The sequence below is a fragment of the Meles meles genome, chromosome 21 (genome assembly GCF_922984935.1).
Source record: "Meles meles chromosome 21, mMelMel3.1 paternal haplotype, whole genome shotgun sequence".
Taxonomy (NCBI): domain Eukaryota; kingdom Metazoa; phylum Chordata; class Mammalia; order Carnivora; family Mustelidae; genus Meles; species Meles meles.
In genome coordinates, this window is record NC_060086.1 from 22,518,988 (window position 1) to 22,663,166 (window position 144,179).

Genomic DNA, 144,179 nt, shown 5'->3' on the forward strand with positions numbered 1-144,179 from the left:
AGTGCAGTATTAGTTTCAGAGGTAGAATTTAGTGACCCACGAGTTGCACATAACACCCAGTGCCTTTCTGAATGCCCATCGCCCAATTACCCCATCCTCCTACCTGCCCGCCTCCCCTCCATCAACCCTTAGTGTGTTCCTTATATGTAAGAGTATTTTATGGTTTGCAAATAAAATAAGATAAAGACACAGAGGAAAGCAAGCTACCTCAATTTATAGAAGAAATGGGGTAAGAGAAATCGAGGGATGGGAGTTAAACAGAGATCTTTCCCATCTGGTTTCTGAGTTCAAGCTTTGAAATGCTTTCTTGTACCCAGATAGTGGAGAAGAGAAAGCAAAGGATAACTTTCCTAAGTACATGTGTGTTTTGTATGGAGTCCCAGGAGAGCACCAATGTAATTGTCCATGAGTGCTCTCTCCTGATACAGCTCAGGTGTCTGGATGTTCAAGCCTTTAGGAGAATCTTGCAGCTAATTAGACCTGACGGTGAGATCCAGCCTATTAACAGACTAAAAGAATAAGAGGAATTTAAAAAAAAAAACAACTATACATCAACTAGTCAAATCTTGTCTCCCTAATTTATTTTCATTGAACTCCCAGGCTCCAAGAATTCCGGTCTATTGGGGGGAAGCTACTGTAAATAGATCCCTTCCTAAGATGACTGAAAGAACCTTAGAACAAGCTCATGCATCCCCCTCAATTTACAGATGAGAACCCAAAAAGGATCCTGTTGCCAGGATCACACAGAGGCAGAACCGGTCCCTAGTCATTGTATCCTCAGCTCCATGCTCCATATAGGAGGACAATGTCATTTGTCTTCCCTCTGAAAGACGGGGGGTGGCATTTCTCTGGGATCAATCATTTCCGACTCTAGCAGTCCTTATTTACAAAGATGCTAACTCCATTTGCTTGGCTTGGCAGGCCCCAGGTGGTGGTGATGTGGTAGGCTAATAGCCTCTTTGAATGTGAAGATGTGTGAATTGGGAAGCAGCTGAGTCTAATAAGAAAACAAATTTGTGAGCTGAAGACTAAGGCTGGGATTCTGGTTCTGCAGCTTGCCTGTTTGATCTTGAGGAGCTGGGTCATCTCTGGAAGTCTGTACCGCTCATCACGGTATCCTGGTGTGTATGGCAGTGCCGGACAGCTATCAGCGGACATCTGTATGCATTCAAACCTAACTCATCCTTTTAAGAAGTCATTGGATGATCATCATCGTGGTCTGTTTATCAGCCTACCTGGCTCAACTTTGTGTAAGTCTCTGACCATGGGGAATAATTGGAATAATTGGAATAATTGGAAAATGCTAAGCTTCAGTTTTATTGTCTAGAAAATAAGCATCATTTGAAGACCTACTTCAAAGGACCGCATGAGAACACAGGCATAGAATTTGGTACTTAGCAAATGCTCAATAAACTTACCCTGTGTTTACCTTTCTATGTACATGTGGGGAGCAGTAGCAGGAGACTGGAGAAAGTTCAGAAGGGACCCTCTTTGGAATGACCCTCAATGCTACACTGTGGAGTTGAACTTCTTCTTAGGAACATCAGATTTTATAGAACTGATTCCAATTGTGTGAGTCTTGAGAAGCTGTTTCTACCATGCTAGAAATGTGTCTAAGACACGTATATCAGAAAGGTTAATGGGACTTATTTTCTTCATCCTTTTTATGTTCTCCTTCCTTCCTTCTTTCCTTCCTTCTTCAGCCTGGACATCAGATGACACATCTCATTTGCAAACTCTTCCCTCTGGGTTGCCAATATCCCAATTGGCCGCCCCTGAGAGGGCGATGAATACAGGGAGAAGTTTAAACCCATCCCACTTAGCAGAAAAGCAAAACCTCCGGATCTTATTATAATCCTCTGTTCTTTCTCTCTTCTGTTCCTTGTCACCAAGGTAGTTGGAGCCTGTCTTCAGCCTCCTCCTCCTCTCATCCTGTCTGATTCATGTGTTGATGTCTCGATTCCAAGCCAGCTGCTGCAGTGAACTGTGATATCACAGGCAGGATTTATTAGCAGCAAAAGCATCTGCCGGGGAGAACAGGAGAAGCTGGGGGACACGCCGTGGGGAGAGAGAGAGACGGAGCTCAGACTGGGACAAGTGAAGCCACTGTCTTACTATTGTTTCCTATCAATAAAAGCAATAATAATGGGGATGCCTGGGTGGCTCAGTTGGTTCAGCGTCCAACTCTTGGTTTTGGCTCAGGTCATGATCTCAGAGCCCTGGGATCGAGCCTTATGTCGGGTTCTGCGTTCAGCATGAAAGTCTGCTAAAGTTTCTCTCTCCCTCTCCCTCTGCCCCTCCCCTGTGTGCACATTCTCGTTCTCTCTCAAATAAATAAAAAAAACCTTAAAAATAATAATTGCCTAATTTATTATACATACATTATACATAACTAAGTGCTTTTCAACACATTAGCTTCAATTTTTCCAATAACCCTATGAGAAGTGTATTACCATTCCAACTTTCAGATGGGGAAACTAAGATTCAACAGCATTAAGTAGCTTGCCCAACTTTGCATAGCTAGTCATTGATAAAGGTAGGGTTTAAACCTAGGTCTGAGGGCATACGCAGTCTGTGTTTTTAACCTAAACTTGCTCTGAAAGACCTGTTCCAAACAGGAAAAGAAATGTGGGATTATTTCTCCCACATTCTCAGGCAGGAGAGCAGGTATCATATATCAAAACATGTGGAAAAGGTGGGCACGTGGTTGATGCAGAAAGTGGGAGATGTACAATGGCCAGGATCAGGCAGAATTACCCTTAGGTCAGAGCAGGTACCAAAAAACTTGATCTGGTTGCAGATGCTAACCCCAGAGGTACAAGTAAGGAACTGAGACATGGTGTGGGGGCATAAACTTAATTCCAACAACCCAGATAATAGCAGATGCTAGCGACATAAAGATCAAGTGAGCAGGAAGCCCCATCTGGGGACTTGGTCCCGGGGAATGGAGGCAGAGGATCAGACTCTAGCTCTGGTAAGGAAGGCTGGCTGGAGGCAGGTAGAGCAAGGTGGTCAACACCCTGGACAGTGACAGAAGCCTCATGGAAATCTATTGGGAGGAACCTGACAAAATCCAAGGACAGGGCTCAGTCACTTTCACGGCCATTTCTATACTGAGCACAAAGGAATCAGAGATGCCATCTGTATACTTGAGAAGTTAGTTCACAGTCTACTGGCAGCACGAAGTACAGCATGACTGGTGATAGCTATCCCAGGGAAGCGTGGAGCCCCAGGGACAGACAACCAACTCCTCTTGAAGGGGTGGTATCAAAGAAGGTTTCATGAAGTCAGTGGTATGCTACCATCTCAGCCAGGGGGAAAGGAAGGGGTGGGAGGTGGAGGGAAGTCTGAGCAGAAGGCACAGCAGATGCAAACACACAAAGGTGGGAAATAGCCTGACACACGCTGGAAATCAAATTGAGTTAGATTTACCAGTGCTGGAGGGTGAAACGTGGGTAGGGGTGAGGGGAGAGAGTTCAGGAAGACAGAAAGAGGAGCAACACCTAAAAGTGGTTTGAAATCCCTGGTGAGGAGTTGAGGAAAGACCAAATGATCAAGACCAAAGAACCCCGGTGTCTGGCTTTTCTTTAGAAAACAGAAGGAAGGCTCTGACAACAATGGACCCGCATTGCTGTGTAACTTGGGGCCGAAGAGTAGGTGCCCTGTTGAGGAAGGCGAGCACGTGTCAGTTGTGTGTCTTCCTCTTCCACGCTCTAGCAAGCCTTGGTAGGACATTCGAGTTTTATTCTGAGCATTTATTTTAAGCAGGAGAGGGATGTGGGCTTACCTTGATGAATATCTCTCTGACAATTCCAGGGAGGAAGGACTGAAGGAATACTTACTAGCTGTCCCCCAACGTTATAGGGGTGGGAAGTAATGGTGGTTTGTGTCGCGATGATGGCAGACATGGAGAAGAGGAAATGTAAATATAGGTACAAATAAACGAGAGAAAGAGAGGGAGAGAGAAATTTTAAGGAATTATCTCATTCATACAATTATGGAGGCCAGTCCCAAACTATTGGGTAGACCAGCAGCCTGAAGACCGGGCAAAAAGTCACAGTTGGGGTCCAAAACCAACCTGCTGGCCCACTTCTTTTCTCCTTCCCTCATTTTATATTAAAGTCCTTTGGATTAGGCCCACCCACATAATGGAAGGTTATTTGCTTATTCCAAGTCTGCCCATTTAAATGTTAATTTCATCTCAAAAACACCTTCACAGAAACCTCTAGAATAATGTTTGGCCAAATATCTGTGTACTGTGGCCTAGCCAAGTTGACCCTGTAAAACTGACCATCAGAAGGGAGTAATTTTTCAAGCCTGTTCACATCAGAATGCAAACATAAAGACTTTAATAGGCTTCTGAGCTATGGGTAGGACTCAGCGTTAGGATCTGAGTAGTGGTTATACAGGTATGCTCAGCGTGTGTAAAATGTGCGATCTGCACATCTACGATGCATGCTTCCATCAGTATATGCTATACTTCTACTCAAATGTGCAGTCATACATCCACAAACCCTTCCTGTAACATGTTCTTTCTTTACTTGAGAGCAAAACTTCTTGAAAACATTGTCTAGTCTCGATAGACCAACTCCCGCACATTTCATTTTCTTTTCATTTTATTCCAATCCAGACATATTTTCGCAACTTCACTGACATGATTTAAAATCACCCGTGCTCCCCCCACCTCACCCTGTTGCCAAATCCAGGGGGCACACAGCCTCGTCCTACTTTGCATTTCAAGAGAACTTGACACCCCTTACCACCTTCTTGATTTCAGTGCCTCTCTGAGCTGCTGTAATACTATAGCCTTCTGGGTTTCCTGCAGTCTCACTGGCTGCCTCCTGTTAAACTCCTTCCTACACTCACACTTCCCTGCTTGGCCTCTGCATGTTAGAACACCCCAGAACCCTGTCCAGATCCTCATGTCATTTGAAATCCACACCGTCTTCTACATTCTCGTCTCCAGTTCAGACTTTGATGTTGACTTCTAGGCACACGTGTTCAATTGTCCATGTCCAGAGTCAGCCAAGCTTCTTTAAACGGACAGACAGTAAATATTTGCTCTGTTGCCTTCACTCATCATATCCAGAAGTCTTTGTTTTACATTTTTATCATTAATGGAAATTACTAGAACATGTTTACATACTATAGAGAATGGTTCTCATGGAGCTGGAGAGAATAATTGAAAGCAGGGGGGAAATAATTTTTAGAATGGATACTTGCCCACCCAACTTGGCACACCTGAAGGGTAGATGTAAGGACTACTCGTCAGAGGGAGGGTGTGTGAACCACTGATGGGACAGCAATGCAGGAAAGTTCCAGAAGCGGGGACCTGCTCAACAGAAACTGTGGCTCTAGGGAAAAACTGCCAGTGTCAAGTCTGTGGGCAAGCAGTTCAGAACATGAGACATAACGCCCTAATCTTTTGGTTCACATCCTATGATCTGCTTGTGCCTTCAGCTGGCCAACTGAAGGAACTTCAAATGATGCATTTGTCCGAGATGGGTCTTCCAGCACCCAGAGAAAGGAGGATAATGAATGTGGGGGTGGAGGCAAGAGAGAACCATCAACACATTAGAGACCAGCTAAAGGCATAAGGTCTTTGGGATGCCTGAGTGGCACAGTTGGTTAAGCATCTGACTTTTGGTTTTGGCTCAGCTCCTGATCTCAGGGTCATGAGATCGAGCCCAGTGTCCTGCTCCACACTCAGGGCAGAGTCTTCTTGAAATTCTCTCTCCATCTCCCTCTGCCTCTCCTGCTCATGCTCGCTCTTTCTTTTTCTAAAATAGATTTTAAAAAATAAAGACATAAAGCCTTTGATAAGACAGAAGGAAATAAAATCCTGGGTGTAAAGGATTATTCTAAAAATGAAAGAAAGATATTTCCACCACTCTTTTTTTTTTCTTTTTTTTGTGGTAGTGGTTTCTGTCAGTTTCTCTGGTATAAAGTTACTACTTTTTCCCCTTGTAATTAAAAAATATGTTTATGGTGGTTAATAGATATATAGCACAAAACTGACCATTTTAGCTATTTAAAGTGTGCAGTTCAGGAATGCCTGGGTGGCTCAGTCGGTTAAGTGTCTGCCTTCAGCTCAGGTCATGATCTCAGGGTCCTGGACTGCTCAGCGGGGAGTCTGCTTCTCCCTCTCTCTCTGCCCCTCCCCCTTCTCATGCTCTCTCTCTACCTCTCTGTCTCAAATAAATACATAATAATTTTTTTTTAAAAGGGTGCGGGGGCAGCTGGATGGCTCAGTGGGTTAAGGCCTCTGCCTTCAGCTCCGGTCATGGGCTCAGGGTCCTGGGATCGAGCCCCATATTGGGCTCTCTGCTCTGCCGGGAGCTTGCTTCCCCCTCTCTCTCTGCCTGTTTGTGATCTCTCTCTCTCAAATAAATAAATAAAATCTTTAAAAAAGAAAAAAAGTGTGCAGATCAGTGGCACTATGTACATTTCACACTGTTGTGTGACCATCAGCACCATCTACCTGCAGGAATTTTCTTTATCCCACACTGAAGCTCTGTGCCCATAAAACATTAACTCCTCACTTTCCTCCATCCTAGCAAGAGGAACATCTAAAGAGAGGAAACAGGTATGGGTAGATACGTGGTGAGTTAATGATAAACTTCCTCTACTGACTTCAGTTTGCCCAAAACATAGGAAGCTCTATCATCCCCTGAGACTAAGAGACGTGTGGAATGGGAATGAGAGTTCTGAAGACAGAAGGGAACTTCCAAAATAGTCATCTAGAGTCAAGGAAATGGTTTTACTGGAGAAGCCCTAGGGGGGTGGTACAGCAGTAGTGAGCACCCAGGCGAAATCCAACTTTTAAGTAAAACTAGTTGGGGCGCACCTGGGTGGCTCAGTGGGTTAAACCTCTGCCTTTGGCTCAGGTCATGATCTTGGGGTCCTGGGATCGAGCCCCGCATCGGGCTCTCTGCTCGGCAGGGAGCCTGCTTCCCCCTCTCTCTCTCTGCCTGCCTCTCTGCCTACTTGTGATTTCTCTCTGTCAAATAAATAAATAAAATATTAAAAAAAAATAAGTAAAACTAGTTGGCCGGCCTGTCTGATTTTTCTTTTCATAACATGCAGCCAGTTAGGGGAATTCAACATCTGAACAAGATGAAAGAAGAGAGAGAGAAGGGAGTTGAGATGTTTTCAAGAGTGTAATTATAAAAATTGGTCATGAAATCTAAGCTGGGTAAGGAGACACATAAGAGACAATGCAGAAGAGAATGACAAATGGTGGATAGATGCTGTGGCCCACGGAATGGAGGGCCATAATGATGAAAGAGCCATTGCATCAAAGAGCTATGGATAGTATACGACTACATGATAGCATAGGACAGGGCTGTTTGGAATATATTTTGGGTCTGAAGAAGGGGTAACATTACTGGTGGAACAGAGTTCAAGGGCACGATCTCTGGAGTAGGTGACGGAGGTGGGGAGTGATGAAAGGTGGTTGGAAGATGGTACATCAAAGAACCAAATGACCAATTGCATGAATTTTTAGGGCACCAAGAATGATGAGAAGACTTGGGGTGAGAAGAAAGACTGGGAGCCAGGAGGTAACACGTGCAGTGAATAAAGAAAGAATAGAGGGTCTCTGCCTCCACTTTAAGACTCAACAACCATCCTCCAGCCCCTAAAGTCAATTCTAGCAGAAGTCGTCCAAAACCCAGAAGATCAAACCTCCTACACTTCAAAATACCTTTGTGTCAGCACGGGACATAATCCTCAGGAATTCACCAGGACATTCGTGTATCTCACTTTGAGAAGAGATTCTAAAGTACTGCCCAAGTCAATATTAAATCTCTTTTGGGCTCTAACTTGTAGCTGCTCAAGTTCTCTCTAATTAAAAAAAAAAAAAATCTATTAGGGCCTTGAGAGAAAATAACTATGTAGGAAATGTTGGCTTCCTCCCCAATATCCATTTATCTCGTTGAAATGTAGCTGTGCGGTTTGGGTGGAATTGACTCTGCTTGGGTTAATCAGCATAATGTCATCCCCGTTGGACACAAATGCCTTAGTGTTAGGCAAACGAAGTGAAACAAATCAGAATGAAGCCCACGAAGCTCTCTCAGGCTCTGATATGAAGTCCAGACCAGCTTTGGCACATGGCTTTATCCATGAGGACAAAGTCAGGAGGACAAGCCTGCAGGATGGCAAAGATTGAAGAATCCTGATCAAACAATGCCTGAAACCTAATGAGTCCGGGCTTCTTTTCTCATATGAGCCCCTAACTCTGTCCATATTCATGCAGTGTGCTTGGGTTTTCAGTACACTGCACCCTGAAGCATCCTTACTAACACAAAAATATTTGGCATGCCCCCTTCTGTGCCTAAGTCAAATATAGCCAGAGCCAGAGCATCTCAAGCTGGATGATGATATTTAACCAGGGCCAAGGCATGAACGAAGGCACATTCGCTGACGAGCGAATTGTCTATTTCCTGCCATGCTTTGGCAACAGTCCTCCAGGGAGAGTTCTCTGGTAGAAGAACTGAATGCTGAGTGACCTGAAGGTTTCCTTCAAATTTAGATGCCCCTGTTCTCACGAACATTGCCCTGGCACGGTGAAACAGAGCTCTGGTCTGGTTTCAGGCGAGGAGTAGATATGGTGCAAACCCACTTAAACATCATCAAAAAGGCTCTCTGCATACACAAGGTCTTTCCAACATTCTTTTTTCTTCTGGCTTCTGTTCTTTGAGATCTGAGCTGATTTAAGCTGTTAGATTGGGAAATATTGCTTGCTCTGATGCCCCCTAGGGATCTCGGCAGAGAGGCCGCTGGCGGCTGATTAGGTCAGAACTGCAGTCATATCAAACAGGCCTGTTGACAATCTAGCTTGAAAGCCAACAGTTTCCCTTGCCTATTAGGCTTGCTCGAGTTGGCATCATCACTGTGCATACCGAATGAGGAAAAAGACTCAGGAAATGTCCATAGAAGAACAGTACTTCCCTCTAAACTGGCAACCAAGCACGCTGTTGCATTAAGTCCCGTCTGATTTACCTACAGGAAGGGAAGCTGGTGTTTGAGTAGCCGCAGGGTCTGGGGAAGGCAGCAACCTAACCACATTCTCCTTCAGGAAGCTGGCCTTAATGGACTAAAGAGAAAGCAGGACTCGGGATAGCAGGTGCAATTCCCTTCGCCGGTGTTTTATGGAATAAAAACTGAGTTTGAGCCCCTGACTTCCTTACCTCCATTTAGCAAGCTGGTGTTTTTTAATTTCAGTTTGCAGAGAAGACCTTCCCAGAATCTAAGACAGGAGGTTCCCAATCCATAGGGAGCTCCATTTACACCATTTGCCTTGAAATGGGATTTTATTTTTTTATTTTATTTATTTATTTTTTTTTTGACAGAGAGAAATCACAACTAGGCAGAGAGGCAGGCAGAGAGAGAGGAGGTAGCAGGCTCCCTGCAGAGCAGAGAGCCCGATGTGGGGCTCGATCCCAGGACCCCGGGATCATGACCTGAGCTGAAGGCAGAGGCTTTAACCCACTGAGCCACCCAGGCGCCCCTGAAATAGGATTTTAGATAGAAGTCTGTTTTACAGATGAGTTAAGCCACGGCATTAAGTAACTTCTTCAAAGTCATAAAGCTAATTCAGGTTGCAGATGAAATTTAATCTGAGGCCAGCTGATAGTAAACTCTTCCTCTTATAACTGTGGTTCTCAACCTTGGTTGCACATTGGAATTACTTGGAAACTTTTTTTTTTTTTTATTTTTTATTGATAGGGACGCCTTGGTGGTTCAGTTGGTTGAGTGTCTGCCTTCACCTCAGGTCATGATCTCGGGGTCCTGGAATCAAGTCCCACATTGTGCTTCCTGCTCAGTGGGGAGTCTGTTTCTGCCCCTTGCCCCACTTATGCTCTCTCTCTCTCTCTTTCATTCCTTCTCTCTCTCAGGCACTGTCTCTCAAATAAATAAATTTTTAAAAATTACTGATAAAGAGATCCTACCCGAGGGCTACTCAATTCATTAGAATATTTTGAAGTGGCGCTTGGAAATCAATACTCATAGGATGTCCCCAGATGGGCTTGAATTGTCACTGGGGATGGGAATAGGGAAGCTAGAGCAGATTCTCAAAATTTATTGTGTATACAGATCATTCCAGCTGCATGCAAATCATTGGGGAATATTATTAAAATGCATGTTCTGCCTCAGTAGGTCTTGAGTGAGGCTTGAGATCCTGCATTTCTAAGAGGCTCTCAAGTGAAGTTGACGGGGAGTCTACAACAGTGTTTCTCAAACTTAGTATGTATGTATGTATGAGTATGCATGGTATGTATGTATGTATGAGTCACTTAGAATGCTAATAAAGAATCGAGAAGCTCAGTTGTTAAAGCAGAATAGGACCTGGGTCTTCTGTATTTATATCAAGTTCCCCAGGACCACTGCTCTATCATATAATGCATTGGTGCTTAAACTTGGTGGCATTGGGGCACCTGCGTGGCTCAGTGGGTTAAGCCTCTGCCTTCAGCTCAGGTCATGATCTCAGGGTCCTGGGATTGAGCCCCACATAGGGCTCTCTGCTCAGCGGGAAGCCTGCTTCCTCCTCTCTCTCTGCCTGCCTCTCTGCTTACTCGTGATCTCTCTCTGTCAAATAAATAAATCTTTAAAAAAAAAAAAACTTGGTGGCATATTGGAATCATCTGGAAACGAATGAAAGAGAGAAAGAGAAAAAGAAAGAAGGAAGGAAGGAAGGAAAAAGAAAGAAAGAAAGAAAAGAAAAGAAAAGAAAGAAAAGGAAAGGAGGGAGAGAGAGAGGAAGGAGGAAGGGGGAGAGAAGGGGGGAGGGAAGAAGGGAGGGAGGGTGAGAGGACAGAAGGGAGGAAGGAAAGGGAGAGGAAGGAAGGAAGGGAGGGAGGAAGAAAGGAAGGGAGAGAAAGCAAGAAAGCCAGCCAGCCAGTCCAGGTCCCCCTCCTAGAGTTTCTGTTTTATTTGGTCTGGGTTGAGAAGACCACTAGTCTATGCAACATTCTCCCAAATTCCCCAATAATAAGAATAGAAGTTCCTTGGCCAGACCCCAGGCACTCCCTGTGAATTATAATCAATGGGAAATTACCCTGAGGATCTGTATTTTTAGCAAGCACCGGAGGTTGATTTTGAAAAAAAATCTCAAAATCTTGGATTGCATCTTCTAAAACTCAGAAGCTAACATTGTTTAGTTTTGGTCCATGCTGCTAACTATTGTCATTGCTTGGCCTCAGAGTTCCTGGGACCCATTTCCTTCATTTCAGAAATGAGGCTGTCCACTCTCCAGATTCTAAGGGCTCTCCCATAACTATAACACAGGAAGACATCTACTGAAAGGGGCTTGTGTTGTCCACCTCCCCAGAAACTATTCCACAGTCTTCCACTAGCAGTCTTGTTTACATCTGAGCATTTCCCGCTTTCCCACTCTCTGACACAGGTTTGGGAACTGGTATGTAGATTAGTCCGAGTTCTGCAGAGAAACAGAAGCAATGGAGTATATCTATATGTTCCATTCAGGTCTCAGTGGGTTGGATGAGGCTCTCTCACTTTAGGGAGGGCCGTCTACTTTACAGAATCCACCAGTTCAAATGCTAACCTCATCTGGAAACACCGTCGCAGACATACCCAGAAACGATGTTTAATCCGGCCACTCAGGGTGACTCAAAATGAAATCATCACAGCCTAGCACATAAACCAGACCTAAGTCAATCAGTGTATCCCACACCCCTGCCCCACAACTGGCCCAAGATCATGCATGTGAAGAGGCTTGTGACCCAAACACAGTAACACAAAACAAAGGGAAATGAAGAGGCAGAGTTTTTTCGCTTCTGGACACAAGTAAGTCATCGTTCCCCCATTAAGACTGAACCCAGCAGCATAATAAAGAGGAGATGCTGTACTCCTCTTGCTTTCTGAGGGGGAAGTTCGGAGTCACTGAGCCTGAGAATGAAACCAACACAATAGTAACACTGAAAGATGGAGACAAACAAACCCTGGATACATTGCTCAGTCCCTGGATCCAGCCATGCCTGAACACATCACCTACTAATCTTCTATGATGTGAGCCAGTTTGGATTTTGTACAAGCCAGTTTGGGTTGAGGGCCCTTTCACTTGGAAGTGAAATGTGACTTCACTGAAGTAGTTAGTATTTGGAAGGTGACTTGGGTATACTCCATGAGAATATGGAAACTGATCTAAAACATATGAAAATGATTTCATATGTATGAAAGAATATACAAAAAAACTGGTATGTTAGCAGAAAAAAATACTCCCCTTTTGGGTCTTGGTCACCACCCAGCAAGGCATGGGGAGACAAATGTATGGTTTGCTGTGATAGCCGTCTTATATAACGATAAGAAACTCTTTCCTTTATCCATCTTTAAACTATTTGAAAGGTTTGGAACACTCCCCCTAGTCTTATACCACCTCATCTTACATCATAATCAGACCCTTTAGTGGACATCCAGTGACTATAAGGACTATGAGTTTTTGGTATTTTTTTTGAAAGATTCATTGCAATTTTTTCACTTTATTTGTTATCAATATTGACAATAATATTCATTCCTGCCAGAGCACTGGTTCTCAATCAGGAGCTATCTTGTCCCCAGAGGACATTTGGCAATATGTGGAGACGTTCTGGGCTGTCATGCTGGGGGAGAGGATGCTTCTGGCATCTAGTGGACCGGGATTGCCCAGGATGTGGCTAGACATCCTATCTTGCACATGAAAGCCTCCGGACAAAGGACTATTTAGCCGCAAATGACAACAGTGCCAAGGTTAAGAACCTTAGTTAGAGGCTGGATCATGTTTGAAATCTCTCACCTAGATATTAATCAGGTTTGAATTTGCGTGGGAGAGGTTCAATACCCAAATTTGTTAATCACTTTCTACCAAATTAGAGAATCCCAGCACACTGTTAAAGATTGCTGAAAATAATATAAAATATTCAGTAGCTCTATCACGTAGCAAGGAGATGGGCTGAGTGTAAACAGAACAGGAAAGCTGTTCAGGAACCTGAGGAAATCAGGAGACTAAGCCGCTTTCTCTGATATTTTAATGCCTTTGGTTGCCTATCTCTCATGGCATTTCTCTTTGCCTGCCCCATTTCCCTCTTCTGCTGGCTGGCCAATTCCTTCCATATTTGTCAGGCCAATTGGTACGGGTAATGCCCAGAGTGTACAGGAAACAGAACCACCTTTAATGGTCAAGGGTCTCAAAAGCGACTTATCAGTTGGCATGACTCCTTTAAGGCTGTCAAAGTGTGTTCACACACGTAGTCTCAATCGGTCTGTGGTGTAGCCAGGCAAGGAAGGCAGGATGGATGCTGCTGGATGGAATCTACAGATAAGGGGATACAGGCTCAGAATGGTTATATGACTTTCCTGATGTCACACAGCAATTAGCAGGAAGAAGCAGGAACATAGCCTGGTTTCTGTGGCTGTTATTCTCATCCTATTTTTTAAAAGATGTTTTGTCAGGGCACCCGGGTGGCTCAGTCAGTCAAGAGTCTGACTCTTGATTTTGGCTCAGGTCATGATCTCAGGGTCGTGAGATCGAGCCCCACACTGGGCTCTGTGCTAGTCTACCTAAGAGTCTCTCTCTCTTCTTGTGCCCCTCCCCATCATCACTTGGGCATTCTCTCTCTCTCTCTCAACAATAATAAATAAAATATGTTTTCTCATTTTCTTTTAAATTACAAAGGCGTTAATGTTCTTATTACCAGTGAAGTGATGAAAGGACATGGAGAAACACTTTAAATTCTCTCCCTTCATTTCCAATTTCTGAGGCAATGGTTCTCAGCACTGGCTGTATATGAGAACTATCTGGGGATCTTTTAAAAAATGCTAGAAATTCACTCCCAATGGATACTGGAGTGGTTGGGATTCGGTGACAGGCATCGAGGTGTTTCAAAAATTTTCCAGGAACTAAAAAAAGAAGCTCACTTTGGTAACTTTGGATAGTAATACTTTGACCAGACCCTGTAAGGCTAAAGACAAAAAGAATTTAAAGTAAATCCTGAGCTCTGTTTTGTAATATGTGGTAGATAAGGGGAGCCAAAGATCTCCCTGTTGGTGAAAGAAATTATAAATAAACAAGGTAAATGAGCAAGGAGGAAAGGCGAGGATGAATCCTGAGACACTGGATGTGTTTAATTTTTTAAAATAACATATATAATTATATATAGTTATATATACTATGAAAACCTAGTATGTGTATATATGTGTGTGTATATATGTAGACAGTACATATAGAGATGTGTGTGTGTGTGTGTGTGTGTGTGTGTGTGTGTGTGTAGAGAGAGAGAGAGAATATAGATTATATAGAGAGATAAATACAGAGAGACAAGAAAAGAGAAATAATTATGATACATGTGCATATATAGGTTATATATGTATCTTTCCTACTTCTCTCTGCAGAGAGGTCCCAGAAACAATGACACCCCTCCAGCAATGACAACACCCCTGCCCAGATCCTGATTTCTGAATATCTTTCTTGGAGAAGTCACTGATTCTAAGGCGGGGACAGGAAATATACAAGATAAGATGTACAAGAACCATAAGAGGATGATTCCAGGAAGTAAGGAAATGCTCAAAAATCAAGGATAGGGACATGCCACAAGGATATAGGAGCCAACCTAAGAGAACTCCCACTGGCTAAGACTAGATTAATTTGGGTAACAAAATAATACAGTATTAGATTATAACCCAAAACAAAAATAAATGTACACAAGGCCATATGGATATAAATGAGTGGTTAAATATTTAGAAAATGAGAGATAAGAGACAAATCTTCACAGAAGAATTCCAAATAATATACCATACACTATGTATATATTCCCCCAACTAGGAGGTAGAAATCAAACCTTCCCCTCCTCAAATGTGGGCTGCACTTAGTGACTCATTTCCAAAGAAGAGAGCACAGAAAAGGAAAAATAGTAACTTTCAGTGGAGAAACCTGGCAGACACCAGCTTAACCAAGTGATCAGAGTTAATATCACTGGTGAGTATTGGCCCCATAGACGTACATCCCAGTGATAGGATGATAACGGCATTATTTCCCAATGTCTGTAGTCTGTTCTCATCATAGAAAAACATCGGACAAACCCAAATTGGTCAGGAAAAATAAGGAAAGACAGAGAAACTGACTTAGACCAGAGAAGGCTAAGGAGAATAAGGAAAGACAGAGAAACTGACTTAGACCAGAGAAGGCTAAGGAGAATAAGGAAAGACAGAGAAACTGACTTAGACCAGAGAAGGCTAAGGAGAATAAGGAAAGACAGAGAAACTGACTTAGACCAGAGAAGGCTAAGGAGAATAAGGAAAGACAGAGAAACTGACTTAGACCAGAGAAGGCTAAGGAGACATGATGGCTAAAAGCAACATGGTGTCCTGAGTTGGATCCTGGAACAACAAACAGACAACAGCCCAAAATGAAACAAAACAAAACCCTGCTAAAATACAAATAAAGTATGGAGTTAATAGTACTATATTAATAATAGGGAAAGCTGTGTGAAGGATATACAAGATAGTCTGCATTTTCTCTGCAAAAGTCTTTCTATAAAATCTAAGAGCATTCCCAATAAAAATTTTATTTAAAATGTGCAATTTCTCTGGTGCCTGGGTGACATAGTCGGTTCAGCATCAGGCTCTTGGTTTCCACTTGCGTCGTGATCTCAGGGTCATGAGATCAAGCCTCAAGTCAGACTTCATGTTCATGTGTCTGCTGAAGACCCTCCCCTCCCTATCCTTCTTTCTCTCTCTCAAATAAATAAATCTTTAAAAAATAATAAAAATAACGGGGGGGGGGGCACCTGGGTGGCTCAGTGGATAATAAAAATAACAGAGGGATGGGTATTAAGGAAGGCACTTGTTGTGATGAGCACTGGGTGTTACACGTAACTATCGAATCATTGAACACTACATCAAAAACTAATGATGTACTATGTGGTGCCTAACTGAACATAATTCATATATATATAAATTAAAATGTAATTTCCTAGGGTTGATCCCAGTTTCAATATTTAGCAGGGGTTGAGAACCACCTTCCCAACAACACTGGAGAAGGTAATCCTCCACACTAGTCCCCAAGAGCATACACATGTAAACACAGAAATGCATACTGACTTTCTAAGCATCAACGTGGGCTTTAAATTATACTAAACATATTATTTTGCAAGTCTCCTCACTTAGCTGCAAAATATCCCATAACAGTATGCATATGCCACCCCTTAGTCAACTGCATTTTTCTTGATAGATATTCCTTTTGTCACATTCTGTTTCCAGTATGTCTCACTGCCTTGTTCCATCAAATATGTCCATGTCGTCAACTTTAATGTTTCAGGCTAGTAATTTTATGGATGGTTCTGTGATCCCTCCTGGATAAAAGGTGTATCTTCTCTTCTTGTCTGTTGCAAATCCTTTTCTGTTCCCCCATCGAACAATGGCACATTCTGAAGGCCTGCCCATATTTCTGGTTTTGGATTCACTCTTCACCCTTCTCAAGCCCTAAGCTGAAAAGCCATTGTCCCCTGTGCATTGGGGCGAGAGGCATTGTGGGTTGCCTGGCAACACCAGGGCAGCGAGAGAGAAGAAGGGGACAGTGTGCCAGACAAGTGAGAAACATGTTCCCTAGGGGTGCGGGGGAAGGATGGGAGCAGGGGGAGTAGGAAAGGGCCCAGAGACAGCAGTGGATGGTCCAGACACAACATCTTCTGGGGAACAGAATGACATTTCTGTACCTGGCTGCCCCAGGGGTCGTGATAAGATGTCAAGCCAACCCTGCCCCCTCTCCGCCCCATTCCTCCAAGTCTTCCATGATTTTCACTTTCACTTTCAAGAAAACAAAACCTCCACGCCATGGCCTCAAGAACTTGTAGTTTCTGCTTTTGCCGCTCCTTCCCCCGCCTCCTATCATGTCATGCTGCTCTCTCACTTGCCACCCTGCCCTCCAGGTCTCTCCCAACTTGGTGCTTTTGGACTTGGATTTCTTTGAGAATTGGAACAACTGGCACCATCTCATGTCTCAGTTCCTGCCCACGCGGCCACCTGTGCAGACAGGCCCCCTGTCACAACCCTCTCGCTGTACCCCTGTTGGTGCCCACTGTCATGCATCGCTCGTTTCCTTCCTGGCACATTTTATCAGCTGCAAATGTTCCTACTTCACAGGCCTTCCTCACTAGACTGAAGCTCCAGGAAAACAGGGGCCTCACTGGCTGCTTCATCTCTGTGTCCCTACTATCCAACACCTGGTAGATACCCAATAAATAGATACTGAATGGATAAATAAATGTAGCAGTGACTCTGAAATGTCTGAGATGTTTCCTACTTGCCAACTGACAAGTTAGCTGGCCGCAGATGGCGGTAGAAGACACGAGACGTCTGGGCCAGAAACGAAGGAACGTTTATTACTCACCGCAATAGCCAACTAGTGTATCAGCATGTGTGATGGTTCCTTGCGGCCCAAATCCCCCAGGATGATACATAGTGAGCAAGGTGACATCTGTGCATGCAAATAAGGTACATTCCAGGAAAGGAACCCCGAGCGTCAGGAAGCTTTATCTTTTATAACAAGCAATAAGCATGCCTACTTCCTGATCCAGAGGGAAATTATCTCTATCACTCAAGGTTGAAAGCCAACTCTCCCTAGACTCCAGAGGGAGGCACTATCTCTGTCTTCCAAGATCGAGCACTATACAGACATCCTTGGAAAGATGATCTTGAACAAGGTGGTCTGTCCATTTGTTCTCAAGACATGCAGAAATGTAAGAGACCCAAGAAGATTTGTCTCCTTTGACTAATAAGCCCCTGTTTCCTCTCTCCAGCCCTTGGCAACCACCGTGCTACTCTCTGCTTCTACGAGTTTGACTGTTTCAGATTGATTATATAAGTGGTATGACGCGGTGTTTGACTTCCTGTGTCTGGCTCATTCCACGTAGCATAACGTCCTCCAGGTTCATCCGTGTTGTCACAAACGATGGGATTTCCTCAACAAGTTAATTAAAAAAAAAAAAAAAAAAAGAACTGCCTTCTAACAGAAAGGATGGTTTTCTCTTTTTCCTTTTTTTTAATTTTTTATTCATTTCTTATTTTTGTATAAACATATAATGTATTTTTATCCCCAGGGGTACAGGTCTGTGAATCACCAGGTTTACACACTTCACAGCACTCACCATAGCACACACCCTCCCCAATGTCCATAACCCCACTCCCCCTCTCCCAACCCCACCTCCCCCCAGCAACCCTCAGTTTGTTTTGTGAGATTAAGAGTCACTTATGGTTTGTCTCCCTCCCAATCCCATCTTGTTTCATTTATTCTTCTCCTATCCCCCTACCCCCCCATGTTGCATCTCCACGTCCTCATATCAGGGAGATCAGATGATAGTTGTCTTTCTCCGATTGACTTATTTCACTAAGCATGATACCCTCTAGTTCCATCCACATCATCGCAAATGGCAAGATTTCATTTCTTTTGATGGCTGCATAGTATTCCATTGTGTATATATACCACATCTTCTTTAAAGGATGGTTTTTTCAATTCAAGAGCTAGGACCAGTCAATTCTGGACTACTACTTTAACAGTACTGATATAGTAACAGGGAATCCAGACCTTGAGTTTTTCCAAAATATTCTTACATGTCCTGTAGAATTCCCACAGTAGGTATGGAGGTTGGAGGCACTATCCAATTCTCAGAGATGGGAGCTGGGTGCTTTGCAAAGCAGCAGGTCCCTCCATGCCTGGCCTGGGATCAAGGTGAAATTCTTGGGAGGTAGACAGGCAAGGATTAACAAAAGTCAAGTGGATATTTGTGTCTATGACAGAAATAGGAAGCTCTACGAGGACAGGGGAAGCACTCATCTTGATCATCTTGTGTTCCCAGCACGCTGTACTATATTATCAGCATTTAAAAAGCTCTCGTTTACTATTTATTAAATTAAGGACCAGCTATCAGAAGAAATAAATAAAGCAAAGAAGCAAAGGTTTTGATTCTGTTTCTACATGAGCATATAGTTTCCATCTTGATGGAAGGGGGTTAGGGAGACAGGTGTGTCCCATATCCTGGAAATCTCAACAGCTATGCCTTGGCTCCTGTTTTTAGGCCTCAAAGTGGAGAACAAAAATTCACATTCTGCATTAGCTACATTTTCCTGAAAATGAAGAAAAGTCCAGACTTGGTCTCAGCTGGATGGCCCTCCAGACTCCAGGAGCAAAGGGAACCAGATTGGGTGGTTAACTGTTAATGATGGGAGAGGGACAAGCACTCACGTTTTTACCCCTGAGGTTGGACAGCACTTTCCTTCAAGGTTTCATTAGGAAAAATGATGGTGACCCTCGGAAGAATCAATGGTTTGCAGGTTAAGTTGGCAATACCTGCTAAAACCAGAGATAACTAAGTGATGCCATCATTGTGATCTACTTACTCTAATGAACATCTGAGGATGATCTAAATATCCATTAGGAGAGAAATAGCTAAATAGAACAGAATGGAATTTTACAGAGCTATGAGAGAGAATATTTTTAATGAGAAAAGATGCATAGAGATTCTATTTCTTTCCATACATGGGATAAATACTTCCTTAGCCAGTAACTGCTAATTTTGGGTATGGGGGAGAAGAGACAGGGATTGGGTTGGTGATCAAAAGAGATGTCTGCTGTATATGGAAAAAAACAAACAAACCTATAATTTTATCGGAGAATGCAGATACGTGCAATGTAGCGTTGCTCTAAGTATGTGCAAAATTATTAGTGTCAGACACCTGAATTTGAATCCTGACTTGGCCACTTACTAGCTGTGTGACCTCAGGCACATCGCTTAACCTTGCTGTGCTCCACTTACATCCTGTATAACATGGATAATAATGCTACCTGCCTCACTGGGCATTATAGAGATTCAAAACATGAGTGCAAATAAAATCCCTAGAAAGATGCCTAACATGTTTAAGTCACCAATAAATGGAAGCTGTTAATATCATGTTACTATAATACACGTTAATATCATGTATTACTTGTGTAATTAAAACCAGTTTAAAGTATCATTCAGGAAATAAAGGAAGGGAGGAAAAAGAATTGATGCTGCTCTCTCCAAAGTAAGAACGGGCTTTGATCAGAAGACGGTGTTTACAAAACAAAATGTCCTCTTGAATCATCTCGAAATGTCATCCTCTTTTCCCCACAATGGGGGTAATTATCACGGCTGGGAGCTATTTCTTGAACACATACACAATCATGATGTGGCAGCCCAAGAGTTCAGAGACAGGGAAATGTCTTTCTCTCTCTCTCTTTTTCTTTTTAACATAATCTAAATTTAACAAGCCCATTAAAGCAAATGTTTCAACAGGCGACATTGAACTGATTACAATATTTAATAAATCCTACTCCCAAACGAGGGCTTTTAAATGCCAGCGAGGAACCAAAGTCTACTATATCCGTCCTTTTTGTGCCGACATCTTGTGGGAGTGTTAGATGGGGAACCCTCTTTGTGATCTGCCAAAGAGGGGGAAATAATTACGATCACCTTAAAAGTGCCATTTTTAGTACCCAATCCGCACTTTTTGTTTTATTCCCCACAGCAGAGAAAGATGCTATTTCAACGGAGAGGCAGGATCGCACAGTTCTGAAATCCAAAAAACATGACCAGAGGGGTCGCGTGCCCACCGTGGCTCCTACACGGGATACGTGGCATCGTGGGACGCCCTCCGCCTTCGTGGATATTCCTCAGCCATACAACAAAGGAGGTGAACAGGAAGATTTCCCTTTGCTGGTCTGTGCCTCTGCGATTACAGTTCCAAAGTCACTTCCCTCAGCTAAGTGCCCAGGGTACAGACAAATTCCCCATGAAAATGGATTTTGTGACAACATAGCCATCTGTCCCGTGTCCGCTGAGATCCTTCGGTCAGTTAGACCGCTTTCCTGCTGGGCTCTGGAAGCGGGAAGCCTCACTCAGAAAAGGGGCAGGTGGGGGTCTCTCCATTCTGGAAAGTTCTCTCTACTGGTACAAGGAAGAGGTGAATCCACGGACGGGGAATAAGGATGCTGGGAGTGGACCCCAAGGTCATCTGGGTCTGTCCTTGAGAAGGACTGCGTCTCTCGGGTTGTCTGTCTCAGCACCCAAGGACGGCAGGATTGCCAAGCCTCCTACCCCAGGCGTGTTTTTCTCTCAGGGACAGCTATTTTGCTGGTCCTTGGGGGCGTGTGTCTCTCAGGGTCAGCATCTCGATCTGTCCCTGCATTTCCTTCTCTCTCCCCTGCAGCTTTTTAAATATTTTCATCTAAAATTTACTGACCTTTGTGGCTTATGGCTTGTGTGGGTGTCTGAAATAGCTAGGACTTTTAAAGATTCAAAATGTACAGTCAGATAAAAGGGAGAGAAAGTCAGCCTCTGAGAATCCAGGGCAGGGCACCAGCCCAAGGGTAACTGTCCCTGACAGCCAGCATTCGCCACCTTAGAGAGTCCTCCTTCCCTTGGAGGCCCTTGGCTGCAGGCCTGATGGGAGGCACAAAAATGAATCAGCCCAGCCCCAAGTTCCCCAGAGGAAGGGACACAAAGCCACAGAGCTATGCATCATCTGTGTTTTCTTGCCTTGTGGCTGTGGGTTGCTTAGAAAACAGCCCAGGGAGGTCCCTATATCAGACAGGCTGACGGCCTCATGCCCCTCTGGTTCCCAGGGAAATCATGCTTCAGTTGATCATGGGATTTTCTTGGTACATGAGCCTTAGCATAAATACACAGCAGAAAGGCGGAAGCCTCCTGGAAGATGTATGGTTCGTTCCTGAGGCTAGCGGCCACCCACGTCTTTCCTTCCCACTCGTCCTCTGGCACCTGGCTGTGCAGGGGGCACAAAGCTCCCACCAGGCTGAGCCATGGAGGGGACCCCACCTCCTCCCAGTCAACCACGGCTGCATCGTTACTGCCTGCCCCCTACCCCCCGGGGTCTGAGACCCCTTTAGAGTACAACCTGGTCCCTACCCCAGAATCTGACGTGCTGTGTGGCATGAAGTCAAGGGAAATGAGTCTTTGTTGACTCTCTAAAGGATTTAGACCCCTGAAAAGAAGTGGGGGGAGGTCTCAATTCAAAGGCAGAAGACTTTAGAACAGCTCCCCCAACCCACCATTCCCACCCAGGGCAGCATCCAACTCCCCACCCTCTCCTTTTTTTGTCCTTAAAAAAAAAAAAAAAAAAAAAAAAAAAAAAAAGGCAGGATGATATACAAGAAATAAGTACAAATGGCTATTTCCAAGGAGGAGCTGGGACACATCAGGGAGAGAAAGGAAACTGATTTTAACCTTGATGAAATCATTTATTTTTAAGATTTATTTATTTATTTATTTGACAGAGAGAGAGAGAGAGAGAGAGAGCGTACGCGCGAGAAAGAGAGGGAACACAAGCAGGGGGAGTGGGAGAGGGAGAAGCAGGCTTCTCGCCGAGCAGGGAGCCCAGTACAGGGCTCGATCCCAAACATCGGGATCATGACCTGAGCCAAAGGCAGACACTTAACAACTGAGCCCTGCAGGGTGCCCGAAAATCATCTTTGATTTTTAAAATCCCGTGTAAGAATTATCCTACCAAAAAGGAATATGATTTTAACAAAACGTGAATGTGTACCCTTAATCCCCTTCACCTATTTATACCTCTCTTGATGAGCCCTGGGTGGCATATGGAAGTGTTGAGTCGCTGTACAGTGCACCTGGAACTAAGGTAACACTGTGTATTAACTACACCGGAATTAAAATAGAATTTTAAAAGTGTGAATATGTAATATAATGCTACCCGTGGTAAAGCATTTAAAAAGTACAGCTGTCTCCAATGACAATGAGGTTTCCTATCCACCCCTGAACATTTCGAAGGGGACATGATGGATAAGAGGAGACTCGGGATTCTGAGATGGAAGTTGAGCCTGTGCGGTCCAGAGGAACCCAGTGTCATCACAAGTGTCCCTTTGAGAGCGAAGAAGGCAGTTGGGACAAGGGGAGCAGAGAGGGATGCAGGGCTGTGAGCCAGGGAACATGGCGCCCTCTAGAAGCTGGAGGAAGGGCGCCTGGGTGGCTCAGTGGGTTAAAGCCTCTGCCTTCAGCTCAGGTCATGATCCCAGGGTCCTGGGATGGAGTCCCACATCGGGCTCTCTGCTCAGCAGGAAGCCTGCTTCCTCCTCTCTCTCTGCCTGCCTCTCTGCCTACTTGTGATCTCTCTCTGTCAAATAAATACATAAAATCTTAAAAAAAAGAAAAAAAGAAGAAGAAGAAGAAGCTGGAGGAGGCAGGGAAAACAGGTCCTCTCCTAGAGCCTCCTGAAGGAATGCGGCCCTGCATTCCTTCTAACATGCAGAGATAATGTTATAAGATAACATGGGCTGCTTAAGCCACTTCGTGAGTGGTAATTTGCCAAAGCAGCAGTAGGAAATGAATGCAACCTCTGACTTCTCTGTCCCCCTTCCCAGGTGCAATTACTTCCTTCTCGCTCTTCGCCTTCTTCTGGAAACAGTGCGCGCGCGCGTACACACACACACACACACACACACACACACACACACACACACATATGTACCTACGATAGATACAGAGATACAGAGAGAGATGGGCATAGAGATACATAGGTAACATACACAATGCATATGTCATGTATATAAAATCATAAAAGATTCAGAGGATATGTGCCTATAGGCATATGTATATGGGTATATACATGTATTTGCTTTGTTTTACACCAATAACACCACACATCTACATAGAACACTATAATCTCCTATACATCTTTCTTCACCTTGAGTTTTTCTCCCAAGCGTGTATCTCCGAGACCCTTTCATATCAGGGCACGCAGATATGTTTTGTTCCTCAAAATAAATATGTTAACCAAAAAACGATGGGAAAAAAATTTCAGCAAGAAATGCCTTGAGACTCGGTGTGTTTTGATTTCTTGTTTCTAGCTACGCTCACCCATGAGGGACACCTGCTTCTTCCCTGCCCCTTCTTTAGTTTCCTGGAGGAATTTATAGATAATTCAGTGGGTGGTGACAGAGAGAGAAAGAAGGCAGTCTTGTTTCTGATACTCCATTCCTTTCTCTCTGCCCCCCTCCCATACCTAATGTCTCCTTCTCACAGAAAGAAAACCCAACTCGGTCAGAGTAAGTGGTATCAGTGGTGTCTGGACACCACGTGTCGACCCCCGATTTGGAAATTCTCAGCTCCAGGAACGCTCATTGTTCTGAGAATCAGGCAGTCCCAGGCTCAAAGTCCAGCTGAACATCTCCTACGTGTGTGAACCTGACCTGACGCTTCATCTTGGGAAGCAAACCTTGCATTTGTTTGTTCCACCTGTTAGTGAGACTGAATTAAAGGAGATGCCAGAAAAAAAGCACCTAGCCCAGAACCAGTGTTGGAGATGTCCAAGACCACACTCCAATTTCAGGATTCTCTAAAAAAGCTCAGAAAACACCGTTATAACAGTTTATCATAGTGAAAGGATACATAGTGAACGCAGCTACAGAAGAAACAGACACAGAGGGTAGATTCCTTCCAGTCGCACCACACTTCCGGAGAGCACGTACCTTTCCCAGGAATGATAGGTGACCCCCTGTATGAAGTATTGTTACCCTTGGGAGAAGCTCCCCCAAGCCTTGGTGTCCTGGGTTTTTATCAGGGGTCCATCACAGAGGTGTGGAGCACCATCTCAACCCCACTGTCAAATTGATACCATCATGCTCCAAAGCCCCAGGCATACACAAATGGTCACTTGAGGGGCACCTGGGTGGCTCTGTCGGTTAACTGTGCGCCTTTGGCTCAGGTCATGATCTCTGGGACCTACCCCGACTCAGCCAGGAGCCTGCTTCTCCCTCTCCCATTCCCCCTGCTTGTGCACTCTTGCACTCTCTCTCTTTCTGTCAAATAAATAAAATCTTTAAAAAATAAAAAAATAAAATAAATAAATTTTAAAAACCACAATCATTTGCCATACATCTCCCTGTTAGTATCATGTCATTAACATATATAGAGACACTCTCATCAGGCTCGATATTCCAAGGACATACAGGTCGGCTCCCAGGAGTTGGGCAAGGGCCCATCCTGAAGAGCTCAGGAATGTGCAGGGTTTGGGCAAACCAGACCTGCCAAGTTAACTCTTTCTGCACAAGGTAAGTAATTAAAGGCTTGTTTCTCTCCCCCAAATCCTCCCTTCTCCTGACTCAAGCAAGATTACCGATAATCTAACAAAAGCTGGTTGACACTGAACTCTGTCTTGGTGCTAAGCACTGTGTTCAGTGTTATCTCTTTGCTCTTACAGTGATTCTCAATGATGTCTCTATTTCCTTTTTTTACAGACAATAAAACCAAGCCCAGAGGCCACAAATAATTTATTTAATGTCACCCCTCTACAGTGGACTGAGTTCGGCGAGAGGATTCAAGTCAAGCTTCTGAAAACAGAGGCTCTGCAATAATCACCTCCACTTCCCCTACATTTCCTAATATGGCCACCAGAGACCACTGACATAGAGATTCTGCATCGATGCCCAGCACATTCGTGAAATTTCTCATCTTTTTCTTAAATGTCATTTCCCTAAGGAAGACTTCTGTGGATCCTCAAACTTAATTCAATCTCCCTGTCAGCAGAGTCACAAGCAATTTGTACTAAGAACAATCAGGAAGAAAGGGAGACTTAGTCAGGAGAAGTGAATAAAGGCAAGACGTTTCATTTGCTGCCGTGGGCCAGTGGACACCCTGTCCTTGGCCAAGCAGGTGGGCACAACTTCCTCGGCCCTGCTGTCAAAAAGGCTCAGCCTGGACAGACACCTGATTGTAGTAATAGACTTAGATGCTTGTGAGGAAGGAATTTGCTGAAGAAGAAAGGGCATGACATTTGTACCATCTTTTAAATCATTATTTTAAGTGGCAAATATTTAAATGTTGGGGACCTTGGGCCAAATCCCAAACTACCTTATTATTCAAATCTCAGAGTAGGGCCTTTTTCTGCTCCTTTGAAGTACACAAGGAAAATTGTAACAATGATCTTTAAAATACACAATAGCTACTTTCCTAACGTGTACTGTAAGTTGCTTGAAAGCAAGACCATCCTTCTTTCCCCCATTTATCACAGGCAGCTTTAAAAAAAAAAAGGTGCACCATTTGGTAATTTCAACATTATTCTGATCCATACATGTATTAAGCACACTTTTAATCTGTCCGCTGTTGCCCAATGAAGTGCCATTTCATAACATGGGTCCCCTTTTCTCAAATCTCCAATACACTGCTTTTCCAGACTCATTAATGGTCTCCTTACTGCTCTCCGGCCTATGCTGTCTCCCAGAGCCACAGCTGATCACACACGCTGATGACACATCATTTTTTTTTTTTAAAGATTTTATTTATTTGATACAGAGAGAGAAAGGTCACAAGTAGGCATAGAGGCAGGCAGAGAGAAAGAGGAAGAATCAGGCTCCCTGCTGAGCAGAGAGCCCGATGTGGGGCTCGATCCCAGGACCCTGGGATCATGACCTGAGCTGAAGGCAGAGGCTTTAACCCACTGAGCCACCCAAGTGCCCTGACACGTCTTTTTTTTTTACACAGGACGCAATGTCTGGTTCTCATTTCTGGTTTGGTTATCTCTAATTACATAAACTCCATCCAAAATATTATGTCTTAAACCAACAATTTATTATTCTCATGACTTCGTGCATTTTTGGAACCCAGCTTCTACACTGAGGAAGCTAAAATCAGCCAGAAGGAGCCCGAAAATGGAAGAAAAGCAAGATCTCAACCCACATCCTCAGATGAGCTCCCAGCAATACCCAACACAAGTTGCCCTCATGCAAGGGTCCTATCTTGGACCTCTCAGCTCTCCCAGAACATACAGTGATATACCATGTGAGTCAGGAAGGCCACTGGCAAACCCACGAAGAAGGAAATGTTCAACACTCAAGCAGAAATTAGAGAAAATATTTTCAACTTGCTGGCTTAGAAAATAAAATTGTTTCTATCGCTCAGCTTCTCTAAGGAGTAAAAAGGGTCTCAAAGTAAATAAAGACCTGAAAGAAAGATCAAATCCAGGGCATCACCACTAAAAACCTAGCCTCAGGTCCCAAGATCAAGAAAAGGCCACTGCCGTTAACATTCTTTGTTATGGCTTCAGAAAAATGTAAAGAGGTATCTCCTAGACCTCATGACCAGACAAAAGACATCAAAGAAAGTCAAAAGGGTGAGGCTACAGGATCTTGGCTAGACCCCAAAGAAGAGAGACATCTTTCCTATAGAGATTTGCAGATGTGTTTTTTTTGTCTAGCAGTGTGAACCCCAACAAGATTCATAGGAACCAACAAAGTTGTAAAGAAAATCATACAAACAAGAGTGACACCAGCTTGAACTAAGAGAGACAGAGATGGGCTAGCAAAAATGGGTGAGGAGGAATGGGAGGAATGAAAGGTACAGCATAGGAAATATAGTCAATGCTTTGTAAGAATGTGCACTGCATGGGGACTGACGATTTCTCCCCTTGTGGTGAGCACAACACGATGTACAGACCTGCTGACTGGCTATCTGGTATACCCGAAACTCACATAATGTGTATAGTGTTTTAACTATACTTGAGTTAAAGTAGTCTTAATTAAAACAAAGAGACAGGGACATTTCAAAATGAAAAAGATCTGTGCACACACAAATTTCTGTGACTTAAGAGTGAGCATAAGGAATCAATTCAACCCTAGCTATAAATATAAGCCATTTCTAATAGAACAGGAAACAAACCAACCAACCACTCAGAAGGCAAATGCCAGAGTCAAGACAGCAGAGCCCATAGCTACTAAGAGAGATCCCCCAAAGCAGCAAAGGGCCCTAATCTCTACTCACTCTCTGCCTGCAGAGCCGGGAGAATTGGATTTCAGAATTACTATAGGCCAATGACTACCACCAGCCTCCCTGGTCACCCCGTCCTTGTGTCTACTTTATGCTGAGTGTGTGGAGGCAGACAGATTTGCTTTTTGGCCCACAGACCTCCCCATCTGAAGAACTGCACCCAAGGATCCTCCCTTCGACTTAGAAAACAAGATCTTGAACCTTGAGGCTGAGCCCGACGCCATAACAGGATGGGAATCTTAGCAGGTTTGGGAGGAAATGACTGTAATTTGCATGCCAGAGGAACATAAATTGTGGCCCCAGGCCAGGCCATGCTGGATGTGGCTTCTAAGCACTGCCAAGGCAATGCCTCCCATCCCACATGCCCTTTTGCAATGTGATTCTGAAGGATATTTGTGGCGGTGATAATTCAGAAGCAACCTAAATGTCCAACATTAGGGGATGGGTAAATTATGGTACAGGGTGTTAAAACAATGTAACGGCTGACTGTTCGGTGGCATAGAGTGAATGATGCTCCTGACATCATTTTTTTTTTAAATGAAAAAAGGCACAGTATAAAATAAGCCTCTTTTTAATAAATAAATATAAATATAAATTTAAAGATACATATATACATGTATGTATAGATACGTGTGTGTGTATATAAATATATATATTTATATATATTTAAGCAATGGGGTCCGGTGGGAGAGCACTGTGGACAGTTTGCAAGGCTGGAGCTGAAGAGGATTACAGCCTTCCCACAGGCAAGGGGACACTGACCTTGGTACCCAGTCTCTACACGGAGAGGAAGCCAAGTGGCCGAGTGCAGAGGCCAACGTGTTGCAGAACAGGAGCCTCCCTCCTGAGCCCAGCTGGCCTCCCAGACAGTATCCAACATCAACTACTCGTCATATGAGCAAAGCCATTTTGGAACTTCTAGTTCTCCTGTGGTGCCCAGGTCGCCATGACAGGAAGCAGAGGAGACATCTGGTCACACAAATGTGGGAAATCACGTGTTGCCATTTTATGCAACTATGTCTTGGTGGGATTTGTTGCACAATGACAGATAACCAAAATGGTGAATGCTTAGTTTTGCTATGATTTTTATTTTTTTTTTAAGATTTGTTTATTTATTAGAGAGAGAGGGGAGGGCAGAGGGAGAGGGAAAGGGAGAGGGAAGCAGACTCCTTGCTGAGTGCAGAGCCCCATGGTGGGGGGGGGGGGGGGTGGGGGGGGAGCTAGATCTCACAACTCTAAGATCGTGACCTGAGTCAAAGTCAAGACTCCGAAGCTTAACCAATGGAGCTACCCAGGTACCCCTTTACCATAGTTTTTAAAAATATGTGTATTTCCATGGTGCTTCATTTTCCCTTGCCTGGGCTCGGGTCTACACTGGATCCAGCGGAGAAAGGGAACCTCAGTGTATTCAGTTGTCCCTCAGCCTTTGCTTGTGGTGAAGCAACTCCACCAATCACGTCTTCCACAGCCTGCCAGAACTCAGATAAAGTCACAGACTGGGGGACACGAGGATGATACAGACACCTGTCAGAGGATGTGATTAAGTTTAACAAGGATGAATGCAATGCTCTAAATTTGTATTAAAAACCCAGCTCCCCAAAGACATGTGACTTAGCAGAAACATACATTTATTAACTCGGGGCCTTTTCTTTCTTTCTTTTTTTTTTTTTTTGCATTAAACTTATAAGTATTGCAAGAATAATGTGGCTGCCAAAAAACCTCATGTAGTTGTAGACTCCATTAATAGAAGTAAAGCACCCAGAATAAGGAAGGCTATCCAACTCCTCCAACAGGGTCAGACCACACACGGAAGATCTGGTTTTTCCCAAAGCACGAGAAAAGTGAAAAGAACAAACTGGAGTGAATTCAGGAGGGAGTGCCAAGACAGTTTGCAGTACTCAAGAATGTATTACGTATCACTTCCAGTTTAAAAAACTAGAGTGAGTTAATGAGTGTACAGATGCCTAGGTAAATGGCTAAGGGAGTAAATTTTGCAAATTTGAAAACAGCTATGCTATGCCTTGATCTCATTTGCGCATTGAACAAAATACTTACTAAAAGGATACTGAGTTCCCAGCATTTTTCCAAGTATTAGACAGCGATGAGTTCCCTCCCATCATGTAGCTGGCATTTTAGATAAAACCAAGTAAACCAATGAGATTATTTGGGAGAGGTACGGGTTACGAAGCAAATAAATTGGGTCGATAGGGTAGAAAGCCTTGAGGAATCGAAAGTCTTGATTTTGGTTATTCAAAGAAAGCTTCTCCAATGAAATGACATTGGAAATGGAATTTAATCAATAAGAAGGAAATTATGTGAAATAATTTAAAAGTATCTTTCCAGGCAGTAGGAGTTGACGGTGGAGATATCCCAGAGCAGGAAAAAGTTGGCTTTGTATAAAGACAAATAGAGAAAAAAACCAATGTGGCTGGAGCATTATGACACAGAGAGGGATGTAAGTGGAAATTAACCAGATGGACATGTCCATCTTGAATTTAAAATTTTATTTGAGAGAGAGAGAGAGCGGGAGGAGGGACGGCAAGAGGAGAGACTCTCAATGAGACTCCGCCCTGAGCAGCGAGCCCAATGCGGGGCTCAATCTCACGACCCTGAGATCATGACCTGAGCTGAAGGCAGAGGCTTAACCCACTGAGCCGCCCAGGCACACTTCCCCACCCCACCCCCATCCTGAATTTAAGTGTCATTCTGCTGTTGCCAAAGCATTGTTTCCCTGCCATAGTTTGGGTCTTGAAGTCAGGTTTGAGGCTTGACTCATATGGTTCTCGTATAGAGAAGATACAGAGAAAGAGGAGTGGAGCTCCCACAGCAGCTCTCTGCAGCTCTCTGGAAGGCTGGCACGTGGAAATCAGGTGGCACAGAGTCACTGTTTCTGTGTCCCCAAGAAGTGGCATTATGATCAGCGGTTGGTAGAAACTACAAGCATAAGGCAGCATCTTCTAATTATATCCCCATCCAGTGACGCAATCTGTCCTGGTAGGTAGTGGCATTCTCATCCCAGGAAAAGTCCAGGTGAAGTCTGGTTGTTGCCCTACAGATACAGTAGTTGGAAATCACATAGTCGCCATTTGATTGGAATTAATGTTTCCCAAGGGACGGGGCTCGGGCCTCAGTTGGCAACGGTAGATGTTACACAAACGGGCCATTAAGTAACTTCAGATGAATCAGTATAAAGACTCTTGCTTTTCAATTTCTTGCCTATTCTTCCAGTTTCTTTTTTTTTTAAGTTTTTTTTTTAATTTATTTACTTGACAGACAGAGATCACGAGTAGGCAGAGAGACAGGCAGAGAGAGAGGAGGAAGCAGGCTCCCTACGGAGCAGAGACCCCGATGCAGGGCTCGATCCCAGGACTCTGGGATCATGACCTAAGCGGAAGGCAGAGGCTTTAACCCACTGAGCCACCCAGGTGCCCCTATTCTTCCAGTTTCTTAATGGACAATTCTTTTCTACTTTATTCAAGTGTAACTAACGCACAATGTTACATTAGTTTCAGGGGTACAATGTAGAGAATCAACAATTCTGTACAAGTCTCAGTGCTCATCACAATAAATGTATTCTTAATCCCCGTCGCCTGTTTCACCCATCCCCCCACTCCACCCACCTCCACTCTGGAAACCACCCGTTGGTTCTCTATAGTTAAGGGTCTGTTTTGGGGTTTGTCTCTTTTTTCTTTGTTCGTTTTTTTTTTTTCCTTAAATTCTGTTAAGAAGAACATCTCATGTATCTTTAATAGCTAACCCTTGCTTTGTATCCCTTTCTCTTTTTCTAAAGATTTATTTTTTTATTTGAGAAAGTGCAAGCAGGAGCACAAGCAAGGGGAGTGGGAGAAGCAGAAGCAGGCTTCTTGCCGAGCAGGGAGCCCGATGCAGGGCTCAATCCCGGGACCCTGGGATCATGACCTGAGCCGAAGGCAGACGCTTAACTGACTGAGCCACCCAGGCATCCCTTGTGTCCTCATCTTAACAAGAGAAACAAATGCTTAGATGACTCTTCCCCAGGTAATAGTATCTTGCGAGAATTTTAAACATTATTTTGTTCTCACTGTATTTCTGTATGTATGTATTTATATATTAAAGGTAATTGATGTGGGGTTTATATTTGTGGCAATAACACAAAACTACATTTATCAATAAATTATATTATTCAAGAGTCACATCGACTTAAAGGAAAATATCCCGCATATAAGCATGGATGTTGTACAGTGCAGATCATTATTATGGAGAAAAAAATCATCCTAGTGCTAAGCAAATACTTGACATTTAGAAAACTCTGGTTAGACCTTAAGGTCCCTCCAATCTTGAGATTTTTCGAGTCCATGAAACAAAATGGGGTTTAAATTGCCTAGCTGATTCTCTCAAACAAAGCCAACTCGTTTAAAGAAAAGCAGAAAGGCAGGATTCAGGTCTGTATTTCAGTTGAATGGAAGAGTCATCCCAGGGATTTTCAGCCCTGCCATCCACTATCTCTCTCAGCCGGAAGGGTCAGAAAAACACAACTGTGATGGCTAATTTTGTGTGTCAACTTAACCAACTTACGGTAAGCAGGTGTCTCATCGAGCACCAGTCTATATGTGGCTGTAGAGGTATCCTTTTAAGATTTTACTTATTTATTTATTTTAAGGGGGGGCATGAGTGGGGGGAGAAGCACAGGAGGGGGCTAAAGGGGAGGGGAAAGAATCTCAAGCAGACTCTACATTGAGTATGGAGTGCCCAACACAGGACTCAATCTCACAACCCTGAGATCATGATTCTGAGACCATGATCTGAGCCAAAACCAAGAGTCGGATGCTTAACTAACTGAGCCACCCAGTGCCCCATGTAAAGATATACTTTTAGATGCAATTAACATTCAGTTGACTTTAAAGATTAGCCTCCCTAATGTGGGTGGGCCTGATATAATCAGTTGAAGGCTATGAGCAAAGACCAGGTTTCCTGAAAGACAAGGAATGTTCCCTCCAGGCTGCAATGGAGAAATTTTGCCTCAGCTTCCTGCCTTCAGACTCAAGATTGCAACATCAACATTTACTTGGATGTCCAGGCTGCCACCTTACATTACAGATTTCAGATTTGTCAGCCCCCACAATCACGTGAGCCAGTTCCTTCAAACAAATCTGTCTTTATATCTATAAATTAGCCACACACACATATCTACACATGCACACACACATATAACAGTAACAAAACCTTAGAGCTATCATCTGTGCTGCTAACACTATGGCAGTGGGCTTCAGGCAATACTTGATCCAGGGGCTCAGATGATAGCATGAAGATTGATTTTTACCCATGTCTTGGGTCCGATTTCTGCTTGCAGATTCATCATCAGCATCTGCAAGGTGTCCCCTGGCAGCTTTAGGCTTGCATCCTTCCGAGTCCAAGTACAAAAGTGAAATATCTTATCCTCCAACAGTTCATGTCATGGGCCTGAATGCATCTATTTCCAATTAATCTCATGTTCATTCCTGAGGTCAGAGAGCTGAACACACTGATCTTCTCACCCATGGGCACGAGGATGAAGAGGGTTGCATCAGTGTATTGTTATCAAATCTAGGATTAGAAGATCTGGACGGAAATAACAGCACTCCATTGCACCATACCTCTCAGACACTTAATGGGCACAAGAGTCATCTGGGAGCTGGTTAAAATGAAGATTCTCATTCATTAGTTCTGTGTTGGGGCTTGCAATTCAGCATCTCTGATAAACTCCAGATAATTCTGATACCGCTGGCCCACAGACCACACTTTGAGTACCAATCCATTGTGCTATATATTCCGGAGGCTGGCTAGTAATCATCCCTAATTACAGTGAGTGGTCAGACCAAGGGGGAAGGGAGGTTTCGCTTCAACACAGCATTTTACCGGCCACTGCCCATCACTGCAATGAGGCCCTGACTTTCCCAGGCAGAGGGAACCTGTTTCTTCCTTGCCTGCTAGAGGCACAGACAGAAAGGTGGTCAGACACGTACATCACGCAGCATGAGCCCCTGGGGCTGCTCAATCATCCTCAGGGTAAGTGAGGACAGATAAAGATGTCCCTGTTACCTGGATGCCTTTGTGTAGAAGTCTGCATTCCTCAAGATTTACACAATTCACCAGTTGGATCAGAGAAACAGCCCAGAGCTACTGTTTGTATGCTATGAGTGAGATCCACTAGAAAAACCAGAGGTCAAGGTAGAGTCATATAATTTCATGGTTGAAGATTTTAGCCCATACTGCATACTTCTCCGATAAGGTGTTTATTGCTGTAGGGGAAATTTGAACTTTGTTGGACAAAGGAGACCAAAGTCTTTTACTTTTTAAATACCATGTTAGTCTTTTAGCCAAAGGCTTCCTGGCAGGCTTCTGTGTCTGGGTTTTAAAGAGTGCTGGATTTGGGAGGAATCTGACACGTGAGAATCATTGAGCCTTATAGAAAATGTCTACAATTGGATCAACTGTTCCAAGTTGTATGCCAGACAGTCAATAGCTGATTCAATCAGGATTGTAGCTATAACAAGGACTAGTTCTATTTCCGTCATTACGGGGAATCTGACTCATCTTTTCATGGTTGATCTGATTCTCCAATATTAACCACAATAACTGTCAAACAAACAAATAAAATAAATACAACCCTCCCCCCCCAGAGTAGTCTTAAAGGAGTGGTGATTTATCTCACAGAATCTTGATAGGACTTTTAATAATAATTTCTGGCCAGATTTCACAGAAAGACAAAATGTAGCACAGCCAGGCAAAGAAAGGGACCTTGAGTTCATAGGGTAGAAGTTGAGGTTCAAACCACATACCTCAGCTTTCTGGTACATCTTCACGAATCTGAAATCAATCTCCCTTGCTGAAATAAATTGTAAATTATAAGGATTTATTTCCAAATTGCACTTGGTCATTCGATTTTTTAAATTCATTCATGCGTTCATGTATTGCTTTCCAAAATGAAACTAAATCTGTTATGGAAAAGATAACTAGGGATATTTGAATATTTTCCTTGACTGAATATACCTTCCCTAAGAAAGTCAGGTTTGTCCAACATGGATTTCTACCACCTAGCACAGTGCCTGGCACAAAGGAGGCACTTACATCTATTATTTAAACGAAGATTATTTAAATGAATGATATCATAAAAAAACTAGATTCAAATATCCACAAAGACACATTTTTTTTTCCCTCTACCAGAAATAGACTTCTGGTGGGAAAGATAAAATGCAAGGAAATTAAAATGTATGTGCAAAGAAAGATAAAATGCAAGGAAATAAAAATGTATGTACAAAGAAAGAGAGACCTAAAATTGCCTGGTGTGTTTCAAACAGGTAAAGATTTTGATACAAATCAAATGATAAACTACATGGTAGGAACTGGTAAGAAGTAAGTATACAAAGGAGGGAGGAGGCCAGATTATGATGTGTATTTGTCAGGTACTTTCAGGTACAAATGATGTCTGAAATACAGTTAGAAGTGGTTTAAGTATTAAAACAAGATTGTAACAGCCCATGTAACTGAAAAGGCTAGAATATCTCGATTCAGGCATGGCTGGATCTAGGTGTTCAAATGATGTCATCAGGGATCTGTTTCCTGGAGCACCTGGGTGGCTCAGTCGGTTCAGTGTTTGCCTTCAGCTCAGGTTACGATCCCAGAGTCCTCTCCCTGTACCGTTCCCCCTGCTTATGCTCTCTTACTCTCTCTCTCAAATAAATAAATAAATAAATAAATAAAACCTTAAAAAAAAAAAAAGGGAATCTGTCTCCCTATATATCTTGGTTTAGTTTCTTCTAATTTGTTTTCATTTTCAGACAGGCTTTCTCCCAGAGACAAAAGTATGTGAGACTGCAGCCTCAAGCTTATATCCTCCCAGTTGAAGAATTCTACTGGAAACAAACACCTGTCTATCTCTGATGTGGATCCATGGTTTCTTAGCTTTAATTTGTAGCCCAGATTAGATCACATGCCTGTTCTTTAGCCAGTCAGTGGTGCCCAGGGACAATGGCATTCTCCTAGGCCATCCTAGATCATACTCTTATCCCTGCATCCTGGAAGTGTGAGCTGTCCCAACCAAATGGCATGGGTTGAGTTTGGGAAAAGTAGGAATTCCTAAAAGAAAACTAGATCAAGCAAGAAAATAGCCAGACCCCTCCCTTCCCCACTCTTCCCACCAAAAAGAAAAAAAAAAAATCATTCCATGCTATCTGATCACACTCAAACTTTCTGGAAGACGCGAACTTATCTCTAGTGATAGATCAGTGGTTGCTTGCTTATGGGAGGGGGAGTAGAGATGAGGAATTGCAAAAGGGCAAGAGGACAGGTATATCCCTTGTCTTGACTATTTCTTGGGTATATCCATGCATCGAAATTTATCAAAGTTTATGCTTTTAAATATGTACAGGTAATGTATTTCATTTACACTTCCACAGAACTATAAAATATGGTAAGAGGGAAAGGATGATGGTCAGGCAAACAGTTGCCTAAGACGGTATGCCACGAAGCAAGGAGCTGTTGGCACCACTTTTTAATCAGAAGAATAATATGACTAGGAATGTTAAGATCATTAAGGAAACTGCACGAGAAACTATCAGAGTGGCGGTAGTTAGGATAGAAACAAGGAAGCATATCGATGTCTCTCATGCCCCACCTGACGTGTCTCAGAGAGACTTCGCTGTGTGCTGGTGCAACCCGACTCTAGCACATCCCTCACTTTCTGCTCTACGCCTTTTGTAGAATGCCAGCCTGGCATTCAAGCATGCCCACCCTGGGAGTCTGTGGGAACTAATACTCCATGGAAGACGCAAGCCAGAGCACAAATCCTCCCTCTTCTATCCCCTGGACGGATAATTCCTTGTCATGCTCTAATTACCTCCTTGGACCATTCCAGCTGGATCCAGCCCCAATTGCCTATAACAATGACCAGCTCAACTGTGCCCTCTCCTACTGGTTTCTCTGCTTCCCTCTTCCACTCTCCCCTGAATCGCTCCCCTCACTAAAGCCACCTGCAGGGAATGCTGCAGGATCTGCTTTCCAGGGCTTTGGGGAACCTGCAAAGGATGAAAGGGAAGGTGCTAGTCTAAGGGAACAGCGCTGACGGCCTCAACTGAGACAATGCTGATCTGGAGGGAGAAGCAGAGAAAGAAATGACAGGCCACGGTGACCGGCCTCATGGAGAGGGGGAGAGACCCCATGCATCTAATTCACCCAGGACATCAGTAGACATCCTGAGGAAACTCAAAGACAGAAATGACTGTTTTATGAAAAAACCCACATAGTATCAGAATTATCTAGGACCTGTGGTTCTGAAAGGAAGCTAACATTTCAGTTTTCCGGACACTGAAATTGTGGACAGTTTACTTTAGATTATTTTTTTGATGCTACAATGATTGCTTTCCAATGGTTTTAAGACATTATAAACAATTCACCGTTCGTGCCCTGAAAAGAAACGTAACAGGATGGAAGAATTCAGACGGGGCACATTGGGGATGGTTTGTCTTTATGCCATGTTATGTAGGGCCTCACGGAGAAGGCTCTCAGGCCAGGGCCTGGAGAGCTCATTTACTCACCCATCTGGTTGTGGATCCTGGCTCTCATGGGGCTTCCTCTCACACGGCTGGGTCCCAGACTCTTGGAGGGAGGCAGCAAGATATACAGTGTCATTCCGTTGGTCAAGGCGGTCTCAGAAATCTGCCTACGCCCAGCCGAAGGAAGCAGGGATCCCACATGTGATGGAGGACTGCCAACACCACCTTGTAAAAAGCGATCATGTGTTAATTTCCCGCTGCTGCTGTAACAGATTACCACACCTTTAGTGTTTTAAAGCAACACATCTTTAATCCCATAGACAGTGCCATCCAGCAGAAATATCATGCAAGCCACGTGGGTAATTTAAATTTTCCTGGAAGGCACATTTATGAAAGTAAAATTTAGATAGGAAAAGGATAAAGATGTGGTCCATTTACACAATGGAATATGACTCAGCCATCAGAAAGGATGAATACTTAACTTTTGCATCAACATGGACGGGACTGGAGATTATGCCGAGTGAAATAAGTCAAGCAGAGAGAGTCAATTACCATATGGTTTCACTTACTTGTGGGAGAAAGAAAGGAAAAGTTGGGGGAAATCGGAGGGGGAGATGAACCATGAGAGACTATGGACTCCAAGAAACAGGCTGAAGGTAGAGGGGAGGGGTGTGGGGGGTTGGGTGAGCCTGGTGGTGGGTTTTAAGGAGGTCACGTGTTGCATGGAGCACTGGGCATTACAGGTAAATAATGAGTCTTGGAGCACTATATGAAAAGCTAATGATGTATTGTATGGCAACTAACATAGCACAATAGAAAGAAAGCAGGGGAGGAAGGAAGGAAGGAAGGAAGGAAAGAAGGAAGGAAGGAAGTCTACTTTTTCTATTATTTTGCTTAACCCAGTTATCCAAAATTCTGCTGTTTCAATGTGAAATCAATGTTACAACTACTGAGATATTTTACGTTGTTTATACTAAATCTTTAAAACTCATGGTATATTATATGCTTTACCAGATCTTCATTCCCACTGGTGGCCATCGGACTGCATGGCTACAGATGGTATGGTTGGCGCTATTCTGATGGTAAACCTCTAAAAATCCAAGTGTGAAGGCGGCATCACATATACAATCAGACGCCCAAATCCTCCACTCCCAGAGACATTTTTCAGTTTTAGACATTGCTTCTCTAGCTTCTGTCCACCACATCAGGAATAGGGTTAAAGGTGCAAGTGAGGGGATAACATGCTGTCCTTGGCTGTCTCTTGACAAAGGGTCCTTGACCATTCACTTCCAATTCAACCATTCTCCCCACTTCTATTCTCAATAGTAATAACTTGTACTGAGAATAGGTAATTGAGCTAGGGGGATGGTCGCTCAGTTTTGAAAAATAAAATTTCACTTCTGCTTTCTGCTCTCTGATGCTGGAACTCTATCAGTCCCTGAAGGGTAGGTTTCCAGCAGGTTGGTAGATGGACAAGGCTTACATTCAGTATCTTTTGCCCCACTTATCAGCTTCCCTAGTGCTCCAGGGTCAAGTCCTTGTCCACATTTACAGCAGAGAAAGTATTCCCTTTGCCTGCATGATCTTCGTATGCTAATGACATGGAGGGCCCACGCTCATGTGGACCTAGTGCAAATGTTAATTCTCCTTAAGAAACTTCTCCAACACTAATCTCCCTCTTTCTTCATTTCATTTCAAATCCCCTTTTATATCTTCTTTCTATCAGAGCCTTTAATGCCCTTTTCTATGATGGCTTATTCATTTCTCTGCCACTCCAATGTATTGTCACACTTTCCAAGAAAAAGACGATGCCATTCATCTCTTCTTTCTCCATGATTATCACAAGGCTTTTCCCCTAGTAGATATTCAACGATGGGGACTCCTTTGGTCCAGTGAATAGAGGAAAGCTAATTGGCCTATATGGGGGAATGAATGTGTGACCTTGGCTTTATCTCCATGAGCTCGGAGACAAGATTTGCATGCTTTTGTTGTCCTGGGTCAAGGGAACCACATGCTGTTCAAAGTACTAAGGTTTGAATACAGGGATATTTGACAATACACCTGTTTAGTTAGATAAAGGGGACCTATTCATATACTGTGGGAAAAGAATCAATGAAGTTCCTGGCCCCTTTGCCTTTGACAATAGTCTTTCTGAGCGGCAGAAAGAGAGAGCCTCTAAGAAGGTGATTAATGTGAGCTCCTGCTGAGGACTTCAAATTGATCTTGGCAAAGAAAATGTCATTTCTCTGCCTGTCCCTTGGTCTCAGAGAGAAACTATGGAAAGGAGAGTTTCAAACAGACTGAGGAGAATACACAAGATATTTTCAAGGAAGACAGAGGATATAGTAAGTCAGAGGATATTTACACTTTGGGTAAATACAAGGGGACTCATCAACTTAATAATAAAAGTTCATTTCCATATTACATCACCTCCTTGCTTGTTAGCATCTTAAACAATGACACAGTCCATCCTTCCTGGGGCACCCTGATCTCATGGGCCATTGATCCCACAACTACAATGGCTTTCACTCTTTATTTTTCAAATATTCATAAATACATACTATTTGCCTGACACTGTCTTCAGTTCTGAAGAAATGGAAATAAATCAGATGTGGCCCCAGCCCTGAAGAAGCTAATATTCTAGTGGAGAGACAGCTATAAAAACACAAAATTATAATCTGTCATAAATACAATAATAGAGATGACTATGAAACATATTGTTGATACAGAAAAGAGGAGTATTTATTTGCCTTTGTCACTTTGCTCATTATATATATATATACATACATATATGTATATATAAAAAATATATAATTATATAACATTTATATGGTGGTGTGTGTGTATATATATATATATACATACATATTATATATATGAATGAGTGTGTTTTAGCAGTAGAAAGAACAAAGTCATTATTTTGAAAGTTCCCTGAGCTGATAAACACTTGGATTGTTCAGAAATCTAAAGAGGTAAAGTGTGGCTTTTCCGTGTATTGACTGCTAGAGCTTAGCAGTCAAGGACAGAGTGGCATAAAATGAGGTTGTAGAAAGAAGTAGGTCACATCATGAAGGGCTTTGTAGGGTATGCTAAGCAGTTAGCTTTGGATGGTTTTTATTGTTGTTTTTGTTTCTGTAGATGAAGGGATTTAGGCCACCAAGTAACAAAATATGATTTATACTCTTGCATGATCATTCTGGTTGCCAAGTGGAGAACCAGTTTGGTAGATAAAGGTGAAAGAAAGAAAGTCAAGAGGCAGAGAGCTCTGTTGGCAAGTTGTGGTAGTCATTTAAGTGAGACATTATGGGGCGTTGGACCCAGAAATGACAGTAAAGGTGGAGAAAAGAAGATAGGTGGAAAGTCATTCACTGCACATACAATAAGGCAACAATGAGCAAGAAGAATCCAGGAAAAGGGGAAAACACTAAAAAATGGAGGCAGAAAACAGTTGATGGAACTTTTCCTTCTCTTAGTCACCAAGAAGAGCTTAATCATTCCAGAAACATCACAGTCACTGCCACCATGGTCGCCATCATCACCGCCACCATCATCATCACCACCGCGACCATCATCATCATCACTATCCATCACCATCACCATCACCATCATCTACATCATCTTCATTTCAAATACTATCATCATGAATAAGAATCAGCAATGCATATAGGTTGACACACAGCAAACTGACATCAGTATTAACGAATTTGAGGTTTTTGAGGTGGCTCATTAATTTTGAGTACAACTTCTTATTTGAAACCTCTTTTCACACCACCCCATTCATTGTCACTCAATGTTCAATTTCTAGATAGCTCTCCATTATTTTAAGCTTTTCAGTCTCCTCTGTCCTCATGTGCCTTCCTTCCTTGTTTAATCATTTGGTCAGACTTTCCCAACCTTTAATGTCCTTTAATGCCCTGTAGATTTCACTATTTCTTTGATTCAAAGTATAGGGACACAGGGAACATTTCTCAACTTCATAAAATCTATCTATGAAAAACCCACAGCGAATATCATCCTCAATGGGGAAAAGCTGACACCCTTCCCTTTGAGATCAGGAACACGACAAGGATGCCCACTTTTGCCACACTTGTTCAGCATAGTACTAGTACTAGAAGTCCTAGCAACAGCAATCAGACAACAAAGAGAAATAAATGTATTTAGATGGCAATGAAGAAGTCAAAACTCTCTCTCTTTGCAGACAACGTGATACTTTATATGGAAAATCCAAAATACTCCACCCCCAAACTACTAGAACTCATACAGCAGTTCCGTAATGTGGCAGGATACAAAATCAATGCACAGAAATCAGTTGCTTTCTTATACACTAACAATGAAAATACAGAAGGGGAAATTAGAGAATCGATTCCATTTACTATAGCACTAAGAACCACAAGATACCTGGGAATAAACCTAACCAAAGACGTAAAGGATCTGTACTCGAAGAACTACAGAACACTCATGAAAGAAATTGAAGACACAAAAAGATGGAAGACAATTCCATGCTCTTGGATTGGAAGAATAAACATTTTTTAAAGATTTTATTCATTTATTTGACAGATAGAGATCACAACCAGGCAGAGAGGCAGGCGGAGGGGTGGGGGGCGGGGGAAGCAGGCTCCCCGCCGAGCAGAGAGCCCAATGTGGGGCTTGATCCCAGGACCCTGGGATCATGACCCGAGCTGAAGGCAGAGGCTTTAACCCACTGAGCCACCCAGCCACCCCCAAAATAAACATTGTTAAAATGCCTATACTGCCTGGAGCAATCTATACTTTCAATGCCATTCCAATCAAAATTCCACTGACATTTTCCAAAGAGCTGGAGCAAACAATCCTAAAATTTGTATGGAACCAGAAGACACCCTGGATTGCTAAGGAAATGTTGAAGAAGAAAAACAAAACTGGGGGCATCACGTTGCCTGATTTCAAGCTTTACTACAAAGTTGTGATCACCAAGACAGCATGATACTGACACAAAAACAGACACATAGACCAGTGGAACAGAGTAGAGAGCCCAGATTTGGACCCGCAACTCTATGGTCAAATAATCTTCAACAAAGCAGGAAAAAATATACAGTGGAAAAAATAAAGTCTCTTCAATAAATGGTGCTGGGAAAATTGGGTAGCTATGCGTAGAAGAATGAAACTCGACCATTCTCTTACACCATACACAAAGATAAACTCAAAATGGATAAAAGACCTCAACGTGAGGCAGGAATCTATCAGAATCCTAGAAGAGAACATAGGCAGTAACCTCTTTGACATCAGCCACAGCAACTTCTTTCAAGATATGTCTCCAAAGGCAAAGGAAACAAAAGCGAAAATAAACTTTAGGGACTTCATCAAGATCAAAAGCTTCTGCACAGCAAAGGAAAGAGTCAACAAAACAAAGAGGCAACCCTCAGAATGGGAGAAGATATTCGCAAATGACAGTACAGACAAAGGGCTGATATCCAAGATCTGTAAAAATGTCCTCAAATTCAACTCACCGTTTCTTTGAAATCCCTTTAGATCTTAATAAGTCCTTAAAATTGGATCACAGTGGGCATTAAAATTTTCAACTTTACTTATTTAATCTCATTAAGATACATCTCTCACTTTTCACATCATCCCCACACCACTCGAGTCCTGATAACATCTTATCTTCTCTGTGTTTGGGGTTGGCTCTGTGGAGAACCTCACCTACTTCAGAGAGAAGACAAAGACAACATTCACACATGTCCCTGTACCTTCTCATACCTGCAGCTTAAGATCTTTCCTCAGACCATTCTTTTTATGATGTCAACTTATCTTTGTATCCAGCCATGTCTTTTCTCAATATCATCAATTAGAGATAACAAACTAGTGGGGCGCCTGGGTGGCTCAGTGGGTTGAGCCTCTGCCTTCGGCTCTGGTCATGATCTCAGGGTCCTGGGATCGAGTCCCACATTGGGCTCTCTGGTCAGTGGAGAGCCTGCTACCCCCTCTCTCTCTGCCTGCCTCTCTGCCTACTTGTGATCTCTCTGTGTCTAATAAATAAACAAAATCTTTTTTTAAAAAGAGAGAGAGAACAAACTAACTACTGATTTACTTACTTCAGTTGAAACTTTTACCAGCGGCTCATCAGACACAGCTGTCTTTCGAAGGCTTAAAATTCTATTTTGACTGAGTCTCGTATCCAGATAACGTCTGCCTTAATGAGTTTTAAGCTCATCCCTCTTTTATTTTCTCTATGCAGAGTGGAACTGGGGACTTGATCACTGATTTCTCAGCTCTGAAGTTAATACGGGCCTGTTCCCTGGTTTACCATGGGAAGAAGTGGGCACTCTTCTAGTCAGAAATGTATCCTTATGAAGTCCCTCTGCATCTCTGCACCCAGAAAAGGACCTTATCACCCCCCAATCCTGGATATCAGTCTGTTAAATCACAGTAGTGTGATTTCAACTAGTTAAAAGGAGCTACACTATTTTTTTTTTCTAATGCCACAGGATATGCTCTTGAATTCAACTCAGTATTCATGAGAACACCAATTAGGAAAAATTCTATACAAAAGGCTATTTAAAAGATACACTCCATGAATTTGGAAATTTCAAAATCTATCTCTGGACAAAACTACAGCACTAGATTGCTGGGCAGCTTGATGAAAAAAACTTTTTTTTTTAACTGTGGATTGGTGGGATAACCTCAAACCCAAGTGATATTCATTATTAAAAACAAATGAACAAAAAGGTGTTGTTCTTCACAAGTATCCGTTTTATAAGGATCTCAAAGACACGTTGCAATCTGATATTTGTGCCAAGAACATTTTACCCCTCCAGAAAAGCGGGCTTGTTTTTTTTATTTCAGGGCTATTGTGAGTAATGGCAAAATAGTCAAAATTTCCTTAGGAAACTCAAAGTCAAATATTGGCTTCTTTTTCATGAACACAGGTCATGACGCTGTGCATTCTAGCCTAATGCCAAGTTCTGTTGACTCTCCTGTCTCGTTTTTCTAGTAACTTTCACTGCACTATTTTATGGTGTGGCATGAACAGTTAGAAGCCACTGGGAAACCTTTCTGGGAAAGATGGAAGCATAATCAAACAAACTACAATCTTAGTTTCTAGTGTCATTAAAATGTTGTATCTCCTCTTATGCTTTTAAGGAACTTCAATAAAAAGGTGGGAGGAGGTTATGAGAATATTTTTTCCACTAGAACTCTGAATTCATTTCTAGCATTTTGTCAAACTGAGTAAGTATATTGATGATATCTAACTTTGAGATGGGAAAGATGAAGCAAGTTCATAGGAATCTTCCTCTGGAGATTTTTTTTTTTTTTTTTTTTGGAAATGATTTAGGCAAGGTTCCTACTAACAGGCAGTATTTTTTTTTATTAATTAATTAATTTATTTTTTCAGCGTGACAGTATTCATTGTTTTTGCAGGTTGTTTTTCAGAGTCCATAGTCTCTTATGGTTCGAAACAGGTAGTATTTAGATACCAAGTATGTTTTTTGTTTTTTGTTTAAAGATTGATTGATTGATTGATTTGACAGAGAGAGATTACAAGCAGGCAGAGAGGCAGGCAGAGAGAGAGGAAGAAGCAGGCTCCCTGCTGAGCAGAGAGCCCGATGTGGGGCTCGATCCCAGGACCCCGGGATCATGATCTGAGCTGAAAGCAGAGGCTTTAACCCATTGAACCACTCAGGCACCCCTAGATACCAAGTATGTTTGTTTTTTTTTTAATTTATTCATTTTTTTTCAGCGTAACAGTATTCATTGTTTTTGCACAATACCCAGTGCTCCATGCAATATGTGCCCTCCCTATTACCCACCACCTGTTCCCCCAACCTCCCACCCCGACCCTTCAAAACCTTCAGGTTGTTTTTCAGAGTCCATAGTCTCTTATGGTTCACCTCCCCTTCCAATTTTTTTTTATAGACATATAATGTATTTTTATCCCCAGGAGTACAGGTCTGTGAATCACCAGGTTTACACACTTCACAGCACTCACCATAGCACATACCCTCCTCAATGTCCATAACCCCACTCCCGCTCTCCCAACCCCCCCCCCAGCAACCCTCAGTTTGTTTTGTGAGATTAAGAGTCATTTATGGTTTGTCTCCCTCCCGATCCCATCTTGTTTCATTTATTCTTCTCCTATCCCATTAACCCCCCATGTTGCATCTCCACGTCCTCATATCAGGGAGATCAGATGATAGTTGTCTTTCTCCGATTGACTTATTTCACTAAGCATGATACCCTCTAGTTCCATCCATGTCGTTGCAAATGGCAAGATTTCATTTCTTTTGATGGCTGCATAGTATTCCATTGTGTATATATACCACATCTTCTTTATCCATTCATCTGTTGATGGACATCTAGGTTCTTTCCATAGTTTGGGTATTGTAGACATTGCTGCTAGTATGTTTTAACCAGAAAGAGATCATTAGTCTAAGAATGATCTTGTACTGATGAGCAGGACTCAGCCAGAAGGAAATAAAGTTCTGCATTGTTAAACCAGTCTCCCAAAGCAAGACAGAGCACCTGAAAGAGAAAAACAACTGGACTGCTTCTCCTGCGTTTGGGTCTTAGTGGGTGATAAGCCTCCCCACATCAGAAGTAACCATCTGAGAGACAGGCTTCCAAAAGGAAGCAGGTGTAACCCGCTGGTGTGGGAAGGTCCGGACAGAAGTTGTGAACCTGGTTTAGAATCTGAGAACACCAGAACAGGCATTGTGACCATCCTGTTCAGATTACTGAGACGCAAAAAATAAAACAAAACAAAACAAACCTCCTTATGTTCTTCCTACGCAGCCTAGCCATGACCTAGATGAATCTCTGACATTTTGTCTGGCTTCGACCACACCCATCTGCACAGAGACATACCAAGCTCTGTCAGACTACTGATGACATTTCTTGTCTTTCTTTTTTTTATACCCAATGTTTAAGGGCTGCCAGTTGAATACATCACAAGAAAGGGCAAGGAGCAAACAAAAATAAGCTGTAATCATTGTAGCTGGTCCACAGAAGTCATTCTGCATGAGTAATTCAAATTGCCTTTGGAAATGGGAAAAAAAGTTCTCAAAAATATGAACCCCATACGTGACACCAAACGCCATTCCCATACATTATGGACAGAGGCTACGGGGCAGGACCCTCTGGGTTTGAATTTTTGTTCCGCTACTTCCTAACTTCGTGACGGTGGCTAAGTAACTTTGACTCTCTTAACTTCATCATAGGAGAAGTAAGAATACCTGACATGTCGGGTTTACGTAGAGGTAAAAATGCATATAAAGCTATAAAAGGTACATGAGAACGCAGGGAGAGCTCCTAAATTTCTGTGTTCAGAATACTGGGATTTGATTTTTAATTCCTTTTTACAAATAAGTAATTCCAGCTCAGAAAGTGGCCACCATTTGTCCCCGTTTTCCTCACAGCTTGTGATATGACCATTACGCATGCAAATGGGGTACATGCGAACACATCAACACTCATTCTTACGGATGTCATTAATCCTTCGCTTAATTATCACCAACAGTGATACCAGTGTCCCAAGGTCATGTCTATGTGAAACACTAAAAAGGTCTCCTTATATCTGAAGGGCTTTATTAATGAGCTAAATACGTCTTTCTTGAGTTCCAAAAGTATCAATAGGTGGGAAGGTGCTAGAAACCAGCCTCAGAACGGGAGCTGGGGTCAGGGGAAGGGGTTATTATTTCTAAGACTAGCTCTTCCTGGTTATGGCGTGTGGTTTCTAGTGTTCAAATATGAAATCATCTGAAAGAAGTGAGACAGAGGCTGGGAAATTCAGACCCAACACTGCCATAAAATCCAGGCAGACCTAAGGGAGATGAAGTAGAGAGCTGAACAGGGGCCAGGAGCCTACAGAGTTAAGGGTAAGGAGAAAAAAACTATATGGCTTCGGAAAAGTTATTTAGCTTCTCTTAAACCCAGCACAATATGAATAAGTGATATAAAAGTATATACCAAATGGAGATAAGATGTCCAACCTATGCATTTAAAAAAAAAAAACCAGATTCCTGGAGAGGAGTCAAGATGGTGGAGGGGTAGCAGACTGAGATGACATCAGGTCACAGGAGTTCAACCAGATAGTTATCAAACCATTCCAAACACCTACAAACCCAAAAGGAGATGAAGAGAAGAAGAGCAGCAATTCTAGAAACAGAAAATCAACCACTTTCTGAAAGGTAGGACCTGCGGAGAAGTGAATCCCAAGCGACAGGAAGACAGACCATGGGGGGAGAGGCCGGCTCCCAGCAAGCGGCAGAAAAATGGAAGACAAAATCAGAACTTTTAAAAGTCTGCGCCACTGAGGGGCACTGCTCCAGAGGCTAAGTGAGGGTGGAGTCCTCGCGGGGACAGCATGGTCTCAGATCCCACAGGGTCACAGTAGGACTGGGGGTGTCTGAGTGTAGCAGAGCTGGCAGGTATCAGAGCACAGCTCGCAGGTATCAGAGACGGAGCTGAGGAGTGAGCTGTCAACTCTGGGTGACCTTAAACTCTGATCCATGGCACGGTGGGGCCACTGCTCTTTGAGCTGGGACCCCACAAGTGGCAGATCCAGGGAGACTCACCTTCCTTCTTTGGAGACAGAAATCTGTGGGTCTGGAGACTCCAAATGGGGCTGTGTGCCAGAGACAGAAATACTCAGTCAGAGGCTGGGTGAGCTCGGAGCATGGCCAGAGACCAGGGAGATGGGAGTGATTGAGCTCTTTTCTCTGAGGGCGCACTGAGGAGTGGGGCCCCGAACTCTCGGCTCCTCCAGGCTAGATATTGGGAAGCTGCCATTTTCATTCCTGTCCTCCATAGCTCTATGGAAAGAGTTCAGGGAACAAAAGCTCCTGAGAGAGAACAGGAGCAGATTGCTCAGCCCAGCCCCTGGCAAGGGCGGTGCAATTCAACCTCGGGCAAGGACATTTGAGAATCACTGCCGCAGGCCCCTCCCCCAGACGACCAGCAAGAACATCCAGCCAAGACCAAGCTCACTGATCAAGGAGAAGAGCGGAATTCAGAGGAGGGGGAAGCAAAGCATGGAATTCATGGCTTTCTCCCCATGATTCTTTAGTCTTGCAAAGTTAATTAAATTTTTAAATTTTATTTTTTTCTTATTCTAATTCTTTCAACTTTTCCTCTTTCTTCTTTTAACGTTTGTTAACTAGTTTATATTAACAATAACTTTCTTTAAAAAAAATCTTTTTAAACCTTCATTATTATAGTCATATTTTATCCTTCACTGTATCTAACTTTATTTTTCATATACATATAGGGTTTTTTCTTCTAAAAAGTTTTTGGGATACAATTTCTTCTAATAGATCAAAATATACCCTCACTCTGGCACAGGGCTTTGTTCTAGTCTCCAGCCTGAGAAAATTCTCTCTGCTTTCTTTTCTTTCTTTTTCCAACTAACTTATCTTATCAATTCCCTTTTTTATAATTTTTTTAAAATTTTCATCCTTACAGTCATATACCATCACTTTATCGTATTTATCCTTATTTTGGTATACATAGAATTTTTTCTTTCTTTAAAAAATTTTGGGAGGTAGTTTCTTCTAAGAGACCAAAATACATGCAAAATCAAGTGGGTGACTCTGTTCTATTCACCAGTCTAATATATATGTATATATACATGTATAGTTTTTTTTTTTTTTTAAATTTTATTTATTTATTTGACAGAGAGAGATCACAAGCAGGCAGAGAGGCAGGCAGAGAGAGAGAGGAGGAAGCAGGCTCCCTGCGGAGCAGAGAGCCCGATGCGGGGCTCGATCCCAGGACCCTGAGATCATGACCTGAGCCGAAGGCAGTGGCTTAATCCACTGAGCCACCCAGGCGCCCCCATGTATAGTTTTTTAATTAAAAAAAATTTTTTTAACTTCTTTTTACCCCCTTTCTTATCCCCCTGATTTGAGGTCTCTTCTGATTTGGTTAGTGTACATTTTTCTGGGGTCTTTATCACCCTTTTAGTATTTTATTCTCTCAGTCATTTATTCTTATCTGGAAAAATGACAAGGTGGAAAAACTCACCATAAAAAAAAGAACAAGAGGCAGTACTGAAGGCTAGGGACCTAATCAATATGTCAGATCTAGAGTTCAGAATGACAATTCTCAAGGTGATTGCTGGGCTCAAAAAAGGCATGGAAGATATTAGAGAAACTCTGTCTGGAGAACTAAAAGCCTTTTCTGGAGAAATAAAAGAACTATAATCTAAGGAAGCTGAAATCAAAAAAGCTATTAATGAGGTGCAATCAAAGATGGAGGCCATTAATGCTAGGATAAATGAGGCAGAAGAGAGAATTAGTGATATAGAAGACCAAATGACAAAGAAGTTGAGCAAAAGAGAGACAAACAACTACTGGACCACGAGAGGAGAATTCGAGAGATAAGTGATACCATAAGATGAAACAACATTAGAATAATTGGGATTCCAGAAGAAGAAAGAGAGAGGGGAGCAGAAGGTATATTGGAGTGAATTATTGTAGAGAATTTCCCTAATATGGCAGAAGGAACAAGCATCAAAATCCAGGAGGCATAGATAACCCCCCTCAAAGTCAATAAAAACAGGTCCACACCCTGTCATCTAATAGTGAAACTTACAAGTCTTGGTGACAAAGAGAAAATCCTGAAAGCAGCCTGGGACAAGAAGTCTGTAACATACAATGGTGAAAATATTAGATTGGCAGCAGACTTATCCACAGAGACCTGGCAGTCCAGAAAGAACTGGCATGATATATTCAGAACACTAAATGAGAAAAACATGCAGCCTAGAAAACTATATCCAGCTAGGCTGTCATTGAAAACAGGAGAGAGAAATAGCTTTCAGGACAAATGAAAACAAAAAGAATTTGCAAACACCAAACCAGCCCTACAGGAAATACTGAAAGGGGTCCTCTAAGCACAGAGAGAGCCTGAAAGTAAGAGACCAGAAAGGAACAGAGACAATATACAGTAACAGTCCCCTTACAGGCAATACAATGACACTAAATTCATATCTTTCAGTAGTTACCCTGAATGTAAATGGGCTAAACTCCCCAATCAAAAAACACAGCATATTAGAATGGATAAAAGAACAAAACCCATCAATATGCTGTCTACAAGAAATTCATTATAGACCTGAAGACAACTCCAGATTTAAAGTGAGGGGGTTTCAAAGAAATGGAACAAATAATCCTAAAATTTATATGGAACCAGAAAAGACCTCGAATAGCCAAAGGAATATTGAAGAACAAAGCCAAAGTTGGTGGCATCACAATTCCGGACTTCAAGCTCTATTACAAAGCTGTCATCATCAAGACAGCATGGTACTGACACAAAAACAGACACATAGATCAGTGGAACAGAGTAGAGAGCCCAGAAATCGACCCTCAACTCTATGGTCAACTAATCTTCGACAAAGCAGGAAAGAATGTCCAATGGAAAAAAGACAGCCTCTTCAATAAATGGTGCTGGGAAAATTGGACAGCCACATGCAGAAAAATGAAATTGGACCACTTCCTTACACCACACACGAAAATAGACTCCAAATGGATGAAGGACCTCAATGTGAGAAAGGAATCCATCAAAATCCTTGAGGAGAACGCAGGCAGCAACCTCTTCGACCTCAGCCGCAGCAACATCTTCCTAGGAACAACGGCAAAGGCAAGGGAAGCAAGGGCAAAAATGAACTATTGGGATTTCATCAAGATCAAAAGCTTTTGCACAGCAAAGGAAACAGTTAACAAAACCAAAAGACAACTGACAGAATGGGAGAAGATATTTGCAAACGACATATCAGATAAAGGGCTAGTATCCAAAATCTATAAGGAACTTAGCAAACTCAACACCCAAAGAACAAACAATCCAATCAAGAAATGGGCAGAGGACATGAACAGACATTTCTGCAAAGAAGACATCCAGATGGCCAACAGACACATGAAAAAGTGCTCCATGTCACTCGGCATCAGGGAAATACAAATCAAAACCACAATGAGATATCACCTCACACCAGTCAGAATGGCTAAAATTAACAAGTCAGGAAATGACAGATGCTGGAGAGGATGTGGAGAAAGGGGAACCCTCCTCCACTGTTGGTGGGAATGCAAGCTGGTGCAACCACTCTGGAAAACAGCATGGAGGTTCCTCAAAATGTTGAAAATAGAACTACCCTATGACCCAGCAATTGCACTACTGGGTATTTACCCTAAAGATACAAACATAGTGATCCGAAGGGGCACGTGTACCCGAATGTTTATAGCAGCAATGTCTACAATAACCAGACTATGGAAAGAACCTAGATGTCCATCAACAGATGAATGGATAAAGAAGATGTGGTATATATACACAATGGAATACTATGCAGCCATCAAAAGAAATGAAATCATGCCATTTGCGACGACGTGGATGGAACTAGAACGTATCATGCTTAGTGAAATAAGTCAATCGGAGAAAGACAACTATCATATGATCTCCCTGATATGAGGACATGGAGAAGCAACATGGGGGGGTAGGGGGATAGGAGAAGAGTAAATGAAACAAGATGGGATTGGGAGGGAGACAAACCATAAATGACTCTTAATCTCACAAAACAAACTGGGGGTTGCTGGGGGGAGGTGGGATTGGGAGAGGGGGAGCGGGCTATGGACATTGGGGAGGGGAGGCGAACCATAAGAGACTATGGACTCTGAAAAACAACCTGAGGGTTTTGAAGGGTCAGGGGTGGGAGGTTGGGGCAACCTGAGGGTTTTGAAGGGTCAGGGGTGGGAGGTTGGGGGAACAGGTGGTGGGTAATGGGGAGGGCACATTTTGCATGGAGCACTGGGTGTTGTGCAAAAAGAATGAATACTGTTACACTGAAAAAATAAATAAAATGAAAAAAAAAATAAAGTGAGGGGGTGGAAAACAATTTACCATGCTAATGAACATCAAGAGAAAGCTGGGGTGGCAATCCTTATATCAGATAAATTAGATTTTAAGCCAAAGACTATAATAAGAGATGAGGAAGGACACTATATCATACTTAAAGGGTCTGTCCAACAAGAAGATCTAACAATTTTAAATATCTATGCTCCTAACATGGGAGCAGCCAATTATATAAACCAATTTATAACAAAATCAAAGAAACACATTGACAATAGTACAATAATAGTAGGGGACTTTAACACCCCCCTCACTGAAATGGACAGATCTTCTAAGTAAAAGATCAACAAGAAAATAAGGCCTTAAATGACACACTGGACCAGATGGACATCACAGATATATTCAGAACATTCCATTCCAAAGCAACAGAATACACAGTCTTCTCTAGTGCACATGGAACATTCTCCAGAATAGATCACATCCTGTGTCACAAATCAGGTCTCAACCAGTACCAAAAGATTGGGATCATTCCCTGCATATTTTCAGACCACAATGCTCTGAGTCTAGAATTTAGTCATAAGAGGAAAGTTGGAAAGAACCCAAATAAATGGAGGCTAAAGAGCATCCTACTAAAGAATGAATGGGTCAACCAGGAAATTAAAGAAGAATAGAAAAAATTCATGAAAACAAATGATAAAGAAAACAAAACTGTTCAAACTCTGTGGTACACAGAGGAAAATATATAGCGATACAAGCCTTTCTCAAGAAACAAGAAAGGTCTCATATACACAACCGACCTCTACAGAAAGAACAGCAAAGAAAACTTAAACCCAGCAGGAGAAGAGAAATAATAAAGATCAGAGCAGAAATTGATGAAATAGAAACCAAAAAAAACAGTAGAACAAATCAATGAAACTAGGAGCTGGTTCTTTGAAAGAATTAATATGATTGATAAACCCCAAGCCAGAGTTATCAAAAAGAAAAGAGAGAGCATCCAAATTAATAAAATCATGAATGAAAGAGGGGAGATCACAACCAACACCAAGGAAATACAAACAATTATAAGAACATATTATGAACAACTATATGTCACCAAACTTGACAATCTGGAAGAAATGGATGCATTTCTGGAGACATATAAACTACCAAACTGAACCAGAAAGAAATAGAAATCCTGAGAAGACCCATAACCAGTAAGGAGACTGAAGCAATCATCAAAAATCTCCCAACAGGGGCGCCTGGGTGGCTCAGTGGGTTAAAACCTCTGCCTTCAGCTCAGATCAAGGTCCCAGGGTCCTGGGATCGAGCCCCGCATCGGGCTCTCTGCTCAGCAGGGAGCCTGCTTCTTCCTCTCTCTGCCTGTCTCTCTGCCTACTTGTGATCTCTGTCTAATAAATAAATAAATCTTAAAAAAAAAATCTCCCAACAAGCAGGAACCCAGGGTCAGACGGCTTCCCAGGGGAATTCTACCAAATATTTAAAGAAGAATTAATACCTATTCTCCTGAATCTGTTCCAAAAATTAGAAATGGAAAGAAAATTTCCAAATTCATTTTATGAGGCCAGCATTACCTTAGTCCCAAAACCAGACAAAGACACCATCAAAAAAGAGAATTACAGGGGGCGCCTGGGTGGCTCAGTGGATTAGGCCGCTGCCTTCGGCTCAGGTCATGATCTCAGGGTCCTGGGATCGAGTCCCGCATCGGGCTCTCTGCTCCGCAGGGAGCCTGCTTCCTCCTCTCTCTCTGCCTGCCTCTCTGCCTACTTGTGATCTCTCTCTCTGTCAAATAAATAAATAAAATCTTTAAAAAAAAAAAAAGATAAATCTTAAAAAAAGAGAATTACAGACTAATATTCTTGATGAACACAGATGCAAAAATTCTCATCAAAATACTAGCCAGTAGGATCCAACAGTACATTAAAAGTATTATTCACCACGACCAAGAGGGATTTATTCCAGGGTTGCAAGTTTGGTTCAACATCCACAGATCAATCAATGCGATACAATACATTAATAAAAGAAAGAACAAGAACCATATGATACTCTCAATAGATCCTGGAAAAGCATTTGACAAAGTACAGCATCCTTTCTTGATAAAAACTCTTCAAAGTGTAGGGATAGAGGGCACATACCTCAATATCATCAAAGCCATCTTTGCAAAACCCACAGCAAATATCATTCTTAATGGAGAAAAACTGAGAGCTTTTCCTCTAAGGTCAGGAACACGGCAGGGATGTCCATTATCACCACTACTATTCAACATAGTACTAGAAGTCCTAGCTTCAGCAATCAGGCAACGCGAAAATATTAAAGGCATCCAAATTGGCAAAGAAGAAATCAAACTATCACTCTTTGCAGATAATATGATGCTTTATGCAGAAAACCCCAAAGACCCCACTCCAAATCTGCTAGAACTTGTACAGGAATTCTGTAAAGTGTCAGGATATAAAATCAATGCACAGAAATCAGTTGCATTTCTATACACCAACAAGACAGAAGAAAGAGAAATTAAGGAGTCAATCTCATTTACAATTGCACCCAAAACCATAAGATACCTAGGAATAAACCTAACCAAAGAGGAAAGAATCGGTACTCGGAAAATTATAAAGTATGCATGAAAGAAACTAAGAAAGACACAGAGGAATGGAAAAATGTTCATGCTCATGGATTATAAAAACATATATTGTGAAAATATTTATGCTACCTAAAGCAATCTACACATTTAATGCAATCCCTATCAAAATACCATCAATCTTTTTCAAAGATATGTAACAAATGATCCTAAAATTTTTATGGAATCAGAAAAGGCCTCTGCCTTCGGCTCGGGTCATGATCTCGGGGTCCTGGGATCGAGTCCCGCATTGGGCTCTCTGCTTGGCGGGAGGCCTGCTTCCCCCTCTCTCTGTGCCTGCCTCTCTGCCTACTTGTGATCTCTGTCTGTCAAATAAATAAATAAAATCTTAAAAAAAAATAGCCAGAGGAATGTTGAAAAAGAAAGCCAAATTTGGTGGCGTCACAATTTCAGACTTCAAGTTCTGTTACAAAGCTCTAATCATCAAGATAGTGTGTAACTGCCACAAAAACAGACACATAGATCAATGGAACAGAATAGAGAGCCCAGAAATAGACCCTCAACTCTATGGTCAACTAATCTTTGACGAAGCAGGAAAGAATGTCCAATGGAAAAAAGACAGTCTCTTCAAAAAAATGGTGTTGGGAAAATTGGACAGCCACATGCAGACAAAATGAAACTGGACCATTTCCTTACACCACACATAGGAATAGACTCAAAATGGATGAAAGACCTCAATGTGAGAAAGGAATCCATCAAAATCCTTGAGGAGAACACAGGCAGCAACCTCTTCAACCTCAGCCACAGTAACTTCTTTCTAGAAACATCGCCAAAGGCAAAGGAAGCAAGGGCAAAAATGAACTATTGGGACTTCCTCAAGATCAAAAGCTTTTGCACAGCAAAGGAAACAGTCAACAAAACCAAAGACAACTGACTGAATGGGAGAAGATATTCACAAATGACATATCAGATAAAGGGATAGTATCTAAAATCTATAAAGCACTTATCAAACTCAACACCCAAAGAATAAATAATCCAATGAAGAAATGGACAGAGGACATGAACAGACATTTCTGTAAAGAAGACATCCAGATGGCCAACAGACACATGAAAAAGTGCTCCACATCACTCGGCATCAGGGAAATACAAATCAAAACCACAATAAGATACACCTCACACCAGTCAGAATGGCTAAAATTAACATGTCAGGAAATGACAGATGTTGGTGAGGATGTGGAGAAAGGGGAACCCTCCTACACTGTTGGTGGGAAGGAAAGCTGGTGCAGCCACTTGGAAAACAGCATGGAGGTTCCTCAAAATGTTGAAAACAGAGCTACCCTATGACCCAGCAATCACACTACTGGGTATTTACCCTAAAGATACAAACGTAGTGATCTGAAGGGGCACGTGCACCCGAATGTTTATAGCAGCAATGTCCACAATAGCCAAACTATGGAAAGAACCTAGATGTCCATCAACAGAGGAATGAATAAAGATGTGGTATATATATATATATATATATATATATATATACACACAATGGAATACTATGCAGCCATCAAAAGAAATGAAATCTTGCCATTTGCAACGACGTGGATGGAACTAGAGGGTATTTTGCTAAATATAAGTATTATGCTAAATATATTTATAATATAAATATATGCTAAAATAAGTCAATCAGAGAAAGACAATTATCATATGATCTCCCTGATACGAGGAATTTGAGAGGCAAAGTGGGGGGGATTCGGGGGGTAGAGAAGGAAAAAATGAAACAAAATGGGCTCGGGAGGGAGACAAATCATAAGAGACTCTTAATCTCACAAAACAAACTGAGGGTTGCTGGGGGAAGGGGGCAGGGAGAGGGTGGTTGGGTTATGGACATTGGGGAGGGTATGTGCTATGGTGAGTTGTGAAGTATTTAACCCTGATGATTCACAGACCTTTACCCCTGGGGCTAATAATACATTATATGTTAATTAAAAAACAGAACAGATTCCCATTTGACTTAGTTTTTATTCTTAGATTTTTGCCAGAGCCTCCTCGAAGAGTCCCCTGCCTATCTCTGTTTTTGCTATTTTCACCACTGCATTGAGGTGTGACATTGACATGTGAAACATCATACGTATTTAATGAACACAACTCAAGGAGTTTGGGCATAACCGCATGCCTGTGACACCATCATCACTATCCATGCAATAATCATATCCACCTCCTCCCCATTCTGCACCCACTCCAGCCTCTGAGAACTACCAGTCTGCTCTGTGCTTCTATGAGTTTGACTCTTCTAGCTTTTTTATATAAGTGAGATCATGCAGGATTTGTCCTTTTGCATCTGGCTTATTTCCCTCAACATAGTGTCCTCCAGGCCCATCCATGTTCTCACAAATTCTACTGTCTCCTTCTTGGCACCCCTACTCATCCACTCTTCTCTTACTCAACTTTCTGAAGGTTTTGGGTGGTTCCCATGGTTTTCCTTTGAGAATGCTGAGCTCCCCTCTTCTTCAGGGTCTTTGCATCTGTTCTTCCCTCTTTCTAAATCCCTCTTTCTCTACATCTCCCAGGTTGCCTCCTTCTTAGGCCTCTGCTCTCAGCTAAAGACTGGCTCTGATCATCCATGTTCCAAGTGACCTTCAATCCCATCTCTCTGTCCATTTCCTTCATTGCACACCTAGACATCTGTGTAGTACTCTATACACCTCCTGCTCCATCACAGACACTCCCCCACTGCAGACTGTGAACCTGATGAGGACAGGACTATCTTGCATTTTGTGTCTCATCATCTCTCCACCCTCCTTCCATGGAACCTGGCACACAGTGGGATCCTAGCGTGTAATAAATAGAAGAAGAATTAACATTTCTTGAGCCCTTACACCGTTTGCACGATGCTACGTGGTTTTCACGCTTTAGACAATTTAATCTTTACTATCACCCAAGGAGTCCTGTGTTGCCCTTTTTATTACTGTGGTGGCTGTTATTATCCCTACTTTAGATGAGGTAATAGGCTCAGAGCAGTTAAATAATTGGCCCAAAGGCACACTGCTACTGAGTGGGAGAGCTAGAGTTCTGCCACAAGTTTGGCTGAGGAGCCCAAGCTCTGATCCACTGTCCACATTCCTAACTCCAGTCATCTCAATGTTAGTAATGAGTGATGATCCCAGGGATGATTGGATGTGCTTGGACCCAGACTGTCTTTTCTAAATTCCTGGCTACATTTGTTTGAGCTGGAAAAACTCATTAAAAACAATCAACCTGGGGAGGTTTAGGCACCAAGCTCAAGGTCTCAAGCGGGTTCAAGACTCTGGACCCTTCTGCTTTTCTAGGGAGGCACACCCACCACTCCAAGATGACTCATTAGTGCCAAGTCAATGCCTTGAGAAGGGATGGATTACAATTCCTGCATTATTACACTGTTCTTAACTGGGCACAGTCCTTTGGGAAGGGAAAGAGGTGCAGTGTTTTGTTTTTTTTTTTTAATCTGCCACAGGATGTTACTAAAACAAACAAACAAACAAACAAACAAACCAAAAAACACCTTTTAATTTTTAAAGGACATAATCTTTACATTCAGGACATGTATATTCATTCCAAAGATAAGATACCTCTTAAAGGATAAATATGTGAAAATGACTCACATATTAAGGTTGGATTTAATATATGTAAATTATACCTTAATAAAAAAATAAGCCTTAGAGACTGATCATTCTCCTCTAAAATATGTTAATATTAATTCTACTGGAGAACCATTTTTATGTATTTACCAACAGATATCATTAACCCCAGGTATGATGTTTTACTCGTTGCAAAGCCCTCTCACACCACTTTTCTCCCTTAATCAAAGGATAATCTTGAAGTAGGGCAGAAGAGTTACTGCCAACTTCTGCTACAGCAGAGGAAGCTGAGATTCTAAGAACAAGGGAAAACACCTAAAGCCAGACTGCAACTTGTGTCTCTGGCTATGGCACCATTAGCTATAGAGTCAAACATGCTTCATGCTACACCCAACAGTCTCATGTTGCATGAAGGATTTCTGAATGCCCCCGGTGGGTGGGAAAGATGCAGAAATCCATTTACCCTGAACACGCTTACAAAATCCTAACAGCATCATCTCTGGTCAGTGGAGGGAAGGCCCAGGTGTGACCTCAGCTCCTCATTTGATTAGTGACTAAAGCATAGCTCAGACACTTACAGTCCCTGTCTTTAGTACTCCCATGAGTTTTGGGGCACGATTTCCAATAGTTTCCATTGATTAAGATTTGTAAAATGTTAGAGACTTACAAATCAGTACGTACAGAGACGCTAGCCCACTTGATCTTAACAATTAGGGATTATTATCCACAACTCACAGATCAGCAAGTCAGGATAATTCTGGTTGCTAGTGACAGAACTCTCAAACTGGTTTAGGCAAAAGAAAACCAAACAAAAGGGTGTATTGGTTGATGCACTTGGAACACATACAGTCCTGAGGCTTCACTTGGACCAGGTGCTGTAGACAAAATCCCCACCCCCTCACTTCCTTGCACTGATTTTATTCACAGATGGGGTCTTCCCTCACAATGGTAAAGGCGGTGCCACAAACTCCTGGCATATAATCCAGCAGTTTAAGGAAACCAGCAGAATAAACTCTCCTGCAGTAGAATTCCTGGAACGATCCTCATTGGCCTGGCCTGAGTCATGTGCCCAGGCCTGAACCAATCACTGTGGGCAAAGGAATTCAGCGCTCTGATTGGCCAGGGGTGGGTTCTACGCCTGACCCTGCGGCTGGGGTGGGGCCGTCCTTCAGAAACACGTGGGCAATGGTTGTACAGAGTGAAACTGGGCACCGGAGGAGGGCAAGGATGGTGGGCAGAAAGACAATAATGGAGATCCAGAAGAGTAAACAAGAGAAGGAAGGGTCATAGGCAGGAGATGGTTTTCCTAAAACGGCCTGAGTCCTGATACAAGGTTCTAGACCCCATCCTGTGGTCAGCACACTCTCCTGCTGTAAAGGGAAAGGTCTAGCGTTTGGGTTTACACTACTACATAAATACTCTGGGCACTTCTGTACTCTGAATATGTGGTAGTTTGTCCACATCAGGCAGTCCTCCTGTTCTCAGGGGACACTGGCTCAGTGTCCTGTAATTTAACTCCCTTCGTACACTCCCTACCTGGAAACAGCACGAGTTCCCATAGGTTAGGGGCTCGGCCCTACAAGAATGCCCCTCACCTCAGATGTTGATCTCAAGTCCAGTTTGTCACCTGTGTTATGACTGACCAGCTATATATCAGACATTCCCACCATCCCCTCCCTGGCTTTGATTAATTTGCTAGAAGCTCTCCTAGAACTCAGGAAAACTGTTATTCACCAGATTACTCGTTTATTTTAAAAAGGAGGTAACTCAGGAATAACCAGATGGAAGAGATGCATAGTGTGAGGCATGGGGAAAGGGGTTTAGAAATTCCATGCTTTTCCAGAACCTTGCTATGTGTTCACCAACCCAGAAACTCCCCTAAGCACAGTCTTTTGGGATTTGGGGGTTTGGAGGTTTTTTCTGGAGACTTCACTGAACAAGCCTGACGAATTAAATCATTGGCCCTAGATGACTGATCTCAATTTGCAGCCCCCCTCCCTTCCTCAGAGGTCAGACAGGGCTGAAACTTCCAACCCTCTATTCTTTGCTTGGTTTCCCTGGCAACCAGCCTCCAGCCCTAAGTGCTAGCCCAGAGTCACCTCATTAACATCCAGTCAGGTGTCACTGGAAGAGGTTTATTATGACTATCAAAAGACACCTTTATTGCTCTTACCACTTAAGAAATTCCAAGGATTTTAGAAGGTCTGAGGAAGAAATCAAAGACCAAACCATGTATTTCTTACTATACATTACAATATCACACCCTCACTGCCATTTCCCACAGGGCTCGATGGTGCCCTAATTATTTATTCACCAAGAACAAGAACGACAGTAGCGATGGTAGTCATGATACTAAGAGTAATAGTAATAAAGATTATAGTAATAGCAATATAATGGCTTTATGTCTGGCATCCTTATAAGTCCTTCACTCATACGAACTTATTTAACAAAATACTTCTAAAGACAGGAAGGAGTGCTCAAATACTTCCCAGTCTCCAACAGATACCTCCAAAGGCTCCTGTTCATGTATTTCTTAAATCTATGGATGTATTTGAACACACCCAGCCTTAAATGATTCCGTTTATCTGATATTCCAGAAGTGGCAAAAGCAGAGAGACAGAAGATAGATCAGTAGTCCCCAGGGGCTGGGGTTGGGGGGAGAGGGGCTGATTCTAAAGGGGCACAGAGGAATTTGGGGGAGGGATGGTGTCCTGGAAGGGTTCATGTCTACAAAACTCCTAGAACCATGCGCTAAAAAGGTTGAATTTAATGTATGTAAATAATACCTTAATAAAAAATGAAAAACAAACCTTAGAGTGTCATTCTCCTCTATAAATGTATTAATATTTATTTTATGGAAAATGAGCGTTTTAATGTGTTTACCAACATATATCATTAGCCCTGTTGGAAGAATGCCCGTACTTTCTTCTCTTGCTATAAGGGCTTAAAGCCATCAATTTCACAATCCAAATGACCTTAGGTCAAATACTGGCCTGGCTCCCCGAGAGGGTCACCTGTGGGCAAGTCACTTAGCCTCACTTAGCTTCAGTGTTGCTCCTGGAAAATGGGCTGCTGGTGGTTTCTGTAGAGAACTAGGGTGAACTCTGTCTTTGGTCTTCGTACCAACTCGTCCTTTCTGCCTTGTTAACACATAGCTTATGATCAATGAAATCATGTTGCTGGTGCTGGGCTGGTTTCTCCTTAGATCAGTTTCTCGCCCTTTCTCTGCTCTGCCCTGTAGTCATGGGGCTTCTCTAGTGTAGCTGAATCTAGTAAGCTTCTAAGATTTTCTCTTGGGTTGGTGGAATCAGGTCTGGCCATGCGCCATCACAGAGCAAGGGGAAGGGAGACGCAGAGTATCCTCCCCCTTCTACCCCACACAGGATCCTTCTAGAACAGGGGCTGGGGACCCTCCATGGCTTCAGGTCTTCCCACATGGATCTATCATTGTTCTAGCTTCTGCCGTATGCCCATGAGCTTGGGTCAGGCCATCTCCTTCTGCCTCTCAGGGCTGGGAGATGGGCAGCAACCTCGTCTGTGTCTTATTCTCCGGGTCAGCTCATCATCTCTCCACCTGGGTAGATAATCCCCTCCTTGACATTCCTGCTGTCTTATTTTATTTTATTTTATTTTATTTTTTTAAAGATTTTATTTATTTATTTGACAGAGAGAGAGGTCACAAGTAGGCAGAGAGGCAGGCAGAGAGAGAGGAGGAAGCAGGCTCCCTGCAGAGCAGAGAGCCCGATGCGGGGCTCGATCCCAGGACCCTGAGACCATGACCTGAGCCGAAGGCAGCGGCTTAATCCACTGAGCCACCCAGGCGCCCCCCTGCTGTCTTAAACACTTGAAGTCATTTCGATTTTCCTGCTGAGACACAGACTGATACAACTGTCTTCCCTGAGATTTCTGTGGGCCTCTGTTTGAAAAACATGGACCTGATTGTGGACCTGTAGTTCATCACAGACTCTCTGTGTGGTCTTGGCCAAGGCAACGCACAGGGCTGTTTTCCTAGCTGTAAAACCAAGGTGTTCCAAGTGGGGATCACCGAGGGCCAGGATTGTGCTAGAAATCTCTCCCCGTGGCCTGGATTAATTTTCTCATCGTGAGTCTTAATTACATATGTCTGCATTCTCTTCACCGCTCACGGTCTCTCTTGGTTGCTGAGCCAATTATAAAATAAGCTGAGCTGATCCAGGTTGTGGAGAATGAGCCAAGTGGTTTAGCAAGGTGGAGGCGGCCTCATCATCCCATCCATTGGGGAGGACCAGAGAGCCAGGATATCCTCAAACTACACACGGGATGCCCGCCCTGTCCTGCCGCTGGAGCACCCCACACCTGCAGGAGGCTCTGGCCCCTCCACTCTGCCATCCTAAGGCATGTAGCCAGCAGCCCTGTGGATCCAAGAACATCAATTTCAAGTTGAAAAGCCTAGAAATGAGGATACCCCCGTCTGAGTTCATTAAGATTTCAGCTTCCAGCAGATGCTCCCATGACTGTAAAAGAAAATACATACACACGCACACATGCACACACACACACACAATTTTCTACCTTCTCTTCCTGCAGAGACGTTCCCTTGGGACTCTCATGAAGAGAGTATGAATTCAGACTCCGTTTTCACGGACCATCATCACAATCACTGACCACCTATAATCATAGCAGTAACAACCACCACCATAACCATCATGACAGCCTTCACTTCCTCATTGTTTTCTATGTTCCGGACACCTGATCTTCAGGTTTTGCACGTCCTTTAACCCTCACTACACCCCAAAGCTAAATCCCATGTCCTATCTTTTCAGCAGAAACGGATCTGAGGAGTATAGTTATCAAGTCACTGCTCTGATGCGTGTTGCCTTATCAAAGAGAATTTCCCTGCCCACTCCTCCCACCCCCGCTGCCTAAAATAAAGCACACTCACACACAGGTGCACACACACACATCTTTTCACCTCATCTGCTTTATTTGTGGTCATGATTCTTATCACCACCCAACATATACATTTATTTTTTCTGATCTTTTACCATTAGAAATGTAGAGTCAGGGCACCTGGGTGGCTCAGTGGGTTAAAACCTCCGCCTTTGGCTTGGATCATGGTTCTGGGGTCCTGGGATTGCACCCCGCATCGGGCTCTCTGCTTGGTGGGGAGCCTGCTTCCTCCTCCCTCTCTGTCTGCCTCCCTGCCAACTTGTGATCTCTGTCTGTCAAATAAATAAATAAAATCTTTAAAAATATGTAGAGTCTATGAGAATGTGGTCTGTTTTCTTCACACTTTGTAGCTCCAGCACCTAGAAAAGCACCTGACACATAGTAGGTGCTCAATAAAAATCTGTTGTGTGAACTGATTAAATGAACTACCCACTTCCTTTGTAGCATTTATTATTATCTGGAGCTGTTTTCATCATGTACATGTTGACTGCTGCTGTCTCCCTGTGTTAAAATGTTAGGTTCAGAAGGACAGAGGTCCTGCCTCCTTGGCTCACCATCATATTTCTTGTGGCTAAAACATGCCTTATGCCCAGCAGGTAGTCAGTACGTGTCTTTTTGAATCCAGCACTGATCAAGAACAGAACTGGAATTGAGGTCTGTTCTTGATTCCAGATACGTTGTGGTCGCCCACCAGCTTCGGTCTGGTCCGTGGGTTAGCTGTGTCCTGAACATCCTTGGAACCTGAGCGACAAGGCGCCAGCTCAGCGTTCTTCTCCACAGGAAAGTGCAGAATGTGAGACCGATTCACTTGGTGTGTCTTGCCTTCCACCACCTGGGCATTGCCATGGCCACAGGCCCAGCTGGGGACACTGGGGATGTGAATTACAACTAACATTGACATATCCCAGCCTTCTACTGCAGGGAAGGTTGGTGGAGGAACTGTCTGGAGCAGTAGGTGGAGAATAGGTGCAGGAATGTGCCTAATGGGCTAAATGGGGGATGGAGCTAACAAGCGCCTGGTCCAGGTTCCTAAACGCCGGTGGGTCATCCACAGCTTCCACTGCAGACAGAGGGAAGTGCAGGCAGGTTGGTCCCCCTTGGAGAAAGCCAGTCATTTCCCCTTGATTCTCCTTTGTCCTCAATGAAACAAAGCCATCCGTTCAAGGAGTTCTGTCATTCACTATCGGGACACCCCTGCTGTCCTCTTCCCAACTGGAAATGGAAGAGGTCCATGAACTGGGTATCTGCATTCAAAACCTTTATTTTTTTCCCCTCCTTGAAAGTGCTTGGATCTCCACACAGACTCTCACAGCCCTGTCTATCCAGTCTGTGCTGCTCTGCCCCTTAATTCAGAGAGCCCGGGATCACTTCTCGGAAGAAGGACTCTCCCCTGGGAGCCTCTAAACCCCCTCTCTCTTAGGCTCAAGTCAGGCCCCTCCTATCTCAGGTTAGATCAACCCTGAGAGTCATTCAAGCCATGACCTATCCTTCTTCCAGGTTCTAGGACCTACAAAGTCTCTACTCCTTCATCATATTCTAGAATCCTCTGAGACAGGCTTAGAGCTCGCTCTCTCTCTCAATATATATGTATGTATGCATATATACATAAAAATTCTATAAAATTATATTAAAATATAAAAATTTATCAACATAAATATTCATAAATATTAAAAATAAGTTTTTCAACATTTATTAATTTTAGAGAGAGAGAACATGAACAGGAGGGGGAGAGGGAGACAGATTCATCAGCAGACACCACGCTGAGCACGGAGGCCAAGGCAGGGCCCAATCTCACAACCCTGTGATCTCACAACCCTAAACCAAAACCAAGAGTCAGATGCTTACGTAACTGGGCCATCCAGGCACCTCTCTTTAATTAAACTGGTTTCCTGTGAAGTCTGGCTAAAGTAAAGCAGTTACTGTCTAAAAATCATCTGTTTTGCTAGATTAACCCTCCCATGGTCCTTTGACAAGAGAGAAGGCCTTTGGTGGGGCTTTTCTTTTCCTGGAGCCCTTGATGTCTCCAGGTTACTGACTTCCTACACTCCACACCTGAAATATGAGTCATAAAGAAAGTGACCAAGAATCAGGACCTCATCTAGTCAGGTACCTAGCTGGTCTGCCTGTTTGGGTTGCATAGAGTGAAAGGCATAGGAAAAATTAGAGCTATTCCAGCTTCTCAAAAATATAAGTCCTTTTATCTTTTTATTTTTATTTTTTTATTATGTTCAGTTAGCCAGCATATGGCACATGAGAAGTTTTTGATGCAGTGTTCAACGATTCATTAGTTGCATATAACACGCAGTGCTCATCACCACACAAGCCCGCCTTAATACCCATCACCCCCTGCCATCCCCCCACCACCCTCCTCCTTTTCAGAACCCTCGTGGTTTGTCTCCCTCTCTGGTTTCTTCCCATTCAGTCTTCCCTCCCTTCCCCTGTATAACCTTTTAAATGAAGAACTAACTCAAATTCTCAAATGATCTGGTCCCTACCTACCTTTTTTTCCCCCACTTTTTAAAAATTTCTTTTCAGCGTAACAGATTCATTGTTTTTGCACCACACCCAGTGCTCCATGCAATACATGCCTTCCCTGTTACCCACCACGTGGTTCCCCAACCTCCCACCCCCCACCCCTTCAAAACCCTCAGGTTGTTTTTCAGAGTCCATAGTCTCTCGTGGTTCATCTCCCCTTCCAATTTCCCTCAACTCCCTTCTCCTCTCCATCTCCCCATGTCTCCACTCCCCTTTACGCATACGTTACACTCTCCATTCAAACAAAACTATTTTCTCATGGGTGGGGAGCTGGGTTTCCACTGATATTCTATCACTTTCTTTGGGTAAGTTGCTCAGGCCATCCGTGCCTCAGTTTCCTCACACATAATGTGGGGGTAAATAATACTGTATATATCTTAGGGTTGTTGTTTTGAAGATAAGGGTAATTATCTCTGTATAGTAACTAACTGTCTGGCATCCGGTGATGTTCAAGATGGATGTGTTATTATCAGGCTTTCCTTCCTCCACTGTCTTGTTCCTCCTGCCTCCACGCCCTCCCATTCCCAAATCTGACACAATCTGGACATGCCAGCTCTGGTGCCGCCCCCTCCATGAAGCCCTCCTGGACTCTCCCAGCTATAAGTGGTCATGCTCTCCTGGGAAATATATGGCAAGTTTTCTATCTTCCTTTCAGAGCTGGAGTTAATTTCTTGTCTGGTATCTTTATGTGCTTTCTTTAAGGTAAACACTATGCTATACTCTACCTCAAAGGTACATATTTCTACCTTATTCTAAAGACTAATGTTCAGTGAAAGAGTTATTAATTATGTGGGAAAAGAGGGAGGCAAACTACCCAACCCGAGGTGTCCAGAGTAGACAGAATAATGGTTCCCACTCTAGTCCCCAGGCCTGTGAAAATGTGACCAATCTCAGCAAAAGGGACTTTGCAGATGTGATTAAATTAAGGATTTCAGGGAAGGGAGATTGTCATGAATTATCTGGTTGGGCCCAATGTAACCCCAAGGGCCACTATGAGCAAAAGAGGGAGACAATGAAAGCAGAAGTTGAAGTTGATAGAGTGACCGGCGGATGGAATTGGAGGAACGTCAACAGCCGAGGAACTCACAGTCTCCAGAAGCTGCAGAGTCAAAGACACAGATTCTCTCCTAGGGCTTCCGGACAGAATGCAGCTCTGCCCTCACCTCGATTTCAGCCCAGTGAGAACCACTTTGGATTTCAGACTTCCAAATTTATAAGGTAATACACTTATGTTATTTCAAGCCACCAAATCGGTGGTCATTTGTTATAACAGCCATAGGACCCTCATACAGTGCACATGGCTAACACTTAACAGGCAAGCTCTTTCACATGATTGTGGTAAAAAAATGAATGCATTTATTTTTCATTTATTCAGCAGTTACTGCCTACCTGCTATGTGTCTGGCACAGTCCTAAGTGTGGGAAGGTGACAGGGTGGAGCGATTTAAACATGAACTGAAAGCTGGCTCTGCCCTCAGGACACACCAAGGAGGCACTGTGTCCATGGACATTGGTCACACGATACAGGGATGATCAGTGTTCCCATAGTAGTGGAGGCTACCAAGTGTCTTTCTATGCAAAGAGAGGATTCATCTTTGCCCAGTCCTAACTCACTCCATTGTGGAATATTCTTCTTGCAGACTGATTTAAACCAGAGTTGAAAGACCTTTCAGAACATGGTCTAGTACAGTGGCCATAAAACCTACACTAATGCGTCAGAGTCAAGGTACATCTCCTGCCTGTCTCCAATCATGATGCCACCATTTACAGTCCACGCGACCTTGAACATAGGACGTGAAGGTAATATAGGAGTACTCGCCTTTTACGGTTGTTATGAAGATGAAATGCATGAATTTGTATAAGCACTTAGAATAGTAGGTGACCTGTGGAATGTACGAGATTGGTAAATTTAAAAAAAAATCTTGAGTCTAACTCCAACCAGTGCTTGAAAATCTGCGATTTAATCTCATGCATACTCAAAATAAGGAGCTCTTGGCACCAGCTCACCCCACCCCTCAGAGTAAGCCGATCATTCAACCACCCACAAGGGTTTTTTGTTCTTGTCTTCTACAAAAAGGTTTATGAAGATTACTCTGTCAACAGTTTCCTTTCCAGACTCATATGTTTTCTTGTAAGTTACCTCAAACTTCATTGAATTTACTCTTCTTAAATGTTTAAAGTTGGTGCTTCCTAGGGAAAAATCAATGAGCATTATCCATATGTTCTCTGCATATACACTCATTCATTTATTCATTCATTCACACGTCCATCAGCTATTTAAGGAATCATACCCTGTGCCAGATAGGTGTGTGTTGGAATTACATTCCCTCCTGGAAGAGGTGAGGACTTTAGGACAAATAGAAGTCATCCAACAAAATGTATATGTGAAGGGTACAGTGCAAAAATGATATTCCATACAGTCATTCATAAAATTCTCCAGCCTCAACTCTCTCTGCTATGGGAGAAGAGAAAAATTGTAACCCCATACCTTGATTCAGCGGCAGAAGGGCAGAGCACAGCAAGTCTCCTCTCATCGATGCAACAGTGGCCAGTATCTAAGGGAACAGAAATTCCACATCAACGTCCATTCATGGGGCAAGGAGTTGCTGAACAGAGAAGAGAGAAATAACAGCAGGTAGCAGACAGAGTCTGCGGAGTCGCAGTGGTGTGCCAAATTGGCTAGCATCCCGGGGCAGGGAGCCAGATCCTGACTCTGGTATGTAGTGGCTGTGTGAACTTGGGTGGTTCCCCAGCAAAACACAGACATACAGTCGTTATACTAAAATGTAGTACAAGTAAAATCGTACTTCCCTGGAGGGCTCTGGGAGTCTGACTGACATAATGCTTGTCAATACATAGCCCAGCACCCAACTCATGCTTCTCAGAAAGGGAGTTGTTGATATTGGTAGGCTTAGGGTTGATAATGGTAGCACTGAGTATTTTGTTTCCATTTTGTTTTAATTTATTATCGAAGTAATACACGTAACACAGCTTCCTTTATAGGTCAGAAAATTCCAAGTGCTTATGTTCCACCATCCTCCCTTCTCCTGACCACCTGAGACCCCTCTGCAGCACACCTAGAACTCCACTGACAGCTAAAAACCAAACATTTGGACAAACGAGGCCTTCGTGATGGGCTCATGGAGACTCTGAGGTCTCTTAAACGAATCCTTCCCTCTCTCCTGTCCTATGAGGATGGAGAGGATTACCTCCAAGCCTTGTGATGGGACTTACTTAGAAAGTAATTGTCCTTCCACTCCGGTCCCTGATCCTGGTTCGTGGAAGAAGAGCTTCTAGGGGTTGTGTAGAATGCGATGACGCTACTTGATCTGTCCCCGTCAAGCCCTGAGCATAAGGCAAGCCTTTTCCTGTCTGGTCCTAGAGGATGCATAAGCCCTTTCCAGAGCTCTATAAAACACTAGCAGTTTATAAACCGGGGTCTCAGAGGCTGCAGAGTGTCCTCGTTCCCCACTCCACGTGGGCTCCATTTTTGTCGGCACCATCCAACATGCCAAATGCGAGATCACACTAGGGAAGCGAAGTGGCGTGAACGAACTCATGCATCAACTCATCATTGAGCACCTACCAAATTCTGGTTTCTGAATAGGTAAGAAGTGATGGATGGGGATCAAGCAAAGGCAGGAACTCTTTCTACAGGATGGCACTGACATGTGTAAATATCAGAGCGGAAGCGCAGTCTGAAGGTGAACTTGAGCCGGAGCATCCGGTTCAAACTCTAGTCCAGCCGCTCAATATCGGGGTGATGCCAACCTCCAAGTGACCCATTTCCCTCATCTATAAACATGGGCCACATTATTATCATGCAATAAGTGTGTATATTTCACAAGGGTGTTGTAAAATCCAAAGGAAGCTCCCTTTTGCATCTACATGTTTGACTTTTTAAAAATGCATTACTGAAGGAGAGTTGTCATACAATGTTAGATTAGCTTCGAGTGTACGACATAGTGATTCGACATTCTGTACATTACTCAGGGCTCACCACGGTAAGTGTCGTCATCATCTGTCACCACACCACCTGATTACAGCATTATTGATTATATTCCCTATGCTGTACTTTTCATCTCTATGACTTATTTATTTTGTAACTGGAAGTTCGTACCTCTTAATCCTTTTCAGCTCTCTCTCCCGTTCCCCCCACCCAACACTGAAATCTTGCCATTTGCTAAGTATTAATGCTAAGCGAAGGTATTAATGCTAAGCGAAATAACTCAGACTGAGAAAGACAAGTACCATATGATTCAACTACCTATGAAAGCAAACAAAAGAAAAAACAAACTAACAGAACTGACTCTTGAATACAGGTTTGATGTTTATAAACTCTGGTCTGAAATGAGCACTCCAGCATCATTTTTTTAATTTTTTAAAAGATTTTATTTATTTATTTGACAGAGGAAGATCACAAGTAGGCAGAGAGGCAGGCAGAGAGAGAGGAGGAAGCAGGCTCCCCGCTGAGCAGAGAGCTCGATGCGGTGCTTGATCCCAGGATCCTGAGATCATGACCTGAACCAAAGGCAGAGTCTTAACCCACTGAGCCACCCAGGCATCCCTCCGGCACCATTTCTTGTGTTTCCAAAAGTTTTATTAACACGGATGCCCACAGTTTCCCGAGCATCCAGCTTGAGGAGAAGGGAAAAAGAGGACAAAGGATTACGGAAAGTAAAGAAGAAAGAGCTCTTGGAGTCTATTAAGGAGTCCCCACATATAGCAAAGAAATAGGTGTTTGGAAAAACAAGAAATCAATGTGCTGACTAAATCACTCAGTTGGTTCACTCACTTATTAGTGGATAGCCTTGGCTCTTGGCATTGGAGAGGAGAATGGATTTTTATTGCTTAATTCCCCGTAATGAAGGACTAGTGAATTGTAAATCCTGTTGCTTAACATGTAACATTAAGTATTGAACTAGCAAAAAAAAAAAAAAAAAAGGGAAAGAAAAAGAAAAATCAATTCCAGGTTTTGTTACTGTTTAGCTTTTCTTAGGGAACTGAGACTAAAGTGCCTTTATTGCTTTTCTCTTTAATTCATAAAACACTGTGCATGGGACGCTTTAGCAAACATGTTTGCCATCTCGGAGCACAGTTCCCACTCAGTGGCCAGGATTCTATCGGCCCTTCACAAGGTCATTCATGACACAGTCCCAGAGGCTGCTCTGGAGGAACAAGAGTTCTGGAAAAGATGGGCATATGCCACCACTCTGGAGCGACTCCAGCTTGTTGTGGGGGAGGAGTGTTTCTGGAGCCACAGCCTCCTGCTGTCCCTGGTCCCCATAAAGTGCATGTCCAACCACCCTACCTAGGCATTCAAGGCAATGAGACCCACACCCCTACATACAGATGGTGTCTACTTGGCCCCATAAACTCTGGACTGCCATATTGGGATGTCCAATCCTTGCCTTCCCATGGACCACCTCTTCTAACGTCTATGGCAATCCAGCCTACTTGACTTGGTCAACTCTTGGCTTCTCATGCAGCCATTCCTGTCAAAGGAAGGCAGAAATCAGAATTTTTATGATATTGCTTCTTTTTACTCATTTATGTTATTATAAAGTCTCCTTCAAAATTAATAATTTTTCGTGATTATTGACTTTTCAAGAAAATATAGTGAGAAGTAGAGCAAGATGGTGGAGTAAGAGACTTAAATACCATCGGGTCCCAGGAGTTCAGTTAAATAGTTATCAAACCATTCTTAACAGCTACAAAACTTAACAGGAAATTGAAGAGAAGAGTGGCAATTCTAGGAACAGAAAATTGACCACTTTCTGGATGGTAGGATGTGTGGAGAAGTGAATCCTAGGTGACATAGGGGAAGATAGACCACGGGAGGAGGGGCCGGCTCCTGGCAAGCAGTAGAGTGCCAGAGCACAAAATCAGAATTTTTACAAGTCGGCTCCACTGAGAGATGTTGCTCGAGAGACTAAGCATGGGGTGGAGCCCTCATGGGGATTGTATGGTCTTAGGACCTGCACCGTGGGGTCACAGGAAGACCAGGGTTGTCTGAATGTGGCAGAGCTCCCAGATATCAGAGCAAGGTAGCCGGTGGCAGAGATAGAGCCAAGGAGTGAGCTCTCAGCTCGAGGTTACCTTAAACCATGATCCAAGGCACAGCTGGGCCACTGCTTGCCGGCAGATCTGGGGAGACTCCCCCTTCCTCCTCCAGCAGGAGCAGTGCAGGAGCATGCTACAGGGGCCATGCGCCAGAGATAAAAATGCTTGGTCACAGGCTGGGTGAGCACAGAGTACAGCCAGAGACCAGGGAGACAGGAGGGATTGACTGCTTTTCTCTGATTGCTTATCGAGGAGTGGGGACCTGACCTCTCCGCTCCTACAGGGCTGGAGACTGGGAGGCCGCCATCTTCATTCCCATCCTCCAAAGCTCTATGGAAAGCATTCAGGGAACAAAAGCTCCCAACAGCGATCCCAAGCAGATTTGCTCTCTGAACCAGGCCACTTAACCTGGCCCCCAGCAAGGGCAGTGCAATTCTGCCTCCAGCAAAGACATTTGAGAATCAGTACAACAGGTACCTCCCTGAGAAGATCAGCAAGAACATCCAGGCAAGATCAAGTTCACTGATCAAGAAGAACTGCAAAACATCAGAGCTACAGGATTTCATGGCTTTTCCCCCATGATTCTTTAGACTTTCTAAGTTAAAATTTTTTAATTTTATTTTTTATTCTATTTTTTTGAATTTTTCCTCTTTCCTATTTTAGTGTTTTTTAAATATTTTATGTTATCAATACCTTTTTAAAAACTCTTCTTAAATTTTCTGTTATAGTCATATTCTATCCCCTCATTGTATTTGACCTTATTTTTTGTATACATATAGGTTTTTCATTCTTTAAAACTGAGGATACAGTTTCTTCTAATAGATCAAAATATACCTTAAATCTAGTGAATGGCTTTGTTCTAGTCTCCAGCCTGACTTTTCTTTTTTGTACTTTTTTCAACCAACTTCTTATATTATCAATTCCTTTTTTAGGATCTTTATAAATTTATATCTTTACAGTAATATCCCATCCCTTCATTGTGTTTACCCTTATTTGTGTGTGTGTGTGTGTGTGTGTGTGTGTGTGTGTGTATATATATATATACACATATTTATATATACATATGCAAGTTTTTCTTTCTTTAAAATTTTGGGAGGCAGTTCCTCTAACAGACCAAAATATACCCCAAATCAAGTCTGTGGCTCTGTTCTATTCACCAATCTAATATATGTGTATATATATATTTTTTTTTCTTCCCCTCCCTTTTTTCTCCCCCTGGTTTCAGGTCTCTTCGGATTTGGTTAGTGTATATTCTTCTGAGGTCATTGCTACCCTCTTAGTATTTGGTTCTCTCATTCATCTTTTCTTTTTTTTTTAATATTTTATTTATTTATTTGACAGAGACAGATCACAAGTAGGCAGGGAGGCAGGCAGAGAAAGAGAGAGAGAGGAGGAAGCAGGCTCCCCACTGAGCAGAGACCCTGATGCGGAACTCAATCCCAGGACCCTGAGATCATGACCTGAGCCAAAGGTAGAGACTTAACCCAGTGAGCTACCCAGGCACCCTCTCATTCATCTATTCTTATCTGGATAAAAGGACATAACAGAAAACTCACCTCAAAACAAAACAAAACAAAATGCAGTACCAACACCTAGGGATCTAATCAATATTGACATTAGTAATATGTCAGAACTAGAGTTCAAAATGATGATTATTAAGGTGCTGGCTGGACTCAAAAAAGTATGGAAGATACTAGAGATGCCTTTCTGGAGAAATAAAAGCCCTTCCTGGAGAAATAAAAGAACTAAAATCTAAAGATAAAATCAAAAAAGCTATTAATGAGGTCTGGTAAAAAAAAAATGAGGCTCTTACTGCTAGGATAAATGAGGCAGAAGAGAGAATTAGTGATATAAAAGACCAAATGATGGAGAATAAAGAGGCTGAGAAAAAAAAAGAGATAAACAATTACTGGACCATGAGAGGAGAATTCAAGAGATGAGCGATACCATAAGACAAAACAATTATTAGAATAATTGGGATCCCACAAAAAGAAGAAAAAAAGAAAGGGGCAGAAGGTATACTGGAGCAAATTATAACAGAGAATTTCCCTAATTTGACGAAGGAGCAAACATCAAAATCTGGGAGGCACAGAGAATCCCCCTCAAAGTCAATAAAAATAGGTCCACACTCCATCATCTAACAGTAAAACTTACAAGTCTCAGAAACAAAGAGAAAACCCTGAAAGCGGGGTTTTCAGGGACGAGAGGATGAGAGATCTATAACATACAATGGTAGAAATATTAGATTGGCAGCAGACCTATCCATAGAGACCTGGCAGGCCAGAAAGGACTGGCATGATATATTCAGAGAACTAAATGAGGAAAATATGAACCAAGAAAACTACATCCAGCTGGGCTGCCATTGAAAATAGAAGGAAAGATAAAAAGTTTCTGGGACAAACAAAAACTAAAATAATTTTTAAACACCAAATAACCCCTACAGGAAATAATGAAAGGGGTCCACCAAGCAAAGAGAGAGCCTAAACGTAACAGACCAGAAAGGAACAGAGACAATATACATTAATAGTAACCTTATAGGCAATAAAATGACACTAAATTCATGTCTTTCAGTAGTTACCCTGAATATAAATGGGCTAAGCGCCCCAATCAAAAGACATAGGATATCAGAATGGATAAAAAAACAAGACCCACTGATATGCTATCTGCAAGAAACTCATTTTAGACCAAAGACACCTCCAGATATAAAGTGGGTATGTGGAAAACCATTTACCATGCTAATGGACATAAAAAGAAAGCTGGGGTAGCAATTCTTCTATCAGATAAATTAGAATTTAAACCAAAGACCATAATAAGAGAAGAGGAAGGGCACTATATCATACTTAAAGGATCTGTCCAACAAGAAGATCTAACAATTTTAAATATCTATGCCCCTAACATGGGAGCAGCCAACTATATAAACCAAATAATAACAAAATCAAAGAAACACATTGACAATAATACAATAATAGAAGGGGAAATGGAGAAATCATCTAAGCAAAAGATCAACACGGAAATAAAGGCTTTAAATGAAACACTGGACCAGATGGACATCACAGATATCTTTAGAACATTCCATCCAAGACAACAGAATACACAGTATTCTCTAGTGCACATGGAACATTCTCCAGAATAGATCACATCCTGGGTCACAAATTAGGTCTCAACTGGTACCAAAAGATCGGGATCATTCCCTGCATATTTTCAGACCACAATGCTTTGAAACTAGAACTCAACCGCAAGAGGAAAGTTGGAAAGAACTCAAATACATGGAAGCTAAAGAGCATCCTACTAAAGAATGAATGGGTCAACCAGGAAATTAAAGAAGAATTTCTTTAAAATTCATGGAAACAAATGAAAATGAAAACATAACTGTTCAGAAACTTTGGGACACAGCAAAGGCAGTCCTGAAACGAAAGTATATAGCAATACAAGACTTTCTCAAGAAACAAGAAAGGTCTCAAGTACACAACCCAATCCTACACCTAAAGGAGCTGGAGCAAGAACAGCAAAGAAAGCCTAAACACAGAAGGAGAAGAAAAATAATAAAGATCAGAGCAGAAATAGAAACCAAAAGAACAGTAGAACAAATCAACGAAACTAGGAACTGGTTCTTTGAAAGAATTAATAAGATTGATAAACCCCAGGCCAGAAAAGAGAGAGGACCCAAATTAATAAAATCATGGATGAAAGAGGAGAGATCACAACCAACACCAAGGAAAGACAAACAATTATAAGAACACATTATGAACAACTATATGCCACCAATCTTGACAATCTGGAAGTAATGGATGCAAGAGAGATATGGAGAGACATATAAACTACCAAACTGAACCAGAAAGAAATAGATAACCAGTGAGGAGATTGAAGCAGTCATCAAAAATCTCCCAACAAACAGGAGCCCAGGGTCAGACAGCATCCCAGGGGAATTCTACCAAACATTTAAAGAAGAATTAATACCCAGAATAGGCATTCAGTAGAATACTGAAACTGTTCCAAAAAATAGAAATGGAAGGAAAACTTCCAAACTCATTTATGACACCAGCATTACCTTGATCCCAAAACCAGACAAAGACCCCATCAAAAGGAGAATTACAGACCAATATCCTTGATGAACACGAATGCAAAATTCTCACCAAAATACTAGCCAATAGGGTTCAACAGTACATTAAAAGGATTAGTCACCATGAACAAGTGGGATTTATTCCTGGGCTGCAAGGTTGGTGCAACATTCACAAATCTATAAATGTGATACAATACATGAATAAAAGAAAGAACAAGAACCATATGATACTCTCAATAGAACCTGGGAAAGCATTTGACAAAGTACAGCATTCTTTCTTGATCAAAACTCTTCACAATGTAGGGATAGAGGGTACATACCCCAATATCATCAAAGCCATCTTTGCAAAACCCACAGTGAATATCATTCTCAATGGGGAAAACCTTTTCCCCTAAGGTTAGGAATATGGCAGAGCTGTCCACAATCACCACTGCTATTCAACATAGTATGAGAAGTCCTAGCCTCAGCAATCAGACAACACAAAGAAGTAAAAGGCATCTGAATTGGCAAAGAAGAAATCAAACTCTCATTCTTTGCAGATGATATGATACTTTATGTGGAAAACCCAAAAGACTCCACTCCAAAACTGCCAGAACTCATACAGAGATCCAATAAAGTGTCAGGATACAAAATCAATGCACAGAAATCAGTTGCATTTCTATACACCAAAAGCAAGACAGAAGAAAGAGTACTTAAGAAGTCAATCTCATTTACAATTGCACCCAAAACCATAAGATACCTAGCAATAAAGCTAACCAAAGAGGCAAAGAATCTGTACTCAGAAAACTAAAAAGTACTCATGAAAGAAATGGAGGAAGACACAAAGAAATGGAAAAATGTTCCATGCTCATGGATTGGAAGAACAAATATTGAGAAAACATTTATGCTACCTAAAGCAATCTACACATTTAATGCAATCCCTATCAAAATACCATCAATATTTTTCAAAGAAATGGAACAAATAATCCTAAAAGTTATATGGAACCAGAAAAGACCTTGAATAGCCAGAGGAATGTTGAAAAAGAAAACCAAAGTTGGCGGCATCACAATTCCAGACTTCAAGCTCTATTACAAAGCTTTCATCATCAAGACGGTATGGTACTGGCACAAAACAGACACATATATCAATGGAACAGAATAGAGAGCCCAGAAATAGACCCTCAATTCTATGGTCAACTAATCTTTGGCAATGCAGGAAAGAATGTCCAATGAAAAAAAGATATTCTCTTCAAAAAATGGTGTTGGGAAAATCGGACAGCCACTTGCAGAAGAATGAAACTGGACCATTTCCTCACACCACACACAAAAATAGAATCAAAATGAATTAAAGACCTCAGTGTGAGACAGGAATCCATCAAAATCCTTGAGGAAAACACAGGCAGCAACCTCTTCAACCTCAGCAGCAGCAACTTCTTCCTAGAAACATCACCAAAGGCAAGGGAAGCAAGGGAAAAATGAACTATTGGGACTTCCTCAAGATCAAAAGCTTTTGCACAGCAAAGGAAATAGTCAACAAAACCAAAGAGAACTGACTGAATGGGAGAAGATATTCACAAATGACATATCAGATAAAGGACTAGTATCTAAAATCTTTAAAGAATTTATCAAAGTCAACACCCAAAGAACAAATAATCCAATTAAGAAATGGGCAGAAGACATGAACAGACATTTCTGCAAAGAAGACATCCAGATGGCCAACAGACACATGAGAACGTGCTCAACATCACTAGCTATTAGGGAAATACAAATCAGAACCACAGTGAGATACCACCTCACACCAGTTAGAATGGCTAAAATTAACATGTCAGGAGATGACAGATGTTGACGAGGATGCCGAGAAAGGGGAACCCTCCTACATTGTTGGTGGGAATGTAAGATGGTGCAGCCACTCTGGGAAATAATATGGAGGTTCCTCAAGAAGTTGAAAATAGAGCTACCCTATGACCCAGCAATTGCACTACTGGGTATTTACCCTAAGGATACAAATGTAGTGATCCGAAAGGGCATATACACACACACACACACACTACATGTTCTTTATCCATTCATCTGTTGATGGTCATCTAGGTTCTTTTCATACTTTGGCTATTGTGGACATTGCTGTTATAAACATTGGGATATATGTATATATATATACATACATACATATATATATATATATACACACACACACAATGAAATACTATGCAGCCATTAAAAGAAATGAATTCTTGTCATTTGCAAAGACATGGATGGAACCAGAGGGTATTATGCTGAGCGAAATAAGTCAATCAGAGAAAGACAATTATTATATGATCTCTCTGATAGGAGGAATTTGAGAGGCAGGGCAAGGGATTGTGGGGGATAGGGAGGGGAAAAAATGAAACAAGATGGGATTGGGAGGGAGACAAACCATAAGAAACTCATAATCTCAGGAAAGAAACTGAAGGTTGTTGGGGGGTAGGAGGACAGGGTTGGGGTGGCTGGGTGATGGGCATTGGGGAGGGTATGTGCTATGGTGAGTTCTGTGAATTGTGTAAGACTGATGATACACAGACCTGTACCCCTGAAGCAAATAATGCAATATGTATTAATAAAAAAAAAAAAAAGAAAGAAAAGAAAATGCATCAATGACATGGGGCCAAAGAAACTATACCCAAGGTCAAATTCAATCAGTTTCATGACCTCTGAGGTAAGACTTCCTATAACCCCTGTTTTTTTTCTTCAGCCACAGACTGTTCTCGATTCTTGAATGATCTCTTCTGTAAGTTTATAGATTCATTTCATTTTTGAGGCATTTTACCCTTCCACGTCTCTTTAAAATTGCATGGTTTTAAGTTAATAGAGTCATATTGCGTCTCGTGCTAGTCTGTTCTAAAGAATCCTTCTCTTTCTTCTTTCCTTTTTCAGAAAACGTTTAAGTGCTGAGTATGCCCCAGGCACTGAGTTTGAAAGATGAGCCAGAACACAGACTTTGACTCTGAAAGACTCACCGACAAGTGGAATAGACAAACAAATGTCTAAGAGTGTTATGATATAGCACAGTAAACGCCATAGCTTTGGAACCCAGAAAAGGAATCTTCAACCCTACCCTCAGCCAAGCAGAGGAGGCTTCTCAGAGGAGGTGACCTTCAAGGTGAGTCTTAGTACATGGAAGGAAGAGGAAAAGAAAGGCTGAAAAGAAGTTGTTCAGGAAGAATAGACACATCAACAAGATGGTGAGAGGTTATGAGAAGATACGATGTAGACACTGGCACCTAGAAAACAAGGGAAGTAGGCAGGGTCCAGCTTCATAAGAGACTCTTTCTCCCCCACAGAGATTGTTCTCGATTCCGTCAGCAACTGGGCCCATTTCTAGGTTCCTAAGCTGAAGATGAGCATGTTCTGTTTTGCTTTGAAGAGTGTTCCCTCTGGTCAACAGCCACACCACCTTGAACGCACCCGATCTCACCAGAAAGTTCCCTCTGGCAGCCACAAGGATGACTAAAGGATGAGAGAAAGGGGACAAGACAGGTCGACAGGGTAAGAAGTAACAAGAGTGATGGGAACAGGGGCCACAGCAGGGGGTGTGGACGGCAGGCAGCAGATCTGAGATGAATTTAGGAGGGAGAGTCTCCTCCCAGCTGTCCTGTTTCCCACCTGGATCACGGTAGTGGCCTCCTGAATGGCCTCCTGCCTCCAGCCTCCTCCCCTCCCATCTGTCTTCCACCACAAAGTGATTCAAACAGCCAACCACTTAAAGACTGTTTACTCCCTATCACCCAGCAGTGGTTTTCAGGGAGGGAAGGGGGATTTTGTCCCCAAGGCAACGCGTAACAATGTCTGGAGTTAGCTTTGGTTTTCACAACTGGAGAGTCAGGGGTTACTACCATCTCCTGATGAGCAGAGACCAGGGCTGCTAATAGACACCCTCCCGTGCACAGCACAGCCCCTCTTCAGTATATGTGCTGCCGAAGCGAGCACAGCACAGCCCCTCTTCATAGACTTAGCTGGTCCCGCAGTCAAGAGTACTGAGATTAAGATATAAAATCCCCAGTTCCTCCAGATGCCAGGATACAGCCCCAGATCACTATTTCTCTTCCATCTCACCAAAATTTTAAGCAGTTTTTAAAACATACTTATTTGTGCCTTTGCACACGCTGCATGCTCTAACTGTTGTGCCTTTTACGTCTCTACCTGTTTACTCTTACTTAACCCTTTTACTTCGCCTGAGGAATTTCTTCTCTTCTTCCAAGGCCTGTTCCCAATATCCTCCATGAGATTTTTCCAGGTCTCCTAAGACACTGGTCCTATCTACCTTCCTGAACCCCTTGGGCATAGTTTGATTATAGTACTTCTCCCCCTTCTGTGTTATCCTATTTTTCAAACAATATTTGTATAAAAAATTAATATATTTTTCAAATGATAAAAATACGTCAATTGCAATAATACAATATAAAATTGTACATATGCAAATCATCACTTCCTTGTTTCCCACCTGCCTTCATTCCCTTCTGCCTTTCACTGCTCCCCTCCTGTGTGAAATTTCGAATACAACCTACTTTTCTTCTGTTGTACAACTAAGTGTCACCATATGTATATGTATACACAAACGGGTTTCCTTTGTTGTTTGTTTACACATTTCAGTGCAACTTGGCCTTCGTGCCTGACAATCTGTCACAGACAGCTTTACAAGTCAATCGTTACAGATATATTCTTTTTTTCTCATTTATTTATGCAAATAGATGCAGATATCTGTAACAAACCAAACAGGAATCCTATTGTAAGTGGAGGATTTTATTCTTCTATTACAATGCTTTCTCTTGCCCTTCTCCCAAATCACCTAAGAATGCAGCCTGAGCTAACAAAACAGCTCTAAGTTCTTCTCTGCCCTTCTTAGGAATTATTTGCAAACTTACCCACTGCCCCACCCCACGCGCCCTGCACACACATCCTTTTTTGGTCACTGTTAGCTTAATAAAAATAGTATCATATGAAAAACATTTCTTTACCTTTCTCTTCTTACTCAGCAATCCCTCATAGACATCCTTCTAACTGTTACAGCTATAATTCAGTCTTTCAAGTGGCTGCAAAATGTTCTATTATATAGATTTTTCAACCTTTCTTTGTCATCCACATTTATTTTCGCTACTACAAGCAAGGCTGCTGGAAACATCCTGGTGTATGTGTCTTAATTTATTGATGTTTTTATTACTATGGGTTGAATTCCCAGATGTGGTATCACTGGGTTGAACAGCATCTGCACTTTTAATTTTAAAAGATATTGCCATTTTCCTTTCCAAAAGGACTGTAAAAATTTATACTTTCTCCAGTAATTTCTGGAAACAACTTTCCCCTCATGGCCATCAGGAAGAAGTGTTAAAATTTTTAATTTTGGTGGGACTTCTTTTGGCCAAACTCTTGAAAGTAAAGTGATGTTTTGTTGTTACACTGAGCACTAGGTAGGACTATAGTCTCTGACTATGAATGAGTCGTCTGAACACCAGCCTCACATCATATAAAAAATAAATTCCCTATCCACACAAAGATTTGCACATTCTTGGCAACATTATTCAAAAGAGTCAAAACTTCAGCATCGACTAGAGAGTTGGTAGATTTGCAAATAAAATTTGAATGAAAATATGAGAAAACAACTGAAGAGACTCTATTTACAAATTCTTAGGATAATCAAGCCTTATTAATTAGGACAGGATACACAGAGATTGCAAAAGGATATACAGGCAATTTGGCTCAATATGATTTTATAATTTGCTTATGTCAAAACATATTTTAAATGAAAAACAAAGACAGACCATAGATTCAGGGGACATTTATAATAGAGGTAAGATGCACTGTATAAAAAGCTCTAACAGTCACTGAGCTCTTACCTATTGACAAGAAAGGGGCTGATAACTCGATAGAAAAATGGACATTGCCTTTCAAATTCCAGAAGGACGAATTCAAGTGGCCGGAGAGTAAATGTACAAGGACTGTAGCTAATTACAAAATGAATATATGATTATTGAAAACAAAAACTGAAATCAACACCACTATTGAAATATTTATAGTAAAAGCAAATCGCCTCCCTTATGACACAGGGTCTTGGCAGGAACCAGACGACCTATGTGTGGGGTTCACATGAGGAGGGTTCAGTGAAGGCGTCATATGCAGACGTGTGGGCACGGCAAAGAGAATCCACAGAGGATGGGGGAGCACTAAGCACCAGCAGCAGCAGGAAACTCTTGACACCCCAGGTTGAAAGTGGCCCAGGGGGAGAGTTGATGTTTCCACATCAACAGTTGGACCTATGGACATAGGGTCATCTGACAGAAGCCTGTGACCAGAGAGGGACACCCAGTTCTACCTGACCCACAGTCAGGGAGGCAGGGGGTGGGGGGAGGACACGAATCCCCACTTACCTCCCTCCTCCTGCCCTCTGGTCCACAGACACTGGTGCCCACTAGCCAAAAACCAGTTGGAGAGTAGAGAGCAAGGGAGCCCAAAGAATACAGTGCATAGAGAGAGGTCAACCTCCTTAGGCACAGGGTAGGACAGAAAAGGATGAACAATGGGTACTGTTGAGAGGGAAGCTGAGAATAAACTAGCATTTCCCTCTTTCCACTTACCCTAATCTCCAGAGAGAGAGAGAGAGTAATGATTCGGGGTTCATTAATGGTTCAGGGTTTATCCTACCAGAATGTTTTCTAATACAATCTTACCACTTTTTCCTCCAAAAGCTAACATATCTGATATTTAAATAACTTCAGTGGATCAATAAAGAAAAGCAAAGAGGAATATCCAATTAAAAAAAAAGGGGGAACACCACTGACAGCTCATAAATGAAGAATTACATATGGATAATATAAGGCTAAAGAATCAGTCTATTTTGTATAATCAAATACATGCAAATTAAAACAACAACAAAATGCCATTATTCATCTATCAAATTGACAAAGAATAAAATTATGTATGAAATGCTGCCTGTTGTCAAGAGTGCAGTGAGGTAATACATTCAATGATGGTAGGAAAATAAATTGTTTTATCCTTTCTTGAGGGTAATTTGCCAAAATATATCAAAAGGCTTATAAAAGGGTTTATATCCTCTCCTCCAGTAATTTTACTTCCAGGAATTTATCCAAAGGAAATACTCACAAATGCACACGTGATAGTATCACATTATTTATAATAGTGATAAATTTAAAAAACATAATTATTCACAATAGGAGATTTGTGAAACAAATTATGAGGGGGCCATACAATGAAATATTTTGAAGGCATTAAAATCATGTTGCAAAGAATATTCAGCGTCACAAGAAAACGCGTAGGGTATTCTATTAAGCAAAAGCATCCAAATGTAAGGCAGGATATATTGTGTGTTCTGTGCTCTTAATTTTGTTAAAAACAGAAAGTGTGTGTCTATGTGTATATATGTAGTTTCAGTCTCTAAGTAATCAAACTACCTCTACCTAACCAGATTAAAAACCAGAGATATAGATACAAATGGAGAGAGAGAGACATCTGTTTATGTATTTCTTTTGTTATTTTTTTTAATTTAAATTCAATTTAGTTAACATACAGTGTATTATTGGTTTCCGTGGTAGAGTTGAATGATTCATCAATTACATAGACCACCCAATGCTCGCTACATCACGTGCCCTCCTTTAATGCCCATCCCCCCATTCACCCCATTGCCCCACCCACCACCCCTCCAGCAACCCTGTTTGTTTCCTAGAGTTAAGAGTCTCTTATGATTTGCCTCCCTTCTCTGTTATAGTCTTATTTTATTTTTCCTTCCTTTCCCCTATGTTCTAGAGAGAGAGAGGAAGGGTAGACACTACAAGGACATACACAAAATGTTGACAAAGGTTCTGTCTGTGGGGCAAGATTTTAGATAAGGTTCACACTCTGTGGACTTCTCTTTCCACAATGAGCATATTTTATGATCTATATAGATTTTGTGGAGACAGCGTAGTTATTCTGTCCATCAACTCATCTTCTATTTGGCCATAGATGAGGGTCCATTTCTCCCTTACATGGCCACTGAATTGGTAGGTTTGCTAAATGCCCAAACAAAATTCCTAGAATTTGAAGAAATGTCAGGTCTCTTCCAAATGCACTAGCGTGCCAAGGTCTATGGAGTAACTTCTGGGGTAACTTTCCCATTGATGCAAACAGGAATTGTTGGGTTTTTAAAAATCTATATTCTGGGGGTGTCTGGATGGCTCAGATGGTTAAGTGAACAACTCTTGCCATGATCTCAAGATGGTAAGCCTGAGCCCCACAGAGAGCTCTGCTCTGGGTATGGAGTCTGCTCAAAATTCTCTCTCTTCCTCTCCCTTCATCATGCTCGAGTACTCTCTAAACAAATAAATGAACAAATGAATAAATAAAATCTTCTTAAAAATAAATCTTAAAATTTTTTACATTAAAAAACTATGACTTGGGGCACCTGGGTGGCTCAGTGGGTTAAAGCCTCTGCCTTCAGCTCAGGTCATGATCCCAGAGTCCTGGGATCGAGCCCCACATTGGGCTCTCTGCTCAGTGGGGAGCCTGCTTCCTCCTCTCTCTCTGCCTACCTCTCTGCCTACTTGTGATCTCTCTTTGTCAAATAAATAAATAAAATCTTTAAAAAAATAAAAATAAAAAATAAAAAACTATGACTTGTCCTCGACCCATCCATACATTTCCCTGCATACACTGATTTTTTTTTCAAAAACAGATTCCTAACAATGCCTGAAGTTACATTATCACTTTAATAACATCTATTAAATGGATTGAATTAGTTTTATTTCTTAATGCAGCAACTTTATATCTTTTTATCTGAAAACTATGGCTATGATAACAAATCATAAGCAAACTCTCTTCACTTTTTTTTTTAAGATTTTATTTATTTATTTGACAGAGACACAGTGAGAAAGGGTACACAAGCAGGAAGAGTGGGAGAGGGAGAAGAGCAGGCTCCCCGCTGAGTGGGAAGCCCGATGCGGGGCTTGATTCCAGGACCCCGGGATCATGACCTGAACCGAAGGCAGAAGCTTAACGACTGAGCCAGCCAGGTGCCCCTCCCTTCACTTCTCCAAGATTAAAAATAATCCATTCCCGATGGGACCCTGACACTGGATGCCCTTGGGTCTTAGAGGTGGCGTCCCCTGTTAGGGATGTTATAGTTTATGGGGTATCATCTGCACCATGGCCTCTCTGTCCCTCAGACCCAGGGTCCCCCTCCCTTATGTGGCTTCCTTCTTTTCAAGCTTCTACTTTTCTGAGAATAACCTAAAATTTCCAAGCCCCACCATTATTCTACACCTTGGCTAGATGGCATCCACATGTCATTTTTCTCCTCTTACTGAGTTTCGTTAACAAACATGAATGCTTACTCTGTGCCAGGGTTCTAAGAATTTTACATATCTATTAATGTACATTCATAACAACTCTATGATGTCAATTTTATTAGGACCCCCCATTGTAAACAGGGGGAAAATCGAGCTTCTGAGAGTTTACTTTGCCCAAGGCTAGCTGGCTGGCAGAATCAAGGTAAGAAAGCAGCATGATCCTCCTTCCCTTCCAAGTTCCCACTATTGATGGAAAAGAATGAAAGTTTTTGGCAAAAGGAACACAAGCCTTGGATTCCGGGGTTGTGTGCGTGCATGCATGCGTGTGCGCACACACCTGTATTCACCCCAAGGAGAATCATTTCTTTAAACATAGGCGAACCCCTTCATCCTTATTTTCTTGAATGAGATATTGACTGGCCACAGCAGCGATGGCATCAGAGGAGCCAGAGAGCTGTGACTTTTAAGCCTTGTTTCATTTATAGGAACTCTCTCCTTTCTGTTACAAACGCCCAAACTTATTAGGACATAACCTTTCAAACCGGAGAGAAAAGGTCAGCTTTAACTAGAGAACCAAAGAGGTTTCTGCAACTGGGGGGCTTTCAGGGTGTCAGATTCCCCATATCTCCACCCCCCCCCCCCCGTGATGCTGCAAAACTCAGCCACGTTTGTAGGAATCCAATCATTCCTGCAGATTACACAAAGATTATCCAAGTTGTAAACAGCGGAATATTTGCAGAGATCGATGGAGCACAACAAAGCTCATATTTAACAAGAGAAATAAAAAGTGAGGGCGCATCCGCAGTCGGTGACAGAGGGGTATAATGTCCCATCATCATACTGAAGGTTAGGACGTAATTGACGTCAATGTTAGGGCGCTATGTATCCTCCAGCTTCCGTGCACTTGGAGAGCGCGATTCTCATTTCATATCCGAGCAATTCATTTGCCTTTAAGCAGCGCACTATTAGGAGGGTGTTTTTATTATGTCGCCTGGCTCTGAAGTTGGAATTCAGTTAGATAGTAGCAAATTAGGTCGTCTTTCGGCAAACAAGATGATGATAGATGGCGCGCAAAACCACCGCATCCTCTCACGTTCCAGCGATTTAGAAGCTGGGCCAGAGGCGGGATGTGCGGTGGTTACCAGCAGAGGCTTCCATGCTGGGGAGACGAGGGCCCCAGGCTGGGTGCCATCACGGACTAGTTGGGTGCCCTTAAGCAAGTCCCTCCACACCGGGGTCTGGGCTATGTAAATGAAGTTTTCTGGGAATTTAATGGGATGTCCTAGGAAGGTGTCATAGCAGGCATTCAGGGACATCTTTTAGTACTCCCGCCAACAGAATGAATCGAGCCCATCATTCGTGACTCCCCTTCCACAAAGCCTTCCTTACTGTGCACAGCCGGATATGAGATCCCCATTACGAGTTTTCTTTGCACTTCATTTTTTTTTTTTTTACTAACAATTTTATTGAGACAGTATTTATATACCATAAAACTGATCAGGGTAAAGTGTATGATTTAATGGTGTTAATAAATTACTGAGTTGTGAAGCCATCATCCATAATCCAATTTTAAAATACTTCCATTAACCCAATCATATTCCTCATGCCTGGTGACAGTTAGGGTCAGTCTCCACCCCCAGACCCATGTATATCGATCTATCCAGCAAAATACTATTCAGCAGCAAAAAGGAACACCACTATGATATGTAAAACAACACAAGAACCCTAAAAACATAATGCTAAGTGCAAGAAGCCAGACACACACACACACACACACACTCACACAGGATTCTATGTAACACGTCCTGAAAGAAAATTGTCTACTTTTACCCCTTTGATCTTTGACGCATCCAAGTCCCTTTTCCACTCTGATTGACCTAAAGGAGGGAAGTCAGATCCTTCACTATCCTCTCTGTGACACCTAGAAAGACACCAGAAAGGTGCTCAGCTAATTTAAAATCTACCGAAGAACGAGATCGATGAGAAGCCGGCCAAGTGTTGTCATCTCCAGAAGCAAGCGCTAGTGCTGATGTCATGGGTACGTCCTTCTAACAACAAAAAGAGCACTGCTCGCTGTCAAAGTGTAAGCCTGAAGATTCACAGGCCTGTAGCCCTGGGGCAAATAATACATTATATGTTAATAAAAATTATTAATCAAGAAAAAGAAAGAAGACCAGTCCCTGTTGGTGGGAATGCAAACTGGTGCAGCCACTGTGGAAAACAGTATAGAGTTCCTCAAAAAATTAAAAATAGGCATGTGATCAAGTAATTCTACTGCTGGGAATTTACCCAAAGAAGATGAAAACATTTGAAAAGATATTTGCACCCCTATCTTCACTGAAGAATTACTGACAATAGCCAAGATATGGAAACAGCCCAAGGATCCATCCATGGATGCATGGATAAAGACGTGGTACGTGCACACGATGGAATATTACTCGGGCATAAAAAAGGAATGAGATCTTGCCATCTGTGACAACATGGATAGGCCCAGAGAATATTATCCTAAGTGAAGTAAGCCAGAGAGAGAAAGACAAGGACCCTATGCTTACACTTATATGTGGCATCTAAAAAACAAAACAAATGAATAAACAAATATAAAGAGACTCATAACTACAGAGAACAAACTGGTGGTTACCAGAGGGGAGGGAAGGGGGGTGGACAAAATAGATGCGGGGGGTCAAAAGGTACAAACTTCCAGTTCTAAAATAAAGAAGTCACAGATATAAAAAGTACAGCATGGGGAATATAATCAATAATATTATAATGTTGTATGGTGACAGATGGTGACTATACATGGTGAGCATTGAATATTGTATAGGATTGTCAAATCACTATGTTGTACACTTACAACTAATATAACATTGTGTGTCAGCTATGTTTAAATATTAAAATTTTTTAAATAAATAAAAAATAAGAGGAATGGCAGGAAGAGGAAATTATATATTAAAATACTACAAAATACTAAGAAAGAAAGAAAGGAAGGAAAGAGAAGGGAAGGGTAAGGAAAGGGAGGGGAGAGGAGGGAAGGGAAGGGAAAGGAGAAGGCACAGGGGAAGGAGGGGGAGGGGAGGGGAGGGGAGAGAAGAGGAGAGCAGAGGGAGGAAAGAAAGAAATTAAAGAATGATAGCCTGGTTTTCCAGAGAAGACCACATCAAGGAGCAAAGACTGATGATAGGCTAATTTTCCCAGAGTTGGGATTACCCTCATTTCCTAGAGTACCCCTTCTGCAGACACCTACCATTTCCCATGTATCAGGAAGTGTTGGTGTTTTACATTAATTCTTACAATAAATAGTAGGTACTGAGAGAATGATGTTCTTGTTTTTTTCAATCCAAGCATTTGGCATAGTCCAGTATAGACAGAAAATATTTGGGAAATTTTCCTAGAAAAGCATTGTGAAAGGGACAAATGCTCCCTTGGGAAGGAATGAAGATGTTGTCCTCTGGACATCCCTAAGAAGAGCCTACAGGGCTGAAGGAAGCCTAAGGCATGGGAGCAAATGCGCTGGTTCTGGGAACTAGGACACTCTGTTTCTATACTGACTTGTTTTCCATTATTTATTTACTCATTCTTTCATTCAATACATGCCAATTCAGCCCCTTCTGTGCTCCATGCTATGCTCCGTCCAGGTCCTGGGGACACAGCAGTGTGAAAGACAGACCTGATCTCCGCTATGCACAAAGGAAAGATAACAATCATCAACAATCACAAAGCAGATGAGGTTTATGAAAGGCCAAATATTTAATGCCAAGAGAGCATAAAGCAAGTGAATCTCCCTCCTGAGACACCCAGCAAAAGGCCTCCATGAGGAAGTAGTCTTCAGATGAGGCAAAAAAAAAAAAAAAAAAAAAAGATAGAAGGGGGCTGGGTGGGGGTTGGTGGTGCCTGGGTGGCTCAATCGGTTACGAGTCTGACTTTTGGTTTTGGCTCAGGTCATGATCTCAAGATCCTGAGATCGAGCCCTGCATCAGGATCAACTCTCCGTGGGGTCTGCTGGACATTGTCTCTCCCTCTTCCTGCCCCTCCTGCCTGTGCACGCGCTCTCTCTCTCTAAAATAAATAAATCTTTTTAAAAGGAAAAAGAGGGGGGTCAGAGGGACATGAGGGAAATGTAGTCCAGGCTTAGAAAATGGAAGGGGTCGTATGCCAGGTCAGCGTGTTTACGACCTACTCACTGTAGATCACTATGTGGAAGGCCAAAGAAAGAATGGCAGATGTGTTTATTCTGTGCAGAACTGAGTTTGACTGGCAGATACAGATGTCTGAACATAGCTTTACAGTAAATCATAAGCGGTTAAACCCTTTATGATCAAATAGACTTGAATTTTAATTTCACCTGTTATGGCTGACAACTCCTCTTCTCTCATCTCTCCTCTTTCTGGTCACTGCAAACCAGAGACCACACTACAGCTGTGTGCTTGCTTTCAGCTTGATCATCTCTAAAAATCTGATGTCTCTCATCAATTACCTACCTAAAAAGCTGGAGAGGCTCCTCTTGGGTCCATGGACCAGGATGTCACTCTTACCTGCTGTTCTAAGATCCCTCTGTGACTTGAGACATATTTTATCAAAATTGGCTACAATCCTAAGCAACACCTAAGCACCAAGAGTTGTATGTAGGTCAGCCCTCCATCCTGAAGAGACCTGGGACATAATCGGTAAAGCCATCACATGTCATTCTCTAACAGCCTTATCTTCTGTAATTCCTACCACATCATGATGGTTCTGGAACACGGACAGAGATTATGTGAATACATACATCTATCTAAATCTATCTAGACATATGCATTTATACATGTATAAAATGACAAATACATACACATAAATATATATATATACATACACGTATAAGGTTATTATAGAATTAATAGTTAAAATACCACTTGAATTTTTTAGTCATTTCGTATGTGAAGATCCAAACATACTTTGGAAAAAGATCGGATGAGCCTCAGACAAAGACAAACATGAAATCATTCACTTATCTTTCAAACAAGTCAAAGAAGTCTAGAGAAGAGTGAGTCTACGCTGTGGGTTTTTTGTCATCACCTTAAATGTTCCAGATTGCCTGCACAAATGAGTCTAAAGCATGGGAATCTTCATCTCTATTTCAGCAAGCAAGACTCTTGGAGCTTGTAATAACTCAAAGCCATGTGAGCAATACAGCCTAGGCTCCAGGTTGTTAATGCAATCACTGAGCGTTCAGAGCAATAACTGAGCTCAGGAAGTAGAACCTGACATTTAGATGAAAGACTCCAACTGAGTTGGCTGAGATTTAGGACTCTAACCCATTCTTGGTTAAGAGAAAGAGAGAGAGAGTGAGCACTTAGATAAGAATAGTGAGAGAAGGGTGCCTGGGTGGCTCAGTGGGTTAAAGCCCTGCCTTCAGTTCAGGTCATGATCCCAGGGTCCTGGGATCAAGCCCTGCATCGGTCTTTCTGCTCAGGAGGGAGACTGTTCTCCCCCCCACCCTCTCTCTGCCTGTCTCTCTGCCTACTTGTGATCTCTGAGTGTCAAATAAATAAATAAAATATTTTTTAAAAAAAAAGAATAGTGAGAGAAGAGCCCAGTTGATAAAGCAGATCACACAGGGACCTAGCAGAAAACATCTCAGAAACTACTTGGATACCCAGGTTCTTCTCCATCTCTGAAAACACCAGTTTTATACCATTAAAAAAGTGAAAAGATAAACCACAAACTGAGAACATATCTGCCACATAAATAACCCAGGAAGACTCTGTACCCATAATATGTAAAGAGCTTCTACAAATCAACAAAAAAGAAAAAATTCACACTAGGAAAATGAACATTAAAGGAAAGGAAAGGAAACATGGACAGCCCAGAAATAAATTAAAACCTTTAACATCATTATTAATGAAGAAAATTTATTGAAATACCATTTACCTCCTCATACTAGCAATACTGGGGAATAAAAAGTCTAATATTCTTAGGTATGGTGAGGATATGGAACAACAGGGACTCTTATTCATAGCCAGTAAGCACGTAAATTGGTACACCCAGTTAGGAAATTATCCATCCTTATAGGATAGAGTTAAACATGCATATTGTCAATACCCAGATGTTCCACTCATAGGAGTACATTCTACAGAAATTTTTGCCTATGTGTCCTGGGAGATGTGTTCATGTTTTTACAGCAGCAGCATTTGTAATAATAAAAAAATAAATATTCCAAATATTCCAGGAGGTATATATAAATTGTGGTGCAGTAGGATGTAGATAGTAATTCATTTGGATTTTTTAAAAAGATTTTATTTATTTATTTGACAGAGAGAGAGATTACAAGTAGACAGAGAGGCAGGCAGAGAGAGAGGGAGAAGCAGTCTCCCTGCTGAGCAGAGAGCCCGATGTGGGGCTCGATCCCAGGACCCTAAGATCATGACCTGAGCCAAAGGCAGAGTCCCCACCCACTGAGCCACCCAGGTGCCCTTTTTCAATTTCTTTAAAAAGTAATGAGAAAGTGGGAAATTGGAAGGGGAGATGAACCATGAGAGACTATGGACTCTGAAAAACAACCTGAGGGTTTTGAAGGGGCGGGGAGTGGGAGGTTGGGGAACCAGGTGGTGGGTAATAGGGAGGGCACGTATTGCATGGAGCACTGGGTGTGGTGCAAAAACAATGAGTACTGTTACGCTGAAAATAAATAAATAAATTTATTTTTTTAAAAAAAGTAATGAGAAAGAATGACTGCAAAGCAGCATCCATGGATCTCAAACTGTAATTTGAGCCACAAAAAAAAAAAAAAAGAAAAAACCCTAAAAGAATGCATTCATGTAATTCTGTGCATATTTTCTAAAATATGCAAAAAATAGTGTTTGGGAATGCATACCTCCCTGGAAAATCTATAAAATAAAGCAAGGGATGACTAACACAGAATCTGAAGGTCATTGACCTCTAAGGAGGAGGAAAATGAGAAAATAGTCAGAAAGAAGTAGAAGGATGACCTCCCAAGTTCTGATAATGTTTAAATGTTCTATGTTTGTCTACAGCAAAGTCATGGATACATAGGTATTGTTTTAAGTTACACACACCCTTTTAATGTACTTTTATAAAAAGATATATTTAGTAAGTAAAAAGATCATTTTAAAATGAAGTATGGTTCTGAGGGAGTAAGGCTATTTCCAAACCATCATAAAGATGGCTGTTGTATTGTCCCTGCCAAGGATGAAGGTCGGCTTAGAAATGCCCCTCATGGCATGGAATAGGAAAGATATCCCTATATGGACATCCAGCAATTCCTTCAGAGTTATGAGTCCTCCAGGATGATGTTCCAAATCTGATGTTTGGAGAATGATGGGGAATCTTGCATTCTTTTGGGGGGGGGGGGTGTACTTAAGCCTCTTCACTCCACTGGGAATAAATCAGAGAGCTAATACTCATTGAAGATCTACGATAATCCAGCCAATCCCAGATGTGTCCATATTAGAATTATTTTGATTCATCTCCACAATAACTCAATCAGGTAGACATTCAGATACCTTTACCATTGAGGAAACAGAAGCTAAGATGTGAATTTAAAGTAAAGAAGCTAAAGAGTAGTAGAACCTGAATTCAAATGAGATATGTTTGGACCCAAACCCTTTGTTCTAAACCATTCTGCTAGACCATCTTTGTAAGTTGTATGTAATTGTACTTAAACATAAGAACCTGAGTTCAAAAGATTCCATTTATTTCTGCTCTTTTTTTTCAATGAAATAAATGCATTCACCCTCTTCTTCGGAACCTGTTACTTTAAGCTGCATATTTCATGAAGCACAGAGTGATGAATTTTGGCATAAGACTCTACCCACGTTCCCTCTGTCTCTGGTTGGAATTCTAAAATATAATATGAAAGGCAGATTGAGACAAACCTCCTGGGATTTCTTCTAACAACTTATTACTAATTCTATTATTATGAATAATAACTTTCTCTTTATTAGCTTTTTAGTTGCCAATAATTTTTTGCATTATTTAGAAGATTTTTTAAAATGAGTTTTTATCCTCCCAGCTAATCACTTCATTTCCAGGAATTTAATCTCTGAAATATTCAGACAAATGCATTATGGTGTCATTTTCAGTTGCCCAATATCCATTTCCTTTTTTCTAATTAAAGCCCTTGGATTTTTCTTTGGGAAATTATTATTTCTCCTCGTGATTTTGGGTAGGATGGTCAGTAAAGATGCCATGCGTGGTCTTGGCCAAACGGTGGACAAGGACACAAGGAAAACCTCATGGAACCCCTTCCTTGGACTTCAGTGGTGGTGATCAAGGTCAGAACATGGTTGTAGTTGACTTACATCCATGGTAGGGACCTCCATCAACCTTCCATTAGCTTCTGTTACCTGAATCCCCAGAGCTTCCCAGATCCATCTCCCTTCTGATGTTCCCTTTCTCACTTTGTGATTCAAATTTGTGGGTCCCCTCGATCATTCCAACAAATTCTTTCTTCCTCCCTTCAAGCTAGCCATGATTAACTTCTGCTTCTTTTGTTTTTTAAGGTTTTTATTTACATTCCAGTTAGCTAACATACAGTGTAATAATAGTTTCAGGTCTAGAGTTTAGTGATTCAACACTTCCGTACAACACCTCATTGTGCTCATCACAAGTGCCCTCCCTAATCCTTATTACCTATTTCACCCATCACCTCATCACCCTCCCTTCTGATAACCATCAGTTTGTTCTCTATAGTTATGAGTCTGTTTCTGGGTTTACCTCTCCCTTTCCTCTATGTTTGTTTTGTTTCTTAAATTCCACATGTGAGTGAGATCATATGGTATTTGTCTTTTTCTGACTTATTTCATTTAATATAATACACTCTAGCTCCATCCACATCATTGCAAATGACAAGACTGCATTCTTTTTCAGGGTTGAGTAATATTCCATTATATATAGCTACCACATTTTCTTTATCCATTCATCAGCTGATGGACATTTGGGCTCGTCTCCCATTTTTGGCTATTGTAGATAATGCTGTTATCCAAATGTTTATTTGGATGCATGTATCCCTTTGAATTCGTGTTTTTGTATTCTTTGGGTAAACACCTAATAGAACAATTGCTGGATCATAGGGTAATTCTATTTTTAACTTTCTGAGGCCCCTCCATACCATTCTCCAGAGTGGCTACACCAGTTGGCATTCCCAGAACCAGTGCAAGAGGGTTCCCTTTTCTCTACATCCTCACCAACATCTGCTGTTTCCTGTGTTGTTAATTTCAGCCATTTGGTTTCTTAAGACCAAGGGATCCCAACTGAAATATTATCCAAAAATATATTATAAGATACTCCTCATTATATAGCTCATAATAACAAAAAGGAAGTACCTCACAACGTGACAATAGTTTAAATGAGGGTTTTTTTCAAATGAAGTATTCTAAAACCACTCAAATGGGTGATATAGATTTATAATTATTGACTTGCAAAATGTTTGTAACATATTGAAAAAAGCAAGTTACAGAGCAACATGTATAATATGATCCACTATGTAATATCATTATACATCAACATATTAATAATGATCATTGCTGGGCAGTGGATTACGAAGGTTATATTGCTTCCCTGTATTTGCTACTGTTCCGTCAATAAATTTGCATTCTTTAGAGGAAAAATATGCTCCTTTGAACAAATAATAATTTTTTCCAGAATGATTTTTAGGTCACAGATCATGAAATAAAAATGAGAACCCCAAGTCCATTGCTACTGAGTTTCAGTAAGACAGCACAAGATTTTCATGGGACTAGATTCTTGTTCACGTGTTCTGCAGCTCAAGGGACGGGCCAAGTCCAAAGCCATGAAAAGTATATAGGAGAAAAGTATCAGTGACTTAAAGAAGGGGGGATAAAAACTGGTCAGTTTTATCACAAATTGGATTATGATTGAAATCGGATTATCCTTTAAAAAGAGTCAGAGCTGGGGCATCCGGGTGGCTCAGTTGGTTAAACAATCGACTCTTGATTTCAGCTCAGGTCATGATCTCAGGGTCATGAGATTGAGCCCCGTGTTAGGCTCTGCACTAGACAAGGAGCCTGCTGGAGATTTTCTCTCTCTCTCCCCCTCTGACCCTTGCTTGCACACACACACACTCTCTTTCTAAAATAAGATTTTGGGTAGGATGGTCAATAAAGAGGCCATGTGTGGCCAAATGGTGGACAAGGGCACAAGGAAAACCTTAAGGAGAGAGAGAGTTGTATAGGGAGGAAAATCACTGAACTAGAGTCAAAAGAAATGGGTTTTCCTTTTTTTTTTTAAGATTTTATTTATTTATTTGACACAGAGAGAGAGAGATCACCAGTAGGCAGAGAAACAGAAACACAGAGAGAGGGGGAGGCAGGCTCCCCGCTGAGCAGAGAGCCCTATGCGGGGCTTGATCCCAGGACCCTGAGACCATGACCTGAGCTGAAGACAGAGGCCTAATCCACGGAGCCACCCAGGCGCCCCAAGAAATGGGTTTTCACTCTGCATCTGTCACAAACCAGCTTTAGGTCATTGGACAAGTCGCTTAGCCTTTCAGTCCTCATATATAAAATGAGAAGCAGAAATCGATTATCGGTGTATTTTCTCTAGAGTCCAAGAGGCTTCAACTTATAAAAGGGAGAAGGGTGAAGAAACTAATTTCTCTGTTCAACCCAATGTATTATCTGCCTAGCACCTCTTCTGGTTACAGCACGTGGTATAGAAGCGGGGAGCAAGTCTCAAGCCACAGGTGGTTGATGAATCAGTAAGTTTATTCCATCTAACAGGGAGTCTGTGGTTGGTTCAGACATCAGGGTGTGCCCCAGATAGAACCAATGAAGCTGACACCAGGAATGTGTCCAGCATGGACTGGGACAGAGGTACTTTCTACTTGAATTGATAAAATGGCAAGACTGTTGCTCTCAGAGCCACCTTCATTCAGCTCCAGAAGAGAACTGGGACAAAAATTATACCAACAGAAATGGAAGGAAGTCAAAGATGAGCAGAAAGAGAAACTCTTAATAAATATGGCTTGAACAACTAAGTCTAGCTATTCCTGAAATCATGGTATAGCTAATCAATTAGTTTCCTTTTTAGAAATTTTAAGCCTGGGGGCACCTGGGTGGCTCAGTCGGTTAAGTATCAGCCTTCACCCCAGGTCATGATCCTGGGGTCCTGGGATCGAGTCTTCTCGTCAGGCTCCCTACTCTGTGGAGAGCCTGCATCTCCCTCTCCCTCTGCCTCTCCTCACCACTCAGGCGCTCACTCTCTCTCTCATAAACAAATAAATAAAATCTTAAAAAAAAAAAAAAAAGAAATTTTAAGCCTGTTTAAGTTGCATTGCTGTGATGGAAATTTTTTTTTTTTTTTAAAGATTTTATTTATTTATTTGACAGAGAGAGATCACAGGTAGGCAGAGAGGCAGGCAGAGAGAGTGAGAGGGAAGCAGGCTCCCTGCCAAGCAGAGAGCCCAATGTGGGACTCGATCCCAGGACCCTGAGATCATGACCTGAGCCGAAGGCAGCGGCTTAAACCACTGAGCCACCCAGGCGCCCTGTGATGGAAAATTTTATGTGCCAACTTGACTGGGCCCAGATGGCTGATACAACATTATTTCTGGGTGTGTCTGTGAGAGGTGTTTCTGGCAGAAATTAGCATCGGACTTTGTGGAAAAATTGGTGAAATGAGGAAAGCAGATGGCCTTCCTCCATGTGGTTAGCAATATCCAGTTCATGGAGAGCCCAGAAGCAATAGAAGGTGAAAGAAGTGAATTTGCCCTCACTCGCCCTCTCCCTCCCTCTCTCTCCTTGAGCCAAGACATCTGGTTCTTGGGCTTTCAGACTCAGATAGGAACTTAACATCTTCAGTCCATACCTACTCCACAGGTCCCCCTTCCCATTCCTGGACTTATATCACCAGTTTTCTTGGTTCTCTACATTCCAAATGGCAGATCAAGGGACTTCTCAGCCTCCATAACCACATGAGCCAATTCCTGTAATAAGTCTCCTTATACGTATGTATCTATACATTTCCTCTTAGTTCTATTTCTCTGGACAACCCTGACCGATACAGTTGCCATGGTTAGAAGCCAGAAGGGCGCTGGCTTCTACTGTCCATAGGTTTATAAACCTCTGTATGGGGGTGTCTGGGTGGCTCAGTCATTAAGCATCTGCCTTTCGCTCAGGTCATGATCTCAGGGTCCTGGGATTGAGCCCCGCGTCAGGCTCCCTGCCTGCTTCTCCCTCTCCCACTCCCTCTGCTTGTGTTCTCTCTCTCACTGTGTCTCTCTGTCAGATAAATAAATAAAATAAAATAAAAAATCCTCTGTGTGGAGTATAACTGCATAATATTTGTTCTAAAAACCAAATTTTTAGCAACAAATCTTCCTGTGTAAACTGCTTCACTAATTTCATCCTCATCCTCACAAAACTCTCGGGAGGTAGGTATTATTATCACCATTTTAGGAACAAGGAATAAGAAGTTTAAGGAAATGGGTTACCCAAGGTAAGTCAATCATTTTATCTTATTTTGGAAAGAATAAAGAATGGTCACTGATTGGTGGTTTGGGGGTTTCTCATGAGACTTGTTCACACAACTAATACTTAATTTTCATGTCTCACTTTTCCATTGGGTTATGATCTGACATTTATGTACCACTAAGCTTTTTTGCAAATATCTTGGTTATTTTCAATAATTTGTTCTTCACCAACAAGTGTGTGTGGGAAAAACAAATAGTTGTTTCCATACGTATGAGGAGACTTATTAGAGTCTACCCCCTCACTGGTAATGTGAACTTGACAACATAGGGAATGGTGGCTGTATTTCCCAGGTTACTTTGCAGTTAGGTGTGGTTATGTGACTTTTTTCCTTCCTTCCTTTTCTAAAATGTACACTCCATGCCCAAGGTGGGGCTTGAACTTACAACCCTGAGATCAATAGTCACATTTTCCAGGGCTGAGCCAGCCAGGTGCCCTGTCATGTGACTAAGTCTTAACCAATTAAATGTGGAGTGGAAATGTCACGTGACAGCTTTCTTAAAAGACAATGGTAATTGACACTTCGCCCTTTTTATCCTTATTCATTTACCCACCTGCCACTAGGAACATGATATGCTGGGTAGAGACAGAGTCATCATCCTGGGTCTCAATGGAGATACAGTTTTCTGGAAGGAGCTTGTGTCCCTGAAGATTTTGTGAGATGGAACCACCACACTGACCTTACATGGCCTTCCTCTCAATTTTACACAAGAGAGGTAAACTTCTATTTTTTTTTTAAGCTGCTATCTCTCTCTTACTTGCAGCAAAACCTAATCTTAAATAATCCCAAATGATGGACCAGTTGTCATAACATAGAACTACCAAATTTTAGAGCTGGAAAGAAGCTTTCAGGTTATACAGTCCTAGATCCCACATGTTAGAAATAGGGATCTTGAGTGTTCTTTTAAAGGTGGACCAATAATCATTTTAGTTATCTTTCCCTTTGATATGTTAACTGTTAATCTAATGCATAACATTTTATGGCACCCTGATTATTTAGCCAGTTTGGTTTTGAATTTTATTAAGGGATCAATAGGAATAATCAGAAAAATAAAACAAGAATTTGATTTCCGATATTCATGAGTTTGGATCCCAATATTAGCCACTTTTTTTTTTTTACCTCCGGAATTTCCTGGTTTTTACTTAGTTCCCTTACTTGTAAATTTGGATTGATAACACTTCATAGGATTTTAAGATGAAATAAGATGATCTATGAATTAATGTCTATGAAAACACCAGCATCTGACATGCAGGAAGTGCTCAACCAATATTATTTTATTCTTTCATATGGGGAACACAGCTCCAATCTACAGTTTGGATAGTATGGTCTAATGTAAGACATATTTATTTGGAAAGCAGATACAACCTGGATTTGAACCTCAGTTATCTCATCCATAGGGTATGTGATTTCAATGATACTTAACTTCTGGGGCGCCTGAGTGACTCAGTCTGTTAAGCAGCTGACTCTTGGTTTTAGCTCAGGTCATGATCTCAGGGTCATGGGATTAAGCCCTGCATTAGGCTCCTTGCTCAGGGCAGAGTCTGCTTGATATTCTCTCTCTCCCTCTCCCTCCTCCCTTCTCCCTGCTCCCACTATCTCTCTAAAATAATATATAAATAGATCTTTTAAAAAGCGATACTTAACTTCTTAGACTCTCATTTTTGAGACATAAAATGGGGCTAATTGTGTATCATTTGGGTTGAGGTGAGGATTAGCTATCACTTGTCTGAACAGTCTGATACACAGTAGCGTTCAACAGGTAGAAGTTATTAATGTTGTGGCTTCACAAAGACCCCTGCAACATACACATCTTAATAGAACAGAAGTTTCCCTAGATTTGCCAGTTAATGAGAGAAAGACTAAGAATAGTCTGACCTGGGGCTGTGAAAAAAATTTTTATTGCCCTTTCTAAAAGACATGGGATAACTCAAGTCTTTTTTTTTTTTTAAGATTTTTTATTTATTTATTTGACAGAGAGAGATCACAAGTAGATAGAGAGGCAGGCAGAGAGAGAGAGGGAAGCAGGCCCCCCGCTGAGCAGAGAGCCCAATGCGGGACTCGATCCCAGGACCCCGAGATCATGACCTGAGCCGAAGGCAGCGGCTTAACCCACTGAGCCACCCAGGCACCCTCAAGTCTTTTTTAAGTGCATTTAGACAAAAAGATACATCATTCAAATTAGTTTGTTCTAGTTTTGGTTAGTTTAATTTTGGTTCCAAAGGAAGGAAACCCCAAAGAACATTTCACATGAGCACACACACACCCAAAAACCTATTAGTTACATAATTGAGAAACTGAAGAAAGCCTGAGGCATGGCTGAAACTCTATCTTTAATCTGCACATCCTAATAATGCCACCATTATGTGTTCTCTCTCTCCCTCTTACTCTCTCTGTGTGTGTTTGTTTTCTAAGTCATAGCCCTGCCTTCATCTCTTTTGGCTTTTTTTTTTTTTAAGATTTTATTTATTTATTTGACAGAGAGATCACAAGTACGCAGAGAGTCAGGAAGAGAGAGGGGAAAGCAGGCTCCCGGCTGAGCAGAGACCCTGATGCGGGGTTCAATCCCAGGACCCTGAGATCATGACCTGAGCCGAAGGCAGAGCCCAACACACTCAGCCACCCAGGTGCCCCTCTTTTGGCTTTTTGATTAAATGAGTTATCCCTACAAGATGGCAAAGATGTCTACCAGTAGCTCTAAGGTTACATTCTATACCAACTTAGCCACCAATCAAAAAGAGCATGTCTGAGCACCTAGGTGGCTCAGTTGGTTAACTGACTGTCTTCAGCTCAGGTCATGATCTCAGGGTCCTGGGATCAAGCCCCACATTGGGCTCCCTGCTCAGTGGAAGCCTGTTTCTCTCTCTCTCTCACTCCTCCTACTTGTGTTCCTTCTCTCGCTGTGCCTCTGCCAAATAAATAAATAAAAATATTAAAAAAAAAAAAAAAGAGCATGTCACTTTCCCAACAGTGTTTGAAAATTAAAGTAGCGGAGAAGAAATAGGTTAGCAAGAGCCTTGTGTGCATCCAAGGAGTTTTGACTTCATCACAAAAGCCACAGGGGACCACCAAATTTTTCAAGATGGAAATATCAATCTCTGTGGGTTAAAGCCTCTGCCTTCGGCTCAGGTCATGATCCCAGGGTCCTGGAATCGAGCCCCGCATTGGGCTCTCTGCTCAGCAGGGAGCCTGCTTCCTCCTCTCTCTCTCTCTGCCTGTCTCTCTGCCTACTTGAAATCTCTGTCTGTCAAATAAAAAAAAAAAATCTAAAAAAAAAAAAAAAAAGGAAAAGGTTAGACTGTAGCAGAAGTACAGAAATGGGTTAGAAGGTAGCTTTAGGACCTTAGGTGGGTCATGAGATTATAAACTGAAATGACGGCAAGCGAGACAAAAAGGAAGACTCTGAATCAAGAAATAATTTTGAGGTGGGAGCACCTGGATGTCTCTATTGATTGAGTGTCTGCCTTTGGCTCAGGTCATACTCTCGGGGTCCTGGGATCGAGTCCCCAGTCGGGCTCTCCGCTCAACAAGGAGTCTGCTTCTCCCTCTCCCTCTGCCTCTCTCTCTCTCAAATAAATGAATAACATATTTAAAAAAAGAAAGAATTCTGAGGTTAAATTGATAGGTTATGGCTACCTCCATGGGAAGAAAATATCAGAGAGAGTGGTTCCAGGTGTCTCGAAGTTGAGCAACTGATTAGTTCTTAGTGGAGGAACATGGTGCTGGTCATAAAAGGAGAATATCCGTGGAAGGAAATGAAGTGGGCCTTTTGAGTGTGACCTGGGTCCCCAAGTAGAAGTATTCATAACAGAATTATATACAGAGCATTGCAGAAATATGGAGACTGGAGATATGGTGTGATTGAGTACTGAAGATTCAGTCTCAGCAGAGACTCCCAGAGTCACCCTTCCCGTGAACGACTAACAAATTAGAACAAATTCAGGGAAGAAAGTCATGACGATGAGGGGCCTGTGAGTTATATCGGGCGGCAAGGTACCTGCTTCTTGGTCTTACAGAGAATAATTAAAGTACTGCGAAGTGTGCAGGACTTCCCTTGACAGTATTAAATACTCAGTGAAAGGAAATTGTCATTAAGCATCAAGGAAAGAAAACATTTGCTTGGCTCTAAAAAGCAAACAATATGGCAGCTACTAAAAGACTGAATGATATACTATTGCGTGTATATGTGTATCAGATCATCACACCGCACACTTCAAATACATTATCATTTCACCAGCTATACTTCCCCAAGGCAGACAACACTGCCTTAGGGTAAAAAACAGAAATCCTCTGCCTTCCAGAAAACCGTGTCCTGAGAACACTCCCCATGACTCTAGTAACCCTGCTCATGCCCTTTGAGACTTCGCAGAAATACATTTCCAAAGGTAAAAGCAAAGCAAAGTCTAATGACGTGCATTAGACCCAGAGGAAATTGAAAAATATAATGTCAATTGTCCTCTATTTGCAATTGAATACCTTCTGCTTATGCCTAGTGAGGCTTGTCAGGCTAATGAAATTTGGCACTTGATAGCATTGCTATAGGAAATGAATCAGAGATCAGACTCACGGAAATTTTAGTTCAAGGGAGAGCCTCAGAGATGGTGGGTACAACCCACTTACTTCATAAATGTGAAAATGAAGCCCAGAGAAGTCAAATGACATCCTCAAAGTCTGAAGCTAGTTTAGTAGGAGAGTGAGTGCAGGAACCAGGTCAGCTGGAAAGTATCTCTTCTCTTTGACTGTAAAAAATACACCCCAGCTCTCGGAGCCAATCCACGGGACTGGGTTACACTTCATTGAGGGTTGCACACAAAAGAAGAAAAGAATGATCTGATTTAATTGTAAAGGGACAGATTTCTCTTTCTTGTTATTGGTTTAAAGAGAAATTCGATGAAGCATTCATATTATGTAGTCTAAAAATGAATATTAGGAGACACACTCTTTTCACAAGCAAGCATTTTAAGAACTTGTTGGGGCTCCTGAGAGAAGTAGAGAGACCACAAAGAGAATACAGAAAATTCAAGGGGAACAGGACATGTTAAGATATAATAAAGAATAGGAAAGCCAGAAGACGAAGCAGCAGTAGAGTAAGACGAAGCAAAGAGAAGAGAAGAGAGCTAGGGGAAAAGAGAGGAGTTATACAAAGAAAAAGAGAGAAACCGAATGGAAACCATTAATCCAAATAGAAGATAGAAATAGAACAGAGAAAATGAAGGAGAAAAAAAACCTCCAAAATCAGAGAAAGAGCACAGGTCATGTGAGATAAACTTAATAGATTGTGTAGTAATTATATTCAAAGTTATCGCTTGGATGTTCATGTAGGAAATGACATCAGAGAAAATCATGGCCAGATAACACTATCCTTTTGATAATCTTTTCAAATTTTTTAAAAAGATTTTATTTATTTATTAGACGGACAGAGATCACAAGTAGGCAGAGAGGCAGACAGAGAGAGGGTCCCTGCTGAGCAGACAGCCTGACGTGGGCCTCCATCCCAGGACCCTGAGATCATGACTGGAGCTGAAGGCAGAGGCTTAACCCTCTAAGCCACCCAGGCACCCCATTCTTTCCTAATTATTATTAAGAGAAATAACATCTACCAGTTCTAAAGCCCCTACAGTGTACCAGCTGTTCTATAGGGATCAGACTAACCTGCAGAATAGCGTATCATGTTTTCTGAACGGAAGACCAAGGTCTTAAGGTTAAGTAACTTACCCAAGTTTGCCAGAATACAGCTTTCCCCTTCTAACTGAAGTTTCACTATATATGGAATAAGGTTAATTTCTCCCCCCCAGAGAAATCAGGATTTTACAAACTATGAAGGAAGAACGTTTGATTTTCAGAAATTCTTCCACTGTGTAATTCAGCACCAAAAATGAAACTCAGAACATTTCAAGTATTCAAACCATATTTGTTGAACAAGTAAGTGGATGGATGACTGGATGGATGGATGGATGGATGGGTGGATGGATGGATGGATGAATGGAACTGCCAGTATTCACTGAGTATTATTCATGCCATGCTGAACACAGGAGATACAGAGATGATGACCGATGCAAGCAATTTTTTTAAAATGAGATTTTCATTAGAAAACAGGAGTAAACCAAACCAAGATGCAGATTCAGGGGTTTCCTGTACCCTGAAATTCAATTCATGCAGGTGGCAGAAGCTAGAATTCTGTAGTGCAAAAATGTCCCCCAGGTGACTCTCTAACACATTAAAGTTGAGAACCACCCCAGGGTGCAGGGTTTCCTAAATTTTCTCGGCCTTAAGTGTCCCCAAGATCAAGCATACAGATCCAGGGCCCCAGCCCAGACCAAAAGAATTAGAATATTTAGAAGAGGAAGCCACAGTGGGTTACTGTCTGTGTCTTTTCTTGCTAGCCTACTGGGGCTTGCAGGCATTTGATAAAGTGCCCAGGCCTGACAAGGGGAAGGACTAAGCAGAAAAACAAATTGTGGATGTGAGTATCTCCCAAATGTACTGATACATCCCTGGTGATGATTTTCTTCTCTGAGATGACCCATGAACAAGAATTCCTACCATAATTACAGTAATCATGGATTAGGAACTTGCCTCTCTGTAGGGCATAGGCCTAAGATCATTCACCCAAATAGCATCTCATTAAATTCTCAGCCAACCACGAAGTCAATGTTATTAGCACTCCCTTGTTAGAAATAGGGAAACTGAGGGTACAAGAGTTTAAGAAACTTGTCAAAGGTCACCTCCCAAGGAACTGAGAGCAAGAATTCAGATCCAGGTCTGGCTGAGCCAGGACTCTCCATCAATAATTACTGGGAATTTTTTTGAACCACATTCATGTTTAGTCTGCTCTCAGATTTCCACCTGCCTGGATTCCCAGCTTTTCCCTCAGTGGCCATAAAACCTCACCAGGAACTTTTCTTCCTCCAGGCTAATTGTTTCTTCTTGCCCCTGATAAGGTCCATTAGCGTAAGTCTGCTTTGGGGAGAAGCTGACCTAACAGTGGAAACTGGAAGGCTGTTTAGGAAGTCATAGAACCCTAGGTAAGACAAGCCCTCGGTAATTCAATCTGCCAAATATGGATCCTGAAGGACACCTTGCCAGGCTGGTACAATCATGAAACAAACCACGTAAACTAAGAAACTGGCCTATATGCAGTGGGGCTCTGACTAACTTTAATTCCCAGTTGCTGGAGCTGGACTTCTCCCTAAATCTGAGTAGCAGAAAGTTCTGCTGTCACTAGACATTAGGTGTTCCTAGAGCACATTCAGGTGTATCTTGAGTACACTAAAGACCATGAGCTTCAGGGGCGCCTGGGTGGCTCAGTGGGTTAAGCGACTGCCTTCGGCTCAGGTCATGATCCCAGGGTCCCAGGATTGAGCCCCAGTGTCGGGATCCCTGCTCTGCAGGGAGCTGGCTTCTCCCTCTGCTTTTCACCCCACTTGTGTTCTCTTTTGTTCCCTCTTTCAGATAAATAAATAAATAAATAAAATCTTAAAAAAACAAAAAACAAAAAAACCCATGAGCTGCTTCTCATCCATCTGTACCCCTGCCCCCACAGGGCCTGGGTCTCTGGCTGGTGTATAAGGTATCAGATAAGTGTTTGTTGAATGAAAAACTTCCCAGTGAAGAAACACCAAGCCTGGTCATACCCACCGTCTCTCTGACCTTTCCAGAGTTAAAGCATGGAGGCGAGGCTCCAGCCCTTTGGGGTTAAACCCTGCCTCCTCAGCTTAACCATCTCTGTGGCCTGGAGCACGTCTCCCAAAGTCTCTGTGTCTCTGTTTCCTCATCCATGACATGTGGCTGGAAATACAGCCGTGTCATAGGGTTGTCATGAAGCATAATATGAACTCATACATGCAAAGCACTTAAAATGGTGCTTGGCACACAGTCCATGTGATACAGAGTCCGTTATTACCATTATTATAATCTCCCCATCCTACAGATGAGAAAGCTGAGGCTCAGAGGATACAAAAGACTCATCTGCCATCATAAAGTGGGTCTGCGGCATGGCCACTGCCTTGAACATCTAGCCATATCCTCTGGCCATCTATCTGGGCTTCTCGAGAGTTCCCTTGAGCTGGGGGAAGTGCTGCAGAGTATGGGGGGTGGGTGGGGAAGAAAGGCAAACGTCAAGCATTTTCCAGAAAGGAGACCCATACCCCTTATCCTTTATCCCCGGGAAAGCCCTACGCCTTCTTTCCTGCCCTCCTCTACCTCATACCCCCATACACACATCCAACAGCTCTTCTAGGCATCGAGCTGCAGGGCACCAAACACCCGTTGCAAGAAGTGACCTGTGCTAAGCGCCCATAGTCTCAACACAGCTTTATTAAAAATTAAGTCACAAATTATAACATTTGCTGGAGAAGACTTGCTTTCCTCCCAATTACAGTTAATAGAAGAAAATTAATGTAGCAATTAATGTGGCTACTCTCACAGCCCAACGTAATATGCAAGGGCCCACAGCTTCCATGCTGAAACCATGCCTTGATACAGGGAGAAGCAGGACCGGGAGCTTAATAAAGTTTTGCTTTCCCTGTGTTTAAACTCTCCAGCCATAACTTACTTAAGAAACACACAGAAAGAGATTATTTAACATTTTAGAGGTTCCCATGAGCCATAAATCATTTTCACACACGCCATATTTGTTGAAAAGGACAGAATACATTCAATTTTACAGTATATTAAACTTCATCTAATTTGAGCGTAAGAACAGACCAGCAAAATAAATGACCAATTTCTGAAGCAGAAATTACCATTTGGTTGGTGCCATTACAGGGCTGCTGGTATTTTATCATGTTCTTAACATAATATTGCTTGTCTAGCGATGCATAGTTATAATGCTATTCCAAATTAGAAGGCGGTGAAGGAGAAGTGCACACAGTTTTTTTTTAATAGGCGTCATTTGTCAGATGTTATTCTGAGGGCTTTGTGCTGATGATAATATGCAGATTAAAGGAGAAGTAAATAGGAAAAAAAAGGGGGGGCCACCACCAGGAGGGAAGAGGTGTCCATTCCTGAGCTCTGAGACCCTCAGCTGCCGGTGAGAGAGGGATGGCAGGTGACCACGGCCCCCGGACACAGATAACAGTAATTAATTTGTGTGGAAACCTTCCAGGGGGAGGGAGTTTGTGCTGTTGACATAGAGAAAAATACCGACTGGCCTTCCAACATGGGGTCTCAGCCCTCACGGGAACCACTGTCATCACTGGCCCTGGCAGAGTGCCCTGTCACTTCTGAAACGCTGTCCCATCCGTTCTCAGCCCAGATGTGCAGAGAAACCCCAATGGGTGGTCACCTCCTTCCTAATTAAGCCTATGTCAGAGAGGAGAGGACCCAGACTTAGCCAAGAAAAGGCTGCCTGGGGTTCTACTCATCAACTAAGCCGTTCGTTCTGCAAACAGGAATTAGGAATCTATCAGGTACCAGGCTTCCGTGCTGGGCACTATGAAAAACACAGAGCCTGGATCCTGACTTTCCAGAATGCTTGTGGTCTAAGAAACCAGTGGAGCATATGGGTGACAAGTGCAGATTTGGCATGAAGCTGTGTGGGTTGGAATCCCAGCCCTGTCTGTTACAAGCTGTGTGACCATGAGCAAGCTGCAGAACCTCTCTGGGCCTCACTTTTCTCATCTTTAAAAAGGGCACTGTGTGTGGTGCATAAACAATGAATTTTGGAACACTGAAAAAAATTAAATTAAGAAGTAAAAAAATAAGTAAAAATTAAAAGGGCACCCTAGTAACACCTATTGCACAGAATTAAGACAATGAAACCAGTGACCTGGGGCACCTGGATGGCTCAGTCCTTAAGCATCTGCCTTTGGCTGGGTTCCTGATCTCAGATGTAGAATCAAGCCCGGCGTAAGGCTCCCTGCTCTGCGGGGAGCCTACTTCTCCCTCTCCCACTCACCGTGATGTTTCCTCTCTCCCTCTCTCTCTCTCTCTGTCAAATAGATAAATAAAATCTTAAAAAAAAAAAACAAAAAAAAACGGCGACCTGTGCTTTGGACAGAGCCTGGCTTGCTATTAGCTATCATTACCTGCTTTATGTCTAACCTGTGAATGCTGTCACATCCTAATTCAGGTCATCGTCCTTTCAAACCTGGAGTTCTCTGCCTTCCACCTGGTATCCCAGCCTCCTCTGGTCAATTCTGCATAGAAAAGTCCAGAAGAACTTTGTGGAGGGAAAAATGTGATTTCGCTGCACCCTGCCTCCCATTGGCCCTTGGGGCAAAGTCCTGGCTTGAGAAGCTCTGTGCCGTCAGGACTCCAGACACCCATCCCACCAATTACCCTCTATAATTCTGCTCTCAGGCTACACCCAATGATGAATGGCCCCAGAATGTTCTGTCTTCCTTTTTATTCTCTCACTCATCTCCTTGATTTTGTGAAAGCCATCCCCTCTTGTTAGAAGTTCTTTGTCATTCTCAGCTAACAGACCCCCTCCTCTGGAAAGCCAACATTCAGGGGCAAGAATAGGTCAGGAGTAGGGACACCTGGGTGGCTCAGTCAGTTGGGTGACTGAGTCTTGATACCGGCTCAGGTCATGATATCGGATCGTGAGGTGGAGTCCTGCGTCAGACTCTGCTCTGAGCGAGGAGCCTGTTTGGGATTCTTTCCTTCTCCCTCTGCCCTTCCCCTGCTCATGTGCTTGCTCACTCTTTCTCTTTCTCTCTAACTAAAGACAAAAAAAATAGCTCAGCTCTCTGGCTCCTAAATTAGGTTCCATCTGGACCCAAAGTATGTAGGATTCTTTCTTCTTCACACCAACAAACAATTCCCTAACACCATCACACTGCCTGACCCAAAACTCAATTCTGGTGCCGTCAGTCCAGAGGGGGCACCAGATTCCAGGGGCGGGGCTCAGTCCCATAAGACACCCTCTACTTCAGATGCCAATTGCAAACCCCAGTTGTTACCTGTCTTTCTGACTGGATGGTTATAATTCAGAAGTTCATATGGTCCCCCTTCTTGGGTTCCATGAATTTGCTAGAATTGCTCATAGAAGCCAGGAAACCCATTTACTCGTGAGGCAACTTGTTTATTACACAGGATATTAAAGGAAACGAATCAACAGCCAGATGAAGACATACAGAGGTTCCCCAACAAAGAAGCTTCTGTCCCAGTGGAGCTTGGGGCCCAGCAGGGTGGCACATGGAAGCATTCTGGTTCTCCAACTTAGAAGCTCCCAGAACCACCGCCTCCTGTAGGGTTTTTACGGAGGCTTTATGATATAGGCATGATTGAGTAATTCATTGGCTATTGGCGACTGATTTAAACTCTAGCTTCTCTCTCCTCCCCCCAAATCAGGGGGTGGGACCAAAAGTTCTAAACTGCGTTCAAGATTGGTTCACTTGGCAACCAGCCCCCATCCTTAGGTGTTTTCCAAAAGTCACCACATCAACATCAACCCAACTATGGTGGAAAAGAGGCTGGTGAGGAAGAACAAGACATCCATTTCACCTTCATGGCTCTGATAAGACTCCAGGAACTGGAGACAAGAGACCAAACATTATCACAAAAGATGATCCCCTTTCTCTTATAGCTTGGGAAATTCCAAGGGTTTAGGGGGAGGAGGGAGCCAGGAATGATGGACAAAGTCCAAACAGATATGAGAAATATATTATGGTCATCTCTATGCCCACATAGGTATTTTTTCTGGGTCATAATATGGCACCCCCACACCACCTTGTGTTTTCCTTGCTGTAGCTCATCATGCACCAGAATACAATCATTGGCCGTCTTGTTTATTGCTGCCAATGGAGTATGAGTCCCAGTAGAGTCAGGACTGTGTCTTTCAAGTTCTCCACTTATATCCCAAGTACCATGCACGGAACCATAATTACCAGTTGAATAAACGAGCGAATCAATGAAAATCAGCTGCCTCTGAGCCCAGAGCCTCGCTCTCACCCCCCTTTTTTTTTTTAAAGATTTTATTTATTTATTTGACAGAGAGAGAGGTCACAAGTAGGCAGAGAGGCAGGCAGAGAGAGAGGAGGAAGCAGGCTCCCTGCAGAGCAGAGAGCCCGATGCAGGGCTTGATCCCAGGACCCTGAGATCATGACCTGTCGCTCTCACCCTTTGTAGCATCAAGACCCACAATAAGATGAGAAGAGGTTCAGGGCTGGTGCAGTGCCAAGGTATGCCAGGCACAATCAGGGCTCCCCGCAAGCCTCAGATTTATGCCCTATGCTCATGGCTGTGGGGCCAGCCTCCCAGATCACATAAATCACCATGCAGAAATCTGGCTCCTGAGCTGGGGAGCCTCCTAAACTCATAGCGCTTTGCAGAGGAGCCACTGGAATTAGGCATAAATCCACTTCTTGATTGAATAAGCAAACACCCCACTGCTCAAAATGATTTACTAAATTACAATGCACAGTGACAGACCTGGGAGGTTTGGAGCATGGACCTGCTTGGCAATCAGACCTCCTCCAGCTCCATGGCCTCCTCCCAGTCTGCCCCTCCCTGGTTCCCCCATGACTTCTCCCCATCCCCTTGGCCGATCAACCAACATTCACAGAGCATCCCCACCATGCCACATAATTTAACTGATGCAACAACCCTAGAAATTTGGCGTCATAGCATTTGTGGTACAGAGGGTTTAGGAAAACCCCAGTATCACACAGCTAGTAAGTAGGCAGCATTAAGATCCAATGCGACCTGCGAAACGTCCACCAAACCCAAGAATATTTCTCTTACGACTAGATCCTCTCTTGTCATATTTCCATGTTCTCCACAAATACCTCTTCTCACTTCCTCTATTTTATGCTTTTTATTTCTTCCCCCAACTTCACTAATTTGTAATTGGTATACCAAAAAAAAATTTAAAAGGCACATTATTAGTATATACATTTCGATGAGTCTGGACATAGGTCATACCACCGTCACTACTATCAAGGTAATAAAAATGGCCATCACCCCATCTCCAAAAGTTGCCTGTGTCCCTTTATTGTGTTTTATTTGTCTTCTGCTTTTTGATTGTTTGGGTTTGTTTGTTTTGGGGAGTAGGGACACTTCCAGGAGATCTGCCATGTTAACAAATGTTTAAGTGCACGATGCCTTCTTCTGAACTACGGGCGCCATGTTGTACATCTAGAATTTACTCATCTCATGTGTCTACAATTTCAACTCTCCCTGCCCCCACTCCCTGGTAACCTCCCTTTCACTGGCTACTTCTATATGCTAGATGATTTTAGACATCTTACATAACAGGAACCATGCAGCATTTGTCCTCCTGCAACTGATAGGGTAGGTTATGTGGAAGGGAAGGGACAGCGCTCCCAGATCGCAGTGGCCTAATACAACAAAGATTTTTCTATTTTTGTTGTTGTCATTCAGCCTACACATTTTTTGTCTTGTTTCGTTTTAAAGATTTATTTATTTACTTGAGACAGAGAAAGAAAGAGAGAGAGAGCAAGAGTGGGGAGGGGGGCGGAGAGAGAGGGAGAGAGAATCTCAAGCAGACTCCATGCCGAGCACAGAGCCCAACGCGGGGCTTGATCTCTTGATGCTGAGATCATGACCTGAGCTGACATCCAGAGTTGGATGCTTAATTGATGGAGCTGCCCAGGTGCCCCCAGCCTACATGTTTAATACTGTCAAGTTGGGGTGACTCAGGCACTTAGGGCCAGCAGACAATCCCTCCTAGAGTACAGCATTTAGAACACAGGGCCATCTTGGTCACATAGTGGCAGGAAAAGAGAGACAGAAGCTTAGCACTAGCAATTCAGTGGCTTCCACCAAAAGTACACCTGATCCCGCTGCTTGCAAGTCACTGGACATGACTAGTAATGTGGTTCCATTGACCCACAACCCAAGTACCACAGACCCTAGAGAACACAATGTCTTTTTTATGCAACACCTTCATGCTCCCCTCTTGTTCTCATTCACTCGTTGATTCATTCAACAGATATTCACTGAGCTTATGCAATATGCCAGGGCAGTGTACTGATGTTGGGAATACAGAGGCGAAGCAAAACACATATGATCCCTGGATTTGAGAAGCCTGCTTTGTGATTAGGGGCCCATATATTAATCCAATTAGCATGCAAGTAAACAGGACCGTGTCGAGTTCCATAAGAGATTACCCAATGGTTTTATGAAAATCTATAACAAAAGTGGGCTCTAACCTGGGAAATCAGGAAAAGCTTTTGTTCAGATAGTTTTTGATCACGGGCAACAGAATCCACCTCTACCCAAATTAAGAAGAGAAAGAATATGATCCAACGATATTGGGTAGCTCACAGACGTGAATACATCATCCCTGATTCTTTCAATTTTATATCTGGGCCATGTATATTTGTTTGGTGGAATGGTGTCTCCTTCCTAGCTGCAAGGCATTCTAGAAACAAAATTATCTGGCTTTTTCAGATGCCCCAAAAGAATGACAAATGTAGGGGTACCTGGGTGGCTTGTGGGTTAAAGCCTCTGTCTTCAGCTCAGGTCATGATCCCAGGGTCCTGGGATCAAGCCCCTCATCCACTCTCTGCTCAGTGGGGGGCCTGCTTCCTCCATTCTCTCCCTCTCTGCCTGCCTCTCTGCCTACTTGAGGTCTCTGTCAAATAAATAAATTTTAAAAGTTTAAAAAAAAAGAACGATAAATGTCTGTTACAGGTACTCCAGGAAAGTAACATTGGAGCTCACGTTTAAAGGACCAATGGGAGCTACCAAAAGGAATAAGAAAGGGAGTGATCATCTTATACTTTCCTTCCTCCATACCTAAAAAAACTGAAATTCATGTAAAAGTAGAGAAGATAATATAACGAAAGTCAATGCATCCATCACTTTGCTTCAACAATAAAGAACTTAATCTGGTTTCACTTATACCTCACCTACTTTTCTGTGCCCCTATTTGCATATTTTTAAATCCCAAACATCAGGTAGATAGTTTATTTATATATATTTATGCAAAATAAGAACCCATGTAGAAAAACAACATAACCTTGATGTAATTATCACACCTAAAAAATTATTTGATATCCCTAAATGCCTAATTAGCATTGACATCCCCTTGATTATCTTAAAAACTGTTATATAGCATGACTGATCTGAATCCAAATGAAATCCATATATTGTGATTAATTTACAGGTCTCCTAACTCTTTTCACATATGGGTCCATCCTGCATCCATTTTTCTCGTAATAGATAGGTAAGAAGACACATACACAGAGTCAGACATAGACACAGACACAAAAAATGATAGGGACATAGTCATAGACATAGTCATAGGCACAGACATAAATATAGACAGCTAAAAAAAAAAAACCTGAGTCATTTGTTCCAAGGAGTTGCTCATAGTCTGAATTTTGCCAGTTGTTCCTCTGTCCCCTGTATTTCCTATAAACTGATGTTAGACCCAGAGGCTTGATTAAATTCAAGTCCAGATTTTTGACAAGATTGCATCATGGGAGATGAATACTTCTGTATTCATCATGAATATTTCTGTATTCATCTCCCATGATGTATCATGTATCAAGTATCATGTATTCTGTATCATGTAATTTCTGATTGTATTTCTGTGATGCCATTGTTAATAAGGAGATGTATTAATTCATTAGGAGTTACGAAATGATGATATATGTGTTCTATTATTACTTCTTTGTTCATTAGGTGGGGTATAAAATTAATATAGGAGAGTCAGGATAAATGTTAAAATGCTTTTTTTTTTTAACCAGTTTCCTCCCTTTCCTTCCCTTCCCTTCTTTCCTTTCTTCTTTTTGTGGGTACCAAAGCAAGGATTATTGAATGATAGCAAAGTAATGATACAAAGCTCCTGAGGAAGGAGGTAACCCAAGAGCATTGCCCTATTTACCAGTTTTCAAAACAATGGGTTGGCTCTCCAGCATTTTCCAACAGTAAACCATGAACTGTTTGTTCAGAATCATCAAGAACTTATGAATTTAAACATATTTGATATACTTTAATCCACCAAAATTAGTATTTTTACTAATATTCTAGTAGTCCTATTTTTGCCATTGGGATCTTATTCATGTTGGTTTCTGAGTCCCTGACTGAAGACCAATCCTCTCTGATGGCTTTCTTGCTCTCTAGAATGATAACAAATTTCAGGCTCATCTTGCACATTCTCTATCCTAGTCCTAGATTCAGCCATTTTGCCAATTAGTCCTGGTTCCATTGGGTAGAAAATGGTATTTAGAGATTATGATATGGGCACTAAGGGTGTCCACTGCAAGTGGGTTGATCATTGTTTCTGGGCTCTTTCAGTGGACTCCATACTTACTCATCTCTTCCTCCTCTTTTACCTATACTTCCTCTACCTCCCCACTTCTTAACTTATTGAAAGAGAGAATGACCTGTTCCACACCTCACATATGACTACCCAATTCCCACTGTCTCCCATAACATGGGGAAGACTATCATAATTAAGAAAAAGAAGCATATTCAATGAAGGAATGTGGACTCAAACTCACTTTAAGGTTAGAACTAACATTCAGCTGTTAAGGCTGGTAATTACTTATACTGGTAATTACTTACACTAGTAGCTACTTACACTGGTAGTTACACACACTGATTAACTTTCCAAAAGACAGAACTTGCAAACATCCTATAACCTCATTATTCATATTATTCATCCAACCCTAGCTTACTGGAGGGAGTTATATGTGAAAAAAAAATCAACATCATTCAGCACATCAGTGCTGTGATAGAACTTTCTACAAAGGTGGGGATTTAGCACAATACAGTGAGGATCTGATTGGTTGAGACAGGAGAAAGCCAGGGAATTTCTCAAGGGAGAGTTGATCTCTATGCTACATTTAAAGAATTCATGAAAGTGTAGCTATCACAGAAGGATAGAGCTTCTAGATATAGGTAATAGCATATCAAAGGAATAAAGTAATGTGCATAACTTGGGTTGGACTAGAATGAGCAAGATGATACGGATATTACTACAATTGACCAAGTGTGAACTGACAAGGGCTTGACCTAGAGCAATGAGATGGAAGGAGCAAGAAACTTCAGAGGCATGGGCAGGGAAATAGGCATTACCAGAAGTACTAAATTCATGGGGTGAGACCAGAAGGAATATTCAAGATAGATGGCCTGAGAGACTCAAGTCAGAGTAGGAATTCAGATGAAAAGTAATATTTTGATGGGGAAAGTGAAGACTTTATTCCAGGATGTGATAAGTTGGACGTGCTCAGGTGGCTATGCATAGGAAAGCATTGGGTACCCTGAAGCTAGACTTTGGGTACATGGAAGAAGAGTTTATGATGCTCAGGGTGCCTCTTATATCTGGCTCCCTGTGAGCACCCAGACCATAAACAGATTTTCAGGTGAAGCTGTCAATGCCTTAAACCACGGCTACAACTGTTAGTGGAATCAGGGCTTGGCCAAGATCAGACCAACAGCAGTGAAGTGGCCTAATGTGGGAATCTTGCCTAATATGGGCATGTTATATTTTGCCTAGCGACCACCTGAGTCTATCTACTGGGGACGGTCAAAAGATTTAGATCATTTCTCTTGGGAAGTTCACCTAAGAGAGAGAGACACAGGAGACCACAGAGAAGTCTACACATCCACAGAGGGACGCAAGAAGAAAACACCAAGAGACAATGGTGCTGGAATGGAATCAGACAGATTCCCAGTAGACACAGCACAATTAGAAACAGAGAAATCTTACCCAGAGGCCAAGACCCCAGAGATGCCAAAGAATTCTGAATGACATTCTAGTTGATTCTCCAGGGACAAGTGCTAACATAATTTGCTAATGTGGCAGGAATATGTGCCTCGGCTGGGAATGGAATTCAGATACATCTGACAGACCCACTTAAATGACACCCCTCCATGCTGAGGCGCCTAGGGGAGGCTTCTTGTAAAGGTGGAGAGGATGGTTTCTGTGCGTAGGGGACAACAAAGGACAGAGTATGGCTTCTGTCACTGGTGAAAACAGGTGTGCCAAACTGAAGCATTCTGTGAAACATGGGACAAGGGGTGCACTGCATTTTTGGCCAAGCAATGGGAGTGTTGCACAGAACTAGGGACAGAATTCTTACCCAACCACCATGGAACCCAACGCTGCTTTGATAATTTGAGGACGCAGAGTGTCCCTCAAAACACTGGCATTTTTCATACGTGCCATTAACCATAGAAGAGATGTCAATGAAATGGTGGTGAAGAGAACACAGGAAACTTCAGTGTATTTATTTCCTTGTGTCCCTGAGACACCTGGTGAACCCCTGATTCCTGCAGAGTCATTGTGGGAGGAAACAAGTTTCCAAGTCAGAGAGAGATGGGTCCCGGTGCCAACATACCCTCATTGGTCATCACAGGATTTCCAAACCTCGGCGTCTGGTTACCTGTACTCCCCGCTGTGTACTTACAACAAACGCCCTTGTCTATACCAAGTCGACTTTCTTTGTAATTATAATGAGCCAAATGAACATCATCAGAGGACATAAAAATATCGATTGGACTTTCACCGACAGCGGAAAGCTTTTCCAATTAACACCTTCCTGCCTGACCCTGATGTGCTTTGGGCTTCCGTGGAAGGCTCCGGAAAGCTAGCAGTTTCATGTATTAGTCCTAAACGTGGCAATAATTACCTTCGAGTGACTGACGTGGCAGCCTCTGCCCTGCCCTTGCTCTTGGAATCTCAGTGATGACACCCATCCTTTGCATGGAATTATTTTCCTACTGGAAAGTCCCACGTGTAGGCAGATAAGTAGGGTCTCGAAGAGTTCATTGTCCATGCAACAGCTCTTCCATCAGCGTGCAGATTTCCCTTACTCAGCATTTTGGTCTGGAACGCACGCGCTGGCAGGGGCATTCTCGTGACTGCCTGTGGCACCCGCCAAGGCCGATGACAGTAGCAGTCTTGATGCTGTTACTTTACGGAGGTTTTCTTGGCCTCTCTCAACCTCTCAGAGACATGCCCACGTACTGGCTCTGAGCTGAGTGGCAGTTCTGTGAAGCTACACCTGGACTTGTGTCCTACGTCCTTGGGGAAGAAGCCGAGGGGGCGGGGTGGAGCCATCTCTGCCAGGAAAAGCTGCCACTGTGTGTTTCGAAGCGCCCCCACCCCGTCCCCCACGGTCCCCATGACTTCCTCATGCTAGCGCGAGCTTCCATCATCACAAATGGAGGAAATGCCGATGATCAGAATAAGGCAACGTTGCTCCACGATCAGGCAAATCGGCCAGGCAGTGCATGGAAGGAGGGAGAAAAGAGCGGGGTGGTTCTGGGTTGGGGGTGGATGGAATTATTTCATCTGGTTCACAAACAAACCCAAGGTTTTGACATTGCACCCCCTCGTTTGCAAACAAGAAAATGAGGCTCATCTCAGGTGGTCACTGACCAGTCGATTCCACCCCAGATTTTCTTGACACCAAAAATGAGCAGCTTTCACCAGGACACTGAATTCAGCCTCCTTGCTGCCAGGGTCTGAGCAAGAGACACGAGAGAATCCACAGACGTGCTGGCGAAGAAACGCAGGTGGCCAAGCACCCAAAGAAGGACCCCACCGGACGATTCCGCATCCCGTGAGTAACCAGAAGCTAAGCACCGTCTCCATCCTCCCCCAGGCAGGTGGGAGACCCAGGAAAAGCCTGAAAGTCCCTGGTGGGGAAGTGAGTAACTCCTCACTTGTTCTCCTGATTCCTACCACCTGTCACTTCAAACCTTCTTCATCTCTCATGAAGATTTGGTAGCCACAGCCCGTTTTCTCTGACATCTGTCATCCAAACCAGCCATAGACGTACTTTCGAACCATTCGTGAGATTCCACCTTCCTTTTACTCAAAACTCTCCGAAGGCTGCCCCAGCCTCTCTGAATGAAAGCCGGAGTATTCGCAGTGACCCACACAGCTCTTCCTTTTCAGCATCATCCCCTCTGTGAGATGCCACTTACCGTATCCCCAGCACATGCCACACAGAAAGCACTCACTGTCACATGTCTGCTCGGGGAAGAGCAAGTGAGGCAGAAGTCCCCTGCAGGTCCGCTTGCAGAGGTTAATGTCCTCGGGAATGTCTCTCACTCATGATCTCTGCCTCCTGTTGTTCAAAACCTTTGCATAATCCTTTCCCCTTGTGTAGGGGGTGGGATCTGTGACTTCCTCCACATCAATAGAACATGGCAAGAGTGTTGGGGTACATACCCCGTGATGGCTATGTGATTACGTACTAAGCTGGTAGTGTTGGAGCATCTGTGTGGCTCAGTCGGTTGAGTGTCTGCGTTTGGCTCAGGTCATGATCCCATGGAGGTTCTGAGATCGAGCCCCTCACTGGGTTGCCTGCTCAGCTGGGAGTCTGCTTCTCCCTCTCCCTCCGGTCCTCCCCCCACTTATACTCTCTCTCTCTCATTGTCTCTCAAATAAATAAAATCTTTTTAAAAAAATATAGTAGTGTTCATCTTACTAGATTCTCTCTGACCCCCTGCTGACTTTGGGTAGGCGAGTCGCCATGTTGTGGGGTACCCACCAGAAGCCTTACATGTCCCGCAACCAAAGGTCACCTCTAGAAGCTGAGCGTGGCCTCCCGTCAAGAGCCGGCCATAAAGTATCACCCTCAGTGTTATAATCACAAGGAATTGTGATATTCTGATAAACGAAGGTCTTTCACTGCTTGCAGTTCTCGCCGACATCTTGACAGCAACCACAGAAGGCCCCGAGCCGGGGACCCAGCTAAGCTATGCCTGGTTCCCGGAACTACACGATAAAAAAAAACAAAAACCATGCATCGGTTTCAGCTACTAAATATTTGATCATTTGTTATGCAGGCATAGAAAACGAATACAAACAGGCTAATACTCATGGTCTGTTAACCATCCTATGAAGGATCCTAGGTCGGAGATGATGTATCTGTTAGCTTGTGCTGTGTGACAAGCCACGGCAAGACCTTCATGATCTGAGACAATAAGCACTTTAACTTCTGTCTCTGTGGGTTAACGGAGTGTTTCTTACGGTCTGAGCCAACAGGACCCATCTCTACGAGACCTCCCATGCATCTTTGAGCAGCTGGCAGGTCAGCCGGATTATCTCTGATGACCTTGCCCATGATGGAATGGTCGGCAGGCCATTAGCTCTTGTGACAGAAGAAAGTGGGCGACATGATTTTCATCACTGGGCAGGCTAGCCTGGGCTCCTTCACACGGTCCTGGGGTGTGAAGGGCACCAAGACAGAGTGATCCTCAATGCCCATGTGCTACTTAAGGCTCTGCCTTCATCACATTTACTAACATCCCTTTAGCCAAAGCAAGTCACATGGCTCAGCTAGATTCAAGAGTCCAGAAACAGACTCCATCTCTTCATGGGAAGAGCGACACAGTCACACTGCGAAGGAACCCAGGGATGGAAGGGATCGGTGGCCATCTGTGCACTCTACTCCAAGTAGAAGAGTCATTCTAGGTACCACTCACTGGTGGAGCGAGGCTAATATTTGCCTTCAGGTGAGGATGAGTTGACATAAGAGAAGCTTTAATGGAGAGAGAAGGGGGCAGAGCAGTGATCAACCCAGTGGGACTGCAGGGATCCAGGATTTGGATCTAGAGCTCTCCTTCCCCGAACCAGCTCGCTCCCCTGAGTGAGACCTCCTGAGACCTCCTATAAGAACTTCTAGTTCACCTAGGATTCCTCCTTGTCATTCCTCTTGCCTATTTAGTCCATTGTAAAGATCTGGGACTTCTTTCTTCATCTTGCTTTCTCCATTCATTCCTCATTCATTCATTCACTCGTTGAATAATAATGTTTCAAGTTCCTATAGTAAACTAGGCCTTAATTAATTCTTCTGTGGACACAAGCTACCTTCTTTCTTTTCTTTTTAAAGATTTATTTCTTTATTTGAGAGAGAGAGAGAGAGAGAGAGAGAGAGAACACAAATGGGAGGGGTAAGGAGAGGGAAAGGGAATCCCAAGCAGATTCCCCATAGAGCCCAAGGTGGGACTCAATCTCACAACCCCAGGATCATGACCTGCACTGAAACCAGGAGTGAGACGCTTAACCGACTCTGCCACCCAGGTGCCCCCATCCCTTTCTTACACAAAATCTCGTTTGTATATCTAACACCACCATTCTTAAGTACGTATGCATGCATACACGTCTTACTCTTTCAGAATTTTATATTTTTCTTCGTGCTCATTGAGTGGATCTGAACTAAAAGACGTCTTTCAAACTTTTTCATCTCCAAAATTTTTCCATGGGAGGGAAGGAAGTACTTGCAAAATGAAACATTTTAGAAACCGTCCAAGAGACGCTTCTTCCCATGTTTGCGGATTTTACCAAGGACCCACCTGCGAAGCCCAGTCAAGGAATGGTCACTTTTCTTGACTTAGATCCATGGTAGGAAGAAGGGCAATGGTGGGACAGGTGCAGCTAAGACACACCACTGAACAATGCCCAAAGTCAAGGGTTAAAATGGAGGGTGGGCTGGGGCACCAGAGGGATCCCAACAGAGATTGTCAATCCTAGCTGCCTACTGGGATCACCTGGGGAACTCTGCAATGTAACAGTATTTGCATTCCAGGCCCCAGTGATTCTGGCACCATCACACTAGGGCTGGGCCATGGTATTGGCCTATTATACAAGCTCCCCAGGGGCTCTCATAGGCAGCTGTGGGGAAAACCACTGAGCCAAGGAATAGCCAGAAAATTTCATCTCTCTTGCTACAGTCCAAATGAAATTCTTTTATTTTTTATTTAAGAGAGAGAGAGACAGACAGACAGAGAGTGGGGAGGGGCAGAGGGGGAGAGAAAGAGAATCTCAAGCAGACTCTGCATTGCGCAAGGAACCTGACACAGGGCTCAAGGCCAGGACCCTGAGATCATGACTCGAGCTCAACTGACTGAGTCACCCGGACACCTCCTAAATGAAATTCTTAATTCTCAGCTTGCCTCCCACTCCTTTTCCTTCCTTTCCCTGTGGTTGATCTCATTTCCCCACTAGTCAGCTCTTCCCACACCCCCAGCTGTACCAGTTCTAGTCTCTTCTCTGACATTGATTTTCCCCACTACTGAGCCCAGGGCACCTCACTTCCCTGCATGGCACAACAGAGCGTCACGGTGAAGATTCACGGCACAATGAAAGGAAGGCAACGTTCAGCATCACTCGGGAGAACGCTCCAGGGGAATTCAAAAGACAGGGCTCCAAAGAAATGGGATGTCAGCACTGTGATCCTACCCATTCCAAAGTCTCTGAACTAGAGTAATATCATCCAAGACCATGGTTCTCAGAGCAGGGTCCCCAGACCAGCAGCATCAGCACCACCTGGGAACTAGTTAGAAATGCAGAAGACGGCTCCTGCAGACCTGCTGAGTTAGAACTCTGAGTGGGAAAGGAAGGGGCAGGAACGTCTGTTTTAACCAGCCTGCAGGTAATTCCAACACTAAGTCACAACTGAGAATTGCTCTAGTGGATGTTCAGAACAATAGCTATGCAAAACATTAAATTCTGCTTTGGGAAGCCTGTGGATGTGTAATGCATCTTAAATGGATTCCCACCAACATCTAAAGTCTACAATTCAGTGGCGATGATAAGTCTGATCGACTCCCCTCGTTTTCAGTTCTTCTGATCCTTCATTCCTAAGTGACAGCCCTGACTTTGTGCTGGGCATATGGAGCCTGCCTTCTCTTAGCAGGGAAGACAGGCGGACAAATAATTATGACACAGGTATAGAAGTCATGAGACCTAGACCAGGCCTTTGAAGCCCTACAGAGGGAGGGGGGGATGACTCTGCCTGTCGCACCAGGCGGGTTCCCAGAGAAGGTCGGCTGGCCCTGGTCTCGAAAGAAAGCAGTCATTCCCGAGACGCAGAGGGAGGCAGGGAGCCCAGGCGGAAAAGCCAGCTAGTGAAGGGCACAAGCACAGCAGAGAACGTGGCATGCTCAGGGCACAGCGGGCCCCTTGAACTTCAAGGGCTTCTCTGTCAGTAATAGTATGTGGAGGCTGGAATCCTGGGACACGGAGAACACAAAAGAATGTTTTCACCAAGGTGCACAGGGAAAGTGGAAGCCTTTCCGTCTGGACTCCCCCTTTCCTGCCATCAGATCCTTCCGCAAAGCCTGTCAGCTCCTGAAATCAATATTTCCGTTTCTGCTCCTAGGCCCGTCTCTCAGCGTCTCTTATCACGACGCCTCAAATACGGCCTGGATATTCCTCAGCTCGCACCTGTCAGTGCTGGCTAGAGAGGGGAGAGTGTAACAGAAAGTGGGCCAAGGCCTCATTGGTGCACGGCTTGACTGTCTTCATTCGCAGTGGTGTGTGTGTGTGTGTGTGTGTGTGTGTCTGTGTGTGTCTGTGTGTGTGTGTGCACCTGCATGCAAATTACAAGCAGGAAAACAGGTGTGACAAAGGGATTGTCATCATGATAATCTTTTAGGGCAGGAAAGCCGCTTAAATATCACCTGGGGGACGCATGGGTGGCTCAGTTGGTTAGGCCGCTGCCTTCGGCTCAGGTCATGATCCTGGGGTCCTGGAATAGAGTCCCGCATTGGGCCCCTTGCTCGGCAGGGAGCCTGCTTCCTCCTCTCTCTCTGCCTGCCTCTCTGCCTGCTTGTATGTACTCTCTCTGTCTGACAAATAAATAAAATCTTTAAATATATATATATATCACCTGGATCTCCCTCTTTCTATTGTAAGTTTTTGGTTTTGTTTTTTTTTAAATGGCCCAGAGAGGTCACTGTGATTGTCCAAAATTATACAGCAATACTCATATTGGTAGGGAGCATGGAGGAATCCATTGTCCCCACATCTAACTGCCTATGAGAAACTCCTGGGAAGCTTTTTAAACATAGATTCTTAAAAAATAAATGAATAAAAATAGATGGTTAGCATCTCTTCAGACTGGCTGAACTAAAAATGTTTAGAGTATCTCTACCTTTTATAAAGCTGCCTAGATATTCTGTTGCATAGCCAAGTCTGAGAACCATGATGTGGGATAAAAAGCCAGAGGCTTGGAATGTGATATATTAGAATTATTCTCAGTCCAAGTTCTTAATTCATATTGGCAAAAGCCATAACAGGGATTCATTGTTCATGAAACTAATTCCAGGATTAATGACTTCAGGCATGGCTGGATCCAGGGGCTGGGAATACTGTCATAATCTCTCATCATTTCTCAGTTCTCCTTCATTCTCAATGGTTTCTCCTCTACAGTGGTAAAAACAACCACTAATGACTCAGAGTTTGCATCTTATCTCCTTAGCAATCCTGGCAGAATGAGTGCCTCTCTCAAATAACTCCATCAAAATTATCTGGATGAGGTCTCATTGCCCTGCCTGTCCCATACCCTACACCCATCCCTGAATCAACCAGTGTGCAGGAGGAATGTTCTAACTAGGAGCCTTAAACCACAGGCCCAACCCTGGATCCAAAGATTTGTGAAGTATACCCTGAAAATAAAGCAGGAATAGTTCCCAGAAGGGAAAAAACAGGGCTACAGGAGAAAGGAGGGCAAAGTCAAGCCCAGAAAATAAAAATAATGAGTCACCAGACCTGGGTTCCCATCATTGGGGGCCATCAATGCTAGAAGTGGGACGAAAACTTAAGGCTCCCATGAATCATACCAGGAGGAGGTGAGGTGCTTAGATAGTATCCAATACCATGGCCAAGCAAAAACCTGAATGAGCTCTTTGGGCTAGCCGAATGGCTGGACTCTATAAGCAGACTCTGATCACATGCCTCACAAAATCCCAGCTTCCAGAAGGGCCTTCTCTCGCTCTTCCCAAATACTTATTCTATCCGAGGAATACAGTTTTAGGGGACACACTTCCCAGACTCCCTTGCACCTATGTGTGGTCACATGACCCTGACCTAGCGAATGATACGCTGAGGGGGCATGGGCCCCTCTTCTCTCATTATCTCATTACTCGATGGGAGAGGGAGAGAAATGGGGCAGGGGGTTTCGACCACCAGAGGAAGCTTCACGCTGAGGAATGACAGAGCCCCCTACTCAGTCTGTCTACTGCCTGGCTACCCCTGGGGCTGTTCCATGAGAGAGAAGCAAAACTCCATTTTAAAGCACTTGAATTTGGAGTCTCTCTCTTACAACAGCCTAGCCTTACCCTCACCCATCAACTATCCTTATAATTCAGCCAAATCCTTTCCCTTCAGCTCCTTTCAAGTTCTGGGTCTCCATTCTATCATTTCCCAACTTTTTAATCCACTGGCAGGTTCCTTACCTTCGCTCATGCCATGGGCCTCAGGACCCTGGTTCTGAAGGTCTAGTTTCCAGCTGGGAGAGGTAAGGACCACAGTCCGAGGACCATCTAATGCCTGGAGAAAGGAATAGCACATGGATCCCCAGCCTCCAACCAGTCACTAAAATTCATTTCTAAATAATTTCCGGTCAGCTCAAGAGACAGCATTCCCAGACACTGAGGTGACCTTCTCACAGCCAAGAGGTTGTCAGGGATCTTCAAAGCGCAGATGAAGTCTCCCTCTATTTAATGTGTAGGAAAATGACACCCCCAAGGCAAAACCAGCCAATTTATTTCATGTTCTCTTTGGGGGCTTTTCCCCATTGTGGTGTAGACTCGGGGGTTCACCAGCTGGACCTGGGCGGTTTCATGAACCAGAAGACAAGAGGCGACTATTACAGATAACATTGTAGTGAAAATATTTGTACATAGGTCTTTTTTTCTTTTCTTGAATTACATTTACAGAATTTTTCGAGGACATATGTACATGCATATGTGTGTGTGTGTGTGTATAGAGATTTGTATGTGTGTATATATATGTTTTTAAATTTACTTCCCAAAAGCGGAGTATTGATTTGCATTGCTATTCATGTATTACGTAAAATGTATTTTAATACACATAAGCACTGCGTCTATGTGAATGTGTGTGTGTGTTGTGCACACACACAGACATGCAAACACACATGCGGGTAAGTTATGTTAACTCACTGAATTTTTCTGGAATCTGTGGAGGAAGAACCTGTATGTCTATATTCATTATGTTTCATTTTCTCTGTCCAAATGACGACAAGGAGCATAAAGTCCGCAGTAAACATGACAAACGGATTTAATGAGAACTGACTGACACACATTAGGCTCAAGGCTAAGTTCTTTTTGTCTAAGATGGGATGAAAGTGGGGTCACTGTCCAGTTAGGAACCCCAGTTTAAAAATCCACAGACTGGGGCGCCTGGGTGCCTCAGTGGGTAAATCCTCTGCCTTCAGCTCAGGTCCATGATCTCAGGGCCCTGAGATTGAGCCCCACATCGGGCTCTCTGCTCAGCAGGGAGCCTGCTTTCCCCTCTCTCTGCCTGCCTCTCTGCCTACTTATGATCTCTCTCTCTCTCTTTCAAATAAATAAATAAAATCTTTTAAAAAATAAAATAAAATAAAAATCCACAGACTAAATAGAAGTTGAGTGACTCCCCAAGTTAGCAAGAACAGACCAGGAGCAGGACCCAGTTTCTGAGGCAGAAGTTCTACATGACTGGAAATGAAGAACAGAATCCACAAAAGGTCTTGACCAGGCTTTCCCATGCAGCCCACTGTGCGGGTCCCTAGGGTGTTATGGAGATGCGTCACCTGTATACTTTTCTGGGCCACCACCTCTTTCCACCAAAGGGCACTCCCTAAGCACTCAAGGAGGGAACACGTATCTTCCCTAATATTGGGGGACCCACGGTCTGTAGGCTCTAGACATAAGTTAATCTCTTGGTTATTCATGTTCTTACTATTTTCCACCACCACCCCACGTACTGGAAGGATGGAGCATCGTGTTCCTCAAACTTCAGCTATTTCGTGCCTAATACCTGTATAATTTGGCCTACCTTTGTGCTAGCTGTGCTCTAATATGAATATTATTAATATGATCATAATATTTATAGAAGAGTAGTAATGCCACTCACTGAATAACTACTAAGTGGCCATTGCCATGTGCTAACTCGTTTTAGTTCACTACAGTTCCCCGTGCTAAGTGCTCCATTTCCCATTTCTCAAATAAGGCAACGAGAGGCACAGAGCGTTTGAGTGACTTGTCTAAGGTCACAGGGTTGAGGGGTGGTCGAGTCTGGTTCCTAATCATTCAACCCGACTGCCACAGCCCGCTGGTATTTTTCCTGATCTGAATAACTTTTTTTTTTTTCCTTTTTACCCATCTATCTCTCTCAGTTTCCTACTTAGCTCAAGATCTACGAACCCCATGTTTCCTAGGCCCTTACAAATCTTCTTGAAAGCCCATTAAAATAAATACACAATTATTACAATAAAAAGGGTCCCCATAAAATCAGCCCACCCCCCGAGAGAAGCATGAATGGTCATTTCTGGAAATTATGACGAGCAGAGCCCTCGATTTTGCTATAACATCGTACATCCGAGCTCTGACTCTTCCCCCTGCCGGGTGAGGGACTCTGGGCTGTCTCTTCACCCTCATGTGCTTTCCTTCTGTCAAATGGGGAGCTAGAGCATGGGTGTCTCTGAGTGGGGTGAAGAGGGAATAATATGTATATGAGAAAAATGATGAAAATAGCTAATACCATGCTTAACACAGAGTGATTTTTTTAAAAAGACAAAACTAGAATATATAGTGTCTGTTCTGCACCCAAAGCTGAAGAAGGGAAACGCAGTCAGCAAGTGTACAATTTGGTCATCTGTCTGGGGAGAAGCAGCATCCTCCCAGCCCCCCAACTCGGCAGGAATGCTACAGTTTTTCTGATCTGTTTACTCATTCAACAAACATTCCCCGCCGACCTGCACTGTGTCTGGCCCTGGGCTGGACCCTGGGCGGGGGGGGGGGGGGGGGGGGGGGGGGGGGGAGGGCGGGGGTGTCTCAGAGATGCCAGAGGAGGGCTCATGGGAAAGGCTTGCAAAGTCAACACTAAGCCTACAGTGTCCTCCGGGGCCAGGCCGGAGAGGTCCTAAGTGCAGGACAGTGGTATGACGACGTATCTTACAGATAATAGGAGCTATCAAATACTATGAAACAGAAAAGATGCAAGATGGCTCTGGCCTTTACAAAGATCATTCTGGGAGAATTATGGAAAACAGAGACACACAGTTGGAAGACCAGGGGTCAGGGGGCTCAGACCTCGTCAAATTCACCTATTTCAATGTTTTCAAAAATCAACAATGTGGGGTTATCAAAAAAGAGAGCAGATTCACATTTTATTTGCTCTGAGGAAGAACTCAGAAGAAATAAAAAACTATAAGGGAAAAAGTCAAGTCTTTTTCCAGTGGCATCTGATGGGAGATCCGACTCTGACTATAGCCAAAAGGGACTTCCTGTGTTTTTGTAACTGAAAAGTACAGGGTTCATTCAGCTTTGGACCAGGCTGAATCCAAATGTTCAGACAATGTCTTCAGGAAGATGACCATGTCAGAACTGTTTTCCTCTACATCAGACCTATTTTAGGTGAACTTTTTCCTCGTGTTGACAAGATGGCTGCCAATCGTGCCAGACCCGACATTTTCTCTGAACCTCTGACAGAAAGCGGCCTTCTGGTCCCTCGTGTTTCAAAGACAGTTTTCGGAACCAAGTCTCACTGATGTGTAGTCAATCCCACTGAAGCCAAATATTCTGGGGAAATGGGTGAGCAATAGTAACAAGAGGAAAATTAGAGCAGTGGGTTTTTTTGTTCATTCTTTTGTTGTTCATTTGTTTCTGTTTTACTTCAAGAAAAGAAAATGGGTCCTAGGTGAGCAAAATCGATAGAGGTACGTCACATGAATGTCCACATTCTATTGGTAGGACGGTTCTAAGTCAGTGGTTCTCGACCACAGGCAATGCTGTACCTCTGCAGGGGTTTCGGCCATGTCTGAAGACCATTTTGGTCTTCGCAGTGTAGGGGGCGAGGACCACCAGCCGTTGGGGGTCAGGGATGTTGCCAAACCCCCAACCTCACACGGTACCATTCCCTGTAACCAAGTTATCCAGCTTGGTGAAAGTCTGGAGAGGAATAGGACATGACCTAAAACTCTTACTCCAAGAGATCGTTATTATTTGGAAAGAGTTCAGTAGCCACTTGGCACTGGGCAAACCTGAGAGACTTGGCCGTAACCAAATGATCCTAGTGAACCTCACCAGCAGAAAGGGCCTCCCAGTTTGATGCACTGAGAACACAATGTCCCCTGTGTATAGGGGACCAAAGGACCAAACCTGAATCCAACCATGAGGTTAGGTTGGTGAAACAAACCAAAATTGTTTTGGTGAAACAAACCAAAATTGAAGGGCATTCTGCATAATAACTGGCTGGTACTCTTCTAAAAGGTCAATGCACAGAACAGAAAGGCTACGAAACTGTTCCAGATAAAAGGAGACCAGATGCAACATATGTTCTGGGATATTTTTACTGTAAAAACATTTGGAGATAATCGACAGGATCTGTCTAAGGTTTATACTTGGATAGCATTATTGTATCAATGTTAATTTCCTGATTTTGAGAAAGAATAAATTCAATAAATAAAGGAGGGGAAGTAAGTTGCAGGATATATATATATATAGTATATTATATATTAATAATAACGTTTTATACATTATATGCTGTTACACTATATTATATATACTAAGTATTTTATATTATATAGACTACATATTCTATTCTTTAAAAAATAAAAATGTACAGAAATGACTTTTCTAAGCACAAAATAACAGTGAGGAGCATGACAGAAAAGAGTTACCCAGCCCAAAATGCCAATAGTGCTGAGACTGAAATACCCAATGATAAGCTGCCTCGGAAAGTAGGGAGCTCCCCAGCAGGAAAGGCAATCAAGCAGTAACTTCTTGACAGTTCATTTGGCAATGTATTAAGGACTTAAGATATGATGGAAGGTCAGATTCTACCAGAATTTCTCATCTCTTAGATGCTAGTTGGCACGGCATACAGGCTACAGGGATGCGACAGGGAAAGGCCATGTTTAATTTTTTTCTTTTTTTTTTTTTTTTAAAGATTTTATTTATCTATTTGACAGAGAGAGATCACAAGTAGGCAGAGAGGCAGGCAGAGAGAGAGAGAGAGAGGGGGGGGGAAGCAGGCTCCCTGCTGAGCAGAGAGCCCAATGCGGGACTCGATCCCAGGACCCCGAGATCATGACCTGAGCCGAAGGCAGCGGCTTAACCCACTGAGCTACCCAGGCGCCCCCCATGTTTAATTTCTTAATGTCAAAGCCATGACTGATTTCTCTCTCTCTCTCTCTTCCACTCAAGAAAGCATAGACCAGCCTTATTTATACTACACACTATCCCTCAGCCCTCACTTACGCAGAGGTACAGATAAGTTCTTCCTCATGAGGGAAGCATTCCAGCAACCAAATTTGGGGATCACTGACTTACTATAAGGTTTTTTCTAGTCCCAAAATTTGATTATTCTAGGCATTGGGTCTTAAAACATGAGGCTAATTTAGAGGAAAAGGCTTAACCAAAGGGAGAATGCAGGCTCTTATCATTCCTTCATACATTCACTCACGTACCCATTCATCAATGGAAAATTACCAAGCACTATGTCTGTATCAGGTACTAGTCTAAGCCTGGGGAGAAAATAGGACATAAGGCCGACAATTACCTTACCCTCGTGAATATCCAGGCTTTATAGGTGTACATAAAACAAGAATTGTAATTATAAAGGAGTGAGATGGGTATTTTGAGAAAACTGTATTAAAACATGTTCTGGAGGGCGCCTGGGTGGCTCAGTGGGTTAAAGCCTCTGCCTTCTGCTCAGGTCATGATCCCAGGGTCCTGGGATCAAGCCCCACAACGGGCTCTCTGCTCTGCAGGGGGAGCCTGGTTCCCCCCTCTCTCTGCCTGCCTCTCTGCCTACTTGTGATCTCTGTCAAATAAGTAAATAAAATCTTTAAAAAAATAAAAACAAAAAAGACATTCTGGAAGCACAGAGTAGGGTTACCTGAGCCGACCTTGGGTTCGGGGAAGGTTCCAGAGAGGAGACATTTAAGCCGAAGGTTACGTAGGAGTTATCCCAGGAGAGCGGGGGAGAAGGGCAGGCAGAGGAAGCAGCAGGAGAAATGGCTCAGAGGTGAGAAAGATCCCAGCGGTGAGTATCTGCCAACTTCCCACTCCACTAGCATGAGACAGGCCGGGGACTAGAAGGTGCTGGATTGCCTGGCTCTCTGGGTGGACTGCCCAGGAGCCCACTCTGCAGCCCGACCCATCCGTCTGGACATTTCCATCTCCCCAGCAGTGAACAATTTCCCACTCGCTTCTGGGGTGACTTTTTTTTCCTCCAAAACCATGATCTGTAAAATTAGATGTCTCAAGCAGCCATTCACTCTGACGGGAAGAAAGCGTGTTCTGGGCCCAGACTGGGAGAGTGTGCGTTTCTGTCTTCTGCCAGGAGAGCTGGAGGGAGCCCAGACACAGCAAATGCCAGAGACATTTGGGAGAAATAGGGGGTGTGAAAGACGCTGGATTTTAGTACCGGAGAGGCTGACATCTCCAACGGCTCGGGTGGGAGAACACTCAGGAGGCTAGTAAGACGGTTTGGGTTAATAATAAAAGAGGGCCTGCATGTTGTACAATTTTTCACGGCCCCGGAAGACCTTGAATGAGCCAAAGTCTTGGGTTTTTTGTCACTTTTGCTGCCCCCAGCCACAGTGAAATCCTTCCGCTTCCTTCAAGCCCCCCAACTGCCCTCCAGTTATAAGGCTTGGTCTGCCTATGCAAGGAATTCTAGAATATTCTTCCTCTGTGACTTTACCAAAGTCAATCCACTCGGCTCAATTTCCCCTCCCAGCCCAACTTCTGAAAAGAGCTTGTGTGTTGTATGTTCGTCTGTAGGACGTGCTGCTTCTTCTGGCCAGTGTCTACTGCATTCACCACAATTGGTCAGAAGATGGACTGCACGTGGCGGGAACATTTAAAGATGCACCACTATAGGCCTTTGAAAACAAGACCAGGGAGTGTCTATTTGCTCCAACTCGCACACAAAAAGCCACTCAGTGCAGGTTCTCTGACACTCAGAGGCCAGCAGGTTGTGCACAGAAGCCATGTGCCTTGATTCCGGGCAAGACAGCTAACAGATGGTTATACCCTTAATGCCTCCCCTTTCTGGGGTGTCTGGAGGGCTTAGCCACTTAAGTGTCTGCCTTCAGCTCAGGTCATGATCCCAGGGTCCTGGGATCGAGCCCTTTATTGGGCTCCCTGGTCAAAGGGGAACCTGCTTCTCCCTCTCCCTCTGCGGCTCCCCCTGCCCGTGCTCTCTTCCTCTGTCAAATAAAAAAACGATGTCTTAAAAAAAAAAAAAAACTCCCTCCCCTTCCCTACTGTGCTTGGGGTCTGCATCTTATACGTAGTGTAGTAACGTAATAGTGGAAGGCCACTTGACTTACATGACATTTTCCCCAACAATCTATTATGAAATTTCCCCCCAAATACACAAAGTTGGAAGAATTCTGCAGAGACACTCATGCACTCATCACCTCGATTCTACTATTAACATCTTCTCATACCTGCCTAATCCACGTGTCAATCCTCTACCTATCATTCAATCCGTCCATCACCCTTTCTTTCTTTCTTTCTTTCTTTTTTTTTTGGAAACTGCATCAGATTTAAAGACAGCAACTAACAGATCTTGGGTGGGCTGAAACACTGAGATTTCAAGTTTTTCTATTGCATTAGTCACCATCAATTTTTCTGACCATGAAACATGATTCGTACCTGAAATCAACTTATTTAATTCCAAAGAATTTAGGCACACACCCAGCGATAGATGCTGCTCGGAGACAGCTTTTCAGCCTAATTTGAGCTGCGTCTGAAAGAATGAGCAGAGGGGTGCCTGGTCTACTCCAATCCCAGCGGGTTCCCGGATCAAGTCTTTGCACCTGCCAACAATATCCTTCCTCCTGCTCATCCCATGGTCTCCTCTCTTTATTCAGTTGTCAGCTCATTTACAAAAACAAGGGATTCTTCCCCTACTATCTTCTCTGCTGTGGCCTCCAGACCAGGTCACTGTGCTTCACACCCATCTGCTTAATTCCCTATATGGAACTTAGTCCTCTCTCCAATTACCCCGTATATTCATTTGTTTATCTCCCTCTTTTTCTGCCTCTTGCACACCAGACTGCACACTCCAGGGGGACAAAGAGCTCCTTTCCCCGATCCAGCTCCAGGTTCATAGCAACCGTTAGTGCACAGCATGGTCCCTATAAGTGTTTGTGGAACTGCTGAGATAATGATGCCACCACTCTTCTGTGGACATGTACCCAGAGCCTAGGGATTCTAGAAGGCTTTCCAAAAGAGATGGCATTTGATCTGAGCCTTTTCAGGTGAGTAGAATCTGCTGGATAGGAACGATTGCAAAGACCCAGAGGAGGAAATGAGTCCTGACGTGTATCTGGAGAGGTTGGAGAAGCGCCAGGCATTTGGAGCAAAGGGCCATTGCCACGAGCCCAATGATATGCTAAGCACTTTATATCATCTCAATTAATCCTTATGACAACATGACCAATAGGATAAGATTATCACTACCATTTTCTAAAGGAGGAAACAGACTCTCAGACCAAACACACAAGCCTTCTAGGAAGGGGCGCCCTGGTTATGTGTCGGGGATGGGAGTCACCCTGGAGCCTTGTGCTCTGTTCGCATAGCGTAGAGAAGAAACAAGCGGTAACAGTGGAAAGGTCCGGTGGCGGGGGAGGGGGTGCAGTGAGGGGCTGCATGGTTGAACTGTTTCTCTGCTAAATTCGGAAGTCTGAATTCCATTCCATCAGGATCAGGGGTCCTTCTAAGTAAGGTAAGGGAAACATAACCAGATTTGCACGTTAGTCATATTACTGTCCAGGGAGGTTTGAGGTGAGGAGGAAGAGGTAAAGTTAAGATATAAAGAAATTAAAGGGCACCTGGGTGGCTTGGTGGGTTAAGCCTCTGCCTTTGGCTCAGGTCATGGTCTCAGCGTGCTGGGATAGAGGCCTGCATTGGGCTCTCTGCTCAGCGGGGAGCCTGCTTCCCCCTCTCTCTCTGCCTGTCTCTCTGCCTCCTTGTGATCTCTCTCTGTCAAATGAATAAATAAAATCTTAAAAAAAAAAAAAAGATACAGGGTGCCTGGGTGGCTCAGTGGGTTAAGCCTCTGCCTTTGGCTCAGGTCATGGTCTCAGCGTGTGGGGATAGAGGCCCGCATTGGGCTCTCTGCTCAGCAGGGAGCCTTCTTCCTCCTCTCTCTCTGCCTGCCTCTCTGCCTACTTGTGATTTCTCTCTCTGTGTGTGTCAAATAAATTTAAAAATCTTTAAATAAAGAAAAAAATTAGAAAGTCTGGAACAGGGGTGCCTGAGTGGCTTAGCTGGTTAAGCATCCGCCTTCAGCTCGAGTCATGGTCCCAGGGTCCTGGGATCGAGTCCCGCATCGGGCTCTCTGCCCAGTGGGGAGTCTGCTTCTCCCTCTGCCCTCTGCCTGCTACTCCCCCTGCTTGTGCACATGTGCTCTGTATCAAATAAATGAATAAAATCTTTACACACACACACACACACACACACACACACATAGTCTGCGAACAAATTAGTGATAGAGGAGGGAATGGATCTCTGTGATTTGGGGGAGGAGTGTTCCAAACATCAAGAGGATTCAACAGCTAGTTGGATAAACCCAGAAATGGGCTCCTTAAGAGGGATAAATAAAGACGCTCTCCCTCTGAGAGTCAGACTTGAACACACAGCATGAAGTAGAACATTCAGGTCTGGTTAGCCTTCTTCGCAAAAGGCAGAGCCAACTGTCACAGGGCAAGAAGGAATCTGCCAGGCTTGTTACTCCCACTCAGAGAGAGGGGGCCATCCACCCGCTTGCTCAAGGCACACTCCTTCCTCCTCACTTCCCACACAAGATTAGTCATAAGATCCCAGCCTATGCCATCCACCTCCACGATGGAAACTTCCACGAGTTTCCAAATCAATAAGATGTACACGGACCTCCATGATCTCTGCCCTGGACCCTGGTGAGCTCTCCAACTAATCATGACTTTGTATCTTTGGGCATAACTGAAAATGTATAGGGAACTTTCAAGAAAAGAACATGGAATTCCCACATTCTCCTCTCTCAGATTGATCAAATCTTTCCATTTTTCCCATTTGATTTATCATGTTCAATAGATAGATGGATGATTAGATAGATAGATGGACAGATGGATGATAGCTAGACAGATGAGTATTTTTTTCTGAGACATGATGTGCATTTTCAGTGCATATCTCCAGAAAACAAGAACATTCCCTTACATAGCCAATAATCCCAATCCAAAACGTTCACACTGATTCAATATTATCTAATCCACAAGCTATATTCAAAATTTGTCAGCTGCCCTGTTAATAACCTTTGAAGCTATTTTTGGTTTCCAGTCCAGGATCCAGTCTAGAACCATGGATGGCATTCAGGTGTCCTGTCCCTTTCTGTGTCCTTTCAGCAAGAGCAGCTCCGTGACCTTCTCTGTCTTTTTCTTTTTTTCTTCTTCTTCTTTTTTTTTTTTTTTGACCTTGGCATCTTTGAAGAGTGCAGGCCAGTCATTTTGTAGACTGTGCCTTCAGTGTGAGTGTTCCTGATCTTTCTTCACGGCTGGGCTGAGTTAGGAGTGCTGGCAGGAACGCCACGGTGATAACCCTGTGTTCTTCTCAGTACATCATGTCATCAAGATGCCCGATGTCAAGTTGCCCCAAGATCTGCGATGCTGGCTTTGATCAACTGGTTCATGTGTTACCACTAAGCTTCTCAGCTCTACAGCTTCTTTTCCCCCTTTTTGTTATTAATAAATATCTTGCTCCCCATAAAACCTTCACCCACTAATTTTATAGTCCATTGAAAACTTTCTCTTTTTTTAAGATTTATGTATGTGTTAGAGAGCGAGAGAGCACAGAGGGGCAGAGAGAGAGGAAGCAGACCCCCCACTGAGCGTGGAGCCCCACTCGGGAGCTCAATCTCACGATCCAAGACACTGAGCCACCCCGACGCCCCCTCCCCACGAAAGCGTTCCGATGCCATAATTCCTTCTATATTTTCCAGCAGCATTCTTCTATAAGGAGGAGCTATCCCTTCCTTCAGTGCTTATTCTTCAGTCTATGACATAATTGATGCACTGATTTTTTTAAATCATTAAACCCGCATGTTTGTTTTATTAAAGATTTTTTTTATTTTTAAGTAATCTCCACACCCAACAAGGGGCTCGAACCCACAACCCCGAGATCAAGAGTCGCACACTTCACCGACGGAGCCAGGTGAGCACCCGCTCCCAATTCACTGATTTTTATTTCATTTGATGGATTAGAATCTGTTTTCATCACTATTTATTTTGATGATCATATGGTCCCTGATTTGGCCAGGGACTGAAACTTCAAGCCAGCTCCTCGTCCTTTCAATATGTCCCTGTTGTTCTAAACAAGTTATTTCTATAGGGCATAGAATGTTCCAGCCTGGTCAGTCTTACTTTTGTCTATAAGACAATCCCCTGTCCGCTCATACTGGAATATTCTTCCACTCCGTAAGTCGTATAAAATCCTCCTCTGCTTTAGGGTTCTTGGGTCTGTCTGTGCGGCTCTCTACTTGATTTTTCTCCCATGATGCCAGTGGATACCTAACAGGCAGACAATAGACCCAGTCGACTCAATGAATTAAAATGGTGAAAAAGGAAGCAGATTTCTATGTAGTATCAAAAGTCAGAAACAGAGACCCCTGAGTAGCAATTATAGTTAAGTGGCAGGATTCTACTTTGTGCAACAGAGAATTTGGGGAGCTATTGAAGCGGGTGCTTATGACCTTCTGACTGTGATGTCACAGAGAGGAACGTTCCTCCGTGGAGAAGGAAAGGAATGGACAAGATGACTTCTGAGGTGTCTTCCTACTCTAAGAACATACAATTTCGGTATTCTATATAACTTGCGTGGGCAGAGATGTCTCCAACATACCTTGAACCGTGTGAGGTTCGGGGTACTGGCATCCCCTCCAATACAAGTCAAAAACCCGCCTATAATTTTCGACTTCTCCAAACCACCACCAATAGCCTGCTGTCAACAGAAAGCCTTGCCAACAAAATAGACAGTCGGTTAACATATGCTTTCCATGTTATATGTACTCTCGGATAACTCTGTTATCCTGTACTCTCACAACAAACTAAGCTAGAGCAAGGAAAATGGTATTAAGAAAAATCATAAAAGGAAATGCATTTACACTACTGGGCTGTGTTTATCGGGAAAAAAGTCCCCATCGAGGTGGACCCATGCGGTTCAAACCCATGTTGTTCAAGAACAAGCCATATCCTGACTCCCAGCAGGCAGGTGGATTTCTAACTTTCCTTCTCTTCCAGCATTTTCCCTACAATGTTAGGGCAGTGGATGACGTTAGAGGCCAATGTTCCCATCAGTAGGGGCAGATACAAGGACACCCAGGAAGAATTCAGTTGTAGCCCCTTCTGTCCATCGTTAGAAGGCATCGTTACTCATTACATGACTTTCAACACCGAGGAGGGATCCAATCACCAAAAATCTTTTGCTCTAGGAGTCAGGGTAGTCCAGAGGGTAGCTGGACCAGTGGCCAGGTAAGCGGGGTTGTCCTACAGATGTCGCCTGTGCTGATCAAGCAATAGGACAGGGCTAAGATGAGAATCCTAGCTTAACTATCTAAAAGGTGGAGGATATTCATAATACTCCAACCCAGACAGCCTCGGTGTCCTTATCCACAAAATGGGGAGATAAAGCCCTCTATAGGGACCTAATGATTAAATGAGATACTATTAGTGAAACAACTGATAAAAAACAAGGCACGGAGTTAAGTGCTAAATACACAAGTGGTGCCTCTTGCTATATAAATGACATTAAGCAGGTGACTTAAGCCCTTTGAGCCTTAACTCTCCCTACGTGTATTACCCTGAATGATAATTATACTTGGAGGGTTGTGTTGAGGTCTCACGGCGTGAGAGCATGCACAAGTTCCTAGCTTAGCGACATGTCCTAAGTAAATGCTCGGATATGTTAGTTCAAATTTAATCCGATATGTAGCACTTTTACAAGAGGAAAGTTAAAACTGTAGCAATACGATGTTCTTTTAATTAAATTCTCAGCCCAAAGAATGGCAAAGTAGAATTTTTTTTTCCGTGCAGCCTTTCCATGTACAAATTTACACCAGACAGGACTTAATTGAAAAATACCTCTTCCTATTTGGTTTCCAAAATATGAAAGTAGCTAAAAAGGTTGTGACATTTTGAAATATTTCATGTCTGACTGAGAAAATAGTTTCAGCACAAAAGGTTTTGTTTTTCCTGATGAGACTGTGTGGGTGACAGAAATTGTTTTTCTGACAAGTCCAGGGTTGGCTTATTCCAACCTATTGCTTTCTGATTTCCTGGGCCTGCTCTGTCCACGCACAGTTGGCCTGGATAATTCACCCGGCAACTCGTGATTACGCCCTGGGTCCTAGAAGCCCAGGAGCCGTATTCACTGTGGATGTGCAATTCTCCCCACCTCCTTCCTCTGAATCATTTTTTTTAAAGGTGTGCATGCGCCCATGAGTGGGAGGAGGAGCAGAGGGAGAGGCAGAAGCAGACTCCCCGCTGAGCAGGGAGCCCGATGCAGGGCTCAATCCCAGGACAATGGGATCATGACCTGAGCTGAACGTAGAAGCTTAACCAACGGACCCCATTTCCATCATTGTAAATGACTTATCATCCGTCAGACTGTCCATCCTTCTTGCCACTTTGCTCAGCCCTGTCCTCCTCAACAACCCCTACTCTGGTTTCAAATCCAAGCGCAAACAACTAACAATCTCTCCATGGCTTATCAAACTGAGAAGGGTCTTTCAAGTACCCTGTTTGAAAGGTCAGGAGAGGCTAGTAGAATCGCCTGGAACAGTGAAAGCTAACTCACCCTGTACACACAAGGAAGCCAATAACACTGTGTAAAGTTGATATAACCGAAAAAGAGTGGAATGAGATTATAATTTTAAAATATGTAGGTAAACCACCAAGACAGCCAAGAATGATATGCTTAAAAGTGGAGGCAAAAGTGGGGGGAAAGAGGGGCACCTGGCTGGCTTAGTCAGTAGAGTGTGGGACTGTTGATCTCAGGGTTCTGAGTTCGAGCCCTATGTTACGTGTAGAGATTACTTTAAAAAATCTTTTTTTAAAAAAAGACTTCATTGGGGAACCTGGTGGCTCGGTGGGTTAAGCCGCTGCCTTCGGCTCAGGTCATGATCTCAGGATCCTGGGATCAAGTCCAGCATCGGGCTCTCCGCTCAGCGGGGAGCCTGTTTTTCTCTCTCTCTCTCTGCCTGCCTCTCTGCCTACTTGTGATCTCTCTCTCTCTCTGTCAAATAAATAAATAAAATCTTTAAAAAAAAAAGACTTTATTTATTTATTTGACAGACAGAGATCACAACTAGGCAGAGACTCTCTCTCTCTCTCTGTCAAATAAATAAATAAAATCTTTTAAAAAAAAGACTTTATTTATTTATTTGACAGACAGAGATCACAACTAGGCAGAGACGCAGGCAGGGAGAGAGAGGGAAGCAGGCTCCCTGCTGAGCAGAGATCCCGATACGGGGCTCGATCCCAGGACCCTGAGATCATGACCTGAACCGAAGGCAGAGGCTTAACCCACTAAGCCACCCAGGTACCCCTTTAAAAAAATCTTTTAAAAATTTGTAAATAGGGGAAAAGATTCGCCACATGACTTTTGTGTTTTTTATGGAGTATCTCATTATTTTATACTTTTTAAGTCCACCTTTATATATTGTTCCCATAAGATAAATGAATTCTTTTTTAGTTTTTATTTAAATTTCAGTTAGCTAACATACAGCATAATATTAGTTTCAGGTGTAGAATTGAATAATCTAACACTTTCATACTACACCTGGTGCTTATCACCACTAATGCCCATCACTTGCTTTACCCATGCCCCTACTCTGCTCTGGTAACCATCTGTTTGTTCTCTATACTTAACAGGCTGTTTCCTGGCTTGCCCCTTTTTTTTCCCCATGACCCTTTGTTTTGTTTCTTAAATTCCACATATAAATGAAATCAGATGGCATTTGTCTTTCTTTGACTTATTTCACATAGTGTAATACACTCTAGTTCTATCCAGGTAGTTGCAAATGATAAGATTTCATTCTTTTTTATGGCTGAGTAATATTCCATTGTATATACATACCACTGCTTCTTTATCTATTAGATAAATTAATTCACTTCTCTCGTGCCCTTGAGTCATCATTCTTGGGTGTCTCTGGGATCCCCAGATACTATGACACATTGTTTATAATTTTGGTTTCCTAACTATTGTACATTTCTCATCATCAGACTGTGACTGGCCCTCATGGGCAGGTACTTTAGTGACCTCAGGAGCTCTGATTTGTCTAGCATGCAGTAAATATACAGAAAAACGTTGCTGAATGAGTTGCCTAGGGTTGTGGAAAGGACGTAAAGCGAACATGAAGCTTACATTTCGAAGTTCACTAAATCATCATAAGGTGACTATGTCACAATGAAGCACAAAAATGCTCTAAGGGCTAGGTGCACGGTGTTAGGAAATGATTAAGGAGCTGGGTTAAGCTGGGGGGAATAGGGATGGTCAAGGAGGTGGGAGAGGTCTTCCCAGAGGAAATGACACCTGTGTGGAAAGCAGGTACGAGTGAGTCATGATGAATAGACTGTTCTCACTTGCCAGAAGGAAACCAAGGAATGGACCCTCATTCAGGGTGGACATTCTGCTCTTACTGTAAAGCAAAACGCCTTGATGCCCACTTCCTGCCAGCTCTTGTCCTAATTCTTTGGTCTCTTTGGCCATAACATATGGAATTTTTGACATTTTCTCTTTTCTTCTTTTTCTCTTAAACTTTGTCAAATCACTGACGACCTGCAAGTTGCTAATGCACCTGGGATGGATGTCTGGTCTCAGGATACCCAATCCCTCAGTGGCGCTGGGCACTGTCACTCAGTCCATCCCCCCAGGTACCCTTTCTTCTCTTGAATGTCCTGTGTTTCTCCTGCCTCCATGGCTAGGCTACTCATTCTTAGCTCATTTTGTAGATATTCATCTTTCCTTCATCACTTAGTGGGAGAGCATCAAGGACTGTCCTTGGACCTCCTCCTTCTCTATTTACAAACACTCCCTTGGCCTTCCTTTCAACTCTCCTATTTTATTCTTAACAGCTCCCACTTTTGTGTCTCCAGCCCAGAATTCACTACAAAGCGTCATACTCCTAAAATCGGGCTGCTCCCTCAGCATTTCTGCTGGGATGCCTAAAAGCCATCTCACACTCACTGCATCCAAAGCTAAACTCTTGAGTTGCCCACATTCTGCCCCAGCCACAACCTCCCCCATCTCACGTGAAGACACCTCCAACCTGCCCAGGCCAAAGGCTGAAGGTCTCGGAAGTCGTCCTTTTTAATGCACACCCCCACCAAGTCTGCCAGGAAATCCTATTTGCTTTACCTTCTGCATGTATCCGGTATCTCACTCCCATTCTAGAGTAAGCATGGGGCGCCTGGGTGGCTCACTCAGTTAAGTGTCTACCTTCAGCTCAGGTCATGATCCCAGGGTCCTGGGATCAAGTCCAGCATGGGGCTCCTTCCTTCACAGGGAGACTGCTTCTCCCTCCTCTCCCTCTGCCTGCCATTGCCCCTGTTTGTGTTTGCTCTCTCTCTCTCTCTCTCTCTCTCTGTCAAGTAAATAAAGTCTTTTAAAAAATATAGAATAAGCAACCATCATCTCTTTTCTAGATTACCAGTTTCCTAAGAGCTCTAACTGCTTATATTATCTTTTAAGATTTTAATTTTTTAAGATATTTTTGTATTTTTAAATATATTTATAAAATATATATTATGTATATAATATATAAAATAAATATTTATTTAAAAATTTTTAAATATAAAATATTTTATATTTTTTAAAGATATATTATTTTTGAGTGAAAGAGAGAGAGCAGGGGGAAGATGAGAGAGAGAGAAGGACAAGCACACTCCACGTTGAACATGGGGCCTGACATGGGGCTCGATCTCACAACTCGGAGATCATGACCTGAGCTGAAATCAAGAGTCAGACACGTAACTGACTGAGCCACCCAGGTGCCCCTCATGGCTTATATTATGATCACTAGAACCTATTCTGGCCAAAGAGGACAGCATTATCATCTCCAAATAAAAGTTAAAAGAAGAAATACCTACGATCTTACTCAAACTCTTTCAGAAACTAGAGGGGTGAACACCAATACGAAGCCAGAATTACTCTGATACCAAAACCTGACAAAGACATGAGAATAATTGAAATTAAGGACCAATATTCCTCATGAGCAGAGACACAAAAATCTGTAGCAAGTATTAACAAATTAAATTTTAAAATACATTAAAAGGATAATGCATCATCACTAATAGGGGTTTCTTCAAGGAACACAGGGTTGGTTTAACATTCTAAAATCAATTACTATAACCTACCCAATAACCAGAGTAAAGGAGGAAAAACATACGATAATTCGAATAGATGAAGAAAAGTAATCTGGTAAAATCCAGCACCCCTTCATAACATTGAACAACGGGCTGCTGAATGGGACACAAATCTGGGTTCCAATTCCAGTCTTCCTGTCTCCGTGGATGTGTGAACCCCTGCCCACGGCCCCTGAGTTAACAGTCTCAGGTCCCCATCTGCAAACAGGGACACCTCCCCTTCCAGGATGGCTGCGAAGATGGACCGATGAGGGAGGAAAGCAGCTCGAGTGGTGCAGCCATTCACGTTCCCACAGTCGCGCTATGACGCGGATTCTCGTGGAAGCAGGTGCAAACGTAAGGCCGTGGCAGGAAGCCCGTTGGATCCATGCGCTCACGGAAGGATGTCCAGAGTGTGATCAGAGCACCAAGGTCCTAGGGTGCGTTCAGAGCACCAAGGAAGGTCCTAGGGTGCGTTCAGGGAAACCTTCTTTCCCATTTCTTTAGAACCCAGCAGGTGGATGTATGGGAAGAGAGCGGGCGGAGGGGAGGGACCAGGAAGCTGGGTGTCTACATGGTGCCATGCACTATCGAACACACTTAGGGCGCAGCAACAAGCAAGGCAGATACGGCCCTTACGCTCGTGGAATGTCGAGATTTAACCTACTACCCAGCCGTGTCCTCGTTTAAGTGGAATGTGAGTTCACAGGAAACTCTTATAATCAGAGAAGGTGACCTTTACTCTGATCACTAAAGGCTGTCGGGGAATTAGCCTGGGATGTTGGGAGCGAGGCCCAGAAGAAGAGTCAACGCTCAGAGAGAACCCCGGACGGAGGCAGCAGCAGAGGCGGGCACCATCAGTGAGGTGAGAAAAGAGGAGGGTGGCTAAAGACAAGGAAGCAAAGGAAAGCCAGCATGACATTCAGCTGAGAGAAAAGCCACGATGTGTTTACACAGAGCCTGACAAGCCACATTAAGGATTTGGGTCTTTATCCTAAGAAAATTAAGGAGACACAAGCAGTGGAGCTTCAGGATCCCATGTGCGTTTTTAAAAGCTCTCCAGGTGGCTCTGGGTTATGCCTCTGCCTTCAGTTCAGGCCGTGATCTCCGGGTCCTGGGATCAAGCCCCATGTCAGGTTTTCTGCTTGCCTGTCTCCTTCTGGCCCTTCCCTCCGCTCATGAATGTTCTCTCCCATATAAATAAATAAAATCTTTAAAAAATAAAAATAAAGAAAAGCTTTCTGTAGAAAACGGACAAAGTTTGGGAGGAGAATCCGAGAGATGTGTTGATGCCGCAGATGGAGGCGGTGAGCGGGAGACAGAGTCATCGATGAGTCCTGGGTCTCAGCCCTGAACCCTGGCTATACAGTGAGGTTCAGAACACTGGAGGTGTGGGGGAGATGGAAACACGGGCACAATCTTGGCTGTGATGGGGGACTTGGCTGCACGGAGGCTCCTGTGACATGTCAGAGTGGTGACCTGTGGGAATGAATCTCGGAAGGAAGATCTGTTCCAGACCAAGAGCCTTTGGGGTCATCGGCGCACAGACAGCAGGTAAAGCCATGGAGGCGAAGGATCCCAAATGGGGGAGGCACTTAGAAGAATGTGGGATCCTGCCCGTTAAGTAACGAGAGTCAGAGAAGAGAAATGGGTGACGCGGTGAGTCATGAGCCAAAGAAAAAAAGAACCTTCCAGAAAGGGAAAGCAGTCAGCATTCCCAGTCAGTGAAGCCATGAGCAGTGAGGCAAATCAGGAATGGGAAGGGCTCTTGGTCAGAGGAGCAAAGTAGAGAGCATTCTGGGGGGTAATGGAAGGCAGGAGCCAGGTCAGAGGAGGGGAGTCAGGAACAGAGGAGAAGAAGTAGAGAAAGTGAGTCTCCTGAAACTTTTCCTAGGAGTTTGCTGTGAAAAGGAAGCAAGAGGGGTGCCTGGGTGGCTCAGTGGATTAAGCCGCTGCCTTCGGCTCAGGTCATGATCTCAGGGTCCTGGGATAGAGCCCCGCATCGGGCTCTCTGCTCAGCTGGGAGCCTGCTTCCCCTGCTCTCTCTGCCTACTTGTGATCTCTGTCTGTCAAATAAATAAATAAAATCATTAAAAAAAAAAAAAGAGGAAGCAAGAGAAAGCCAGTTGCTAGAGAGTGGTGCAGGTGACATTTTTGTCTCATGTTTCCATTTGGGGCCAATTAGGGTGACTTTCTTCATCAAATAACAGTGCTAAATTGGTCATTCACTAAATTGATTTTTTTTTTTTTAAACAGCTTGATTTTAGGTGAATTGGCTTTAGGGAGATTGATTTTTAGTGAACTGACCTGGAGTCAAACTGAGAAGGCCATGTCAATAAAAACCATCAACTATTGAGCAAGGGTATGTCAGGCCCCCTGCAGTGTCTCATTAACCACTCACAAATCTCTAGGAAGAAGGGCAGTTTTAGTCGAAATTTACCAGCAAGGACACCCAGGCCCAGAAAGGGTGTGTACTCGCCTAAGGTCACCCAGCTGGCAAGGGATGGAGTCTGGGTTTGCCTTGGATCCACCTAGCATCAACCCCCGACCCTGGCATGGGAGAGGCCTAGAATGCCACACCAAAAAATGTCCACCTGAACTGTAAGCAGCAAGAACAACGTTACATCCTCGAGGGAGAGTTTGACATTGGAAAAGCAGCATTTGGGGGCACCTGGGGATCTCAGTGGGTAAAAGCCTCTGCCTTCAGCTCAGGTTATGATCCCAGGGTCCTGGGCCCTGATGCGGGCTCTCTGCTCGTTCACTCTCTGGCTCTCTATCCAATAAATAAAATCCATAAAAAATAGAAAGAGAAGAAAAGTAGTATTTTACAGTTTCTCAGATAGCTGGGAAGGGTGGGTGTGAACTGGGGAGTTCTTCCTTCTTTTCATCCTTGTTGAAACACAAGACTTCATCTCCAGTTTCAGTGTGATTGGCACGTTCTCAGCAGCGCCCCATCCTGTCACTAAGTCGGGGGTTTTCCTCTATTAGCCTGGAGTCTTGTGGCTCTGTTCTTTACTCCCCAGCACTTACGGGTCGTATTTTCTATTGCTCTGAGTAACATCTACCCTCCCCACCGCTTTAGAAGATTCGAGTCACAGAGTCAGGAACTGTCTTCGCTTTGCTCCCTGCTGTACAGAGCACTGTCCTTGGCACACATCAGGGCTCACTAAGCATTTGCTGAATGCACAGGCGTAGAAGCATCTCGCCAGGGTCAGGGGGATGGCGTGGTAGCTTCATCACAACACCTTG